This window comes from Halichoerus grypus, chromosome 12, assembly GCF_964656455.1.
Source record: "Halichoerus grypus chromosome 12, mHalGry1.hap1.1, whole genome shotgun sequence".
NCBI lineage: Eukaryota > Metazoa > Chordata > Mammalia > Carnivora > Phocidae > Halichoerus > Halichoerus grypus.
This window is the reverse complement of record NC_135723.1, coordinates 49,862,602-50,006,780: the sequence shown is the minus strand read 5'-3', so window position 1 is coordinate 50,006,780 and position 144,179 is coordinate 49,862,602.

The window sequence follows — 144,179 nt, the reverse complement described above, 5'->3', positions numbered from 1 at the left end:
TCATCATTATGCAATCACATTTTGGCAACTGTACTTAATTAAGTCTGATACCAAAATGAAGTTCTCACAATTCATTGATTTGGTAAACTAACTAGAGCATAAAAAGGAATACATCTTGAAAACACATTTGTCCAACTTGAAACTATGGTTTGACATGTATGTGTTGAAAACCTATTATATGATGAGATCTGTGAGATAAACTTAGGTTCAGTTTTCCTAGAGTTTATATACTCTAATTTGAAAAACAGTTACAGGAAACAAAGGATATCATTGTATCTTAGAATACTAGTTTAGAGTACTATCCAACATCTGTCCCATCTGGGGAGAAACTCCCTTTTTGTGTGAGTCTTGGCAGGAGGCAAGGAGATCAGATCGCTCTCTTTAGCCCCTGACAGGCAGCTATGGCAGAAACTCACTGGATACTTCCACCCAGAACTTCAACACTGAACATCTGATGTGTGTGTGTGTGTGTGTGTGTGTGTGTGTGTGAGAGAGAGAGAGAGAGGGAGAGACTGAGACAGAGTGAGAGAGAGATTACGAGAGATTGAGGATTTATTAATGATGATAGCATACAGCGTCCAGGTACAACAGTGCCCAGCCATGATATTCTTTTTTTTTTAATTTTTTTATTGTTATGTTAATCACCATACATTACATCATTACTTTTTGATGTAGTGTTCCATGATTCATTGTTTGTGCATAACACCCAGTGCTCCATGCAGAACGTGCCCTCCTTAATACCCATCACCAGGCTAACCCATCCTCCCACCCCCCTCCCCTCTAGAACCCTAAGTTTGTTTTTCAGAGTCCATCGTGTCTCATGGTTCATCTCCCCCTCCGATTCCCCCCCTTCCCAACTGTCCTATAAGACTCTGCCTATGCTTCCTGCCATCTAGTATCTTTTGCTTTTGACCTATATATTTCAGCCTTGTTATCGATATGCTGATGATTCTGTGAGCTACCCAATATAGTGCTGCATATATTACCTAGAATCTGTTTCTGTTGATTGTAATCAATAACCTTAACTGAAAAAGCAGTATAAAATTAGAGGCTCTGCAGTGGTACTAGTTAACATTTATTGAAGGCTTGATATAATGTTTGGTTCTTTACTTTTACTATCACATTTAATCTTCCCGAGAAACCTAGGAAATAGATATTATTTGTATTTTGTCAAGGAAAATCTGAAGTTAAGACTGATTGGTTAACTTGCCAAATGTAGCTGACAACTGATGGAAATGGGGTTTTAACCTAGGAAGTTCAACTTCAGAGACCAAGCACTTGATCACTACACAAGAGCCACCTCTCTTCTTATGTGGCTGGGAGCATCCACATGGGTATCAATCTGAGAAGTGGGTCAAGGAGATCTTGGGTCAAGCTCCAAGTAAGAATTTCATTCAGAGGAGAGGAAAATTTCTGAGGCAAGGACCGTGATATGTTTGTGGGTCATGGAAGCAGCAGGTGTCTACTAAAAAAACATCTAACTTGATGCATAAAACCAGAGCATGGAGAACTGTGAACATCATGGTTTGAAAATGGATGTCTTAATAGAATGATAGAGAGTATCTAAGCTGTGAAAATGGTATGAAAAAAGGCCATTTAACTGACTAAAATATGACTAGTTCAAAATGTGGAAAAGGTGTCATTTTTAGGTGTTACATTACCATCACTTTAGCAATTGTGAAAGAATACCAAAGTGCATGGGACTGTTGGTCTTGATTATTATCAATGACAGACTTCCGAGTTCATAACCTTACCTGCTCATCAGGTGAAGGCCAATCAACTAATGTTTATCACAGGCATAGAGCACAGAGATCTAATCAATCCTTGGACCTCACCTACCCAGCAACCCCTTCCCACAACAGTCATTTAAAAGGTCTGGCTGGATGCCTTTAACAGGCCTTTGAGCTTTGTTCTAATTATATTATAGTTAATTGACTATTCCAGAGAATGTGTAGTTCATGGTCATTATTTTCAATATTTATTGAAGTTTTCCCTCTGGACTTTCTAGGGAATAATGATGTACTCTCCCAGAACATAGAAAGAAGACTAATTTTATTTTTTCTTCACATCTTATATACAGCTCTATCTAGATTTCCTGTACTACTGCCTATTTTATATGCCTTTTAGAAAAGACATAAATATGGAAAACTATATGCAATTAAAAAAAATGTCTTTATCACATCGTAAGAGAGGCAGATGGCGATCTGTTCTATGTTTAATCATGTTCAAGGGAAAGCGTCCACACAAAGGTCATAAACAAATGCCTAACAGGAAAAGGTCAGGAACGTAAATGAGTGGAGTAGGCTAAGTAGGAACTATGGCAAACTAGACATGGCAACAAAAGGCAGCCATACACAGCTTTGGCTAATTGTTGTCATGTGGGAAGGCCAGCCTACTGTTACCAAATCTACCAATTTTTCTTTTTCTTTTTTTTTTTTTAAAGATTTTATTTATTTATTTGTCAGAGAGAGAGAGAGAGCACAGGCAGGGGGAGTGGCAGACAGAGGCCAAGGGAGAAGCAGGCTCCCCATTGAGCAAGGAGCCCGATGTGGGACTCGATCCTAGGACCCCAGGATCATGACCTGAGCTGAAGGCAGACGCTTAACCAACTGAGCCACTCAGGTGTCCCATTCCAATTTTTTAAAAGAAGCCAGAAATCCAGATTTTTAGGTAAAATATTTGTGCTTTTTAAAGGTTAGCAGCTGATTAATATATTTTTTAATATTGTGAGCCAAACAAAATATTTATGGATTCTGAAATTAGCCTGGAGCTGCTAGTTTAAGACCACTAATCTACAGATGTACATAAAATCAGATGAGGTATTTCCTCTCAAATCTTTCTCAAATAGAAGTCCCACTTGATCTTTTCTCTTTAAATTAGAAATCAGGGCACCTGCGTGGCTCAGGCAGTTAAGCATCTGCCTTCAGCTCAGGTCATGATCCCAGGGTCCTAGGATTGAGCCCCATGTTGTGGGCTCCCTGCTCAGCAGGGAGTCTGCTTCTCCCTCTCCTTCTGCCCCTCCCTCTGCTTGTGCTTTCTTTGTCTCTCTTTCTCAAATAAATAAATAAAATCTTAAAAAAAAATAAATTAGAAATCAGTCTTCACCTCCTATAATGTACTAAAGGAAACTTCACCTATTCCAGAGTCTTCTCTCAAAGTATACTATCAGTCATAAAGATATGTGACTAAGGAAGGACCCTAAGCCAGAATATCAGGGAGGCAACATAAAATATTAGAATCAGTTTAAGTTTGGAGTCAAGTAGATCTGTGTTTATACTCTAGTCTTCATGTTTAGTTTCCATATTTTCTCTGAGTTTAAGTATTGTTATCCACAGTTTGAGCTTTGTACCATCTGTGAAGATTAAGTATGAGAACACAAATGTAAAATACCTACAACATGTGTAATTTATGGAACATGATGGAAAGCTGTTTCTTGCCTCCTGCGAAAGCTGAGGAACAGATGAAAATTCTGAGAGTTAGAAATAGATGTAATTTGCCTTTAGCCTTCCTACAAAGTGGGCAATATTGTTGGGAGTATGCATACTATTAATGATTTTTTAAAAAGCTAATATTACTTGAGGACAAACTTTGCATTCTCCTCTCATATCAAAGGTCTAAAGGGAGGCAATCTGGAAGCTATGGGAGCTCAGTTTCATGATCTCTTCAGGCACCCAGGCTCTTTCCAGCCACCATTCTCCCACACCGAGGTATGACACTTGTCCACAAAGTCCAAGACAGCAGCATCTGGATTCCAGAGAGCAAGAGAGAGGAGGGGCAAAAGGGGCACATTAGCTGTTTCTTAAGGAAGGTTCCACAAAGCTGCCAAAGGATAGTCAGCTTACATCTGATTGGCCAAAACCTAGACACATGACATTTTGTTGCAAGGAAGTCCGGGATACATAGTCTTTATTCTGAGTGGCCATATGCTAAGCTGAAATTTGTCACTATGGCCAAAGGAAAGATGAATTATTGTGGGGGCCAAATTGCAGTTTGTGCTTCAGAGGCCTTTTTGCCTAAGGAGGGTGAAGGGGTGACTTCATTTTTTTACATTTTTATCTTATGGGTTGTCCCCACTGCAAACAAACTGTTGTCTACAACGCCTTTCTGTACTATTACCTTTCATTCTTTTGGAAGATATGAATGGAAGGAACAACTGGACATGGGTACCCATGTTTAAATGCTTTCCCTAATTTATTGTCCATCTTTTGTTGTTCGTGGGGGTGCCTTGTTACTTCTGGCAACATATTAAGATGTATAGTTAATGGGAAAAAGACTCCATTTTCTTTTAAAAATTACTTTTTGAAGCAGCATTGTTAGTTTTTTTTTTTTTTTTTAAGATTTTATTTATTTGACAGAGACAGAGATAGCGAGAGCAGGAACACAAGCAGGGGGAGTTGGAGAGGGAGAAACAGGCTACCTGCTGAGCAGGGAGCCCAATGCTGGGCTCAATCCCAGGACCCCGGGATCATGACCTGAACTGAAGGCAGACGCTTAAACTGAGCCACCCAGGTGCCCCAGCATTGCTAGTTTTATCAGCTTTCATGTGTTCTAAAATTCTCAGGTAGTTGAAAGGAATAAAAGCCTGGAGCACTGAGCATTTCTTTCCTCACATAACTGACGGTTAATTCTCAATTACAGACCTTTAGATTAAGAAGCAAAACATCTAACACAACATAGGAATGTAATACATGTGCGATGAATGAGTGTGAAGAGGGGAGAAGGGAAGGGAGGAGGAAAAAAGAAGGAACAGATGACAGAGAAAACAGAAGAGAAGAAAGGAAAGAAGGCCTCTAGCAATACAATAATTTCTTCTTTGACTCCCCTAAAATCCAAGAGATCACGAACTTTCTCCATCATGAACAGGAGTTCAGTGGCTAGGTATTGCCAAGCTCTTCCTCGGATGGAGCAAAAATCTACATCCATATACTTCCCCCTTGCACGTGTCCCACCCTACCCTTACCAGAACCAGAAGTTTAATTTCCATATCAGGGTATATTCATTTTAGGCAAGTACTTTCAGACTAGAACAAGGATCACTTCATTGGTAGGTATCTGGTTTTTAAGTGGTGAACATGTTTATGCATTTTACAAATAGAGACAGTAATGCGCACAAGTTGCTGAGCAAGGCTCAGAGGACAAAAACGGGTCACAGGAAAGCTCTCCACCTCCTTGGAACGCACATAATAAGTGAAGAGTTAGGTTACAAAAACATAACAGTATGTTAGTATATGCAAAGATCTAAAAAAAGAAAGTAAATAAAAATAACCTAATTTTGGTTAAGGGGCTCATAAAGCTGAAATTCTTCACTGAAACATCAGGTCAATGTTTGGATCTTAACTACCATTCTCCAAACCTCTCACGACTGCCAGATCGGCTCAGAGATTTCCATCCTGCCCTCGTCAGCATGCACTCATATTGTCAGCGCAGGATGTAGGGACGTGGGTTTGGAGAAACTATTCCAGGAAGAGTCATGAATGCAATTTATACGCAGCCATTTGTTCTAACAAAAGAAGCCAGCATTACAAAACTAGGCTTTATTTACGTGCAGTACAGCTAAGAGTAAATTACACTCAAAGTGAACACCCACAGGGGTAGCCAGAGCTATTTACTGCTTTGTCATGATGAGATATGAAAACAGAGTTTCTGTGACTTTCCCCAGAGTAACTAAGGCCAGAGTTAATTTGAAAGTAATTGTACACCTTCCTCATAGGGAGAGTCAAAATGGACCAAATTATAGTAATAAACTAGGCTTTGAAATCTCTTTCCCGAAATGTTTCACAGCTATAAAATTATTTATTATTCTTTCTATATTCGGCAAATATGCATTTCTTTTTGTTAGCCCTCCCCACGCATGTGCAATTTTTTATTTAAAATAAACTTTTTAGGGTAATGCACTTTCTAGACGTGTAAATAAGATTGCAGGGAAAGAAAACAAAGCGTGCCTGCCACTCCAGGAAGGAAAAACAGACCTTCAGGACCAATGATCTTACACAGACAAACGTCAAGCCGTCAAAAGAAACCAAGAGTGTCTGCCAGTAAATCCAAAGTTTGCATGGAACCAAAATGTTGGCTCCTTTCATTTTGATGAAAACAGACTCACTACCAGTTGAGGTGGAGATGTCGGACTGTGATTCTCTCATTTTTTACAAAGGAAATACAAAATCTGAATATTGTGAGAAACAATGTAACACAAATTACGGAAACCACTGTATCTGAATGTACGGAGAATCATCTGACTTTCTTCTTTCTCCCAACACTGACCTCCTTTTTTCTTATCAATCTGTACTTCTGACAACCACATGTCTGTATGTAATATACAGACCCATAAACAGTCACATATAATAGTTGTGTCCACATAAACAGTTATGCAATGAAAGCTTTCTTTCACCTGAACATACACAGAGAAAAGGGGAAAACATTGTATACATAATCCTTCCTCTCTTCCGCATGGTTAGAAATAGATTTACACCCTGAATTTTGTTTTAAAAATGCCAAATATGAGGGAGTAAACCCAGACTATGATTCTAGTCTCAAAGCATAGATCTTAATAGAATGGCACAAGGTATCTAATATACTCTTTCTTTCTCCAAAAATATACCTTTCAAATAAAATCCATAGTAAAAATGAGTGGCTCTTTCTCTGTTAAAGTTCATTACACAAATTATTTTTCTAGCCCAGCTGTTCACATTCTCCAAATTAATCTGCTTCGAGAAGCCCTTAGGAAATTCATATTGACTCAACCTCACAAAATTTTAGGGTTACTGTATCATTGCTTGTTTTGTTTTGACTCTCCTGAACTGATATGGAACAAAGAGCTGACTTCTACTTTCTTCTCAATAAAATTAAAAAAAAAAAAAAATCAGTCAGGCATCATGTCGTTTTGATTTGGACGAGGCTGCTACCTGTTTCTAATTACTAAATTACCTATTTACTTAAGTCATTAGGTGTTTGTGGCTTCTCCATCCAGTGGTTCACCCTGGAGGGTGTTCCTTCATTGACAAACACATTTCATTTGATGAAACTTACTATATTTTCTCTGCCAAAAGAAAAAAAAAAAAAACTATTTGAAACACAGCCAGTATCTCATTCCAGGAAGAGAAAAGGATATCAAGAGTTTCCATGGCAATCAGTTGATGGAACTAAATTAGGCAGGAAACCTCTTCAGAATGCAAAATAGTCTGCAAAACAGAGTGGTTTGAAATATCCAGGAAATGTGTCACAGCAAAACGAAAGAAATGGAGATATGAATACCTCCATTATGTAAACTCTCTAACCGTAAAATAAACAATTAAAAACTCGCCTTTGTCCTACAAAAATAAACTCCCAAACAACTGTCATCTCTAATCAAACCCTTTGTTCCCGTTGGTTTTAGTTTTTTAAGTCTTATCTTTTGTGATCAACATCATGGAAGAATATAAATCCAATTGTTTATGTAGCTAGGAAAAATAATTTCTTTCAGGTTATTGCTGTTAAAATTTAGTTTGTGCATCCACTTCGTAATGAAACTGTACAAACTTCATATTTCTTTACCAGGGAGATCAGAAAGAATAATCAAAATTTACTTTAATGCAGCAAGAAAGAAGAAATAAGTAGATTCCTTAGATTAGAGAAAGGAATTGAACTTTTAAAAACAGGACTTTCTGTAGTCATTTACATTATTGATGATTTAAAAATATTCTATTTCCCGGAGTAAAAAGAAATGAGCCTTGAAATTCCAGAAGATAGAGGAGCTAGAATAAACCAAGAACGCCTCACCTCTCTCTGGTCAACAGCCAAAGCTTCAGCACAGTTTCCTTGGAACTATGGTAGTTACCTGTAAGAGTATTTATTTTCAGAATATTTTCAGACCACCCAAATGTTTTTTATCTTTTTAAGTAGAAGGTTGTTGAAACAAACAGTTCTAAAGCAGAAAAAAAAAAAAAAAAGACACATTTCTAAAGCAGATTTACAATAAAATTTTAAACCATTCCTAAAAGTCCATGAACCACTGGTTAACCTAATTCTTAGGTTCAACCGGTACTTGTTTTAGGTAAAACCGTAGGGTCTCTTCTGGTAACAAACACCTAACACAAATTTTAGGATATACATCGTAGAAGAGGAAGGTTTTATAGATTTCTATGTCAAATAGTCTAGCCTAATTTCCATTGTGACCTTTAAAGCATGATCTCAGTGATTACTGTGTATAATAATAAAAACATGAGTGGGTACATTTTCACATGAGTCGCTTGATGCACCTTTGCTAGCATCACTGTGCTAAGCCTTCCCCCAAGGTTTTGGTACCAAAATCAGCTTTGTACAAACATGACGCATCATAATAATACACGTACACACAATTTTACATACAGCGAGAATACAGTCTTAAATACCGCACCAGTAAGCAGAACGTGCCACAGGAAGGCCCACCTGAGAGCGTGACCAGAAACTCGACTCTTCTGGTTCATGGCCACCAGCTTCTATCACCACCATCCTTCCCAAATCTCTTCCCCAATTCCATTACAGTCCTCAAATCACTAATCTCACTGGTGACAAAACATTAACGAGATCTTTTTAAATACAATCTCTTAAAAATCTACTTTAACTTGGAAGCGGTTTGGGTTTTTTGTTTTGTTTTGTTTTGTTTGTATGCTAGGTAGAAAAAAAGCAGGTGGTCTTCTTAGTTTGGATTAGCAGATAGAGACAAGAATCTGAGTGCGAGTGGTTTATTTGGGAAGTGCTTCCAGAAAGAACAGTGAAGGACTAGGGAAGTGAAACAAAGAGGGAAAGAAGCCAGGACAGGGTGTGTGAACAAGCAGATGACCACCGTGTGACCTGGGCTCAGTCCCACTGAGATCCTCTAAAAAGCTGTGCAGAACATCCCTCAGAACTGTCTCTGTAACAAGAAAGCTGATGATACGTAGCCACCAGCTCCCTTCCCTTATTAGTTAAGGGTCACTCCTACGGTATTAATTCCTTCACATCTCTGGCCTGTCCCTCTTGAACCTACCATAGTCTCTGGTCAGGGAAAGCCCTCAGACAGAGAGACTCCAGACACTTCACTTATTCTCAACTAAAGTTGAGTGACTCAGAGGCTCGTAAGTGTTAATAATCCGAGTGTTTTCTGGTGTTGGCTAGCCCTAGTGCAGTGTCCAGGACGTCTAGCAGAGCAGACCAGGTTTTGTTCAGAAGCACTTCAAAAAGAGCACTGTGTTTTACCTGGTCTCTGGAGACAACCAAAATTTGCCCCCAGTAATGAGGAGGACCTCCTGACCCAAATGTTCGAGTGTGTTTGAAGGGGGTTCTTTAGTGCAGAGTCATATATAAAGGCAACAAAATAGCAGGAGACACAAGGCAGAATGAGACTTGTAATTTTTCCTGTATTGTTAACTTAGAAACGAATATGCGTACAAAAACTAAAATGTGTAAGGCGAGTGTAGAACGCAGTCATGCTGTTAACATCTAAACCTCCTCGTTAAAGGAATCCGTGAAACTGGTTTCACTGAGGGAAGTCTTGCACTCTGCTCCTTTCTGTTATCTCCTGGTCCTTGCTTTCTAAGTCTGCCCTCACCTGAACTGCCACATTCCACGGTGTTTATGTTCTTCCATGAGACCATAGCAGAATAATTGCTTCCTTGATGCAAGGCTCCTGATAATAACCCCAGAGAAATCTGTTTCCATCTGTTACCGCTGAAAAAAATTACAGGGTGTTGCTCAACACTATTCCTAAAGAGATTGCTTTTCTTTGATTACATTTTTTTTCAAAATACCTGCTGCCTATTTTACCTTGAGAATGACCATTTTTTTATTCACAAAGCATTGCAAACTCCCAAATCTATCTTTCTGAAATACCTCAAGGTGTATCCATGAGAAAAGTACTTTCCTGTTTTAGCTTTCACTGGGAAAGGGGATTTCCCAGTATTTTCCGTCCATGTGCAGGAGTCTTCAAACCCTGTGGAATTTCCCGCGAATCATAAATGTATAATATACTTAATAAGGCCCTTCGAGTTGGTTGCTTGAGGTTTTATTGTTTAATAACTTCGTGCTCACTAATATGTAAGTTAGACTAACATTAAAGAAAAGAGGTTCAAGAAATGGTCTTATTTATATGGGACCACCTCAAATCAGGACTTGAACTTTACCAAAACATACTATCTAAGAATAGCACATTTAAAACACAGCATATAGTACAAGCACAAAAGGTAGAGCTTGAAGCCTAAGTTTGTGACTTACTAGCAATTGACTCAAGGCAAGATGGTAACTTCTAACCACTTAGCCTCATCTAGTAAGTGGAGGATTGTCCCCTATGCCACAAGGTGTATGGCCATTCTAAATGAGACAGCCTAGACAGTGTCCTCCATTGCTCACATTACAGGCTCTCAGCAAATATATTTTTTTAAGATTTTATTTATTTATTTGACAGAGAGAAAAAGAGAGAGCACAAGTAGGCAGAGCGGCAGGCAGAGGGAGAGGGAGAAGCAGGTTCTCTGCTGAGCAGAGAGCCCGATGCTTGATCCCAGGACCCCGGGATCATGACCCGAGCCGAAGACAGCCACTTAACCCACTGAGCTACTCAGGCGCCCCCTCTCAGCAAATATTAACTCTTTCCCCTTCCTCCAAAGTTTCAGTTGAGAAAAATATGAATTTAGGGAGTAGGTGATACAAATATCCAATTGAATAGGAATGGAAGTGAGTGTTTTTGCATGTTGTAATAAATCACTGAAAATTTATTCTCATACCATATTCTGTCCGGAGAGCAATGTACATTTCTCTTTCCAAATACCACACATCAGTGCATCTGTTCTTGTTTCTAAGTCAATGAAGCTTATATCTCACTGCAAATAGTAATAAGACATGTGACCAACCCAAACCCTAAATTTGGAGGGAGGTTGAGAAGGTATGTTAATCAGGTTTGAGATTACTAGAAGGGAGAAAAAAGAAAAATGGAAATAAAGTGTTCTGAAATAAAATGACTGACAATACACTGCCACTGAAAAATTTAGGAAAAAGACATATTTCGCTTCATTTTCTTATTAGCAAACTGCATCGCTCCTCTCCGTGTCTTCTTTATCAGATTTGCCACAGAAGGTGAGAGACACAAACATATTGTATGCCTGGAAAAGTAAATACTGTCCGATGGAAACGATGCCTCCCTTTTTTCTTTGGGTATCACATGTCAGGGCTAGACTGACTACTTTTGAGCATAAACAATTCAATCAACTCATCTCTGTACCTCTTAGCCTGAGGAGAATTAGCTAGAAAACCATACTATTTTTGGCTTTTAGGAGAAAAACCTAATGTAGAGAACTGATGGATGGATTTTGCAATGTCATTGTGGGTGAAGGGGAGTCATGTGAGGACAATAATTTTTTCCCCATGTTACAGACGAATTTACCAGGCTTGGAGAGATTTGGTAACTTGACTGAAGTCACAAACTAGTAAGAGACAAAGCCAGCATTTTTAACAAAGTGTAGTTTAAAGAAAAATTAGTTTGAGTGTATTGAGAACCTATCATGTACCAGTCATGGTGCTCAGACTTATCTAGACCCCTCACAAGGGTTCTGTATGGCATTATTATTGCCCTTTCATAATTGCAAAAGCTATGACCCACCCACTTTCCCCAAATTAGTTACATTTTCTGCAGGGTTAAATTAAAATTCAAATCTGTTGGCTACAAAATCCAACATTTTCATCCACACTATGATACTGTCGCCTAAGAACTGTCTACATTAAATTCTAAAAATATTAGCAGTGCAATAAATGTTGATTAGCTCATCCCTCAATAGCTTCAATATTTCAATTGACTGTGCTGATGTTTCTATCTTAAATTTATTTTGGTTCCTTCATTGTAGAAGGAGCAATATTAAATAATGATAAAAATCCTGCCTTTATACCAAAATAATATGGAATAATGAAAAATAACTAGAGGCATTCAGTTTTTTACTAATGAATGGTGAATATGACACAATCCATGCAAACACAACAATCAGCAGTGAAGTCTTTCTAGAAATACTTAGCTTATAGAAAAGGAGTAGGCTGAAAAAACAGGCAGAGAAATAGACATTCATATAATCGATACAGAATGAAAGTGAAAAAAAAGAAAATTTTAAGCCTGAATTTTCATTATTCAGCTCTGTGGCCTCATAATGCCAGAACAGCTTATTTAGAAAAAAGCTTACTAAGACAAAAACATTTAAAAGAACATGCAACATAGACAAAATTTCTCACAATTTCATGATGTGCAACATTACACAGCAACATGCTCAATTTCAAAGTTATCATTCCATACCCTGGGTGATTTTAAATCCTGAACCTGGAGGATAAAGACTTGAGTTTCCTCTTGCAGAAATAGTTTAACTATAATTCTATTGCCAACATTAAAAATAAGAAATATGTGTTATTAGCAGCTGCATATTTGTTTGCCACTGTATAGGAGAAATGGGACAAGGCTGATATTAAGTAGTCAAAATACTCCATTTATCTAGGACTATTTTATTATAAAAAATACATATGGAAATATTTCCTTCTCTGAAAGCACTATATTAATATGTTTGTGTTAATAAGTTTTAAAGCAATTTTTCCTCCACTGTGTATTCATCATTCTCTTTTCTCCAAAACTTTGGTCATTAAGTGAACTATGTAAATCATTATTTTTATAAGATCATTATTCTAATACAACTTTTAGAATAAGAAGAATTGTTTATGCTATGAAATGAGCATACTTTCTGCTAATATAAGGGGTAACTTGATCAATTTAAAAAGGATTGCAACCCCTCATTTTATATATATTAGGGCTCAAATTTAATTTACATAATTTTCCTGGATATTTCCCAGAAAACCAAACTCTACCTCTGGAAGACAGAAATTGATGTTTAGCAATATACTCTAGTGTTTTTGGTTTCACAGTGGATATTAAGATGGTAGGAGAGTAAACATGTTGCCACATCTAGAGTCTGAATTAATGTCTTCTCTACTAGGAGTAAACCAGACTTGACCTAGTATACTACAAATAAACAGCTACCCTCTTGGCAACATCTCTGTGAGTTAAGTTCCTCATATTTTCTATAGCATTTTAGAGTTTCAAAAGCATTTCCTCACAAGTAACTTTTTAAAAAATTTCCTCTTATCCTCAAAACAAATCAGCAAAGTAAGGATTATTATCTGTTTTAGAGATGAAGACACCCAAGTTCACACAACACACACGTGTGTTACCCCAACTTTCACAGTTAACAAAACAGACTAAACTTTCACCCTTGCTCTACCCTTCAGTTATCCTCTTTTTTTTTTTTTCTCTCTCTAATAATAGGAACTCCCAGCACAGGTTGGAACAGGCAAATGGACTGTTTGTAGCTTCCATTTAAGGCTAATACTCTTATTTTAGATAACAGGAAAACCACCCAGAGACCATTACTTACAGTCTACAACTCCTTATATACTAATAATTTTAACTAAATCAATTTGATGCAAAACCTTAAAGAAAAATTCAAAATAATTTTCATACCCAAAAATGTATGGAATTCCACCACATAAGATAACATCTTGATCCTAATCAGAACTCAACAAAAATAGAGTTGAAAAGCAGATTCCTACAAGGGCATCAGGACACAGAGCTATAGAGCTATGCAGAGCATCAGAAATTGTAGTCATCTTGCTGATCATTAGGCATTGACTGTATCTATCATATAAGTGTAATATTTCAAATTGTCTTACTTATTCATTTATTTGAGTGGGGAGGAGGGTGGATGGCAGAAGGAGAGGGAGAGAGAGTCTCAGGCAGACTCTGTGCTTAGTGTGCAGCCAATGCGGGGCTTGATCTCACGACCCTGAGATCAGACCTGAGCCAAAACCAAGAGTTCCATGCTTAACCGACTGCACCACCCAGGTACCCCCAAACTGATTCTTGATTAAAAAGATGCAGCACAGAACAAGGATTATGAATACAGGTTTTAAGCTTTGGATAGCTTATTTAACTTCTCTAAGACTCAATTTGGATGTGCTCCTCTATAAAGTTGAGACAACGGGGTATGCGGGGGTGTTGTTTGTGAAAATTAAATGTATTTAATGTATGTATTACATGTAAAGTTCTTAGCACAATCATGGATATAATAAGATCTCAGTGGATTTCAAGTGTTGGATGCGACAGCATTCGAATGTTAAGCAGTAGAATAACAGTGACCATTATGACACCTCCTTTCTCTTGGGCCCTGATGGAGCTGGATGGTTCACCCACCTGTATTTACCTATCCAAACCTGAGTCCATAGCTCTTTCTACAATTCTGCAACAGTGCTGGCAGGGTCAGAAGCAACCACCTGGCAAGTGTCTTCCAAACTCTGCCACTGTCACCAGTATTCTGAGGCCCTTCAGCCAATCCCTTCTCAAAAATTGGATACATCAGGGTACTTGGGTGGCTCAGTCAGTTAAACATCTGACTCTTGATTTTGGCTCAGGTCATGATCTCAGGGTCATGAGATCAAGCCAGACTTGGGCTCTGCACTGGGCGTGGAGCTCACTTAAGATTCTCTCTCCCTTTCCCTCTGCCCCTCCCCCCTCCTTGCATGCGCTCACACTCTCCCTCTCTCTAAAAAAATGGCTACAAAATAAAATTGGAGTTATTGAATTATTTACTACATCAAGAGAGTATGATAGTATGATACAATATGATAGAAAAAAATCAACTAACTTACAAGATTGACTCCTAACTCTTTGGGAAATAAATATCAACTATCCTACTCTGCAACATAATTTCCAAGTAAATTAAGTAGCACAGTGTAAAAAAAATAAAACCATAGAAAACCAGAAGAAACTGTAGGTATTTGTCTGATCTTATAGTGGGAAAGGCCTTTCTAAGCATTTTACATACATATATAATATATGGCCAAAGAATAAAATAAAACTACTTCAAATTTAGTCAAAGAAATAAAAACTCAATGCCATATCATTTTTCTTAGAATATGGGTAAGATAAAAAGAAATAATATAATATTGTCTATCAATAGTGTTTATAGATAAAGTCATATACTCAAAGTAAAAATCCATTAATACATTGCTGGAGAGATTTTGGCAATTAAAGCCTTATAAATATCTATACTCTGATTTGAAAACTCCCCCTTGAGGAATGTAACCTAAGAAAATTCTCAGAGATATGTGCAAAATTTTTAATTTAAAAAATATTCATTATAGCGTTATTTATGGTGGCAAAAGATTTTATTTATTTATTTATTTTTTTTAAGATTTTTATTTATTTTTTGACAGAGAGAGAGAGAGAGACAGCGAGAGAGGGAACACAAGCAGGGGGAGTGGGAGAGGGAAAAGCAGGCTTCCCTGCGGAGCAAGGAACCCGATGCGGGACTCGATCCCAGGACTCTGGGATCATGACCTGAGCCGAAGGCAGACGCTAAACGGCTGAGCCACCCAGGCGCCCCGGTGGCAAAAGATTTTAAAACAACATAAATATCCAAAATGATAGGGTTAAACAAGTAATGAGTGGGATTTTCATACAATGGAAGAAAACATAATCATACCGAATGATATTATAGAAGTTTTTATTTACCTGAGAAATATTTATAATACACTGTTATAAAACATACAGAATAATTTGACCTTTGCAAACTTACATATCTATACACACAAACACACAGCAAATACCAAAGAAAATGTCAAAGATACTTATCTCTGCACAATAGGATTATGGGTGTTTTGCTTTGTAGTTTCAGAAATTTATATTCAGAAATATATATAGATAATTTTTAAACATGTACGTGCATATATATATATATATATATAACTTTTTAAATTTTAAAATGCTGTTCTTAAAATACCTATAAAACCAGTTGCTTAAAAGAGAATGCGGGAGAGAAAGGAGGCTAACATAAAGCATGGAATGAGCATCAGACGGTGATGTGGAGAACAGTGAGAAAATTAGTGTTAGGCCAGCACATCCAAATGGGAAGATGCTCATCTTCAACTGGTCTTCCAATAACCAAGACTCCAGCCAATTAACTTGCATATCTGCAAGGCCATTTGACTGAAATTAGGCAGTTGCCACACTGTAAGCCTCTTCCAGTTTCTGGGTCATTTCCATTGAAAACGGGAAGAAAGAAGTGGCTGACATAGCTGCTCTTCCCATGGTTAGTCATGTCAGTGAGGGGCCAGGGAGAGAGCAGGGGAAGTTTCCTGATTTTTCCTTAGAAAGATACTTAGTGTCAGCAGCTAGCTCTCTAATCTCATTCTTTTAGCAAACACCCTGCCTTCCTGTCCCCTTTGAGATGCAAGGAAACATTTGCAGTCCTTGTGCTAAAATTTAAGTAACTTAGTAACAATATAAATAACAGATGTTAGTTTTCACAAAAGCAATTTAAAGTGATACCTCAGGTCCACTTCCCAAATTGTAATTCACCTGACTAATGTTATAGAAGAAATGACAGAGGTAGAAGAGAATAGAAAGAAGATGGGAGAGTGGGACAGAACAGAGGTGTGGAGCAAATGTCCTTAGATTCTTAGAAATCCAGGGACGGCACTATGTACTCTGAACTTCTACTATAATGTGGTCAATGTCTACTCTCTAAGGAAAAAGTCACACATCTGAAGCCTCATCTCCTGAAAAGCCTGGAATCCTTGGAAATCCTGCTAGAGGCTGGCATCTGCCTTTGTGCAGGGTTAGACCTGTGTTCTCATTTCTCTCTTTCTTCAAGTAGTTAAGAGAACCAGGCAGCCCACCTTCCCTCATCTGTTACAGGAATGGGAGTGTTTTCTCAAGGGACAAGCCACAGCTGAAGACCATGTTAAAAAGAAGAAAATGGGCCCAAAATGTATTTATGTATGCTAAGCTCCAAATCAAGATTTAGCTTAATTACAGTTTTGTCTCTCCCAGAAATGGCATCTTTTTTTTTTTTCCTTTTTCTTTCTTCTTGAGAGAGAGCGAGAGAGCATGTAAGTGGGGAGGGGGGAAGGGAGAAAGAGAATCTTAAGCAGGCTCCACACCCAGTACAGAGCCCGAGGTGGGGCTCGATCTCATGACCCTGAGATCATGACCTGAGCTAAAATCAAGAATCCCACGCTTAACCAACTGCGCCACCCAGGCGCCCCAGAAATGGAATCTTAAACCAGTGAATCAGAAATTGTCTAATCACCACTAGTTAATCTGCCTGATAGACCTCTACCTTGCCCTAAAGGAAAGTGACCTTGTAATAACCAAATTGTTTTGCCTAGTATAATTTCCTTGTTCCTGCTCCCTTCTGCCTGCAAAGCCTTCCATTTTTAGCTCCTTTCTCTCTGCTAGATTGGGTGCTGCCTGAATCATTCATGAGTCATTTAATAAAGCCAATAAGATCTTTAAAATTTACTCAGTTGAATTTTGGTTTTTAACAACCAGGATCCCAAAGTCAGGGCTGTCCCTCTCATTGTATGTCCCCAAAAACCCCTAAAAAGCAGGGTTGGTATTCTCCCACCCACTACCCCAGGGTAATTCTGTATTACACTGAAGAGAAAACGACTCTAGCGTTTGCTTGATTAAGACTTTCCTTCAGTCATGTATCAGTCATACTTCCTTTTGGAGACATGGAAGCCTTCAAGATAATACTCTATTTACAATACAAATCTAATTTTCCTTATTAGCTATTCTGTTTTTCTTGACAAATTAACATTTGATAGACTTGATAATTCTATTTAGAGACTTTGTTATGGGAAAAACAACCCTCTACAAATGACTAAATTCCCTAAGCTTACCTCACTCATAATTATTTGATACAAGGTACAGATTGCTTTGGTATTTTGGTAAAGGGGATTAAGATGTGTAAGATTTACTTGCTCGTTAACAAGAAAATAGCTGAGGGCAAATGGGTTGAATTTAAAGTTCCCTTGAAATACTGAATGTCCAGGAAATAACGACCCTGTATGTATGAAAGTACGTTTTGGCTTTTCTTTGCCGACCTCAGCTCCACAGGGAAGATGTATTCTGATATTACAAAGAAAAAAAAAAAAAAAGAAAGAAAGAAAAAGAAAAAAGGCACTGTTTTATTATCTTGGACTACATCTTTAAGCAAGGCCAAACAGAAAGAATTCTAACGCCACTTCCTGCCTCCCCGGGCTAGCTCTTATACTTCGGCAATGACCACAAAATAGACGTAGATTATAAAGCACCAGCTAGTATAGGTCTGTGGATCTTGTTTCAGTTTGAAACAGAGAAATGCCACTAATCCAATTAAGAAAGTTCAGCTTCCCAGGTCACTGAAGGAAAATGTCTCTCAGGAGAGATTTGGACATGATAGAATTAAGGTTTGATTCTCTCCAGTACAGGGTTTTGTAGACCTCTAGGCCAGGAAATTAATTAGTGATAAGCAGAAATCCATAAATATGTGAAAATGTATTTGCAAGAAATTTGATAGAGCATTTGTTTCTCCACCATCTTATAAACAAAGAGCATTTAAGTATCTTTACATATGTATCTTTATGCCTGGCTTTCCTACTCTCTTTGCTTTCTGGATAAAACCATATGCTACTGCCTAACCCAGAGCTCACCTTTTTTCTTTGTAAAATTTTCCCAGTCTAAGATTGTTTTATTTATCTTAATTCCTATCATAGCCATTTATTGTTTAGCTTATCATTTTTTACCATGTTATCATTAGCTTATCTTATTATCTTGTATTCATTTATTCACTCACTAACTCATCCAATCAACAAATACACATTCAAATTTATACTGTGGTGGGCATTACCTTAGTTCATGGGTATGCAATAGTGATCAAAATAGTGGCAGTACTGCCATCATGGAGCCTAAATTGTGCTAAGTTCTAGCAAAAACAAACACACACAAAACACAAAAAGCTAGGGAGCTAGAGAGGGAGTAACATGGGAAATGTACTTTAGTTGGGTGATCAGGTATTGCAGGTGGTAATGGACATCTGTCACTAGGGGCTACCCACTGTGTTGTCAACCCCTTTCCTATATTATGATTGTTTCCACATTGTGAAAACAGCCTTCTTAAGGTGGAAACCAAAAATCCTATAGTATAGGACAAAAACTTGTCATGCTTGTAGGGGCCACTTTTAGGCAAGAGGCTTGAGCAACATAAACGTGAGCAAGGCAAAAGGGCCCACAGTGACTACCTAGCTGAATGCAAACAGGCTCAAGAAGCCATAGGCCCTAACTGACAGTGGGCTACTTAAAACCAGGCACAGTTCCTAAGATTACCACAAAAGGGAAAATTCCATAGTCCCCATACTCCCTCACTCCACCCTGTAACTATAGCCCCTCTCCACCACCTTGTGGCAGACAGTCTCTCTTTTGCTGTCCTGCCCACTGCTCCCTTGTAGTGTATTCAATAAACTTTTATCTCTTTTGTTCTGACTTTCTTTCACTGCCTGTGCGCCCAGCTCCCATCTGATCCTTATGCCCCACAATGCAACTTAGATTTTTTCAACTGCCTCCTTCCTTCAAAGGTACTACCCACTTCTGGAATTTGTCACTGCCATGAGATGAAACTCTGACCCACATGGTCAGCTTCTCTCAGATGTTAAAACTATCTACCCTAAAATTCCCGTCCACTTACTTAGATGAAATACCACAGTGCCAGGAGTAGGATCTGGCTTCCTGAATGGTCACCAGTGGACTGAATTATACAACTTGAATGCAGGAGGGAACTGGCCCAGTCTAAGGTTGACTTTGGCCAATAGGAAATAGATATAAGAAGCTCAACAAATAAATTGTTCCTCCTTTTTCCCTGCTGAGGATTACCTTGAATCAAATTCTCTTTTCAGTTGCTCCAGAGAACAACAGCATGCCAACGGACACATGCTCAACAGCAACCACAGTAACGTATTATAGCACCTTGTTCTGCCTCTGCTTTTCCCTCACTCTCAGTTCTGACTTTATACCTTTCAAATACCCTGTCAGCATATGAATCCTTGGCTCTGCCTTCTGGAGGACCTGGTCTAAGAGACTTACATTTCCTACACTCCTTTGCAGCTATGAATGGACATATGTCCAGGTTTTATTAGTCAGGTGCACTTGAGATTTGGATGCAGATAAAAGCAATCTGAGTAAGTGGCCACTGGTGTGGACATCTTTTAGCATGTGCTTTGGTGGGAGTAGTATCATGGATCTTCTGGAATTCAGATCCAAGATCCATGAATGACAACTACCATCCTGGGATAGTAGAAGCTGTGATGTTTTTGCTAGAAAAGTGTCATAGTGTATTGGGTATGGTCCTAGCTATATCATTAGTCTTAGTTCTACACTCTTTTTGGATAGTCTATAATCTGATATTCTTAATAAATTTTTATGCTTAAATAGTACAAATTTATTGTTTGCAACTAGGAATCATGACCGATAGAAGGTTAGTTCACTGAGCACCCATTCTGAACCTCCTCTTTTCCTTGCAATCTTTAAAAAAGGAGACTAAAGTGAAATATCTAAATTTCTATTCTTATTTGCAGCTAGGGGTATCTCTGCGGTATAGCGCTGGCTTAAGAGACAGAGGAGGAATTTCATTAGTAGGGCTTCGCTTCCTGATTAAAAAGAAAAGGACTTGTCTTCACACTTTTCTCTTGTTCCTGCCTTACAGACAAATGTTATACTTCTGCCATGGCAGTCATCTTGGAACCATGAAATAATAGACCAATACATTAAAGATGGCAGAGTGAAAAGAAGGATAACAGCTGGGTCACAGATGGCAGCACGAATGGGTATACTCATGAGTTACTGCACCATCTCTGACATCTCTACACTAACCTTATGTGTAGGCTGAATTGTGCCCCCCCCCAAAGTCCACACCTTAATCCCTGGCACCTTCAAATATATTATGTTTATAAGGGACTCTGCAGGTATGATTAAGTTAAGGATTTTGAGTTAGAAAGATTAGCTTGGATTACCCAGGTGGGCTCAATGTAACCACAAGGGTAATTATAAAAGACAGGAGAATCAGAGTCCAAAAGAAAAAAAATGTAAGGATGGAAGCAGAGGTCAGAGAGGAAACTAGATGCTAAACTGCTAGCTTTGAAGATGGAAGAAGGAGCCATGAGCCAAGGAGCATAGGCTGCCTCGAGAAGCTGGGGAATACAGAGAAAGGCTTCTTCTCCCAGACTTTGAAATCAACACAATCCTCCTGACACCTTATTTTCAGCCCAGTGAATCTAATTTCAGTGACGCTAATTTTCTGAGCACTAGAACCATAAGATGCTAAATTTGTTTTAAGCCTCTGAATTTTTGGTAATTTGTTACAGCAGCAATAGAAAACAAATGTAATGTATGACACTCTTAATCTGTCATTCATTAATCAGATCTTCTGTTACTCACAAAGACATTCCTTACTGATACAACATAAGCTTTTGTTTTATTGTGGAAAGGATTCTTGACTGGAGGACAGAAGACCTTGTTTTCCATCTTAACTGTACCACTAAATGCTTTGTGGACTTAAACAACATCAGTTGTTGTTCTTCTTGTTGTTGCTGTTTTTTAATCTACAGTTGGGATTCAAATATTACATACTTTACAGGACTGTTGTAAAATTTAACTGTCTCAGCATATGTGAATACGTTGCACAATCTCTGAACTGTCATATATTAATAGAGTCAGTGTATAAGTGTCTAGGTTTTTTTTTTCCCTGCAAATTTAGGATATCTAACTAGATTAGAGGTGTCAAAATACCTAACATACCTGCCGCCATTCTCTATGCTGGGCCCTTGCAGACTTAAGTAATCTATCATAGAACTCTTTTTTTTTCTTAATCTAAATGCATCCCCAGAATTCTCAAGAAGTGCTCCATGCAACCACTACTATTTCATCAGTGTTGACACAAGACTATAAAACAATTTACAATGCCGAGACTACAGGGTTTCTAAGATCTGATCTATCTACAACATGCCAACTCCAATATTTTGTACATACGAGTAAATTACAAATAACTGCAAATCTTATGCTATAACAAAAATTCAATATATATAAAAATTACAAATAACTGCAAATCTTATGCTATAACAAAAATTCAATATATAATAGATATTGATATGCCTATCTTATGAATATGATATCCCAGTTTATTCAACAAGTTAAAACCCAGAGTATAATTACTGTATACTCAAAATCATGCTTTTATTCCTTTAATTTCATTTACTTTTAAGATCATAGTGTTCCATCTTCCTTCTTCCTTCCCTTCCTCCCTTCCAGACTTTCTTTCTTTCTGTCTGTCTGTCTTTGCCATAAGGATACTCATGAACACACCAAACACACATACACAGACTCAAACATACACACAGCTATTCAAACTTTCCAAAATCTAAAAAAGAACCTACACTCAAAACAAATGTACAATGAAGTATTTATTACACAAAAATGAGATTATACACACCCACACAGAGAGGATATGGCAAGAATTTCTGGACAATGCTCTATGCCATATTTGAGACAGAACAACTCTCAGTCCACTCTCTAAAATCTCTGGATATTTAGAAATTACCCCAAATTCCCATACATCATTTGAAGTTAAAGTTCTCTGCTCTCCAGGTAGTAGGTAATAAAACTCAAGATTTAACTTCAGACGTTTACACTAATCCACAGGCATCAGATTTACCTCCTTAGCCAAGAGAGCAACTAGCGAGAGGTATTTCATTCCCGTACATAGAAGGAGGAAGTGTGGCTTTTGTCAGCTAATTCACTGAGCACGAGAGCAGAGTCAAGCCATAGCTTTAATACATTTATCTCAGAGGCTTCCTGAGGCACTGAAGCATGAGATCCAGGTCCTCTCAAATGAGGCTCTGCCTTAAGTAATGACCAGAACACTTCCATGTAAAAATACTGTCCATTGGTATCCTATGCCCAGCTAGGATAGAGCTTCAGTTAAAAAAAATGTTAATTATTGATTATTTAAGATATTTTAGCCAAACTATTTTGGAACTAGTATTTCTTTGGAGATCAATCTCCTGCATTATATGCTTCTTGCCTTTTCACTTTACATGAATACTTCATGAGTGGGAAAGTGAAATATTTATTTTTAGCTCAATTTCCCTTACCTTCGTGTAGGAGAAGGAATAAAACAGGGGAAAAGGGATTTTTTCACTTACCACCTTCTAATTTTACTTTCTAGCGTTCTCCTAAAATAAATCAGTCCATTCCAACAGATGCAAAAGAGGGAGAATATTCTTGTTATTAAGACAAGAAAATCTGGTCATAAAATGAATCTTGAAAACATACACGCACAGTTATATTGATTAGCACAGTCTATGAACCAGAAATCCTTTTGGCCTGGCCCCAAAAGTCAATGTCTGGAAAAACAATAATAATTAAAATTCTAATCCATGTTTCTGGTACAGTAAAGCATTTCTTAAGACTGCTTATGCTAATTACATTCAGATGCATCAACATTATGATATTATTAAAAGTGAGAGGAAGAAGACAAGTCAAATTCTATTATCACAAATGAGGTTTCATGTTTCCATGCTAGAACAGTTAGCTAGTTCATTATACATAATTGTAATTTCAATGATGGGCTAAATTCCAGGACAGAGATGAAGAATCTTAATGGAGGCTGTGATGTCCCATTGAAATATCTGTGTGCTGAATCTAAGATATAGGAATTAAGAAGTATTATCACTAAAATATAGTATGATATTTTGAATAACTCATGAGTTACATAAAATGTAGACTAGTAGAAAACATAGGTGTAATAAAATGATATTCTATTCATGCATTGTAGTGAAAAGCAATAATAAAATGATATTCAATAGAACCCATAACCCCAGGGAGCCTGGGTGGCACATTTGGTTAAGTGTCCGACTCTTGATTTTGGCTCAGGTCATGATCTCAGGGTTGTGAGATCGAGCCCCCATGGGGGGCTCTGCACTCAGCATGGAGTCTGCTTGAGATTCTCTCTCCCTCTCCCTCAGCACCTCCTCCCACTTGTGCGCTCATTCTTTCCCTCTCTCTAAAAAAAAAAAAGAAAAAGATAACCCATATCCCTACAACAGTGAAAAATATCAGTGAACATGATTTTACACTGAGACCTAGATATACATACTCAAACAGAGCCCTTTTTGAGAAGGGCTGAAAATAAAGCATTCACACTTTCAAAATTTTACCTCAAAATTTGTCCTGATCCTTTAAGACTCTTTCAGTTTTGAATTAATCTATGCTGTCTAAATATTCATTATGCACTTATGAAGGGCTGAAAATAAAGCAATCATGCTTTCAAAATTTTACCTCAAAATTTGTCCTGAACCTTTAAGACTCTTTCAGCTTTGAATTAATCTATGCTGTCTAAATATTCATTATGCACTTATGCAAAAAAAAAATTACTAACTTTCAAATAGAGTACATGAGTCTTGGCGTTACGTTCCATCTTTAACTATATAAGGCAATTGTTAGACAGTCTTACATTATTGAATTGTATTGTACTAGGATAATTTGCCAACTACAATAAAACTATGCATGTGATACAAACAATTCAAGCATAAAACCACACAGCGAGGTATGGTGCACAATAGAGAATAGACAGGCAAACAAAGAGGAGAAAGATTTAGGACATGGTGGAATTAGACCTGGTTTTTAAAGGGTAGTTAGGATGTAAAAAGGTCTAGCAAAGACAAACTTGGCCATTTTGTTTAACTTGATTATTATTGATAACCAATCTAATATAGACAATGAGAAATTTTTTGAGAAAAAAATTCTGCTTAAGTTTAATGTATTAGTGTCGATTACCTATAGATCACCTTTTTTGTGATGGCATGACATCTTTACAGATTTTCATTGTCTCCATGAATCACTGTGCAATCAATTGTCATTTTGCTAAATTTGCTTATAAAAACATTTAATCCTCAAAGCACCTGTGCTTTCTATGAACATACTTTCTAAACACCTTTAGTAATTTCTCCCTTTTTTGTGAAGAAATTCAAGAAATCTTTTTTTTTTTTTTAAGATTTTATTTATTTATATGACAGAGAGAGACACAGCGAGAGGGACAACACAAGCAGGGGGAGTGGGAGAGGGAGAAGCAGGCTTCCTGCAGAGCAGGGAGCCCGATGCGGGGCTCTATCCCAGGACCCTGGGATCATGACCTGAGCCGAAGGCAGACACTTAACGACTGAGCCACCCAGGCGCCCAAGAAATTCAAGAAATCTTAAATTTCATCCATCTTGCTAGATTATCACAACCACACACATAGTTGTATTTATAATCCCTTACAGAATTTCTTTTTTTTAATCCTTTTTTCTTTTTTTAGATATTTTTCTTTGTCAGAGAGAGAGGGGGGAGAGAGAGCACGCAAGCAGGGGGAGTGGCAGGCAGAGGGAGAAGCGGGCTCCCCGCTGAGCAAGGAGCACGATGCGGGACTCAATCCCAGGACTCTGGGATCATGACCTGAGCTGAAGGCAGACGCTCAACCAACTGAGCCACCCAGGCGTCCCCAGAATTTCTTTTACAGAATTGAATTCCACAGATTACCTTAAGTACTCTATAAGAACAGCCATATGAATATTACTACATTTGTACCTATTAGAGGAAAGTTCGAGATTATACACTCTGTATGTATACTAGAGATCTCCACTATAATATACCCTATCTTATAATAAAGATACAAAGAAAATGTTTTTCTCAGACTTCAGCATAATGAAAATCTCTACTTCTTATGAACAAAGATTTTCTTTTATTTTATAATCACCATGAATCTAAACACAGATATTTTCCTGTTTTCTTTTTGAAAGAAGAGTGGAAGAAAGGCTAAATAAATGATAGACTAATATCTCAATAAACGGAAGATGGTCAAAATATTTCACCCTTTCCTACCATATTAGAGTAAATTGAATTTCCACCCAGCTAAACTCTACAAAGTAGTTTGGATCTACTCCAAACCACTAATTACAGAAATATCCACATTGAATATATAAAAACCACATTTTCTTCCTCTGGTTATTCTAGAAATCCAGAATCTGATATACTAGTAGCCACATATATAACTGTCAAATTAATTAAGCTGACATGCACCTACATCTATTGTAGGATATTGAGAAACATTAATTTTTTTATCAAACAGTATCAGCAGACATAGTAGAAAATAATTTTGAAACTTCTAGTACTAACAAATAATCCATTTTTAGTACTTTAAAAGCTAATCATTTACGCATTTTGAGTTATCTTTTCTTTCTTTCTTTTTTTTTTGAGTTATCTTTTCTATTTTGACTTTGTTTCTTGGTTTCAGTCCATGACTCATTTTAATAAGCTACGTGGCTAACAAGTCTCATGGGAAAACTGTTTCTGCCTGAAGACAAAGTAAGACACAGGAAAATGGTGCATGGAAGAGCTGGAATGTTCAGCTGGCCCCCACAGCCTCCGTCCCCAAGTGAGATTTTCAGGATGACAAATCTGGACCAGGAACCTTAGCTGGGAGTAATGAAAAGACTTGTTCTTGGATGTGGAGGATGGCTGCTGAAGTTGTCTTCCAGCCCAGCCCCTCAAAGATTTGTGCCAATTTCCTCAAGAATGGGGAGATATATTAAATATGAATCAAGAAATGCACTCCGTTACTAGATGTACAGTAGGGAAGAAAATAGGGTCACTGGTTTTTGACTCACAAGTAAGATCAACACATGTGATAAGATGATACTTACCACCAATCTCTGCATAACCACAGTTGGAGGAGAACAGAGAATCGCTACTTGCCAAATTGGTGATACAGGAAATGTGACCTGAATGCAGCTGACAGAAAAAGTGATGTCAAGAAAAAATGAGAGGGAGCAAATATGAGAATATACTGGGAACCGGAACCAGACTCCCCTTAGCCAGAAAGAATGTGGAATCTAAAATCAGATAAAATGATCTTACCATCATTTTATGCCTTTATTGATTCATCATACCCAATGGCTAATATAGTGTTAGGAAATGGGCTTTATACAAGTATGTAAATGGGTAATAGCCTGCTAAAGTAAGAATTTCATTTAAAATTGTTAAGATTAATGTCAATATTCAAGTTCAAGACACAGAATAAGAAGTTCAAAACAGCAGAGAGAACCAACACAGAAAATGAAAAAAATATGATGTGTTCAAGGCACATAAATAAGACTCCTGCAGTGGCTGAAACATGCAGTGAATCAGGTAGTAAGATGACAGTGGAAAAGGAGAGTTGAGTCAGGTTGTCATTAATCTTATAGACCAGGATTAGGAGTTGAAATTTGTTCCTAGAGAAATTTGGGAGTCATTGAAGATTTCAGAGCGAGAGAATTGTATGTGTGTCTAAAAAGTAACAATACTAATAGTTTGGTGGATGGATCTGAGGCTGATGGCAGGCAAGGGATGCTGAGGACCTCCTCCAAGGACAGACTGGGGATGATAGTGAAAGATACGTGATTTGATAGAAGCAAAAGGATATGGCAACTGATTGAAGTGGAAGGGCGTTAGGAGGTGCTAAGAAGTCACTCACTTATTCAATATCCAAGAGAATTTATTAAGAGCATTCATTCCATGTGCCAGTGACTGTGCTTGATACAATGGTGGACCAAAATTACACCCCTGTGATCCTGCAAAACAAGTGGAGAAGTGAAAAACATAGTCCTTTAATAATCACTCAAGTGTGTTTTTTGCTTCAGGCCGTAAGAAGTTCTAAGAAGACAAATTCAATTTTGAAACAGCTTATGAAAAATAAAGCTAGGAGAGTGTCTATGAGGAATTAGCATGAGAAGTGTAAGATCCTTAAGAGGTAACTAAGGGAAAGGACATCTGAGAATGTTGCAGGTGGAGAAAGAACATGGGTGAGGTCCTGGAGGGAAAGGAGTCTAGTATGGCTTCACTCTAAAAAGATGTTCATGGGCTCCATGACAGATGGTGATACTGTAAGGTAGAAATACAGGAAGAGTAGTAGGTCTAAGAGCAGGAGGGGAAGAAAGTAAAAAAATATGTTGTACTTGGGATACTTGAAGTTTAAAATGACTGCAAAACACTGGGCAGGGCAGGTAGACAGAGCTGGAGTTTGAAATTTTGGACTCCTCAATGTCCATGGGATACTTTGATTCATGACTTAGTGAAGTTGCCCAGGGAATGTATGTAGAAACAATAGGGTCAAGAATGGAACCCCAGGGGAAAACCAGTAATTACAAAATAAGTAAAGTAAAAAGACAGACTGAGGAGACTGGGAAACAGCAGCCAGAAAGGCTAGAAGAGGGACACAAGAATGGTGTCATGAAAGCCAATGGCAGCGATTTCCACAGAGACGATAGCTAGTTAGGTTAAATGTCATAGATGGATCAAGTCATGCATACAGTAGAGTCCATGGTTGGGGAAGTCAGAGGCCAAAGATAACCTAAGCAAACAAAATTTCAGTTCAGGATAGTCAGGATAGTTACTGAAGACGGAAAAGAGGAAAAGTTCCACACACATTAAAACAAAACAAAACAAAAAATTGGTTTAATTTCTATAGCTCTTAGTTGTACTTAAATTGTTTTTTCTCACACATAAAACCTCCACTACCTTTGCGAAAACCCACGATCGAGAAGCTAACTTCCATGAGTGGTTAGATACTTGGTGTGGCACAGTTTACAATTCTTTAAACTAGCCTGATTTTTTTTTCTTTTTGAAAACAAATCTGGTATAACTTGAGAGAACAATATTTTTTGTTTCGTGATTTCCTTGTAGAATTAGGTTTGATTTTCAGAAAGACAAAGGTTACATGTGTGGGGGTAGGATACCATCTTATACGCACAGCAGATTCCAAGAAAGCATTTTGTGGCGTGGGTGGTTAGGCAAATATTCTTTCCTCAGTTCCGGTACTTTCCACTGGACTTTTGCTTCATAAGTCTGAACTTGCCTATTGGGGGAAGCAAAGAATGTGGCAGAAACATGTGTCAGCAAGTGTATGCTTATTTCGAAACAGTCCCAAAGAATGAAATACGTAGGCCTGATGACTTCGATTGTATAAAAGTAAATGACCCTTCAAAATGATTGGTTAACACAAATGTAAATAAATTAAGAATTTTCTAAAGAAATAAAATGATACTTCTCCAAGTGGTGATGTACTTTTAAAGCATTTTAAAGCTATAGATGCCTCTTAATTAATATCTTAGTATAAATTAACACAAAAAAACACATTTTCTTCTCTCCCCACTACCACTAGGTACCAGGTAGGCAGGTGCATGCATATGCACATGTGCGCATGCGCACCGCACCCCCCGCGAGACACACATAAACCCCACAGAGACCAAAAGAAAACTAAGAGGCCATACAGAGCTCAGATAATTTCCAAGCTAGTAGTAAAAGAGTAGAACACGTTATTTATTTTTATATTAATTACTTGTAGATAAATAACTTCTGGAAAGCTTTACTCACACCATAAAGAGATTCAATACTTCATGGAGGAACTTGAGAATAAAGATATATGGCATAAGATGATACATATGTCAATTTAGCGTACTGAACTGATTTTATTTTAAGCAGTGAGTCTTTGTTCCATATTGACTGCTAAGTTTTATTTCGTCTCTTTTAATCTATTAGAAAATCTCACTATTTTTTTTCTATCCGTTTAGCCTCAACTTCAAAACAGTAATCATGGTGATAAAAATAGCTACTATTTCTCTAGTACCCCCTATGAGGCAGGAAACATGGAGTAGGTGCTTTATAAATATCCCATTTTCCAGATGAGGAAACTGAGTCTCAGGGAACTGATGGAATTTATCTGGGGTCACACAACTAGTTGAAAGAGCAGGATTGAAACTCATGTACTAATCTGAAGTCCAAACTCTTTCCTTCAGTCAGCTGGAGTCCACTGCTATACTAACAGTTGAATAGAAGGTGAATTCAGAGACATGTGGTTACGATGCACCATGAGATAAAAATAAATAAATAAAACTAATGCGTAGGAAAAAAAAAAAAAAACCTGTTAAATATGTGAAGCCAAAGCTTCTTATGTGGTTTGAACATTTGTTGTTGCAGCTGAAAATGATTAAATTTAGAAATCCCAATCAAGTGTTCACAAAATGATTTTTATTCTGGGATCAGGCTCCACGTTACAACCATTTTCATAACTTTCTTAAGCAATACATTTTGGCTTGACCACCCTCTGCTTGAAACTCTTTCCCTTAGTTGTTGAAGTGAGACCAGTATGTGTTTACTCAGATCTTCTCTGCAAATATGCCTACCTTGTTCCCTGGCTCTGTTCGCTCTCCAACATAGCACATGCCCCGCGGTCCCAGCCCCTGCCCCTTCATTCTATTCTATCTGCCAGGCAAAGCCACTGGCATTGGACTGAAACTCAGTGGTACACTCCGCACAGCATGGCTGTCCCTTATGAGGGAAAGAACAGGTGCTTTACAAAACTAAGCAATTCTCAAAGCATTCCCAGTGTGTCATTAATTTTATTATCTCATCACACATCCCGTGATGTGACACAAACAACTTAGATGTGAAATGGAAAGGAGAAAGAAACCCCTTCAAAGGAGCATTGGGGACATCTCACACTTGCTATGCTCGAGGGCAGAGGGTAAATTACTACAACACAGAGGCTATTCTGTTTTGAGAGAAGTCTAGGCTGACTGTAAGAGAATGACAACTGTAAATACTGTCAGCAGCCACATCAAAACAAACACTCAGGTGCACAACGTGACATTACTGCTGGTGATCTACCCCCACCCAGAGATAGTGATCTCCACCAGGAGTGTTCTGTTTGAAGGGCAGAAGTTTAAGCGCTTGCAGAGCTAGCCAGGAAAAATATCATAGACCCTGAGACTTACTGATCAAAGCCAACTGAAGTTCCCTAAAGGAATCAGGATATGAACCAATATACATGTTTCTTAAAATGAGGATACACTCAGCTTATGTATATATAACCCCTGGATATGGCCCCACAGGCATCCTAGTCTAGACCACACCCTTGGAACTCCAAAAGAATTTAAAGAAATAAGCTTGGCATGGCCAACACTCTTGTTCATGGTTTTAGGACTGGAAACCTTGAAATTCCTCACATTTCTTCCAAATCAAGATATTTAGATTGCAAACCCTTTAATCCAACTAAAAAGAGATATTTGGAATGTCTGATCTTTCTGCCCAGCTTTAAGAGTTGTTTTTCAATTAGTACCATAAATTGAGGAATTTTCTGGCATCTGCCACTAAGTGAGTAAACTCAAAGATGATAAAATAAACTTAAAAAGCCAACAAAAAAAGTCCATTTTAATTAACTTCCGGTGACTTAAAAGTCAGCCTAAACCACACAATGTCAGTTTCTGAGATGTCGCTCGTTTTTATTTTTTGCCAGACAGCATGACTCCACTACCACTTATTAGGGCTGATTAGAGCTCTATTGCTTTTTTTTATGTAACTGACTTGTAAACAAAGAGAAAAGAATTCTCAGAAGAGCCAAGACAATATTGACATCTCTAAGTTGTTTTAAATTAATGCACCAAAACTAAAATATGAACGTATCTCAACATCAACAGTCAAAAATCTACATCAAGGCCAAGCTAAATTTGTAGCATTTCTCGAAGTAAAAGGAATAAAAATCAATAAAATTTACTGGGTTTTTCAACCACAGGAACTCTCCAACTCTCTAGGTGTATATAGTCCACAAAACTGCTAGCTTGATCACCCCTACATCCTGACCTTCCCCATATCCTCACTACAGCATTAAAAATATATATATAGGTATCATCCATTTATTAGTATTTTGAGAGAAGCTGCCATCATATTATCATTGGGCTAGAGGAATTTTTCTTTTAATTTAAATGTATCAAAATGTATTTTTTTAGAAATCTTTTTCTCGTGAAAAAATTTACCTTTCACACATCAAAGAGGCCCAACAGGATGAGAGCTCTTTAAAATATGTTAATTCAGTTCTTGTGTTTAGCAAAGTTGGGAAAACTAAGATTTGTAGAGGTTTTACTCAAAGAAAATTGATTCATTAATCTGACAATGACTCACCATTTTCCAAATCCATCTTGAGCTGTGACCTTAGTCAAGTCTGTATCTCCAATGCTCTTAATGATGAGGGAAGACTGTTTGCCAATTTGTCTGAAAAATTCATATCTCTATTTTAGCTACTATACTGTGTATAGTTTATTGATATTGTTATTATCTATATGTCAAAGTTTAATGACTTTCTAAAACGATGTGTTGAAAAACATTATTTAACCTGTATTAATTTCAAGCAATAGTAGATTACAGATCAGATATGTAACGTGTGACTCTAGTGATAGTCTTTACACTTTGTCTTTACACTTTGGAAATGTTCATGATTCTCTCAGTATTCACTGGTCACTTAAAGACTCATTCAGGAGGCCATCTGACAGAACACTGGATTGTTCCCATTCCTTCCCAAAGACAGGCGATGAGAAAAGGAGCTCACAGTCTTTTGGCTCAAGCGTCAGACTCACAGGACATGATTAGAAATTTGATGTTTTCTTAGGTGCTTTTGAAAAATGACATCAACTCTTGATTGTGAAGAGTGAAATTTCCTTTCTTCAAGGACAACTTTGAGAACGTGCTCCAGGCCACCGTGATATTGTCTCTTACACTCTTTCATCTACTTCGGTCATGAGCCTGAAGGGATTTTAAGGGAATCAAATTATGCTGTCCTCATGCTGGGCTGGCCTGGGCAGCCTCAGAAATGATTCTGCACTTTCATGATTGTTCAGCACAATCCCACACCACCCCAGACCCAAAGGCTGCTCCATAGGTAAGTGACAAGAATCAACTGTCCCAGGGTAGAAAAACTCTCTCCTGCTGCCTGCTAGGCTTATAGAAATAAAGGGGGCCCATTCTGCTGACATCAAGGAGCTTAACAGTGGAGTAAGGGAAAGTGAAAACCAGTACTAAAGCCCAAATTGCAAATGAATTCCTTTAATTTTGCCCTTATTAGTGGAAAACCAGAGAAATGTGAAAAAGAAGTATGACCCATTACCAAAGGAAGACCTTACTGTGACAAGATCAAAAACACTGCTCTCAGTAATGCTTATCAGCACCCCCCTCAGATGAACCTCCCATGGTATTCCTCCCTGCTCCATCCTCGTCCTCTCTCCTCTGTGATCTATCTTCTTTCAGCCACGGGCACAAGCGCATAGTTAATCATCCACTCACTTTCCCCTGGAGGCTTAATGTCCTTTTACTCCTCAAGGAGAAGAACAGGGTGAAAGAAAACAACCCTTGCTGATCGGGGCTCAGAAAGTCATAGCATTAAGACCAACAAGTTGCCCCCTTCATATATCTGACCATGTCCTCCAACATAATAATTCCAGTGAGTTATGATACAATCACTTCATAATGTCTCCATTTTACCAGAGTTTCTTTCCTAATAGGGGAGGGGAAGTCCTAATGATAGGGATGGGTAAGCATGCCTTTCCCGAAGAGCAGCAAGAGAAAAGGGGGGAGAAAACCCTATCTGCAACACTTATGACGATAAGATCCCTCAGAAAATCCTCAAAACAACCTGAGAAAGTATGTTTATCATTTCGCACATGGATTTCACTGAACAAACAAAAGAGGTGGAATCAGAGAGCTCACAACTCTTTTCCCCTTCTTACTTCATAACATTTACACTTTCACAGATAACCAGATGAAGAATCTAATACACATCATCCTTAGCAGACAGGTCAGAGATGTGACTTTTAGTTCTGATGCTTAGGACTTCATCTTTCTGATTCTTGAGACTTAATTTTTATCCCTTGCAAATGCTCCATCCCCAAGCGAGGTTATTTCCTCATGGCCAAGAGATTGTGAAGTAGCTGGGGAATCCTAAACTGGAATATTTTTCAAGGTTTTCTGTTACACAAGTGAAACATGCTTCACTAATTTTTTGGATCGTTTATTCCTTTGTTCTGGAAAACCATTCCAATGGGCCTTTTAGTTATACAAAGACCCTCCCCATAAATGATGCTTCAGATTTCAGCACCAAGGGCTTAAAATTGCTTGAGTATGAAACTACCAATGATGATGTTGAAAACAGAGTTGCACCTCTGCAGACCAGGTTATATTTGAAGAAATTTTGCTTAGCCAAGGAAAGGATAAGAACAATGACCAGCTGTCAAGGCATATGCCTAGCCTCTTGGCTTGGATTCCCTGAGGAAGTTGGTAAGATTCCCAACTCCCATTTGATAAAACCATCTTCACTGTGTACATGAGCACCGCCTGATCTGTCCTTGGGCCTTGAATACAAGGAAAGCGTGAATTTTTGCCTATCCATTTTGTATCTGACTTCTTTAACAAATTCTTACTAACTTTGTTAATTCTTCAGTTAAATCTTTAGTGACCAAACATATTATATTAATTTAAGGATAATGTTGCCTTATTCTATGAAAACGATACTTTAGCTGCAAAGCAGGTTCTTTTACACTTAATTTGAATAATGAAAAGAGTGTTAAGCTTTTTGGGCAGGTTTGGGATACACAGATTTGAGGACAAAATGTTAAAGCTAAAGCAACCGAAGAATTATTATAGCAGTTTAGGTATAATGCAATGATGTATGAAAGAGGATGATCATCAAAAAATATATCTAAAGAAAAAGAAATATCTGTAGAAAACCTCAGATTAAAAATAAAATAGTAGGGGACGCCTGGGTGGCTCAGTCAGTTAAGCATCCACCTCTTGGTTTCAGCTCAGGAAACGTTGGCCTCTTGGTTCTGGCTCAGGTCGTGATCTCAGGGTCGAGCCCTGAGTGGCGCTCCACGCTCAGTGGGGAGTCTGCTTGAGGATTCTCTCCCTCTGTCCCTCCCCCCACTAGCACGCTTGCGCTCTCTCTCTAAAATAAATAGATAAATAAATCCTTTTTTTAAAAATTGGGGGGAAAAAAGGGGTAGTTGGAAAGATAAATAGTCAACAACAACAACAAAATGACCCCAAGATTTTTAATGTGCACTGTGGTGGATTAATGAATGGTAACCAAATTGCTACATTTTTTTTTTATTAAAGATTTTTATTTATTTATTTGACAGAGAGAGACATAGCGAGAGAGGGAACACAAGCAGGGGGAGTGGGAGAGGGAGAAGCAGGCTTTCCGCTGAGCAGGGAGCCCGATGCGGGGCTCGATCCCAGGCCCCTGGGATCATGACCTGAACCGAAGGCAGAAGCTCAACGACTGAGCCACCCAGGCGCCCACTACGTTTTTTATAAATACAGAAATGTATCACAATATAGAAATCTGAAAAAAAGGAAATTTAAAAAGTAAATAAATCTGACTTTATAAACAATCCAAGGTATGTAGTTCAAGAGAGATCAGCGTTTATTCCACCATACTTCCATGATCTCATACAATCTTGTGAACACCAAAATATCTCATAATAATGATATTTCTATAAAGTTTTCACACTACATGAAACAACTACAAATGTGTTGTATGTAGACATGATCCCTAGAATAATGCTGAGAGATTTTTGACAAAAAAAATTCCTAAAAGTACTTACAACTTAAAAATCTTTTCTATGATTGCAGTCGATAATCATAATCCATCCTGTATTCTCTTGCAAATCCCATTTTACCAAACCTGATCTACCAGTGGTCTCTCCATGCAAACCTGTTGTTTGACCCTTACATGTCCACATATCATTCATCTTTCCATTCTTATGCAAACGGTGAAATCCTATTTAGCTTTCAGAGAAATCTTCTGCCCTTCCATTCCCTTGAAAGAGGGGGATTAAGGGACACAGGAGACAAAACTAGGGTAGAGGCACCAAGTCTCCAAAATGGAGAAGCTTGTCACTTTGCCTTCTCTGGGCAAATGGGTAGACCAGAAGATCAGGAGCATGATGGTAGCTCTGTTTCACAGTATCCGCAAGTGGTCATGATGTCAGTACTCAAAGCCCAAGAAACAGTACTACTGATGATATTGGTGAATCTTACCTATTTCCATCACCAAAAGCAAAGTAAAAACTATTTCTTGTGCACTTTCCCTCCCCCACCAACAAATCTTCCCATCCTTAGCCAAAGTCATTTCCTGTATCAAAGGAGGAAAAACAGTGGCTTTTTTGCTTACAAAGGCAAACCACAATGGAAGTTGCAATTCATTTTTTCTCCAGTCTCAATTTTACTGATTATTCTCCTGACCAAGTAAAAACTCTAAAGAAAGCAAAAAAAAAAAAAAAAAATTATGAGAAAAGTTTAAAATAAAGTAAACCACAAGTAATTATATTTATTACATGATACCACTATGGTTTTCAGCATCATTTCTATTGTGGAGAATGAAATTATCCAAAATTCAGTAATGGCTCTTTGTAGAATATTCACTTTAGTAAAGTGAAGGTGTTTTAATAGATACATTTTAAGTACCCTTATAGTGTATCTATTAGAACACTGTCAAGTGTTGGAGTTTAATAAGGCTGCTGTTTCAAGTGTGTTTTTCCTCGTTACATCCCCTCACCTCCTATTCTTATGTTCCATTTCCTTTTTCAAACTCTACCATTTTCAGATGGTCAAGGGGTCATTATGACACCAGAATGGGGAAGAGGGAGAGGGTCTGGACAATGTTGTGAGGAAATCAGTTTTTGCACTCTTTTATGCCCCCTAAGTGGTTACCATGTAAAAAATTGATGTCTATTGCTAACGATCTTATCCCAGACTCTGATCTAATTTTGATAGTGCTAGAACAAAGCACATGCTGCTTCTATTCCTATTTGGTTACCCCATTCACTCTGACATCTGACATCTGGATTATGAAATAATTTTCTTTGGCATAATTTTGGAGAAGTATTTTTTCCCTTTTTTTAGTTTCGGGACATTTGTTTTGGGTAACTTCTCTGAGGCCATGCTCCCAGATGTGGAGGTTGATCTGACTGACATCTGGTGCCTGTGCAGTGGTCCCAGTGCCCATTTTCTCTGATCCTACCCTGCAGATACTTAATATGCTAAATCACTCAGAGTAGGTAACCAAAAAATGTCAGTCACTCATGCACCTGTCCAACAAACACTTGCTGATAGCATTGTGCTATTTGCAATATGAAAGTGATGCTTCTGTGTTCAACTAATAGTGAACTTATTATGTCTAATGTACTCAAATCCCTTAGTAGCCCTTATTGGGAAAGTTGGATTAAAGTAGGGAGTAAGGAAAGACAAATTCACCCATAGGTCCCATTTTATGACAGAGAATTAAAGTTAGTACAAGTCCATCCTTGTGTCCCACCATGTAAAAGTCAAAAGAACAACCAAGAATATTGGTCTTACTTGTCCAGCTGCCTGATAGAATCCGTCAAAGAAGAGCACACCTTTGCTATCTTGAAGCTGAAGCAATAGCGTGTGTGTGTGTGTGTGTGTGTGTGTGTGTGTGTGTGTATGTATTTTAAATCTCATCCCTGTGGCTAATCATTTTTTTCTATTCTCCTATTCCTTCTACAGATGATGAAAATTCTCAAGAACAATATACAAAGAAAGGGAACAGTGGAGGAGTATTTTTAAGAAACTGAAAAAAAGTGTAAGCCAATGACTTTAAATCCAGCTCAGCTGAATTTCAAGTATCAGGGCTGTCATGAAACAGTTTTAAAAGTGCAAGAACTCAGGAAATATGGCACCTACACGCCTTTTACACGTAATCTCCCACAGAATGAGTTTCATCCAACTGAGAAATAACAGGAGAAACATCAGGAAAAAGCAGTAATAATGAACATGTTATATGTTAAACTGGGGAGCCATAACTAAAACAGCGTTGGCGATACAGGTGGAAGAAGAGTATAGAAACGCTACATGTTCTAACAAAGTAGAAAGAATGCATCTAGAAACTATGTGGGAAAAGTAGAAAAAGAGGGAGGAAAGGAGAATATAGTCATTTATTGTTGTGCAAGTAAAAAAGAAAGTCAAAGGATGCCATTAAAAACTAAAAAACCATGGGGCGTCTGGGTGGCACAGTTGGTGAAGGGTCTGCCTTTGGCTCAGGTCATGATCTCGAGGTCCTGGGATCAAGTCCCGAAACCGGCTCCGTGCTCAATGAGGAGTCTGCTTCTCCCTCTGCCTCTGCCCCTCCCCCCACCTGCTCATGTTTTCTCTCTCTCAGATAAATAAGTAAAATCTTAACCACCAACAACAACAACTAAAAAACTAGGTAAGGTTAAGTGAAAAAGAAAATTCAAGAGAAAATCTTCATGAATTTAGGTAAACTGTTGTTAGACACCAAAACCACAATTCAAAAACTAAATAATTGATAAATTGGACTTCATGTGAAAGACCCTGGTAGAAAATGAAAAAACAAGCAACAGAGAGAAAATATTTACAAATCACATATATGATAAAGGACTTTTATTTAAAATATAGAAAGAGCTTTCAAAACTCAGTAATATAAAAAACAACCCAGTTAAAATACAGGCAGTAAATACTTTATCAAAGAATAAATACAGATGGCAAAGAACCACATGAAAAGATGTCCAACATCATTAGTTATTAGGGAAATGAAATTAAAGCGAAGTACTGAATAACTGAAACGCCCATGTAGTTCTGGTTGGATCCCAAATTGTACGACCACTTTGACAAATGATTTACAAGTTCCTTAAAAATTAAACATAGCGGCGCACCAGTAGTGGTGCAGATTTATCTCTTGCTCCAACAGTGTTTAGACAGAACAGTCCCGGGAACCCCCTTCTTCCAAGCCTCCAACCCCTTCCAAACCTCCTCTTCAGCTGCAATGTCTGGGACCATCTTCTGGCCATTTTCTGCCTCCAGGACCAGCCAACGCCATTTCCTGGTTAGCCCCTTGTTGCCAACTGTGAGCTCACAGATACATCAGAATCATTCCACTGAGGAGGAGGTCACAGTCAACCTCCTGGTCAACCTGTATCTGTGGGCATCCTACACCTACCTCTCTGTGGGTTTCTATTTTGACAGTGGCTACGTGGGCACCTCTTCCACAAGGGCATTCAGTATCTCTAGATGGAGCAAAACTGGTGTGGTGGCTGCGTCCTCTTTCAGGACATGCAGAAGCTCCCAAGAAAAGCAGGATGAAATCTGGGATGCCAGTGAAACCACATGGCCCCACAGGGGAACCTGGCCCAGGCCCACTGGCATCTGTGTGCTTTGGATTCTGCCTATACAGACACCCATCTCTGTGACTTCCTGGAGACCCAGTAACTAACTAGATGAGCAGGTGGAACTCATCAAGAAGATGGGCAACCACGTGACTAACTCTACAGGCTGGCCACCCGCAAGCTGGGCTGGGCAACTATCTTTTCAAAAGGCTCACCCCAAAACACTGCGAGAACCTTCCTCAGCAACTCCTGAGTCCCTGCCTGCCTCCCCCTGGTGTCAGATTATTTGCCTGAGCCTTTCCCTGCAGCAACTAGTCAGCTTTTTAAACAACCTGGAGCCCTCTCTCAAGCTGTGGAAACAATAATCTGCAGTTTTTGCAGGATAAAAAAACAAAAACAACATACACTTACCACGCGACCTAACAAGCCTCATATAGGTATTTGCCCTAGAGAAATGAAAACTTACTTTCACACACACACACACACACACACAAAACCTGTATACAGATATTTATAGTGGTATTATTCATGATTATCAGAAATTAAAAACAGCCGAAATGGTCTTCACCGAGTACACGGATAAAAAAAATTGTGGTATATCTATATAATGGAATATAAGTCAATAATAAAAAGGAATGAACTATTGATACACACAAAAGCATGGATGAAGCACAAATGCATTATACTAAGTCAAAGAAGTCAATTTCAAAAGGTTATATGCTGTATGATTCCATTTAGAGGATATTTTGGATAAAGCAACTGTAGCAAAGAGTTAAATACAGGTAACAGAGGTACTAGGATGAACGGTTACCAGGGGTCGTAGGCAAAGAGGGTAATCGACTACAAAGGGGCAATATGAGGAAATGTTTTGAAATAATGAAACTGTTCTCTATCCTGATGGTAGTGGTGATTGCATGACTCTAAACACGTGTCAAAACTCAAAGCACTACAAACCAGAAAGTGAGCGTGGCTGTAGGTAAAGTAGAAACTATTTTTAATGGGGAAACTGTTGTAGATCAAAAGTGCGTAAAAATATGTAACCATCAATTGCAATGCCTGAACCTAGACTGGACACTATAGCTGTTGTTTTTCTTTTTGAAAAGTAAGTATAAAAAGGCATTCTTGTGATAATTGTAAACACGTGAATGTGAACCTAACACTGCATTTTCTTAGGTGGGTGAAAGGTATTGTAAATTATTCTCAAACTTAGGATATGCATTAGGAGATATATTTAGCTGTAAATTTCACAGGGTCAGCCACTTATCTTTAAGTGGTACAGAAAAACAAGGCATAGATATATATGGAATATATGTATACATTTATATATTCATCATACACAGAAAACCTAGGTAAATGTATGTGACTATTCATTTTACTCCCTCCAAATTTTCTATATTTGAACAATATAACAATAAAATCCTGAGGAAAAAATATATCAGTAAAGAGTCAAAGGACAGCTCAATCTGAAAATGCATAAAAGCTTAGCCATATAACAAAAAATAACAGTTCACAAATTTCTACTTTTGTCAATTTTCTACACTCATCTCTTTGAATTTGAGTTTATATTACAAGGTTAATATTTTTATATACTATAGTAGTATGTAGTAAAATATTCTGAGTAAAAATACACTTCCTAGGGGTGCCTGGCTGGCTCAGTTGGTAATGACTCGATCTCAGGGTTATGAGTTCAAGCCCCACACTGGGCATAGAGCTTACTTAAAATAAATAATAAAATAAAATAAAATAACATCCTCTTAAAATATATGTATTTATATACTTCCTACCTACCTTCTTTTAGGAAGCTATCAAAGTATGCACTCCATCAACTGCAGGAATAATCTAAGCATTAGGAAGATATGGGTCCAGGAAATACTATCTCCAGATGGATAGTGAAAAGAAGACAACATAACAGGACAGAGAATCATACAGGTTGGAGCAGGCCAACAGCTCTGGGGAGAGATAGCTCTATGTGAATGAAACAGAATTCCCAAGTGTGTTTGAACAAATCGAAAGGTGATTTACGCAATTGACTAAGATTTGAGGCTGAATTAATGATAAAAGAAAAGCAAAGAAAAACAAGACAATAATTAACTTCAGAGACAATAAAAAGTGTGTGACAATGGAAAAGTAGTCATAGTTTACTATATGGATCAGCTACAAGTACTCTTAACAAAGTCTCAATAATTTAAACACTGGGAAAGAATCTAAACAAAATTATAAGGGAATATTGAAAAGATAGAGGAGCATGGGAAGTGTGCATGCATCTGGTGACAGGTGAGAGAAGTCAGCAAAAGACAGGTAAATGTTTATTTCCCCAAGTTAGAAGTCAATAGGCAATGCCAAAAATGGCATTATTGAGTGATGGCCAGACTGACTTCACCTCTAGTAAGGCATGAAGAAGAATATTTGAGGTCTTCGCATTTGCCAAATTCGGTCACATTCACTTCCAGGAATCCTCCTATCTCTTAAGTTAAGTTGACTGTTGTGGTTGAGTCATTAAATGAAGACCCAACTGAAACAGGGAAGAAGGAAGAAAAGGTCCATGTTAATCCAGTGGACATCAAAGTTTCGATGCTAACTAGGTGCTGTGTGCCAATGCGTGTACTTTCATTCCATTTTTTATTCTGTGATGGGCTTGTGGCACCACCAATCTGTAATGCTAGCTCTCTTCTCAGATAATTTGTTAAAGTGGGCAGGGGGAAGGGGAAGAACTTCAAGGGGTTTCACAGCAATTTAGACACACTATAAGAAATGCTTCTTTTTTTTACAAGTCAATAACTTCGTAACAGTTCTATTTTTTTCTTACCTGTGCAAGAGGGATACCCATTGCACTTAGTCATGTTGTAGTAAAGGTTGAGATCTATAGAAAGTGCTCTGCATTTACTAAACACTGAGGAGCTGTTAGTTGCTGCTGTTAGTGAACACTGGGGGTGGAGAACTTAAGGCCGGGTGACAGAGGTCTGCTTTATTAATAGCAGTAATCATACATGTCTCAAGGTATAAAGATGAGGCACGGTACACCCAGACATTCACATTATAGGAAACCTCCTGTCCAGCATGTAAGAAAGCCTTTTGTCCACTGACCTAATAGCTAGGGGCAGTAAAAGGAAAGAGAACTATAATTATAATAATAACCAACATTTATTGAGCTCTTCTTCTCTGCTAGGTATCTTTCAAGGGCTTACTTGCATTAAACCACTAATTCTCACAACAATCTTATAAAATGCGTAGGAAATCCTTTTTTAATGAATTCCTCTTTACAGTTAAAGAAAAAGAGGCATAAAGCTTAAGTAACTTGCCTACAGTCACACTCATAGGAAATGACATAACCTGGGTAGAGAGTCCTAGCCCCTAAACACAACACTATCAATTCTTGTGTTAACAGTGGTTTCAATTCTACCTAAAGTTCCTAGGTGCTAAGAGAATGTCCAATGAGAATTTTCTCATTATGTCTCTGAATAAGCCCATTGTCTCTCTCCTACCAAATTTCCTAAGAATTCTCTTAATTGGCCTCCTACGTCAAGGCATTTTCCAGAGTCCCCTAAAATATGGCTCCTGGGCTCCCAGCCTCATGATAGCAACCTTGTAGACTGCTATCCATATTCACTTGGCCATAAGTAGCTTGGAGCTACTTATCAGTTGGGGATAGGGACAAGAAAGCTTCAAGCTAAATAATCACTACAGCATAGTCATTATAGATTTAGAGGAAGACAGCCAAGATCAAATCCCAGGCTCTGCCATTCAATAACTTGGCAAAAATTTAACATTCTGAGCCTCAATGTTCTTATCTGAAAAGTGGGGGTAATCAGAACTTCTACCTGATAAGGCTATTGTAAATATAATGATGATGGTGATGATGATGATACACATAAAGTGCTTACCATCAGCCTGAAAGTGCTCAATAAAGACTATTATTTTCATCATTAAAATTCTTTTTTCCTCTCAGGTTCTTGCTGTAACTCTCTTTCTTCCACCTAACCTTATTTTAACTATCTCCCACTACATGGTTTTGAATATGATCAATTTCCTCAAATGAAACTTCTTTGAAATTAAATAGGATTCAAATAATTTAAAATTAGGTACATTAGTTCCTAATGATAGGAAAACATTATGGTTTGGGCAATGAAATATGGTAAATATTTATTTCTACCCCAATTGTTCTAAATAGGTCCTTTCTCTTTCCCCTGAAAGAGATTTGGGTAATGTGCTATTATGAGGAGGTAGTTTTTGGAAGGGCAAGAAATAAAGAAGGCAGGAAACTCAAGAGCTCAGTCTTACCTTGTCCTACAGAAGCAAGAACTCAACAGTGGCAAATTCCTCAGCTGCAGAAGATCAAATGTCTCTGCCATGGGCAAGACTCCCCGTTACTCTCTCCTTTTGGTGTGTCTCTTCTTCTTATACTATTTTCAGCAGCATCCTCATCTTCTACCCTACATCCTTTATTCACCTAGTCTTCTGCTTATTCATGGTTTATGCCATTCTAGATTCTTAGCTTACATATAACCATCCTAGTCTGACTCTGACCATTTCTGCTGACTTTAGCTTTAGCGTCCACTGCTAACTGATACCAATCTTGTTTTCCTAATTCAAATTGCTGACAGAGAGATGCTGATTGACCCAGATCCTCTTTTCATTCCAGAACATGTCATCAAAGGTCACTAATCTGCCTATGTATTGACTGAATTGGTTAGTTTCCCACCTTTGGTCCAATTAACTGTGTTGTAATAGGTGGAGTCATCATATGGTACAAATTATTCAGCCTACTACTATCCCTTCGGCAACACCCTTGATGTAGTGTTTCCATTATAGGTCCCTGTGAGGATGACAAAGTACTGTGCCCCCAGGACTTAAGATTTTAGAATTGTAGGGATAACTGAGATATGGTAGTAGAGTTCATATCAGAATAAGAATACCCTCTAACCCCACTGTCAAGATTATTTTTAAAAAAATAATAAAATAATATTACGTTGTTTCAGTTGGAAAGACTTTTACACCCATTTTTTTTCTGACAGATTTCTTGATTCATATTTGTGTAGAATTTTACATTTGTCAAAGTAGGTTTAGCTAAGTATGAACTGCAACCCAAATTCACAGTGGCTTAAACACAAAAGGTGTTATTCTGTCACATAAAAGAAATATAGAGGCCATCAGTCCAGGAATGATTTCTCATTTGTATTAATTCATTAGAGCCTGACATTATACAATCTTTCATTCCAAAACTCCTAGAGTGAGGAGCTTTATCCATGCAAAATGGCAGCTAGAGTGCCAGCCATTATATCCACATTCCAGGAAGTAGGATGGAGGGGAAAAGAGAAGAGCCTGTGTCACCCACCTTTTTTTATTCATTCATTCATTCTTCATTCATTCATTCATTCATTCATTTTTAAGTAGGCTCCACACCCAGCATGGCGCTCAACACAGGACTTGAACTCAAGACACTGAGATCAAGACTTGAGCTGAAATCATGAGTTGGATGCTCAACTGACTGAACCACCCAGGCACCCCTATGTCATCCCTTTTAAATAAGTACCACCTCTTACATCTCATTTGCCAAAACCTTGTCACATGTCTGCATAAGGCTGTATGGGAAGCTGAGAAATATTATCCTTTAGCTGAGTGAATAGATCCTCAAAATGAATTTAAGATTTTATAATTGAAAAGGAGACAAAAATGGATATTCAGGAGATAATCAGTAGAGTTTGTTACAGTCTATGTTTTTAGATACTTGACTCCATCTATGTGTACTCCTTCCCTACAAGAACACGCTGCCTTCTCCAGTGGAAACAGCCCAAAGTCTTCCTCAGTCACTGCATCAAGCTCAAAGTCTAGGACCTCTGGGTGATGCACAGTTCTCTCTGTCAGGTAATTTGGTATTCTGCATAGCCTGGTGACCTATGAACAAAGAAAAATCCTGCCTCCAACACACTTGAAACACTATGGCAGAAAAGGGACAGAATAATCACAGTAAAACCACCCATTTGGAAATTGGAAGAATGGCAAACACGCCACCTTCATATGTCCAAAGAGTTATAAAATCCAGTTGGGCAGAATTGAAAAGGAACACAACTCTGGCAATGGAGTACATTCCTGGGTTGGCTCCTCTGGAGCCTCTGGTTCTTCCTTCTGGGAAAATACTCCCATCTCTTTTCTGTGACCCTTGGCTTTTTCTCCTGAGAGAGTTACCCATGTCCACTATCATCTCTGGGCATACTGAGGTAGGTAGGTTCTGGAGGATATGACCTTCTTGGGGCCTGCACAGCTTTCATAGCCCACTTCCAACTGGGCACAAATTCACTTAAGGGTTTGCCACCAGGTGCTGTAGACCAATTTTGGGATATCTTTGCCAATATCATTTCCTTACATCTTAGTAGGCTTCTGATATACTTGTTCACTGTTAGCTTCATGTACAAATAACCAAGATTTTATATATACTTAGTTTTTCAGCCGGGCAACTCTCATCTTTTATTTACTCTTCTTTGTTTATTGCCCTCTCTCTCAAATGAGTGGGAGAAACTTGGACACCACTGAAAAAATAAGCTTGGATGGGACATAGAGAATCTGAAGCTAATATTTTAAGCCAGTCTAGTTCTCATTGTCTGTAGAAAGCTCTTGCTATAAGGTTTGGTGGTACAATATTATCTCCTGCTGATAGTGCCACTTTGTAACCATCCCTTTAAAATTGCTTTAATTTGAGCTATAGAAGGGGGGTTTTCTCACACCTTCAATATCTCATAGGCAATGCATGCTATAGGTTGCTATGGAAACTCTCTAAGAGAAAGGTATTTCCTTCTCTCTCTGCTTGAAATCTGGCCTTCTTGGAGCTCATCTCTCATTCCTACAAGACTTTGCTAAAATGACAAGAAGTACCCAACACACACCAACATTCTGAATGTTTCCTACCATTTTCCCTAGTGCATTAACTCTAATTCATATGTGGTTTGTCTTCCAGAGGACAACAGGTGACAATGAGACAGTTTTCTATTCCATAATAAGAGTTACTAATTGTCCAGCCTGCAATATCTGAGTCCTCACTACCTAAATATCTGAGCCCACCCTGGTGCCAATGTATTTTATAATGGGCAGTAAGAATGCCTGATCTTTGCTCAGGAGACAGAGATTATCTTTAATTTACTAGATAGTAATGCTTGCTCTTTGTTCCAGCACTACTGGGTATTTACCCCAAAGATACAAATGTAGTGATTCAAAGGGATACGTGCACCCCGATGTTTATAGCAGCAATGTCCACAATAGCCATACTATGGAAAGAGCCAAGATGTCCATCGACAGATGAATGGATAAAGAAGATGTGGTGTATATATACAATGGAATATTAGGCAGCCATCAAAAGGAATGAAATCTTGCTATTTGCAATGACGTGGATGGAACTGTAGGGTGTTATGCTGAGCAAAATAAGTCAATCAGAGAAAGACATGTATCATATGATCTCACTGATATGAGGAATTCTTAATCTCAGGAAACAAACTGAGGGTTGCTGGAGTGGTGGGGGGTGGGAGGGATGGGGTGGATGGGTGATAGACATTGGGGAGGGTATGTGCTATGGTGAGCGCTGTGAATTGTGTAAGACTGTTGAATCACAGATCTGTACCTCTGAAACAAATAATACATTATACATTAAAAAAAAAGAAGAAGAAGAAGATAGCAGGAGGGGAAGAATGAAGGGGGGGAAATCAGAGGGGGAGACAAACCATGAGAGACGATGGACTCTGAAAAACAAACTGAGGGTTCTAGAGGGGAGCGGGGTGGGGGATGGGTTAGCCTGGTGATGGGTATTAAAGAGGGCCCGTTCTGCATGGAGCACTGGGTGTTATGCACAAACAATGAATCATGGAACACTACATCTAAAACTAATGATGTAATGTATGGTGATTAACATAATATAATTAATTAATTAATTAATTAAAAAAAGAAAGAAAAAATAGTATTGAATTTATTAACATCACAAATGTAGAACTTTTTAAAGTTTAAGTTCGGCTAATAAATCTCACTATTCTAATTACAAATCTAGCAAAATCCAAGCAATTATTTTAAGGAGGTCTTTATAACTTCATTGAATTCCCTTTAATAAACTTAAAATTGCTGCATTAAAAAAATAAAAAAAATAGAATAAAATACATTGGTTCCTTAACTTTGGGGTTCATCTCCTGCAATGCAACTCACCGCAGGTGCCTGTGTCACCTGATCTGCTTCTCACTGCCCTATATATATAATTGCAGTTCACAGAACCAATAGAAATGCGGATGATCTGGTTACTGGTGTTCCCACCAGTAACAAAGCCTCCTGTCTCTGACCTGAGAGTCACACGTCTTCTGCCAGCATCCATGAAACTCTGACAGCCTAACTTGTTAGCTTGCAATTAGAGCAAAATCTCAGACTCCTCACAATTCTTGACAGATAAAATAGACAGTAAATATTAATTCTGTTTCCTGGGTGAAAAGGACACTCCGGGAAGTAATCAGACTCACCTCCAAATCACACAGCAAGAACAGAGTGCACTTCTTCTCACTCTTCATCCGGCATTTTTGCTACACCTAGAGCTGCTCCTGTGGAACCAGGAACGGTCTTGGTGGAAGTTATGGAAAGTGACTGTCTGTCTCACAAGCGGGGATGGGATTAGGACAAGTATGGCTCCCCAGGTGCAAAATTTAAGGAGATGCTCACTCTCCGGTGAACAACCTGCATTTGCATGAGGTTGAGAGTGATGCCTCCTTAAATATTCTGTCCTGAGACATTATATTATGTGAAATGGGCCCATCACAGAAGGACAAATACTGCATGCTTCCATTTGTCTGAGGTGTCTGAAATAGTCAAACTCATGGACACAGAGAGTAGGGTGGTTGCCAGGGGCTGGGAGAAGAGATGCTGTTCAATGGATAGAAAGTTTCAGGAATGCCAGCTGGGTAAGTTCTAGAGATCTTCTGTACAACACTGTGCTGGTAGTTAACAATTCTGCCCTGTACCCTGAAAATCTGTTAAGAGGATTAGATACGATGTTAAGTGTTCATCTGTATGTTTTTTTTTTAGAGATGGCCAATGCTAGAACTTGAATCACAAAGGATAGTGAATAATTTTTCAGTTCTCAAAAAAGATCATTTGGGCAGCTATATGTGAAATGGAAAACAGAGATTCTATTTTCAATGAATGGTTCAGACTTCCCTATCAGAGCCAAGTAGTAACTGAAAAAGGATCTTGATTTTCAGTGATGAAAGGTCTAAGGTTCATGTAATTGTGTTTCTTTTTTTAAGAGATTTTTTTTCTAACTTTTCCACCCAGAATTTTTAATGTTTGGAAATATAAATTATTTTTTATTATACATTAACCAGTAATTCATCCTTCTGCTAAAAATAAATTTAAAATAATTTGAAGTCATTTTGATAAGAATTTAAACCATTTGTGTTTTCATATACCAACTTATGACTCCAAACCTATTTTTTCCAAAGTTAACTTCCAAATGTTTCAGAACTTGTACCTGGCATTCTCCCATAAAGTTGCTATCGGATAGGTCAGTTCTATTTTTGGAAAATATGTAACATAACTTTCGTTAATTTTTTTATAGTTTTCATAATTAGAAGTGCACTTAGAAGGGGAAAATATATATATATGCTATGACCTGGGAGCCTCGCTTGCCCCATTTTCATCCTGGCCTTGCCTAGAACTGTCCAAATCCACTGCCTTTCTTTTCTGACTCATTTTCTCTCATTCATACATGCCCTTACTCTCTCTGATCCCATTAATTGTCCTCAAAACCTATACTCTGAAACAGATCTGAAATATACTCACACTAGCGTCAAACAACTGGTAACCGCTTAACATGATCCTCCCAAAACTGTTAGAATTTATTATTTTATTTTATTTTTATTTTTTTAGAGAGAGAGAAAAAGAGAGAGTGTGAGCAGGAGACAGGAAGGGGGATGGGGGCAAGGAAGCGGGAGAGAGAGAATCCTAAACAGGCTCCATGCCCAGCACAGAGTCCTTCGCAGGGCTCCATCTCATACCCCGAGATCATGACCTGAGCCTAAATCAAGAGCGGACGCTTAACTGACTGAGCCACCCAGGTGCCCCCAAAACTGCTGGAATTTTAAAAGTAAGCTTTTGGCAAAGGAATGAACACTAAAAGTAGAATGTCAAGGATTCTAACTTGAATTTTACACTTTATATGGGCTACCTGAGGGAGGATTTCTGTTTGTGAGGAGCACCGCCAAAACCTTTATGATGTAAAAAATCACACCACCCCCATATTGCCAGTCACCTTCCATGTTTATCTCTGAAGTCTGTAGTCTAATATACTAGGGTTATCAATGGCAAATGCCATTTTTTTTTTTTTTGAGAAATCTTGTCAGTTAATTCCAGAAGCAGAGATGACCTTATTTGTCCCTTTAAAAAAATGGAGCTAAGCGAAGGCCGAAAGGCACTTCTATTTAGTCATTCTTACTTCAGTGAAGCCACAGGATGAAAAGAAAGACTTCTCCACCAGCCAGATGGCGCAAGCAAGAAGTCAAGTGAAGACAAACCCCCGATTCTCTGTCTGCCTGGAAGCTGCTGGCATCTCCTCCCAAGTGCTAAACAAGCGAGCCTTTGTACGCACTCATGATGGATCCCTTTGAAGCTCTGGCATCCTGATGGGCAGCTTTTCATATCTGCCCATCTCAGAGCAGGGGAGATTGGGAAACTGACAGGGGAAGGACCAAGAGAAGGGGGCAGCACTGGGCTGGCTCTGAGCCCATTGGGTAAACAGATAACTTTTCAGAAATGAAAAGGGAGTGTCCAGCTTCGTTTGGAATAAAGATGAGGAAATGATTCTCAGCTGTCCACACACAACAAAACAACCAACCACTCCAGAGTAGTCAGAGCCTTCCATCCAAGGGTAGACCAGACGGGATTTCTCTCCCAGACTCCAAAGTATATGTTCCCTTTCAAGAATGTTTACACTGCTAGCGTCTTCCGCATGCTGGGGATCGGGACATTTTAATGAGATCCATAGTCTTTACTTGCTACAACGAATACACAGTCACAAACTTACCTTCAGGACAATAGCGGCTTCGCTTTTCCGAATGCTTTCCTTAATCTCATTATATTGACAGAGGTTGGGTGGCCTTTTGTTTTGAGTTCAGGATTATGAGTTGGAAACTCTGAGGTCCACTTTTTGTTTTATACCTAACTTCTTGTGTGGCCCTTCACAAACAATTATTTCCTGTCTTATTTTTCCAGACTTTTAAAGGGACCACAGTGATGGTGGGGAGGAGGGAAGACAGGGATATAGCCAGTGTTAAATACTTCCAACTGATTTCAAGACAACCATTGTCAAGTATTTATCAAGCATCTACTCTCAACAGTGAACAACAACAGCAACAAAAAGATGAAACACTATCAAAGAAGAATATAAGGATGATGCATTCAAGAAACTTACAAACTAAATGACATGACAAAGTTAAGTAGTTAACATACATACAAGAACTAGCAAGGCAGTGTCCAGTCAAATGCATCATTGGTCAACACTAGCTATATGAATTTGAAAAAAAAAATAAAAGGATGTATCATGATTAGTGGGATTATTTGAGATACGCTTTATGAAACAGAATGAACTTTAGGTTTAAAAAAAATGAATGGACTTTAGGTTAACCATAAGAAAAATAACAATGACATTGACTTGTAGAAAAGAAAGGTAGTTTTTTAAAAAAGTAATAGTATTTTCCAGATATAAAATAAGCAACAAATATCTTTATCGTGGTTAACATCAAGGTTAACCAAAATATGATCTCATTCTCCTTAGTAATTCAGAGACTTATTTAATTAAAAACAAATGCTTAAAAAGAGATAATTTACTGAATTACTAGGGAGATTACAGCAGGATTGCCACATGATAAGTGACTTTTAGGATACTGAAACATGGCATCTGGTTCTCAGACTCCAACCTTTACCCGGAATAATTTTTTACCTACTGTTTCTTCTTACTTCCACCTCCTGCTTGCCAAATGGCAAGGGGTATAAAGTAAACTTGACCATTTATATTTCACCCAGTATCAAAGGTCATTGAAAGCATCTTTATGAGAAAGATATAGCACCACACATCCTTTCTCCCATTTTCTTTAACTTTGCTGGAAACCAATACACAGCCTCACTTTGCACAGATTTATGTCTTGTAAGAAGTCTTTTTCTTCTAAAGTTGTTAGGAGTTGATCCTATTTGCAGTGTTCACATTCATGTTATTTGTGCCATTCATGTTTTCATTTTCATCATATTCAACACACACGCATACACTTGTTTATTTGCCTCAAGTTTATTAGATCTTAGAAGAGCTTCCAGTGGAAATCAAACAGAATTTAGAGAAAACATAAAGTATATTCAACTATACTGTCTCAAGATCAATTTTTATTGATACTACTCTAATTTCTTCTAGTTCTGTGGTACATGAGACAAAACTTATTTTTAAGACTGGATGAGGCAAAACACAAGCCTGGAATAAAGTGAACTGCATTTATAGTTACAGATCTCCTAATGATATATATCCTACAGGTTACCCTACTATGTACTTCAGAGATTCAGCTATAAAAAAGAGAGAAGAGAGAGAACTCAAAAAATGGAGACTATAATTTCAAACTGCAAATTAGATTTTGTCTTATTTATATGAAAATTCAAATTCAAGACCAGAGTTAGCCATCATAATCAACCAGTAGCTAATTAGTCCTACAGAGACACCTGTAGGGCAATTAAGGAGACTTCTCAACTCTCATTGACAACTACCTTGACAATGATCTTCTCTAATGCTGAAGATGGTAAGCCAATTCCTCAATATAAAGGATAATCTGTGTTTGGAGTTGTGAGCAATTTTTAAGGCAGACAATAATAAAAGATGTCTTCCAATTTAAAATCTATGGGGTTGTTTCCAGTCAAAATGAAATAACAGGCACTGGATTTACCCTCCTCTGGAACTTAAAAAATGAACAAAATATATGAAACAATGATTTTCAGACATTGGATATTGGGTAGCACAGGACAGTGACTTAAGAGATGGGAAACAAAAAACGTAATCCTTATGATTGCCCTGGCTTCCTATTTGGAGAGAGTTTCTAGACCAAAGCCCAGGGAGCCGGAACTCAGGTGGAGCCTGGTAGAGTCTCCAAGCTGAGGAAGTAGAACTAAGAGTCTGCCCTGGCCAGGGATTTACAGACGGATTCCTAAAAAAGAGAGATGCACGGAGAGAGAGAGAGAACACTCAGGAAATTTGCAGAGGGTCCCTTTTCAGTCTTTATCTGAATTTTGGTCAGCACATGAATAAAAGAAACTACCCAAACCTGGGGGGAAAAAACCACCTAAGGGAACAATCCTCAGAACTCATATAGAGAAAGGCATAGACCGCTCTCCCCCCACCATGGAAAAACTTGTAATTCATGGGACACCAAATGGAACAGTCAGAAGGATATCACCTCAACGGTGGGGAAAATTTAGTCCTAGACTAAAGCCTATTCTAATCCCACCTAATAGAATTGAAAATGTACATAGTTGAAATAACTTATTTCTTGGGCGCCTGGGTGGCTCAGATGGTTAAGCGTCTGCCTTCGGCTCAGGTCATGATCCGAGGATCCTGGGATCGAGCCCCGCATCAGGCTCCCTGCTCAGCGGGGAGCCTGCTTCTCCCTCTGCCTCTCCATCTCTCTCTTATGAATAAATAAATAAAATCTTTTTTAAAAAAAGAAATAACTTATTTCTCATCTTTGGGGATGATGATCCCCATCTGGTCCCTCAATAAATTTTGACTTTGTCCAGATTTCAGCATCTGACTTCCCAGTTATACAAGTGCAAAGAAGGACAGGGGTGAGAATATTACAGGAGTGGAATAAGGCATATCATTCAATTTCTCCTCTTTCTCTTCTACCTATCTTGTTTTCCACTTAGCAGCACAGGAATTTGACATTCTGGATCAAGTTATAAAATCTAATGTCCCCGTAAGTTCAGTGAATGTTTAAGGAGCTTGCAATGGTAACACTGGAAACTGTTCACTTCCTCATTTTGATCAGACAATGGACTGATTGTTCGGTGGCATTACCGCGTCGCTGTTAGGCAATTATCCACATATCATTCAGGTATCATGCCTCCCAGAGACCAGGCTGTTGATTTTTCCACTCACGACATTTGCTCCTAGCTCAATTTCACTGTTCATTAAAGCATGACTTTGATAAACTTAGTAATGTTGCTCTTGGAAGTGTAAGTTGGTCTTCCAGGTTTGGTCTCATCAACCTTCTGGGAAAAAGATTTTTTTTCACTTTGTAAAAAAGAATCTTCAACAGTCTTACTCAGAAAAACAAAATAAAACAAACAAACAAACAAAAAAAAACCAAAGTTGTGATTTCCTACAGGATTTCCCAGCTGTTGTGATAAAAATCTTGTGTTCCTCAGAAAACCCCTGCTGACACGAATCTAAGCTGGTAACACTTGCCATCTCCAATAAGCATGGGAGGATACAAGATCCCCCGGCAACATTCAGAGTTCTCTGATTTCTGAACCCTGTTGTTATGGCCAGAGAATGCCTGCTGACTTCCCCGTTAGGAGATTCTATTTTGAGAGATGGTCTGGGAGGCAGTTGCCTGCAAAATGTTCAGGGGCTGCCTGGTTAACATCTGAGTCCAGAGGCTCCTCTTCCCTGCCCTCTAACTTCTGGCAATTGTCCAGTCCTCTCAGAGGGTCTGCACAGATGAGAACAAGGCTTAGGATGGAACCACAGTCTTCTTTGTTGGTATTTCACCATCTGATGAAGTGTCAACAGGTAGCTCTATGACCACTGTCTTGAGCAGAAAATCATATCCTCTTACGTCCTCCCTGGGTTTGGCCATGGACTAGCTAAAATCCTAAAGTCCAAACACAAGTCATTACAGGGGTGGAGAGAGAAATTTAGAAAGCACCCTTCTCTGGCTTTAATATAGTCCAGCCTGTTTTGAGCTCCTATGACTTTGTGAGGGGCAACTGAGAAAAGGAAGAACAAATCAGAGCCTGTTCACTCCCATCCAGTATGTTCTGAAACGTTACACTCACCTAGGCAATGCTGGAAAAATCGGCCTTCCTTTTCCTATAAGGTAACTAGCACTCTCTCTCTAGCAAATGAATAGGGTCATATTAATTCATATGTAGTTAAGAATTTATTTCAAGAGCACAGAATAAAAGAAAAATGTAAGATCAAGTAATCAAGCTTAGGGTTAGAGTAAATGCCAATTTGGATTTAAGTTTCTTCCATAGATTTCTTAAAATGTATTTTTAAAAATAACCTGAAGATTTTTTAGAGCTTAGTGCCTTTTATGGTGAAAAAAAATTTTATCTGGAGTGTAGCATTTTTTTTTTTCAGTTATACTTCATTTTTTTTCTTCTACTAAAGTGCAATAACAGTAATGTAAATTATTTTAAAACAGTATTATAGTATGATCACATTTTCATAGTTCTGTCCATCTACTCACTCAGTTATAGCTATATCTATATATCCATATGTACATACATATACTCATACAGAAATGTCTGGAATGATTCTCACCTAATGTTAATGATGGTCATTTCAAGATGGTTGGTTCGGGTGACTGCTCTGTATTTCAAACTTTTCAGTATTTCTTGAAAAGGTTTTGGATTTTTTTTTTTTTTTTTTTTTTTTACTTAGGGAGATAATAAAAAAATTAAAAATCACCCTATTTTCAAATTTCTATTCAAAATACAGCAGTTTTATTTTAAAAGGAAAAGCCAACAAACTAAATTTTAAATGTCTTTGTAAAAAGACTTAGGGAATCTTTGAAAAATGTGTCTCCAAATATGAGCTCAGGGCTGTAATGCTGAAGGTAGGTTTGGATCTCTGGATAGATAAAACTGGGAGAAAACCATTTTGAGAGAAGCAGCCACCTCTCTCTTCAGAGGATCATTATCACCCGCACACACTAGTCTCAGACATGAGGGCTCTCAGACAATCTGCAACTAACTTCAAGTGACATCTTTTTCTATGCTCTAGATCTTGCCCCTATGTTTTATCCCCTAAAGCTCTCTCCGTGAATAGAGACAAAAGCTTAGCACACGACTCACTTATTAATTCCCACCTGTCAAATGACAACTTAATGTCCTAACTGCCTGCTCAATTAATCTCACAAGAGCTTCACTGCCTTGAACTAGCCACTCAAGCTATGGTACCCAAGAGATGCAGAGTTCAGTGGTAGTAGATACAGTGACCAGTAGGAAGCAAGGACTCTAGTATTACACTGAGATTCTGGGACAAGCAAAAGAAAATGCCATATAGAAATCTAGACAAGACGGGGAGTGGGATGAAGGAAACCTGAGAGGAGTGTACAGAAAAGCAGATGCAATGATTATGGAATGAAAAGGGCTGTTTTCTAGAAGATGTTCTATTATCATCCCAAATGAAGCTTTCAAGAATCAAGAAATCTGGGGCGTCTGGGTGGCTCAGTCTGTTGTTAAGTGTCAGACTCTTGGTTCAGCTCAGGTCATGATCTCAGGTCATGGAATCGAGCCCTGCCTGGGACTCTGCACTCAGAGCCGAGTCTGCTTGAGATTCTCTCCCTCTGCCCCTTCCTCTGCTCACATGCTCTCACACATTCTAAAATAAATAAATAAAATCTTAAAAAAAAAAAATCAAGAAATCTAAAGGTTGTACTCAAGTTTAAAGTGTGAAAATGTGGGAGTAATCATGGGGGTGGGGGATCCTAAATTTAGAAATATATTTTCTTTACTCTGAAGATTTTTCATTTTGAGCAGCTTTCCAGAATTCAGAGAATGACTAAGAAAATCGTGAAAGATGCCATAGGAAGTGATGCAGAAAAAAATATTAGCACATATTTTATTCATTGAATTACATTATAAAGATTTTCAAGTAGAAACAAACATGTTCCTTGATTCTGGACTAATAGGACCAAGTCTTGAATCACTTAACATGAATTATCACTTAATTAGTGACCAAATAATCTTAATAGAGAAGAAGCAGGAAACAGATAAAACCTGGATAGAGAAGATCAGATATTATACCCCAAATGGGAGTCTATTTTCAAGGATCAAAAGTAAATAGAATAAAATGATATGTTGTTTACTCCTCAAAACATTTCCTTAAGTTCCACAAAAAAAAAAAAAAAAAAGGTAACTGATGTATTTATTAATGGACTGTTCCTGTCAGGCCAAATAATTGTGAAATGTTCAGTCTGCATAATAAATAAGTCTCTACTACATGCATGCTGACATATTTACAGCATAAACAAATGTTGGATACCTGTCTATTATCAGCTAGTGCCAAGAAAATTACCCACAGCCACAGAGCAATCTCTTCCAGTTGCCCAACCTGTTTAAAAGTGGTTGTGGGGTGCCTGGGTGGCTCAGTTGGTTGGGGTTGAGTGGTTGGCTCTCTATTTTGGCTCAGGTCATGATCTTAAGGTCCTGGAATTGAGGCACAACCCCTTTTCCTGCCCCTCTGCTGGGCTCCCAGCTCAGTGGGGAGTCTGAGGATTCTCTCTCGCCCTCTCCCTCTGCCCCCTCCCCCGCCGTTCATGCTCACTAGCTCTCCCTCTCTCTCAAATGGGTAAACCTTTTTAAAAAATCAATACAAATAAATAAATTAAATAAAAGTGGTTGTAATTGGATGGGGATAAAATTATACTCTGACTGAAGGCATGCCCCTCTGCATTTACCACCCAAGCGTTAATTTTGAAGCATGCAGGAGTTTCTCTTTTTTATCTGCTCTTTTCTTCAGATAATTGAGACTTCATTATATTTAAGAAAGCTGCCTCCTTTGTCCGTTGTAAATTCCAAGAACTCTAATTTAGGATCAAATCTCTAAGGAAAAGTCTGTCCATCTATAAAGCCTTTTTTTGTGTAAGTCTCTGATAAAGAGTCCAATTGGCTCCATTTCTTTTTGAACATTCTGTTTATCCACCTAATTATCCTGGGAAAACTGACATGTTTATCAAATTAAACTAAACAATTACACAGAAGAGACCAATAAAACAGGGTTTTCAGGAGGAACCACAGCCTCATTGCCAACTGGCTTGAGTAGAGTTTGTCTTCTTTAAAAGAGTATCATAATCAGGAGTTTAGGAGTTGAAAGGAGAGAATTAAATTCTCATAAAGGAAAGGGTACATCATTAAGCACAGCTATTAAAGTGGAGATTGCTTTATCAACCATGTCATCATGACAGGTTCATGTAAATCACCATAATTAAAATGCAGTAAGCATTCATGTATGTAACAATATTTATGAGCTTGTTTTATTCGGACTTCTTTAACACAATCCCCAAATTATGTTTTGGATACTGGAGTTCCAGACTTGCTGCAGAATAGTGCCCTCTGCTGATTATAATGAAGCACTACATTCCAAGGGAAAAAAAAATACAGGGAAAGGAAGGATAGCATGAAAGAAAAACAGAGAAGGGGAGAGGGAAAGGCAGGGAAGAAAGAGAAGGGAAGGGAGAGGAAAAAATAAGAGAGTAAAGAAGCAAGTAAAATTGGGATATATACTCTTTAATTGAGGCTTTGGCATACATTAAATATAAAGTATGTTTGCTCCAGAGTTATGGTTGTTCCATAAATAGAGATTGCACCTTTCCTGCAGAAAATCTGTCATCCTTGAAAGATTAATTGTTCGGAAATGACTGTCTGATGATGTTAAATTAGTTTGGAGGATTTACACATTAAAGAGTTGGTGAAAGACCAACTCATATTAGTTATGATTAATACTAATTAATATTACCCCTCCCTGTCCCCCTCCCAGCAACACCGCTGAGGCCAAGATTCTCACATTTATTGAGTGTCAAGAACCTCTTAGGGAGCTTCCTGAAAATACAGTTGACCAGGGCTCTACCTTTAAGGATTCTGATTCAGTAGTGCTATGGATTTAGGAAACTGCATTTTATTTTATTTTATTCTTAAAGTTATAACAATCTATTTTATTTTATTTTTTTATTAACATATAATGTATTGTTTGTTTCAGGGGTACAGGTCTGTGATTCATCAGCCTTACACAATTCACAGCACTCACCATCGCACATACCCTCCCCAATGTCCATCACCCAACCACCCCAACCCTCCCACCCCCCACCACTCCAGCAACCCTCAGTTTGGGAAACTGCATTTTAATATGTACCCCCAGAGGACAATGATAAGATAATTTCAGTTTTCCCAATTCAGAGCACAAGGACCGCTGTGCACCTGCTCTGTCATTCAGGGTACCAGAGCCCCAAGCTCTGGGTGTCTGTACATCATCATCACCACCATCATCACCACAGTTGCTATAATTTACTGAATATTTCTCATGTACCAGGCACTACATTCCCATTTTCCTTAGACAGCTGTGGCTTGGAAAATGCCTCTGCCTTCTTTCTTTTTAGTACCGAGTTCTTCATGAAAGGACCCTGGACCACACCGAAGGCATAACTGACCTTCACCAAATGTTGGTTTTGCTTCCCTTGCCCTGGGTCCCTTGCTGTTTTATATTGAAATGGCTGCTTAATCATATCAAGACCCTAACTAATCCTGGAGAAATTCATACTTGCTTTCCATCGTTGCTGCAAGTTCAAGTTCTAAAGAACAGAGACATCATTAACTGATCCCTAAAGAGGTTTTAATTGCCTTCAAAACATTTTGAAAGATGCCTGCTCCTGTTCGTTTTTTGAAATGCATTTATTTGAGCCTTGTTCTCCTTTCCCCCGTCTGGTACCCAGCCACACTGCTGGCCACATCTGTGTTCCGTACATACTGAGATAAGGACAGTGAGCAGAGATTGAATGAGACTGAGTCCAAGCTGAACCTACTCCTTTATTTCATATAAACACAGAACCTGATGATGACTCAGAAGCACCATTAAACAGACACTGACAGATGAGAGGTTTTACCACGTCATTATCTCACACCCACTCTGTATAACTCAGCTAGCACAGGGAGGGTCATCTGTATCAAATAAAACTGGTACCTTTTATCTAACAAAGCAGGAAAGAGCAATTGGCTGGTGGAACAAAACAGAGCCCGGAAGCTACCAAATTGAATTGATGAGGACTCATTTCAGTACCAGTTGCATCAATTCAACTGAAACTGGATTAACAGGGAAATGGATCTTTATTGGCTTCCATAACACACAAGTTCAGGAGTGGTACCAGAATTAGGATAGATTCCTGTCCTCAGGATACTCACTTAATCCCTCTATCCGCTTAGTTTTCCTCTGTGTTGGCTTTATTCCTCTCCGTGGGATGGGGATGGCGGCCCCTAACAATCTCAGAAAGAGAGATGGCGCCCCTTGCACTGTGTTCAGTAGAACACGTCTGTCAGCTGGGTCACGTGCCCAGCCCTGCAGTAATCCCTATGAACAAGAAAGAAGAACATACTAATCAGACAAGGGTCATGTGCCCAGCCCTTACAGAAGGGGGTGGAAGCTTAGGCTGAATCACACTGACTGAAAACAGGGCAAAAACTGGCAGGAAGAGACGAATGCTTCCTGCTAGATACCCTCTCTTGAAAACTTAGGGAATATAGCTTTTCAAAAATGAAGAGGAAAAAAAAAATCATAACTCCATGACCTAAGCATGTGGAAGTGAATGTGACTCGACATGGTTGGAGAGGCAGGAAAAATGCCAGTTCGACTGAGCAACTCGAAATCTCGAAAGAGGACCAAAGAGAGGAGGAAGCTAAAGAATCCAGTAGGGATACACAGAAACAGTAACAAAAACAAACAGAAAACCTTGTTGAGAAGGCTAAATTTCAAAATACAAAATGTCTACCTACTTTTTGGGTCAGTAAAAATGGATTGATTACTGATGTCTGAAGCAAAAACGTGGTCAGAAATACTAGACTTTCTTAAGATAAATATGTTTTTGAGGGACATAAAGAGAGAACTCCTGAACTCCTACTTAGCTTGTTTTCTCTTCGAGTTTCAGCAGAGATGGCTCTTTGCCACCCAAAAACTATTCTCATCTTCTAAGGAAAACAAATCAACTTCCATTGGAGTTGTGATGCACCTGGTCAAAGATGGTATTTTCAGCCTTCCTTAAAGCCATGTGTGGTCATTTGACAAAGTTCTGGCAAACAAGGATACACACGCTGTTTTATAAATGCTGGCTCAGCAGTCAGTTACCTTGCCCCTTCTGCTTCCAGCTACCTGGAAGTGATGGATGGAGCTCCAGCAGCATGTTGGACCTTGAGACTGAAAACCAAGTATTAAAATGATAGAGTAGAAAGAAGGGAGCTGGTTCCCTGCTCACTTGGGACCATGTTTCCCTCTGTTTTGTTGAAGGAGCTGTGATTTTGTGTTTTCTGTTACTCATAGCCAATTTTAACAAGTAAAATGACATCTGACTGAAACATGTTGATTCATCTTTGGTAAGTCAAGATAAGGAAAGAGTCATTTGTTCAGTATTACAAAATATGCTTTGTGGCAAGACTTGGCTAAGCCCTGGGGGATGCAACACCTGCCCTAATGATACCTAATTAATTAATTAATCATTAATGTAAAGCCCATCTAGGGTAACTGAGAGTTTGAAAATGAGATACGATGATAATTTAACAATTGCAAAGTATAGAAAGATGCAGAAAAGTTGGTTGTGAGGAATTCATTGTTTTTTTGCAAAAGAGATAATTTAGAAAAGGTAGCTTTGCATGTCAAGGTTCTAGGAAAGATTATTTAAATGGTGGTTTCTAAACAACGGACAAGAAGGAAGTGATAACTAAATGCATTACAGATTTGCTGAAGACCAATTATAATGAATTATTTTTATTTTCCTCTTTGACAAAGAAATGTAGTCTATGGAGATTTTTCAGCAAGGGTTTCATTGAGATGTTTCATCATATCCTTTAGGAAAAGATGGAAAATTGGACCGTGTGTTGAGGTGGATTTGTAGCTGATTGGACAACTGTGAATGGGCATTAACCTAAAGGGAGATTTCTAGTTGCAATTCACAGGGGTCTCTTGTGCCCAGCTGGCCCGTTTTCATCATTGCCTTTAATGAAGCTACAGAAGGTCAATTCACAAAGCACAGAGGGAACATGAAATCAAAACAGGGAATATGTTGGATTACAGATTCAGAATTCAAACTATTTAAATAATGGTTCTTTCTAGGAAGATAAAATATAACATGGATGAACATAATACACTGAAGTTGAGAACGTAGCTCTGTGAAATGGGGCAGAAAGTAACTTAGCAGGGTCTATTTAAAAATGCCAGATTTGATGTCACCATTTCAATATGAACTAATGGTATGATATGTCCACACACACTCAAAGCTGACTTCATTTTCAGGTTGCAATATCAAAAGCCCCAAGAAAGAGCTCAGGGACCAGACCTCATCTTTGGGTCTGGACAACACATTTCAGTCAAATTAGAGACAAACTAAAAGAATTGACCAGCCAGGAGGTGAGAGGACTTAAGATCAAATCAGAGGCAGGACATTGGGAAGAACTGGGGCTTCGACCTCTGAAAGGAAGGCAGCTGAGAAATGTTTGCCAGCTTTCTGCAGTCAAGAGGGAAGGCTTGGGTTGGGCAGCTTCAGAAGTAGAACCAGAGCCAAGCAATGAAAATCTCAGGAAGACAAATATCAGTTGAACAAGAGGAAGAAATTTCTGTCAGATCTGTCCAAATGCAACATGAGCTGCCTCAGGATGGAGTGAGTTTCCCGTCTTGAGAGATGTTCAAGGACAGGACATTTGTACATACAAGGGATCAGTTACCTTCTGGTCCCTCCCAACACTGAGGTTCTGTGATACTTCATTCTGTAATTTTTATTTTTTATTTTTATTTTTTTTTGATTTTGTAATTTTTAAGACATTAAATGTAATTTGGGTTTAAGCTTATAAAGAATCTGATTTTTATGAAAGCAGACCATGAAACTCTTGGGTCACGATTGACATCCGGTTGAAAATGTCAGAATCTAAAAAGATCTTACTTATTTGAAATGCTAACCATTTGTTCACATCAAAAAGGATCAAGCCTGCAGAGCGGCTTCATGCATTTTTTGTTGTTGTTGTTGCCAGAGAACTTGCTTGAAAGCCAGGGTTCCAAGAAATCATATTTCGAAGGAGCACAGGGAAGCGGTCCCTGAGTGCAGTCATGATCTGAGCACATAATGACAAGCTAGATCAGCCTTAGGGATAGTATCGCCCAGCACCTAGGAATTCAGATGCAGGAGCATAAATGTCAACAGTGACTGCAAATTGAGATAAAAGTCACTGGCGGGATGATTGCAAAAGTAAAGATGCCCATCCAAAGCAAAGAGAGGATGGACAGAAGCTGGTTATGACTAAGAGATGTGAAAATAGAAAGCAAGTAAATGCAGAGTGCCCGAGGTGGGGAGGGACAGACTCTGCAGATCAACCTTGCCTACCAAGGAAATGAACACTGGTCCTCTTTCTCCTGTTAGACATTCTGAAAAATTAAACTCAATGATTCATACATTGGTAATTCTGTGCCCTCCCTAACAGATTAATATCAATGTCATCTTTTGTGTTTCCTCCAGGATGTCCAGGAGGAAGACAAAATCAACAACACAGACATCTGAGATATCTGTCAGGGCCTGGAATGAGTCTGCCTTTTCCATTTGAAAGCACCAAAAACCATCATAAATTGGGGAAAAAAAAAACTAATTTTCCAAATATAGGAAATCTAAACTAAACAAGAGTGACGTACAGCCAAACAATAATACTTTCCTAACAGAAAAGAAATTCGAAAGACAAATTTGGAGGAAAAAAAAATGCCTTTCCTCTGAGCCTTTACCGTTCAGATCAAAGCCATCAACTTACTCAGCCATCATGAGAACACACTCCAAGTTTCTAGAGCAGCCAGTAAGCTGAATCACTGCAGATTAAATAAACATGCTGAGTTGAATCAAAAAGTAAATAAAAGTCCTCTTCTGACATAAGTTTGTATTTACAGAAATCCTGTGGCTAAAAGCAACTCAATTTTGGATCATTAAAAAACAAAACAAAACAAAAGAAGGTTCCTCGAGTTTACGTTAATTATACAACGTATCCTGAAACCCAGGGCCTGGCAAAAGTTCAAAAATCAGTCGATTAATCAAAAAGTATTTTCAACAAAAATAAAACTTAAAAAAAAAATTAAACCGATTTTCAAACTAATTCTAACTACTGATTGAAAGAAAACACCCTTATCATCATGATGGCACTCATGATTACGGCAAAAGTCAGTGAAAATATCCCAGATGTTATCATCTGAGAAATTCAGCATCCACTCAAATGAAAACATTTCTGGTTACTTTGCAATCCAATCTTAACAGTAGAATTAAAGAATTGATACTTCTAAATAAAATTAATTTGTGGCATATCCCAAAATTGCGGGAACGATTTGATCTGGCCCTTCAATCTCCAAATATATGTATTTTTTTTTTTTTGTAGCAAAAAATAAGAAAAAAACAAAACCAACCCAAGCAGAACCCTTGGAGAAATCTGTTGGAGAGTCTCAGATCATGAGGACTGCCCTGGGGTGCTGGGCAACTTACTGCCCCCTAGAGATGCAAAGGTGATGGTAAAGAATAACACTCAGACTCTACGGGATTTAGGAAGGGAGGAAACAGGAAACACCAGTCCCTCCACGGAGACAGGAGGCCCAAGTCCTGAGGAACTCGGATTCTAAAGTTACGAATATCTATTGGAGTGTCGCTGAGCATTAAGTCACTGAGTTATACTGAGGAAGTGCCAGTCTCTGATGGGCAGGTTAAAGAACAACGGCGGATAGTGAGGCGGACAAAACGGGATATGCAAACCAGTGTGTGGCTTACTGTCATAGTCCAAGCAAGGGGGGTTGAAGATCTGATCTGACCTGCATACTGACAGTTCACACAGAAAGGCGGGGAGAGATACAGGAAAAACATGTATAAACTCACAGGTTGGTGAGTTTGGTGCCCGAATAGTAGCAGACACATAGAGAGCCCCAGATACTGTCAGCTAGCCTTCTTTGTTCTTCCACAATCAGGAAGGTAGACTGTATTGTGCCATCGACTTACTCTTTAGAAGCATCATCACAGAGACTTGCTAATTTGTCAATATCCCGAGCTGAGAACTGTCCTAGAAGCCTAGTAAGCACGAGGCGAATATTTGCGTGTATATTTGCACGCCAACACTCAGGAACAATAGCACTGCAGCAGTCTTGAAAGTGTTCAGATGCAACTGTGCATATTTACTGATCTGTATCTTCACACAAGTTACTGCGCACTTCTACAGGCCCTGAGGATTCCAAGACCCAATCCCTCAAGCTAGTGGAATGCTATTTCCAAGCAAACAACAACTCAAATTACTTTTAAACCAGTTCCAAGTTGTTAACACAAACTATTAGCATAGTACAACCATCTTTCCTAATTACACAGTTTAGACAACAATAATGGCAAAGCTTTGCCTGCAACTCTCACATGAATGTGAGGAGAATCTTATGGCCACAGGATAATGAAATACAACTTGCAAGTTAAGACTGTTGGCAGTATTCCAGAGGCGTTCTTCAAGTTTCTTGCTCTTTTGTTTGGCACAATTAAATCAAGCATTTTAGGAAAAGGTGGAAAATGCATTTTCCTTTTTATCTGAAGGCATTTTGAAAATTGCTCGAAGACTGCCATCCCATGGTCATCATTCTTATGAAATGGGGAGTGCACTGTTACTGACCTTAGGGGACAACTTTTCAAGTGGCAGGAAGCCTGCAGGGGAAGGGGCATCTCTCCTTGATCCTCACCTTGAGGAGCCTTAGACTGAATGTCTCTGGCTTCTCCCTCTGATCCTCCAGAAAAGAGGAAGAACAACTGATTATCCAAAGCTTGACATTTATGAGCCATGTTTTACTGTCAGAGGCTTGCAGCAGCTCAAAAACAAGAATTAGTACAGGCATTTCCTCTTTCTTACCCCTAGGCGAGGTGTGGCCTCTTTCTTCTTCTACTGCTTCCTGTTCCAAGTGGTTAGCAAATCTGGACTACACTTTTCTCTATTCATACTCCTTCCACTCCAGGAAAGTAGACATAAGACTAATCTGTGGGCTTGTTCCAACAGGACCCCAAGCCCTGCTCTGCCTGCAGAGTCTTCACCCACTCCTCCAAGAGGCATCCCTCAGCATTTGCTATTCTAAGAGTTAGATACAATGCAGGAGGAAGAACATTTCACTTTATCCTCAGGCCTAAACCACATTCTCTTTAGCCAAAAAGTCCATCATTGGATGGTTTTTGGTTCTTGCCCTAGCTAATATTTTGACACCTTGTTATTGATTTGATTGGTAATCCTTGTGTGCATTCTCCATATTAAAACCCCATGGAAGGAAATGCACACGGCAAACCAAATCCCTAATAGCCAACTCAGAAAATAGATATTCCAAAATATAATTGTTAATGAGAAGTTTTGAGGATCAAATGGGAAAATGGTTTGTCAATTGAAATTAATGAGCAAGTTTATTTAGTATGTTCAATTTCTACTTTGTATTATAATCTTAGTACTAAATTCCAAGTTACTTAAAAGCAGGAAATTTATGCTTTTAATTTTGAAAAATTGTGGATATTTAATATATTTTTAGATAAATGCATAAATAAGGTATTTACATACAGAGTGGGGTTCTTAACGCAGTCTTATTATTTATATATTTTTTTCATGTTCCCTTCTTTCCTTCATTTTATATCCATCTAGTCTCCTGTTCCTCCGAGTTGTCCCATCTTAACCACCTAGGAAGTATCTTTTACTCTTCTCTGTGATAATATGATATTCAATGGAAAGTATACATACTATAGATTTTACAAAAATGGGATATACATTTTTGTATACATACACACTTCATGAACCCACATTTACACATTTCCCTATGGCTGAGCATCTACTTTCCTCCAGCTCTTTGCCATTTCCAGCAACTTCATAACAAATATCCCATTCCTGTATCATAGGCACTGATCTTTTTATTTCTTTTATTTCTATGCGCTTGATGCACAGGAGTAAAATTGAGGAAATGAAGAGTATGTGTGCTTCTAATTTTAAGAGATCCCTGGCCAGGGAGGTTGTCCATTATGCTGTAACAATTCAGACATCTAGCAGCATTTCCAGAGTATTCATTTCTTCCCATCCCAAGCAGCAGATTTTCCTTTTTCACATTTGACAGTCTACTGAATGTGAAGTGGTATCTCGTTGTTAATTTGTATTTTGCTTACTAGCAAATAAGGTGAGCCTTTTGAATATGTATCTTGGTGATGGAATTAACTCACCTAAGAAATTTCTGTTTATAGTCCTTGCCTTTTTTTCTATTAGGCTGTGTTTTTTCTAATTGTCAATTTGTTTGGTTATGATATTGTCTTTCCATCCAAATATGGTGTTTTTTCCATTTATTTATTTTATATCCTTCATAAAGCAATAATATTTCATTGTTTTTCATCTATATCCTGCGTTTTCTTATGAATTTTATTATAAATATTTTAATTTCCCTAATATTTTAATGGAATTCTTTTTAATATCCCACTTTTGGGTGTTTACTGCTAGAAGAGAACATGATGATTTTTGTATACTTCTATTGCACCCTTACCCCTTCTCAATTTTTTTGTGTAAGTTCTAAAGTTTTTAAATGTCTCATCTTGGCTTTTTGATCAACAGCAAATTTTTATCACTTTGTTTTCTATACTTAAATCACATATTTATATTTTTGTCATCAACGTCTTGACATTAAATTTATTAGGGAAATTCCCAACTTCTTCTATGGCCTGGAGGAGTTTAAGTAACCATGGAAATAAATGGTTTTTAAATTAATTTTACAGATAAAATTCAGTGTTAAAATCATCTGATCTTGGTAAAAATTTTCATGATATATAGTCATATTTCCCATGTCTTCTACAACAATTGCCTTATTTGATTCTTTTATTATTTTCTTAGATCAATTTTTGATCATTTGTATTTTGATAGAAGTCATCTGTTAAGTCCAGATTTTTAAATTTGTGGTTACGGAGTTGTATGTATCCCCTTAGGCTTTTAAATGTTTCTTTTATCTCATAGCAAATGATTTACAGATAAAATAATCTGATGTCTGGAATCAGCTACAAAATAATCCCCCAAAGTGGGTAAGGCCTAGATGAAACAAGGTTGGCTTCATATTCATAACTGTTGAAGCTAAGTGATGGATTAGTGGAGGTTAATCATTCTGTTCTCTCTAATTTTATATTTTTCTGAAAACTTCCAAGATAAAAACTTAAAAATTGGGGGGATTAAGTTCTATTTTTGTGTATAGTGATAAAGTTATTGTCTAGAAATGCATATCACTTAATCTTTTTCTATGCTACTATCAGGATGAAAATCACAATCAAATGCTTTGGTAATGACCTTCTATTAAAAAAATTAATACCATCAACTGAATTTCCCATGGCTCCTACTCCCCTACCCCCTACCCCTGGCCTAGCACCACTAGCACCAATGTTTTTTAAATATTTAGTCTACGTGAATCATCTTTGCTTTCTGTTTCAGATGAAGAGGAGTCTCTCCCTCCTTTCCAAACTAACTCCCCTACTTCCAAGAACCTACCTAATTATCCTTTTAGCAATTTACACACACTCCATACTTCTCACCCACATGCAAGTAAGCAAAGGCTAACATAGCTGTGAAAATAATTGCATATCATAGCTGCCTAGCTAGTACAGAAGCACAAATTACAAGAGGTAATTTGCATTTCTCTCTTCTGAATCAAAAGACGTATCAGAATAGCAATGTGAGAAGACTGAAGGTAGTCTCTTCTTCCTGAGAATGTGTGCATATGTCACAATCACTTAGGAAATCCCCCTCAGAAGGGGAGGAGAAAGCATGTGAGGTCACTGAGAGAAATCTCCTTCAGAAAGTGGGGCAAAGGGGTGCCTGGATGGCTCAGTCAGCTGAGCGTCCAACTCTTGATTTCTGCTCAGGTCATGATCTCAGGGATGGAGCCCCATGTAGGGCTCTGCGTTCAGCGAGGGTCCACTTGATATTCTTTCCCTCTCCCTCTCCCTCTGCCCTTCCCCCTGCTTGCACACGCACTCTCTCTGCCTCTAAAATGAAAAAGTAAATCTTTAAAAAAAAAAGTGGGGCAAATAGTCATCCTGTCCAGGGAAAGTGTGATATTCTATATCCATTGACCTGCACCTTCCTTTGTTTCGGTACCAGTATGTCTTAGATGTCTTTCCATGTGGTCAGCTTGCTCCTTCTAGCTTTCTTTGCAGGTGCAAGCATTTCCTCTGATGACTGAATCATGATTTATTTAACCATATACTTTGTGTTCTGAAGCTTTAAGATAGAAAACTGTTTTATCTTTGGGGAAAGAGGAAGACAGAGGACCAGAAATGGACCAGCAAAGAACCACCCCCCCACCAAGCCTGTTCTGAGAGTCCCACTGTACAAGACTCGGATTCTACCCTGCACCCTGTAGGTCAGAGAGAACACTGGTGGTAGGTAGTGTCCATCCTACTCAGGGATGCCAGCCGCCTGATGCTCTGCATTGATTTGTGTAAACCCTTGAGATTTCTGTGCAATTAAAGCGGAAGGCTAAGCCTTGGGAAGGAGATACCAGTGTCTGCTAAAAAGATAGGTAGATGCCTGAATAACTTATGGGAAAGGCCAAAAGATGTGGCCATATTAAATCTAAGGCTTGAAGAATGTTTTCAAAGCATTATGCTTCTCCCAGCCAAATTTAATAAATAATATATCTAAATCTGCCGCTTACATTTTATTGGCATTATCTCTTTAAGCCTGCTTCATTTTATCTACTGTAAGATAGAACAAAAAATCTTTAATGAATACATAACTATCAGATCGAATAATGTTTCATAATCTCTATTTGCCTTCACATCTCTATGGCGCTTCACAGGCGCCTCTGCTAAAATAGTAGCAGAGAAGGCTCATTTCCCAATCCTGCTTGAAACTGGTCTTAGTTTTACTAATCCCTTGCTGGCCTTATTCTCCTCCTACATGTCTGATCATTCCTCTATGTCCTAGCCCTTCTTGTTTCTCATCCCTAAACTTTGGCTTCCATAGTATGACTATGATACATAAAACACATGTCTGATATATACCAATATAGGTCCTATGTATAAAGATATAAAGATTGAAAATAAAGGGATAAAAACTATCACAAATATACCAAACAAAATAAAATGATAGAGCCATAATGTTACTAAACAAAGGAGACTACGGGGCGCCTGGGTGGCTCAGTCGGTTAAGCATCCAACTCTTGGTTTTTGCTCAGGTCATGATCTCGGGGTCGTGGAATCAAGTTCCATGTCAGGCTCTGTGCTCAGTGAGGAGTCCACTTGGAGTTTCTTTCCCTCTACCCGCCTCCCCCCGCCCCCCCGCTCAAGAGCTCTCTCTCTCTCTCTCTCTCTTTCACTAGAGTGAATAAATAAATCTTCAAAAAAAAGTAGACTTTAAGACAAGAAATGATAATAGAGGTAAGTAGATACATTTCAGAGTGATAAAATCTGCTTTTAACAGAAGAATATAACAAGTCTAAATTCATCTGTACCTAATAAGAAAGCTTCAAGATCTATAAAGAAAAAAGAGACAGAACAGAAGAACAGAACAAATTTATATAATAATGGGAAAATGTAACATATTTCTCTCAGTAATTGAGAGAACAAGCAGACAAAAAAGCATTAAAATGTAGAAGAGTTGAACACTATGACTAACAAACTTAACCTAATTGACATTTATAGGACATTGTACTCAACATTTCAGAGTACACATTCTTATACATATTCTTTTTTAATGTGATGGAACATTTACCAAAATAGAAAATTTGCTAGACCATAACGCAAGTCTTAACAAATTTCAAAGGACTGAAATAATACCAAGAATGTTTACTGACTTCAGCGGGATTAAACTAAAATCAGTAACAGAAAGAAAACTAGAAATCTTCCAGATTTGTTAAAATTAAGCAATACATTTCTGACTAGCCCATGGATCAGATTTAAAAAGATACATCTCACAACTATAATGTTAAGCAAAAGCAGCCAAACACAAAAGAGTACATACCATATTGTATGGTTTCAATTATTCAAGGTTCTAAAATATCCCTACTGATAGAGATCAGAATAACAGCCATTTTTTTAAAGAGGATTATTGTGAGAAAGTCTTCTAGGACAGTGCTAATACTCTAGATTATGATCTTTGTGTGTTATATGGGTGTATCACTTTGTAAAATTTCAGTCAAGTGTACAATTAAAATTTGTACATCTTGTTATTTATACTTCAATACCAATGTTTATCAAAAAGAAGCAATTCTTTTGTTTACTTTAAGAGAGCTTCTCTCAAATATCAATGCTGGTTTCTCCTCATCCACTAGGGTGGTTTGAATTATTTCCTCCAAGCCTTTGTTCCCTACCTCTAGTCTATTCCCAACCCCTAACTATAGTACCAGTTCTGAATGTTTATATTCCTTCCCATGGAACGTGTCATTCACTATCTCTATTGTAACAGGCTTAAAACTGAAGTGCACTAAAATCAGTATTATCCTGCCTTGCCAAGGGGACCATCATTTGCCCAGTTACACAGGCCCACAATACAGTTGTTTTTAAATTTTCGCTCTTTTTAAGTGTCCTTACTTTATAACGAATACCTGAAGATACCTCCTTTTGATTATCTCTTTCATACACGTGTCTTCCATTTCCACTGATCTAACCCAGGACCCATATCCATAGACAGGAACTCATGTATCTGTCACATCCTGCTAGAGCTTTGGAAGAGTCTCCCCACTGGGCTTAGCTCTCGGGCTCTCCTTCCCAAACTTCCTTTGCACAGCTATTGTGTGAATTTTCTTAAAGCACTGCTTTGATTATTGTGTCTCTTGTTTAAAAAGTTTTGTAATTTTCCATGAACTAAAAGAAAAAATGAAAAAATTTGAGCCTGATAAAGTTTTACAGAATCTGACCCCAACCTGTTTTTCCAGTTTGCCTATTAACTACCATAGCTAAATGAGCCTATTCGTTATACCTGCATTATCTTCCTCATGCTTGTGTTCCAAACTGTCATGTCCTTCTCGTTTCCCTCCAACTCTTTAAATCAGATTCACTACTGAAGAGCATTGCACTACAGCTGACCTCAGGGTTTGCCATCAGATTAGAAAAGTGCAAATCCCCGCTTTGCCACTTCTGGGCACTGGGAGTTTGGGCAAATTACTTAACCTTGGATTCTCAGTTTTCTCATCTGTAGTCCACAAATAATTATTGGAGACTTTTTCACCTGCCAGACACTGTACTAAGCCTAAGGATAGGAAGATGAACAAAAGCAGATTAATCCATCCTGGTCCTCATGGAGCTTCGAGTCCAATGAAATGAAAGACATTAATAAAACCATCTAATACCCACTTGGCACACTTGTTAGGACTAGATGGAATACATGCAAAGCTTGTAACACAGAGTAGGTAGACAAATAATACTAGTTATCAATATTAATAATCCTTAAAAACCCAGTCAAATATTCCACCTTCTGTGATACATTCTTATACTCCTCTAATTCCCTCTGGAAACAGAGGACCCTCGTGCTATGTGTCCTCAAAGATCCCCGCCCTCTCTCACCTCTTCTTTTCCTGTCTTCACCATACATCTGGAAACTGAGTGTGTATTTTTTGGAGTTATGTGTATTATGATGCTATTAAACACTGCACACATTTTATCTCCACAACTGTATCTAAGCTTTTGAAGAGTATGGACTAAGTTTTTAAAGTTCTATGTTGGCTAAAGCTCCCAGCACATGCTAAGTATTTGTTGATTTAACGAGTCCAGCCCTATTTGTCTGAATCTCTGTGGAGTACTTGAAATGATTCCAGAGTTTTCTCCTCCCACACAGAAAATCAATCTGGCCAAGAATATTAGGAAGTGAAAACATCATTTCTCACCCTCTTTGTGAGCTTCTCCCACCCATTCTCTTCTTTAGCCTGCCAGAATGTTTCAAATCCCTAAGAGCCCAGGAAAAGGCTGGGTTTTGGCAGCTGACAAGAAAGGGATGAAATGTTGATTAAGACGGAGAAAAAATTAAAAAAGGGCCAGAGCCAGAATTCCTTAAAAAAATATTTTAAAATTGAATTTCTAAAAGGAGCCTTGATTCTTGAAGTATGTTTATTTCCCCTCCAGCTTGGGAGTTTTCCAAAGGAAGTTAAAACCAAAATACTTCCCACTAGGAATAGTAGAGATTGGCTTGCCAAGTTTAGAATCCACTAACTCACTGGGTCCGAGATTTTGAAAAGCAGTCACAGAGAATACCACTTCATTTTTCCCCTGGGAAATCATTTCCAGTTTCAAAGCCTTAAAGTGTCCTAAGATATTAAGTTATATTCAAGTAATAATTTATGAATGTTAATATTTAAGAATTAAAAACACAAGGACTTTGTTTCCTGTCAATACATTTATGTTTGAAAACTGATGAGAAGGCTATTTGGTAAGAATTTGAAAGTTTTTTCAAATCCGTAGTATGTGGAAAAAGAAGAGAGGGGGTAATGTTAAATCTTAAAACCATGTGCCTAGGTTATAAGCAGCAATATTCACAGAAGTCTTTCCACTAGACTACCCTCAAAACATCTAAAACCAATATTCTAAAATATCATTAGAAAACAGCCCCCTTACCTATCCATGTACCCACTGTTTGCCAACTAATAAATGTCCCTTAACATCAACCATCAAATTTCATTGATCAGCCCTAATTTGTTCCTCGTATCTACTAAACTGTAGAGATATTTTCTGAATGACGGTGGCCTACAAAGCACCATGTTAGATTCTCTGGGAATATAAAAATGAATGACGGCCTCACATTTCAGAATCATAACTTGTTCAGGGAAACAGACATCTATAACCATAACGCAAGCAGAAAAGTTATAAAAGCAGCATTTCAGAAAACATGATTAATAGAGATACATACACTGTGCTATGGGGGAAGAAATTCATGGATGGTTGGGTAGGTAAATGGAAAGTCTAAAGAGAATCTAGGAAGGCTTCATGGAGGGATAGCCTTTGATCAGTCAATAAGTAGAAATGTTTTGGGGGTGGGGGTTTCAGGGAACATTTCCAGATGGAAGGAACAGTTAAAGAAAAAGCTTACAAAAAGAATATATATTTTTAAGTGGGTGTAGGTGCCTAGTTGGGAGCAGGGCACAAAGGAGACTAGAGGAGAAGCTTCAGTGAGAAAGGTCAGTGAATAGCTTATACGAAGTGTGAAACAATCAGGAATTCTAAGAGCAGGAATATATTGTCAACCAACAGCCTTGCAAGCTCAGGCTGAACCTGGCTGCAATGATAGAATCTGAAGGGGCAAGTTCAGATTCTGACTCAGGAGAAAATGAGATATAGTTCTAGAAGAGTAATGGCAGTTGCCAAATTCAGAAGATAAGTCTATGAAAAGGGCGAGAGAGACGAGGATCACAGACCCAGAGTGCATCCTTGGTGACAGGTAGATGGATTAAGATGTAGATCCTGGGAACCTCCAGCATCAGTCATGTCCTTGTGTAGGAAGTGACCAGAGGGGTGACGATGCAGCTGATTGTATGATTCAAGGCCAAGATATAATGACTTCGATGTCACTTATACCACTCTTTGGAAAAGCAGATGGTTTTCTTGTCTACATAATTCAAAACAAATGGTTGCATTAATTTTTTGGCTTTGATAGATTCTTTCAGAATTTTATGGAACGGGCCTTCCTTTTATACGGATTCAGGAATGACTTAGCAGATATCATAGCACATTTTGGTTATAATAACATATTTCCTTCATAGGAATGGATCACTATCACATATTTTTGATTCCACAATTGTATCTCAAGCCTTTTTTATGGGTTTTGAAAAGTGAAAATACTTGTAAGTTTCATAGTTAATAAGCCATTTAATAATTTTTATATGCATACTTGAAAAAACAGAAGATGCTACAGTTCTTAAATACAGTAAGAGACTGAAGGTAGGGAAATAAGTTGGAAAACCAACACTTCTATTGTATTCTACCTAATTTCCTTTTTATCTATCTTATAAAAGAATTTTCCTTGGTATCGCACTTTAGAGAGATGTTGACAGAAAATTTCTGGTAATGCCCAACTCCAAGTACCCCTTTACCACTTCCCAACCCTCTCTTATCCTGCATCTAACCTTCTAGTTCATTTTTCAATATATTTTTTATTATGTTATGTTAATCACCATACATTACATCATTAGTTTTTGATGTAGTGTTCCATGATTCATTGTTTGCATATAACACCCAGTGCTCCATGCAGTACGTGCCCTCTTTAATTCTAGTTCATTTCTACCACTTCTTTTCCTCCAAAAGCTAAACTGTATTTTCTTGCATGATTTCATGATGCAATCAGCAATGACACGAAGCGGTCTATCCCCTCTTTGGGAACATATTCTAACAGAGGACAGGAGCGGGGAGTATTTTATGAAGAGTAGTTTCCTTGTCATAACCACCCCAACCACTCCCTTCTTTCCCTGGATGAATTCCCCGATTTCAAAAAAATAATAATAATACAGGAAAGAGTAGGGATGAGAGAGCAAGAGAAGAATCAGGAAGACTAACAATGATGTTACAGAAAGACCAGCCTACAAAACACAGCCTGATGAATAAATACACATGGAGAAAGGTAGGTCCAAGAAACAGCAACAGATTTGAATGACAGGTCTTAAGACAATAAATAGAAAGAGTAGTGAAAATTGAGACTGTGTTAACTGACTGTGATTGCTAGGATAAAGAGTTTGGCCTTGCCCAAAGACCACCAGCTGCTTGCTGCTAAAAGATTTCCTCCTTATTTCCCCCCTAGCTTTACTGACACATAACACTGTGTGAGGGTAGGTGTACAACCTCATGATTTGCTGTAAGTCTGCGCCGTGAAATCGCCACAAGAGGGTTAGAAAATAGACAATAAATAACGGTATATCCACCAACAATACATCAACAAGTCTTAAAAATCAATTTTACAGAGTTTGTTAACATTCAAACATGTTAAGAGTGTCAAAATAAATGAGTAAAGCGGGATACAAAATTGAAGGAAAAAACAAAAGATGTTCAGCCAGGAGGTGAGAAATGCGGTATGTCTAAGGTGATCCTTGTGTTCCTAACTTAAGCAACCACTGAGATAAGGAACTCTGGGAGAGCTCACAAGCTGAGGAAGAGGAGCGGGTGTGGAAAGGCAAACGTCTGGAGAAGAATCAATGGAAAAGTGTGGACAGGTCATGAAGTTCTAATACCTTGCCTGGTTCTATGATTCCCTAATTCTCTACCATGGCATAGACCATACCACATTGGGTTTTTGTTTGTTTACTTGTTTGCTTTATTTTATTTATAGATGTTACTTTTTAAAATTAAGAACAGAGTAATAGCCAGTTTTTATGAGCACTTGAAATGTCCTAGTAAATTTTGTGCCAGATACTTTACATGCATTCATTCACCTAAGGATCAAACAAATGAGATAGGTGCCATGTTTATCCTCATTTTACCCAGAAATAAAAGGTTAAGTTGCCAGAGCTTGAAAGTGACGGATCCAAAACTTGAACCCAAGCAGGTGTAGTTCCAAAATCCACATCCTTAATCACTTCACTCTGATATGCTTCCAGGTATCATTGATTATGTATGTCCAGAGGCAAACAGTCTTTATATTCTCTTGACTGCTTGACTGTCTTTTACTTTACTGAAGGAAAACACTTATTAGAGTACATTCACTAACTCTAAGAAACTGGCCACAAAGGTGTAACAAACCCTTGTTTCCAAATTGATGCATAACAGTATGGGTGTTTCATATTTTTCTGGTCATCTTTGCCTCCTTTTATAAAATCAACCGCATAGTTTAAGAGAGGTAAGAACTTGAGTCTTAGCCCCAGCTCTGCTATTTGCAAAATGACCTTGGTATTCTAGGCTTGCTGTGGACAGAGGCATCTGTACTAGAATCTCTAACATCCTCCAGACCTTAATTCTGATATTCTGTCCTGTTCACAGTACTTTAATCCTCATAAAATGTCTTTATATTATAGGAAACATTTCATCTAAATTTCTTGGGTGGAAAAACTTAAGAACGCACACATTAAAATGTCACCCTTTCAAAAGGAAAACTAAGTGCTATCCCATTAAATTCTTATTGTTACAGGAAAAAAAAAAAAAAATAGACCCAGCTAGCCCCTCTTCCATCCACTCGTTCTTGTTAATTCCAAGTCTATGATTTCAACTGCCTTTATTGGCCCTCCAAAAGCCTATGATTCACTACATAGTTTAGCATTTACATTTTAGACTCAAAATAGAACTCTGCCAGGCCCCTCTCCACAGCTTTCATGTGCCCTAAATTCAGCCCATCCCCAGGATAGCTATTAGGATGGCCATCTGTTTCTTAAGTGCTGATGCCCACCCCTCCCGCAGCCATATCTCCAGAGTGAGACAAATGTTTGTAAAAAGGCAGAAGCAACTGCTCACATTTCACTTCTTCTAAGTACTGCCTGCAACTCTTTTTTTCTCCCACAGAGTAGCGCTTCCTCAAAATACCTTTCTGTGCTACGGTTGTAGGATCTTTAAGGAGCCATTTTCTAAGACTTTTCACTTCCTAGAGGGAAACATCCCTTAAATTGAGATTGAGAATGCTCCCAACCCCCATGCCAAACAGAACACATGGTTAAAATTTAGTTTCTTAACGATTTAAAATAAGAAGCATGCGATTTTATAAAAATATTACAGCAAGCATTTTCAATTACATGGCTAATATTCAATCCCCAAGACTCCAAACGCTTTTATTTTTATGTAAAAGTGTATATGTTTACAACGTAAAAGCTTCCAGTTATTAAAATTTTATAACAAAGCTAAGGGCTTCTGGCCAATTTAATCCCATCATTTTAACTTAGAAACAAGAGTAGTGAGAAGCTGGTGGCAAGGTTCAAAGAATAAACAGAAATTTCAGGCTGTAAAAGGAGCTAGAGAAGATTCTGTTCATGTTCTTTTCCTAGATGGGGATCTTAGCCCCCAGAAAAAATATTAAATAGGTGTAATACTTAAGAAAATATATAAATACAAAAATATAAGCATAACATAAATAAATGTGTGAATTATTTAAAAATTGAGGAACACTAAAATAAGTAAAAAATGTTCATTTTTATGTAATTAGAGCAACCATTTTATACACATAATAGACACATGATAAAAAATAATTACTTCTAAATACATTTTAGAGAGCGTAAAGTAACAGATTACAAACCATGTGAATATCCCAGAGAACCCTGAAAACAGGAGTCCAGTGGTATAATTTTATAAGAGTTCAAACACAAAGAGACAGGCAGACATAAAGTGAGACAAAAGAAATCTATTACCAAATTTTAAATAAATCAAGGAAAAGATTCCCTCTAAAACCTAAATTCAGAGCAGTCAAAGCACAAAAATAGTGGGCCACATCTACTGAACTGGGTGTGTAAGTGGAACTCCAATAAATCTATGGGTCAAAGTCGAGTGTATTGGATGTTTGAGTGGCAAATCTAAGAAAGAAAGCAGTAGTCATCTCCCAGAGTGTCCTAGTTGAGTCTGATTTGGGATTCAGAATCTGGGCACATCAGATCAACAGATCGGAAAAACCTTCATAAGGCCACTTGCAGTGTGCCTAGGAAACTGGGAGGAAACTCAAGCTTTGTCCTCTGCTGGGCTTCAGAGAGACCTGATGCAATAGAAATCTGTTTTCAAGAAGGCATATGAAACCCTTTTCAGAGTAGCCTTTGCAAAATGAAAAACAGCAGTGAGCTAGTCACCATTTTGAAGTGACCAAAGCTTAGTGTCAAAAGGGGTGAAGCGATTTTGAGTATTGCAGTGATAGCTGTTCCTTCAACCGATACTTAGCTAAGCCTAGACGTTTACTTGGTCCTAGTTTAAAAGAAAGTTTTAATGAGAACATGAAAATCAGCTTTATATCCACCAAGTCCAAGCAGCCCCTGTACCATATAAATCTGACAGAAAAGAGCCTTTCTTCCTCACTTCACCACAACCTTATCAGGACATTTTGATACCCATCGAGCAAAGGACACCAAAGGGAATTGTGCCCAGAAAATCAGGAAAAGCAAACGTAGCGCCTCTCTGAGCAGCAAGATAGAGTGGAAAGCTACCTACAGGAAGGCTGCACACATGATTCAGCTGCTTCCAGAAGTACCTAGAGATAATTTTCAGGGAAATGGAGTTTCCGCATTAGCAAGTATGAGTATGAAACCAACAAAAGTCAGGTAGATGGTCTGTGACCTTATTTTTACCTACAGGCTAATGAGTCTGGAGAAAGTTTAGTTATAGTCAATGCTTTAATGTAGCGTAACTATTAACTACTAATAAATAATAAAAGGGAAGCTATAATACTATATCCTTCAAGTCTCTGCCCACCTCCCTCCTTGCACCCCTCCACAAAATAGAAAAAATTACTAATCAGATGGGTCAGAAATGGAAGTACCGACTGGCCATGGTGACCCTGGCACAGGATCACCATGCCTCACAAGGACCTGTGAGTTAACCCCTCTAAAACAGCTCTTGCCCTCCCTCGCAGAACTAATGAATTGAGTTGGAACACCCATTTGGAGGTGCATTCCCATCCCCATTCTCACTCGCAGATTTCCTACAGTCCCATTTAGGGCTGTCCATCCCTCTTTGTTCCTGAGCACAGAAAAACATACTATTCCTGGGTTTTAGAAGAAGGTGGGGGAAGAGGAGATGGAGGAGGACATTTAACTCAGGCTTCTAGTCTAAGTCATATACTCCAACTTGACCTTTGGCCAGAGCTCTCCTTTCCAATAACGGACTTTTCTCAACTGTTAATAAAGTCATCACTGCAGAGCCCTTTTAGCTCACATGGAAGAAATGTGACTGGTAGGCAGGATTCATTTATATTTATCAAACATGTCAAGACCTGCCACCCTCAGCCCTAACAATGCCATAATAATTCCATTAATTCTGAAGAATGCAAAAATCTACATGAGGATAATTTAAATAAGGACCTCAGGACTATATGATCACAGAGAACTTTTTACATCATAAATCTGTATCAAAATCTTTTTCTATTCTCCCCCCCCCTTACTGTGAATGGTAATATGACTTCTTGATGCCTTCTGCCAAGAGAAATTTCCCCATGACAATCTGTTTATATCCACGCCTCTGCTGAAAGGAATCCACTAACATGATTTCCTCAGACTGCTTAGGAGCCAGGCTCCCACCTGCCACTATGTACCCATTACACATCTCAAATGCAAGTGCTTTATGTAAATCTATCCAGGAGATTATATATATATATATATATTGACCATGTAATATTAAAACATTCATCCATCAGATCTGCTGTTTTCTATATGCCAAAAATAGGTCTCTGCCCCTGTATTTTGTAAAAATCAACAGTTAAGCAGTGTTTTGTGAAATGCTTCAATGTACCTACCCATTGACGCTCCAGTTTCTAAGTGCTATCCTGGTTCTCCTCACCACTAAATTAAGCAAAAAGGTATTGAGTACCTGCTATGCACCTCACAGACCCTCTGCTAAATGCTGTAGAGATACAAATGTGATGCCTATGAAGCTTTTTAACAGCATTTTCAGGGCTTGCTTAGACAACACGGTGATTCCACCAAGCTGAGACACAGGGAGCTCTGCCGTGATTGGTTGGCAGGTTGATATGCATAAGGACACTGGGCTTTGTACTCCTGTCTCCACTCAGACTTTCACTGTGGTTTCTGGAGGTTACTCCTTAGCCATTCCAGATGTTGGAAGTGTGCCTACAGCAGATTCAAGGCCAGGTGCCACTTGGTGTGTCCACCACTACAATTTATCACTAAACTTGAGCTCGGTCTGGAAAAGTTGATTCCATTTTGGAATGCTGGCACTCAAATAGCAGTAATAAGAAACACACAACACTTCCCTTGGTTGTATGTTAGGTTCTTCTATCCTGTCATCTTGTGCCACTAAGTCATCCCAATTTTAACTACCTTGTCATAGGATTCACCGTGGGCTTTAGGAGGTCCCCAACTCAACTCTATAAAACTCATCGAATCAGCCCAATAATCACCCCAAAACACAAAAACACATTATGAATATATTCTATCCTTCCAGAATAATATAACATAGTAAACCTAAGAAGATGTGCAGTGTAGTGTTTAAAATAAATATAGTATTATAAGATATCTATGGTTGAAATGAAATAATGTCTTGGATTTGTTTCCAAATAATCTGTCTACATGAGGGGAGACTGGGCAGGAGGATAGATGACATGATTGCTCACGTATGCATAATTATCAAAGTTGGGTGATGAGTAAATCAGGCTCATTATCAAGCTTACTCTTCTTTCTACTTTTGTTTTTGTCTAATTTTCTATAATAAAATGTCTTCAAAAAACACAGGTACTACTGAGACATCTAATCTCTATCTCTACAGATGTTCAATCAAAGTTACTCAAAGAATCGGTTTTTAATTTATCATAAATAGTCCCTCCGGGCTTGTCTAAATGTTGCTGTAAGAAGCATCTATTAATCAACAAATGTTTGAGATGTTATTATGTGTAAGCACTGATGGGAATTAAAGATGAATCAGACATAGATCCAGTCCCCACATAGCTTTTAGCTGAGTAAAGAAGGCAAAGCTTGAATGTGTGCAAGAGTAAAACAATAAAGTGGTAAGTACCACAGACAAATCTCTATGAGAGAGAGTTCTGTGATTTTAATAATATGTCCAAGATGGAGAGAGATGACATGCGTGTGCGCACACACACACACACAATAGATAAGGACATCCAAAATCGAAAGTAGAGGATTTGACCCAAAAATATATGAAACTCCTAGCTGTGGCAAATTTGTTAGACTGCAGAAGCAAAATGTTCCTTTAGGCTGAAGATGGGCCTAAGTTCACCCACATCCACCTGCCCCACTCTAGAAAGAGGTGGAATAACTCTCTCTGCCCCATTTCCCTCAACTTATACTCTAACCTAGGCCCATTTGATTGTAGGACTTGGAAAGAGAGAAGAATCCAAAAAAAGATGATTGTAAGCAAAAGCATGTTGATGAAATAAAGCATTTTTCCCTTGGGCCATGAAAAATAGTAAAAACAATTCAATGCAGGTCTTTCTGCTGAGCTTTCCCTAAGCTCCCTTGGCTATACGGGTGGGGTGGGGGCTAAGGGAGAGGTGGGCCAAGTTGTCTCCCAAACAGAATCAAGCCCCAGAGTCCTCTTTAACTTCATGAGAGAAAAACAAAGTGAATCCAAAATGAGAGTTAATCACAGGGGAGAAGACTTAACTCCAAAAAGACAAAAATCTAATTAACAAGTCGTATATAAACACTTGCACTTTTAACCTTCTTCATTTTTACATTAAAATGCCTATGCCCAGTGCTGTTACCCTATAATGACTGTGAAGAATCCATTTTGTCCCTGACCCAGATCTCTATCACTCCCCTCCTCTTCCTGACTTAGAAATGAGAGAAAGAACAGATGAAAAGAGTCTTGATTTCCCATTTCAGAAACACACAGAGCATTGAATGAGATACTTATCCCCTGTTGGAATCCCTCATGACTTACAATTGTTTCCTTTGTGCATTTTTATCCTTCTTACAGGAAATTAAAAAGAAAATTCTTAAATGCTACCACTATTTCTGACCTGATTCAGAATCTTAACAATTCAGTTTTATATACTTTTCATTTTAACACACACACACACACACACACACACATAATTTTGTCTATATGTAAGAATGAACCAACCTCAACATTCAATGATCCATGACTATATCTGAAAGGCTTATAGCCATCCTAGTATATTTACTGTACAGACTCAGTATATTACCGTAAATGTATGAAATGAGATCATATATTTTCAATTACTTCATTCATGAAAATGCCTTTTCAATCACAGCTTCTCATTGTGACCCCAGCTGTTTGTTTCAAATTACAGCTCAAGAGCCAAGTTTTAAGGGCAATGAAAGTTTTGCTATGCATCACTGTCTAAAAGACAATAACAGATCAACTAAGCAAAAATCTGGGATTTTAGAGGCTTCACATAGTGTGAAATCTCCCAGATGTCAAGGATAACATTTTCAACATTGACAAAGACTACTAAAACAAAGCTCATACATAAGAATATTTCCAAATGTTGGCTAAAGGTGGTTTTGTTTTGTTTTGGTTATAAAACCACGCCATTGGGAGGATACACATACCTGCCTAAAAAGCAGAATGAAGTATAGTGGATCTTGTCATAGGTGTTAGCCAGTTCAGACATTTGAATCTCATGTCTAGTTGAGCCAAAAACTTCAAAAAGATTAATTCGTATCACTGTTGAAGAATACACAAAGATGAGGAATCCATTTCTCTTTTAAGCTTAACGCATCCAATTTTACCTGTCGTTTGTATTTTGGAATGGAAACAATGAGAGTGAGCGGCAACCTCTTCAGTCCTGGGGCTGCTATCATTGCAGAGACCATTCCTACTCCTGCTAGAGAAAATCAACTCAAGTTATGTTTACTTAGCTAAAAGTAAGGTGTTCATGAAACCAAAGTAGAGGGAGAGAAGCAGGAGATAAACAGAACTTCCATAACCTGAATTGAACATGGCTACACAGAGCTAGCAATCAAACTGTCCATCGGAACTCGCATGTTCTCCCCCACATGTGTACTTAATTTAGTGAACCTGCGTATGATGAGTGTACTTAGGGAACGCATTCGGGAGGCTCCCCAGGAGAAAAAGAAGGGTACTCTAATTCCTTCCATAACTTCCTGAGAAACACATACACAACTACATTCATAGGTTAAAATAATATGCGCCAGCACCAAAGTCAGGCAAAATGTCGAGTTTAACTAATGAGCACTCCATTAAGAAAATAGTTGTTACGTAGCCAATAATATTGAAATAGAGTACCACAGGGCTGTCCATTTTATCAAAGTAAATAATACCTAGAAAAATCATTATTCATACCAGAAACGAAATTTTGTAATAATGCCTCACCATGAACAAACTAACCTAACTCAGTAACACCAACTTTGATGTTACATATGGAAAAGAGCAATTAACCACAGTTACGCCAGTCAGTTTACTCTCACTGTAACCTTAGATTTAAAACTTGCTCAAAGTTTAAAAACTATAAAAAATAGGGGCGCCTGGGTGGCTTAGTCAGTTAAGTGTCCAACTCTTGATTTCAACTCAGGATATGATCTCAGGGTCGTGAGATAAAGCCCTGCATGGGGCTCTGTGCTGGGTGTGGAGCCTGAAGATTCTTTCCCTCCCTTTACCTCTGCCCCTCTCCTCCTCTAAGAAAAATATTAATTAACTAATTAATTAAGTAAATACTACAAAAAGCAAAATGACAGTGCTCACCACAGCTAACCAGTCTGGTGAATTTTTCACTGTCTTTATTCCTGCCCCTGCAGGCGATCCTTTTATAGTTGTTTCCTTTAGCAGGGTGAAAGGGCAGTTTTGACTTCTTGACTTTTTACTTGTCTCTGGAGCTATGCATTCGAATTCTACTCTACACCTGCTCTCTAAAAGGATATTTTTCAAGAATGTAGTTGTTCAGTTTTTAACTCCTTGCACAGTCAAAGAGAAAAACTGAGAAAAATAAAACCACAGGATTTTTCTGGCAAATACACAAAGTCCAATGGTGTCTTCTTTTACAATCTAAGACTATAATTCATTAGTAGATCTAACCCTTGTTCCAGCTAAACCCCCTTTGAATCTTCCTGTTTATATACAAGTTAATATGTTTAGAATGCTGAGGATTTCACTTTACCTAATTAGCTGAGGAACTAATACTACATAAACAGGAAGACCAGAAAAAAAATCCTATTAAGTAGACCCAGGTTAAGGGCGCCTGGCTGACTCAGTCAGTGGAGCCTGTGACTCTTCTCAGGGTTGCAAGTTCGAGCCCCATACTCGGTGTAGAGATACCTTAAAAAAATAAAAATCTTAAAAATAAAAAGTAGACCCAGGTTAGATGTGCCAACAAAGTAAGCCTCGGATTTGGAAAAGACAGTAACTAGCTATTGTGCATATATGCATATTCACTTTTTTCTTTATAGACTATTTTAAAACAATGTGTGTATAATTGAACCATTTTTTAAGAGTAGTGTAGTGATTTCTCACATGAATATTATAATATGCAAAGTCTAAACATCATCCATTCCTATAAAAAAACATTAACTATAAAGTTAAAATGTCTGATCAGACTCTAACCTATGATCATGTTTATGCTAAACCTATATCAAATTCATGCTAAAAACGATGAGAACTTTTGCAAGGATAAGCTCCTTTAGACATGCCCATGACTTTGTCATTGTTATCTCTTAATCATTTCTTGTAATGCCTGATACAGTCCATGATGATGTCCAAGTTCAAATAATACCTGATATATTTTTGACACTTGCAATCTACCAGATCATTCCAAAAACTAAATTCCAGGAATCACAGAGCATGAACAGAACTCACATTTGGAGGATGTGAAGGATGACTTGTATTTATAATGCTATTTCGTATTTTGATGAGATCATTTAAAATCCACTATGTAATACCTATGATTGCTAGAGTGGATAAAGAGATACATATTCTAAATTCTTCTTTCATAATAGTGATCATATCTCAAAAAGTAGGGTCTTTTTACATTTTCTTTATCCATGTTATTTTTTTCTCAATAAATTTTCTTATTATGTTCAGTTAGCCAATATTATGTCTTTTTAATGCATGAATAGTGATGCCATACCTCCAGTGTGAAATTCTGGTAGCTCTTGAGAATTTGAGAAAAATAGTGACAATGAAGTTTATAATTTTTCGTTCAATTTCCAAAAATTATACTGTCTTATAGTAACTGAAATAACTTGATTAGAACTGATAATGGAATAGCATTAGTCTCCTAATACAAATAAATGTGATATCTCTCCACTTACTGAAATCATTTATTCTCCTCAGTGAAGATTTGTAGCATAAACTTCTTAGGATTATTCATAGTCATTTAATATTTGTTAATTTTTTTAAAAGATTTTATTTATTTATCTGACAGAGAGAGACACAGCGAGAGAGGGAACACAAGCAGGGGGAGTGGGAGAGGGAGAAGCAGGCCTCCTGCCGAGCAGGGAGCCCGATGATGCGGGGCTCGATCCCAGGACCCCGGGATCATGACCTAAGCCGAAGGCAGATGCTTAACAACTGAGCCACCCAGGTGTCCCTATTTGTTAATTTTTTTAACCCACCATATTTCTCATATATTGCTTGTAAATTGAAGACATTTCTAATTGCTATTTATTGTCTTAAGCAGCCAACTTGTCTCCTTACCTGTTTGTTAGTTTCAGCTGATTTTCTTGGCTTTTCAAAGAAGAAAAACATGGGTGCAAATATTGATACTTTTTTCTTCTAAATCCATTATAATCATAGTTCTTATCGCACTGATTAGAATTTCTCAAATGACATTAAAGGACAGTGATGATAAAAATAATACCTTGTATGTTTCACTATAAAGTGTGTTGTCGTCTCTCATTTTAAGCTAAATACTCCTTACCATATCAAAAAGCTCTCTTCCTAGTCCTAATTTACTAAGACTTTTCATCCACACTTGATGTTGAATTTAATTCAATTTTTTTATTATCTATTGAGATGATTACTTTTCTCATGGGAATTTTTAATGTGACTGATTTTTGGCATACTCTCGTAATGCTGAGTTATCCTTGAGTTAGTGGACTTTGCATTACCTGGCTCATAAAGGAACCAGCTTTTGCATAACTTTCTTATGTTTGGAGAAGTTTACACATGATTCAATCTGTGAATCTCAAAAACAGAAACTCTTCTTCAGTCTCCCTTATGAGAAGTCCCAATATATAACTAGGATCAGCCAATCTGATATACACATGAAATAAGCAAACGTCATGGAGAAGCAGACACTGCCTCAGCTCTAGGCTGGCAATGAGGGTTGTGGTGAAGGCCAGCAAAAAAGCAGCAGTGGCCGGGCTCCTGCATCATCCCTGTCGGTAGCAGCAGCAGTACTAGGTCCAGCAGCAAGACCAGAAAATCTCAAGGCATCAGCCCCAGCTACAGAGCCTCCGTTCCCATGAAATTCTATAAGCTACATTTAGAAACCATTTCTGCTAAAGTCAGAGTGGATCCTGTTGTTGCAATTAGGATCTGACTGAATCAACTTATTGAGGACTTCAGTTTGCTAACATTTTATTAAGGACTTTTTTTTTTTTTACAAAGTATAAGAAAAACTGATCTGTGATTTTCTTTGCTGAGGGAAAATCGAGATTCTTTCTGTTAAAAATTGATACTAAACTTTGGTAAATTTAATTGATATGTGACTTTGGTAAAATTCAAGACACTTAACCATTTTTTTCCTGCCCTTTAACAGCTTAAATAGCTTGTGGATTATCTATTCCTTAATATTTAACAGAAATTCCCATATATATATATATTTCTTTTATTTTTATACCATAGATAAAGGTCTATTCAGGTTTTTAAAATTTCTTCTTGAAACATTTTAGACAATTTGGTTTTTTCTTTTCAAAAGTACTTATTTCGTTTACATTTTTATATTAGCAAAAAACCCTCAATTTTTTATCTTCTCCATATCTGATTATATCTATTATAGAGCATTTATCAATTCACCTCTTTTTTTTCAAGTAGTCTTTTCTGGAAATTTTTCTATTTTATTATCCTTTCCCATTTTTAAATTGAGTGTCTAAAAAGTAGTGAAATGGCAGAGAATTGTAATGATAATAATGTCATCCCCTTGCAAAATTGCTTCTCACATAGTGATACTTGATTATTATTCCAAAAGAACAACCACAACCATGTCAGACGTATGTGAGAGAAGGAAGTTCTCAGAGAGGCTGGAACTTGCCAAGGGGACCTACGTAAACATGTCCATTTCTGATGCAGACTCTTCTCACTCCTCATTCTTGCATGAAGATTAAAATTTTTATCATTAGAGCTACTATTACTGGTTGATATTTCCATATAATAGGCACTGTTATAATGCCTTCTTATTTGGATCCCATTTAATAATAAAAAATACCCACTATGGGAGTATAATTATTTTTCTCATAATGGAAACACCGAAAATAGTTCATTTACCTCAGGCAAGGGAAGCCTGGAACAGAGGCCTTGTTGATCCAAATGTAAGAAATGGAATAATCTTTCATGTCTCCATCAGAAAACAAGCCTAGAATTAAGGTCTCAGAAAATTATCCAGAGGAAGGAAAGAAAAGGAAAGGAAAGAAAGAGATAGAGAAAAAGACGGCATTGCATATACTCTGCCGGAAGTAATGTCCCATTCCTTTGTTAAAGACAAAAATTGCACCTGATGCTTACGAAAAATAGCAAGAAAGACTTTATTCAAGGCTACTACAATAGGGTCATGACTTAGACTTATAACAGGGAAGAAAGATTAAACTCAACTTCAGTGAAACAAAAGGCAGGAAATTTCTTAAATTCTGGGGTGAGCTTGAGGAGAGAGGTTGGACACTTCCGTAGTTGCTAACTGGTGCTTATCGAAGTTAGATTCCTCCCGTTACATAAGACTTAGAGATAGGAGGCCCCTATGTTTTTAGATGACCGGATTTCAAAGAGCTGGCTCTCAGATTGGAGAAAGACATTTCTGGATTATAGAAAATTTACATTTCAAAGGGGCAAAGAGGGGTGCCTGAGTGGCTCAGTCAGTTAAGTGTCTGCCTTTGGCTCAGGTCATGATCTTGGGGTCCTGGAATCGAACCCCTCCTTGGGGCTCCCTGCTCAGTGGGGAGCCTGCTTCTCCCTCTCCCTCTGCTCCTCCCCCCTGCTCACAATCTCTCCTGAATGTTCTCTATCTCAAACAAATAAATAAAATCTTTTAAAAAGGGGGGGCAGAGAAAGAATTTACAATGGAAAGTTTTCTAAAATACTCTAAGAAAAGGGAAGTCAGAGACGGAGTCTAGACTAAAACTAACCATTTAGTCAAGCTGAGAGGAACATTGAGACTATGTTGGTCACTTCTGTCTCTCTAAATCAGAGGAGTCAGCTTCAAACCTCATCTACCTGGCTCTTAAGAAATTCTAAGTTATATGTGGTTTAGGAGAGAAGCTTCCTCTCATCTGTGTTTTTTAAAGAATCTCAAATATTTAACTAAGCTTTGAACATTTGGGCAGGGGCGTCAGTGTTCAATCCACACTAGACACTGACATGCTTAGTGCCCAGGGTCGCATGGTCACTTACTAGACAGTTCAGAGCTCCCCAGTGTCCTTGCCAATCTGTCACCTGGGAATTCTTCATTCACCTCCCAAGATCACAACTCTTGGCAATCTCCAGACTGTCTCAGCAGTCTCACTATAGTTCATGATCTGCTGTAAGACCCATAAGCCCCCACAGGAAAAAAAAAAAAAAATCCAAGTATCAATCAAGACTACAAGGAACATTTTTTTTTTCTCTGAAGAATGGCCTGCTTTTGCTTTTTGCAGCCTAGGTTTTTCCAAGAACAAAAGCATACATGAAGATTATTTTCTAGGGGGCTGGTAACTTTTGCTCCTGGCCAGTCAACACAAAAGTCATAAATAAGAACCCAGGAGTACAACTTTTGGCTACCCTGAGATGCAAAAGTGGTATTTCCTTACTTTTTGTTCTGGATTCCTATGGTGGAGAACAAAACCAAAAATACCAAAGTACCCTGCCATATATATGTGTAAGTTTACTTAGAAATAAATAAAATTTGAGAATTAAGTCAGCAAAAGATTAAAAATACTGCCTTTCTCCATCTAGATAGTAACTGATGGCTAATATTTTAAAATTTTTATGTTACGATCCTTTTTTCTGTGTTTTCTAATGACAGCCTTAAAAATCCATGAATTTCTTTTGAAGTGAAAAAACAAACAAAAAAAAAGTTAAGTAAATCATTACAGAAAAAAAAGTGGGGGAGCTTTATAGCAATAATTTTAACACTCTCAGAAAATGTATTTTTTTACTTGAAATGATGAGCTAATATGAGATTTAGGCAGAGCAACTCCATTTTATCTTCCATAACAGTCTTATCTGCAATTGCCTTAGAGAAAATTCAGTGGTGAAAAGTTATACATATTAATAGAAACTTAAGCATGTATTGGGATATAGGAGGAGAAGCCTCTACTAATAATCTTGTGTGTGTCTCTGACAAGAGAATGTCTGTTACAAAGATGTTTCCATCTACTGTTGCCCACACTCTGTGCTGAACCACTACTGCCCTTTCATCTATGAAATAGTACAGTCGATATTACTCTAGTAGCCTATGTCTTCTCTTTAAAATTATGCTTCATCGGGCTCCCTGCTCGGCAGGGAGCCTGCTTCTCCCTATGACCCTCACCCCTCTCATGTGCTCTCTCTCTCTCGTTCTCTCTGTCTCAAATAAATAAATAAAATCTTTAAAAAAATAAAAAATAAAAAAATAAAATAAAATTATGCTTCAGATAGTGAAGAAAGCTTTACATTCTATGGGGAATTTACATTCTATGGGTCAGATAAAAAAGCTGCTGGGAAGAAAACAAAGCTACCATGTCGTGAAGAGGTTCCTCATTTTCTTATTTTCATTTTGTGTTCATATTATTTCTTTCCTAGGGATTGTCCCTGAATTCTTGTAACAAAGCTCCCAACTAACTCAAAGGAAGTCCTTTCTAGACTAGCTAACATCAGATTTTTCTTATCTAAAGCGTAACAGTTCTTTTTATCTCTTATTAATGTCACAGATATATTTGCTTCAATTTCAGCTAGGATGTTGCAGTTCTTAAAATCTTGTTCCTGAAATATGATTCAAGAAAACAGCTTTAGAATAACTAGTGATACTATCGATAGCTACTTTTTATTCTTACTAACCAAGAAACTTGAAAATCTGATCCCAAGCTGCATAGTTAACTGGATAACATGTACATTTAAAAAAAAAAACAAAAAAGAAAATGATCGATAACTCCAGAGGCTATCAGTGCCATGTCCAGGGTGAGGACAAGAGCTGCATTTTCTTAAGACCTAGGAGGCACTGCTGGGACAACTTGGGGCTGTGTTCACCAGGAAGAAAAACCTTCCTGTTCATGTCTCTGACCACGGATGAGGAGGCTTTGTGACCGTTTCTCCAGAACATTTTTCTAAATAGGACATATTTCAAGATGGGAGGTGTAGGAAGATCCCAAACTCACCTTTTCCCACAGATACACCAAACCTACAGCTACATTTGGATCAAGACCTGAAAACCAGCTAAATAGCTCCTCCACTCAAAAAGGGCCACAGTGAGACTGGTAGGAGAGGCAGAGACGTGCAACCCACAGTCAGGAGGGATCTCAGAAACACAGCTTCTCCTGAGGAGTAAGGCTTCGTACCCCATAGCAGGACCCAAACCCTTGAGGTCTGCATTGGAGAGAAAAGCCCCCAAAACATCTGGCTCTGAAAAACAATGAGGCTTATGTCCAAGAGAGCCAAAAGGATGAGAGGAATGAAGAGTCCAATCTCAGAGGATTTGTGTGTAGACTCAATCACCTCAGGACCTAGCACAAAAGTCGCAGTGTGAAAAGCACTCAGACCTCAGGCAAAGGAGATTCATTTGCTGATCCTTCATTATCTGCCTGAGATGCAGGGAAGGAGGCACCCGCAGGTGCCATTTTTGAATGTTCACTTCAGTCTACCAGCACCCGCAGGTGTCATTTTTGCCCTCCCTTTACCTCGCTGACACTGGCAGCTTGTCCTGCCCCCATAGGCTCACAGGACCCCACTGAAGCCAGCAGACTCACGTCAGCCCCAAGCTCCTCTGCGGCCCTGCTGAAGTCAGGAGGCACATGCAGTCCACACGGGGACAACCCTTGAATGCCTGGTTCTGGTGACAAGGGAGACTTGAATTGTAGGGACCCCAGGACAGAAACAATCAGAGAGATAGTTCTTGGCAGGTTATCAACCTGAGTTCTTCCCAAGTGCACATGGAGCACTCTCCAGGACAAATCACATGTCAGGTTACAAAATAAGTCTCAATAAATTTAAGAAAACTGAGATTATACCAAGCCTATTTTATGACCACAATGGTGTGAAACTAGAAATCAGTTGCAAGAAGAAAACTGGAAGGCAATCACAAATACATGGAGAGGAAACATGCTATTGAGCAACCAATGAGTCAATGAAGAAATAGAAAGGGAAATCAAAATAATACCTTGAGGTAAATGAAAATGGAAAAGCAACATTCCAAAATTTATGGGATAAAGCAAAAGCAGTTCCAAGAAGGAAGTTCACAGGGAGAGAGGACTACCTCAAAAAGCAAGAAAAATATCAAATAAACCATCTAAAGTTACATCTAAAAGAACTAGAAAAAGAAGAACAAATGAAGCCCAAAGTTAGGAGAGGGAAGGAAATAATTAAGATCAGAGTAGAAATAAATGAAGTAGAGACTTAGATAAAATAGAAAAGATCAGTGAAACTGAGAGCTGTTTCTTTGAGAAGACAAATTAACAAATCTCTAGCTAAACTTACCAAGAAAAATAGAGAGGGCTAAAATAAATAAAATCAGAAATGAAAGAGGAGATATTACAAATAATACCACAGAAATACTAAGGATTGTAAAGAGACTACGATGAACAGTTATACCTCAACAAACTGGACAAGCTAGAAGAAATGGATAAACTTTTAGAAACATACAACCATCCAAGACTAAATCATAAAAAGAGAGAAAAACTGAATAGACTAATTACTAGTAAGGAGACCGAATCAATAATCAAAAAACTTCCCCAAACAAAAGTACAGAACCAAACAGCTTCACTGATGAATTCTACCAAATATTCAAGTAAAATTTAATACCTATCCTTCTTCAGACTCTTCCAAAAAATTGAAGAGGAAGGAATGCTTCCAAACTCATTTTACAAGGCCAGCATTATTCTGATACCAAAACCAGGCAAGGGAAAGAAGGAAGGAAGGAAGGAAGGAAGGAAGGAAGGAAGGAAGGAAAGAAGAAAGAAAGAAAGAAAGAAAGAAAGAAAGAAAGAAAGAAAGGAAGAAAGGAAGGAAGGAAGGAAGGAAGGAAGGAAGAAAGAAAGAAAGAAAGAAAGAAAAAAAGAAAGAAAGAAAGAAAGAAAGGAAGGAAGGAAGGAAGGAAGGAAGGAAGAAAGAAAGGAAGGAAGAAAGGAAGAAAGAAAGGAAGGAAGAAAGGCGGGAAGAAAGGAAGAAAGAAAGAAAGGAAGTAAGAAAGAAAGAAGAAAGAAGGAAGGAAGGAAGGAAAGAAGAAAAAATTACAGGCAAATATCCTGGATGAACACAGATGCAAAAATCCTCAGGAAAATATTAACAAAACAAAATCAACAATAAATAAGGATCATACATCATAATCAAGTAAGATTTTCTCTTTTTTTAGGATTTATTTTTTTGAGAGAGAGAATGTGGGGGAGGGGCAGAGGGAGAGAATCTCAAGCAGACTCCCTGCTGAGCTTGGAGCCCAATGCAGGGCTCAATCCCATGAGCTGAGCCAAAACCAAGAGTTGGAGTCTTAACCAACGGAGCCACCCAGGCATCCTGAGATTTTCTTCCAGGGATGCAAGAATAGTTCAACATCCACAAATCAAACAACATGATATCCCACATGAACAACATGAAAAATAAATGATCATCTCAATAGATCCAAGCAAAGTATTTGACAAAATTCAACATTTATTTATGATAAAAACTCTTAACAAAGTGGATATAGAGGGAATGTACCTCAATGTAACAAAGATCGTATATTACAAACCCATAGTCAGCATCATACTCAATGGTAAAAAGCTGGAAGTATTTCCTCCAAGACCAGAAAAAAGACAGGGATGCCACTCTCCCCACTTTTATTCAACATAGTATTGAAAATCCTAGCTACAGCAATTTGGCCCGAAAAAGAAATAAAAGGTGTCCCAATTGGAAAGGAAGAAGTAAAACTGCCATTATTTGCAGATGACTTGATATTCCATATAGAAAACCCTAATGACGCCACCAAAACAAAACAAAACAAAACAAAACAAAAAAACTGTCAGAACTAATAAATGAATTCACTAAAGCAGCAGGCTACAAAATCAGTATACAAATATCTGTTGCATTTCTATATACCAATAACAAACTGTCAGCAAGAGAAATTAAGAAAACAATCTCATTTACAACTGCATCACAAAGAATAAAATACCTAAAAGTGTTGGTGAAGCTGTAGAGAAAAACCCTCAGACACCGTTCGTGGGAATGTAAACTGGTATAGCCACTATGGACAACAGCATGGGAGTCCCTCAAAAAATTAAAGCTAAAAATACCATATAATCCAGCTATTCCGCTTCTGGGTATTTATACAAAGAAAATAAAGCACTAATTCAAAAAGATATATTCCCCCCAATGTTCATTGCATTGTTTATAATAGCCAGGATATGGAAACAACCTACATGTTTATTGACAGATGAATGGATAAAGATGTAACACACACACACTCACACAGAAATACTACTCAGCCACTAGAAAGAAGAAAATCTTGCCATTTGTGACACCATGGATGGACCTTAAGGATATTATGTTAAGTCAAATAAATCAGAGAAAGACCAATATCGTATGATTTCACTTACATGTAGAATCTAAAAAAAAAAAAAAAAAAAAACCCAAATTAAAAAAACCTCAGATATTCAGAAAACAGATTCTTGGTACCAGAGGGGAAGTGGGTTTTAGGTACACAAAGCTGGTGGAAGGGGTCAATTGCATGGTGACAGATGGTAACCAGACTTCTTGTAGTGATCACTTTGTAGTGTATAAAAAAAATCAAATTATTATGTTGTATACTTGGAACTAATATAATGTCATATGCCAATTTTACCTCAGTTTAAATCAATGAGAAAAGATAGGTGGATGGTTGGGATGGTTGGATAGAAAGATTAGATAGATACACTGGATTGTTCCCCAACAACCTTAGAATTGTTCCGTTATTTCCCCAAATAGCAATACCTCTGCCTAAATGTTATCAGATCCTTCTTTACTGTTCTTTCTTTTTCTCATAACGGCCTAATTTAAACTCCCAAATTTCAAATCTATGTTTCATAGGATGTTAGCCCTGTAACATATCTGTACTTAGTGAAATAGGATCGGGAATGCCACGTGTTTTGTCTCAGATACTCACAATGCATGTTAGAATTGACTGAGAAATTCTGCAATAAGGAAGTCAGGCTGTTTAGGTAGGTTCAACCAGCATTTCCTTAACTTATTTGACCTCGCAATTCTCTTTCGGGTTGCACTTTGAGAAAGATGGCTCTTTCCTATTTAACTTAGTTTCGTAGAGGCCAGTAGATTTACAAGCTTGGAGAAGGCAGGAATCAATTCAATCTGTCTTACTTAAAAGGAAAACATAGTAAGTATAACACTATAGCACACTCAGTACTTTTGTTATTTCTCTCCTCATTATTATTCATCACTATTTTTATAAATTAATACATGCCACTTTAAAACAATTCAAGCACACTCATTTCAACTAATGATTCCTGATTAAACTCTCTTCCCCAGACACCTTCAAATAACATCTGATCGAATTGGCTACATTTGGATCGCGTTCCTACCCAGACATGGCATGTGTACCTTACTGAAAACAAACAGCGGGGGAGGCAAAGCCCAGCACCTGCAAATCATGGTCAGTAACACACCTGCTTCAGGTAAGTGCCAAATACAGTGGTTAAGGAGAAGTTAACTAATTGGAATCATTTTCAATACTAATGAAAACAAAATCCTGGTCACTGACCCAAAGAGATCCCAAGTAGTTTTAATAATCCAGCAAAGTATGAGTATCATTAAAGGGGTAAAATTTCTTAAATATTTTAAGTTTCAAGCAGTATCTTTATTTGAGGATGATAATAAAAAGAAACTTTTAGGGGCACCTGGGTGGCTCAGTCGGTTAAGCATCTGTCCTTGGCTCAGGTCCTGATCCCAGGATCCTAGGATCCAGCCCCCAGCCTGCTTTGGCTTCTTGCCCAGGAGGGAGTCTGCTTCTCTCTCTCCCCCTCCCTCCCTCCCTCCCTCCCTCTACCCCTGTCCCCACTCCTGCTTACATACACGCACCCTCTCTGTCTCTCTCAAATAAATAATTTTTAAAAAGAACAACCTCTTATGTTTATTTTTTTATTAAAGCAATATATGAATTTTTTTTTAAATCAGGCACTATAAAAGGATTTTAAAATTAAAAGCAATAGTCTCAAGCCCCACCCCTACCCAACCAACACCACATACCACTTCCTACTTGTGTTTCTGTTATTTCTTGTCATGGTTCCCTCTCCCACTCAAAATAATATGCTCATAGCACATTTTTTTTAAACATTTAAGGCATTATCTCTTCCTACTCTAAAAAAGAATTTTCATTTATTTTACTGTTTGTTTCTATTAGATTCATATCTATATTTTCATCTGTTGTATTTGTTACATCTGTTATATTTATATTTATTCTTGGTTACATTTGAATCTGTTAATACTATACTTAAATACTATGTTATTCTGTTTACCTTAAACATTGATAATACTTATGTTGTGTACTATAGCTATTTTTTACATCTTCCATATTTTGACTATACGTTGATTCTAAAAATTGAAAATAAATTAACTTCTATTACCCTTAGTGGAGGATTTTGCTTATTGGTAATCCACATGTACCCCTAGTCTGTTTTAAACTCTGCCTGCTGTTGCAGGGGTGGGACACCTCAAACCATCTCTCTATGACATTTCCTCACCAAGAGGGTTCTAGAATAAATTTAGAGTGGTTCAGTGAGATGTACTTGGAAAAATGTTGGAAGGCAGAAGCCATTCTTTCTCCGGCCAAGGTGGTGGCTGGCATACCCAGACTGCAGTAACGTTAAGTGTTTACAGCAGCTACACTAAATTCTATGTTCCGTGGGACCGGCAGAGCGCCTAGTAACTTCTATGATGATTCTGCAGCTTCCTTCCCTCCGGGGCAGTTGCAGCTTCCAGCCCTCTAGATCCAATTGGTAAAGGTGGTACCAAGTATTCTACTAGTGTTTGCTTTTCACCCTACCAACCCTTTCAATGATTATGCAAGTGCCTAATTCCCTGTCTTAAACCCCATTCTGCTTAAGACTTTTTCAGTGTTTTTTCTGCAATGAAACCTGACTGGTGCATGTTTATGTATATTTCTTTCAGAGAAGAGCCAAGTAATGTGTTAGAAGTACATTTCCTTCTCCATAGGTCCAATGTCATTATCTCTATGCCACTCAAAAGAAAACATTCCCTTACTCATTATTTATTCAATACCATGCCCATTTGAGTCACAGCTTTGTTCGTCCTGGAACTGGCCTTTCTCTTTTCTTGTGGAAAATTTAACATAGGGCTTTTGTCACCATGTCATTACATCATCCACCATCTTAATGACATCCATTTGATTTTTCTCCTTAAAACAAGGTGACCCACTCTTCAAAACCACTGTCTTCCAGGTCCACTAATACAATGGCCATTCTAGGATTAACTTAAACCCAACTCCTGAATTAGTGCCGCTGTTTATCACACCCTTTGAAATCCCTCTTTCCTCCCTTCTTCCCTTCCTTCTTTCTTAGCTTGAGTAACTTCTTCTGAATAAAAGGTACATGACAACTACAATTTCTAAGTCTCTATGTTTTTGAGACATTTTCATTGGCCTTCCCACATGATAGTTTGCCCAAGCATAAAATTCTAGGTTCATACTATTTTTCCTTGGGCCTTTTATGTCATTGATCTGTTGTTCTCTGGCGTCCATAATTCCTATGTTGTTCTGATTCTTCCTGGTCTATGTCAACATTTTCCTCCTGATTCTCCAGAAGCTTTTAAGATCTTCTCTTCATCCTTACTATAGGAAATGACACAGATGTGAATCTAGGTGTGTCTTCTTTCATTTACTCTGGTCATCAGTAGCCCTTTGCTGGGTTCTCTCTTGAGCTGTGAGAAATTCTCATTTCTTTGCAAATTTCCACCCCACACTTTTCTTTGTTCCTCATTCCTGGACCTGCTATATTATAAATCTTAGAGTGATTTTCTCTGTTTCATCTTTTCGTTCAAGCCTCCTTTAATTTTGTCATTGCTCTATTTTCTAGGTAACTTTCTGTGTTATCTTCAAACTCTTGTATGGGAAATTTCACTTTAGTGGAGATGTGTTTGATTTCTAAAACTTTGTTCTTTTGCTCTCATTTTTCATAGATTCTTGTTTTTTTTTGTTGTTACATTATCCTCTATTCACTGAATTATCTCTGTTTCTACCGAAATCTATTCTATTTCTTTTTCTTGGTTTTTCTCTTTCATACCATTGGTCTTCATATATTTTGGATGTTTTACAAATCTGAGAATGCAGGCCTGGTTTGTATTTTCCAACTAGTTGTTAAGTTTCCTCATCTGGTATGTATGTGCTGACTTCCTTCACTCAGGCCTTTCAAAATATGCATTTATATTTTAACTCTAGCTCTTTTGAATGTATAGGAATATATTTACATGAACAGGACTTGGGACTAGCTACATTTGCTGGCGTGTTTAGTTAGGAAACCAAGCTCTGGGGTAGGAAGCTTCTCCCAATGACAGAATGGGGAAAGTTTTAATGTAGAGTAAAAGCACCCACTCTGGGACCCTTACATTTTAGAAAATGAACTCCCGTTTTTTCCCCCCCTCTCTGAACAAAATGATAAGAATGGGGATAAGACAAGGAATGTAGGAAGCAGACCATTTTAGAAAATAAAACTGGAGGGGTGCATGGGTGGCTCAGTCGGTTAAGCATCGAACTCTTAATTTTAGCTTAGGTCATGATCTCAGGGTCATGGGATTGAGCCCCACATCAGGCTCTGGGCTCAACTTGGAGTCTGCTTGAGACTGTCTCTCTCTCTCTCTGCCCCTCCCACCACTCACACTCTAAATAAATAAATAAATAAACAACATTTTAAAAAAAGAGAGAGAAAGAAAAGAAAACTGGAGATTTTACCTGGCAAGGATGTTTCGAGGGAGTTTAGGTTAGAGACAAAAACACAGCAAAAGAGCCTGAGGTAACATCAAGCATCCTCAGTAGATGTGAATGAGAAAAAAATGTAAAAAGGAAAGTCGTACCCCAATGGAATAAGATACATTGAAGTGTTCAACCATTTAAATATTTAGTAAATAATAACTGAGCACCTCCTCCAGGTTCAGCCTTGTTCAGTCATCATCTACTCTTCAACTTGATTGTTTCATTGCTGTAGGTAGTTCTTCTTACTCCTGTCTTCACCTATCTAAAGAGTTTTCTTCCTGCTTCCTGCCTCTTAGAAGAATACAGCACAGCACAGGTAAGTGTGACATACCCATATCCTGACCTGCTGGAGTGATCCTGGCTCCTAGGAATCTTGACAGTGTTCATATTTACATCACCCCAGTGTTTAGAAAGCTTAACTCTATGAGGAAGTTGCAAAAATCAGAGCCAGCTTGGGAACCGCTCCTGATTTTGATCATGTTATGCATAATTCCAATTACATGCATTATTTACATGGAATTGTTTGGAATTATTCTAACATCATGCAAATGACTTCATTTTTATAAGCCTTTACATATATAAAAGTCCTCCATATTCTATATTCTTATAAAAATATCTATCTTTATTGGCTTACTTTTTAGACCCTTGAAAATCTGATGGATTTTATTTTAACTTTACATTTTTTTTTTTTCTTCCTTAGGCTTTCACAAAATGTGGTCTGTGACTCAAACCACCAGGGGTGCCTGGTAACGAGGTAATCTTCTGGAAAGGTACTCCAAATCTAGGCCATTAAAAATGGGCCTCCCGGGCATCTGCATTTTAACATGTTCACCATGGTGATACATTGGTTCTAGAATCTGTGTGCATAATTAAGCACTGTGGGGGTTGGGGAATGCAAAAGAAGCGCCTTGAGCAACCCAGGTGCTGTTGGGATTGGACACTGACGAAGAGTCCACAACCATTCATTGTCTCGTGCAGAGGGCGTGGCAGTAACAGCTGTACCAGCCGGTGGCTCAAATGCCCTTAGGCCTTTTGAGTGCTCTTGCCAGCGTGCAACTGTGAACTTGAAGAAGCCCAGGGGGATTGAGTCAGTGTCGAGTCCAGGTTTTGTCACGGATAAGCCTGGATGGGAATGAAGAAAAAGTACTAGTCATCATTAGCACTGGCAATTTTCTAATTAGAAAGCCATTGTTTCCCTATATAATGGTACCTTAGGATAAACTACACATGCAAAAAGGCAAAATCCATTCCTCCCTGCTTCTCAGGTGCACTAGCATCTTGTGAATATTTTCTAGGAGGGGCACGGGTAATTCAGGGCTGCAAGTGTACATACTAAAGGAAAATTCATTCACCATACATCAGGGTGGGAAAATACTACAGAATATAGTATGTATTTGCATGTTTTTGTGTTCATATGGAAATGTTGAATTTTTTCTTTAAAGAGCAGAAAAGAGGTTCATTTTGATGAAGGTTTTATGACTACTAAAATGTCAATAAGCATGAACGGTTATCATGTGGCCCTACTTTCACAGTCAAATGTGTAGTTTTATCTCCTCCCATCTTCCAAAAAATCATCAGCAAAAGTGGTACGTAGGCTATTTTAAGGTAGACTCTAATGTGAGTGGGCGTTTTAGGATCTCAACAACCACCTTATCCATACCTTAAATTTTTTTTTTTTTTAAGACAATAGGCTTCTGAGCTAACACGTGTGGATTTGGATGAAACAAAAAGGGTTTTTCAAATGTCCGTAAAATACGAGTCAGTATGCAGTCACAACATTACGGTCAGGGGAAGGGAAAATTGGGAGGAGAAGCCAGAAGCAAAGAGGAAGCTGGCAATCAAAAAGGGAAGCAACTCGTAAGGAATAGAAAGACTGCAGGAAGAAGTAGTAGAGCAGAGGGGGTAGCTCTGCCTGACCTCAAGCCCACAGCCCTTTGCCTGAGAGACAAACAGCTTTCCAGTCTACGTATAGATGTTCAGAGCTACAGGTGCTGAAAAGTGCCACCATTTCCATGGCAGATCCCGCAACATCTCCAACAGCTGCTATTTACCCTTTGGGTTGAAAACCTGAGAAAAATGGCACCATGAAAATGTGTATTATTTTGACAGTGGGTTTTGACTCAGATGAAAATCTACAAGAGTCCTCAAATCAAAGAATTGAGGTCTTCTTTGTTGTTGTTCCATTTTATTGTTGGCAGGATCAAAGCAAACACTTGTAGGCTTTCTCTGATCATACAGTTGGGGTACTTATTCCAGTCTCATCACGGTAGTCCTCAAAATTGGAACCAAAAGAAAAACAACATGGGGACAGAAACAAAGAAATGAAAAGCCCCATGACTCCTGGTCCGGAGGAGTCATTTCTCATGTGGTCTCACTATCCTAAGTTTTAGGGTTGTTGTTGTTTTTCAAGGTTCATTAATATTATTTTACAATATACTAATTCACTGAGGATTCTATTTACAGTTGTTTTTGTTGTTCTTCTAAGGTCGAAGCCACATCTCTGTTCTTTTTTCACTTTTGCTTAAAGAGAAACCAACCCACCTTGTCCTTTCTGAGAAATACAAGCCACATTCCTCCTGAGACAAGAAGAAATGGATTCTTTATTTTTAGCTCCTGTTTCTAAAATAAATCAGAACACTATAGGACTATTGGCAGAAAGAGATAAAACATTTTATCAAGCAAAACTTAACTCAAAATAGATGCCATGCTACTACCTTTTTCCATCAATCTCGATAATTTTCCCCCTGGAGAGTCTTCACAAACTAGTAACAGTGCTAGAACTCTTGGCTTCAGGTATTCACCCAGCTGTGCCTGGTAACAACCAAAGTAAGTACCCTCCCATTATTAGGAATTAAGCAGCTGCAAAGAATACCAGGAGAAATGCAAAGCTTTCCCTAAAACCGAGTATGCCCAAACTGTTCAAAGCACTCTACACTGAGTAGTAATACTTATATAAAAAAAAAGAAGCTGTATTCTTCATTTTTGTTCCAAGCATTTATAATCATAACCAACTTATAAACTCAGAAACACCTATCATTACTGATGTTAAAAAAGTAAACTCAACTAAAGAAGAAAATTAATGCATTTGCCATCTCAACCTATGCCTAAAAATTGTTAAGTATTAATTTTAAATATACACATTACAGAAAATATTATAAAATATTTTAATGTTATGTAGTAGATTTTTTGCTCCTGTCCTATCACCGTATAGGCTTTTTAAAAATTCTGTATTCTGTGCATGGCAAGCATAAAGCATTTTTGCACATAATGTTAAAATCAGAAAACCATGATTATTAAATACTGAGATCCCTAAATGAATTGGAAGTATTTTGGGGAAAAGAAAAATAAACTCCAAAAACCTCTCTCTTCCTCCTGCATCACTTTCACAAGGGGGTCAATGTAGTCTCTCTTAACTGACACAGTGGTTAGTGGGAAAATAAACGATGGAATCATTTTCTCATGATGTTTCTTCCTAGTAAGAGTAAAATGAGTTATGTTTACTAGATGAAGGCTTTTTGGAAAAAAAGAAAGGATGAGACTTGCAATAAAAAACTTCCAATTAGGAACGTAGGAGTAAACTCCTGTGTCCAGCAGAGGACTTGGAAGCAAGGTGAGAGAGAGCTGGGGAGGAACAAGTCACTGGAAAGATGTTTCTGTGACATCATCAGCTGTGTCTGACGTAATGAGAATCAAAAAAGAAGACCCTCGCTGGGGCATAAGATTCAGAAAAGTAGATAGGGAATTCACGAATAAGATCTCAACCTAGGCAGGACAATCAAAATGCTACACACGACAAAGTTACTAAAAGCATTAATTCTTTAAGGAATTTCAAGTGCAAATTAGGAAACTAATAAGATCTCATTTGTAAAAGTAGTTCTGGGACTTGTGGAACCAGACAGCAAACACAAACAGCCGATGTGGGCATTTCTACGTAGGTTGGCACCTGTGGTCCATAGACTTGGTGGACTGTATCCTTTTCTGAACCAACTTTCTCTGCCAATTCTTTAGCCCTGTAAGTGTAATGCTGTACATATTTAACTCTCTTTGGACAGCTGTCTGAAATTCCACTAAGAGACTTGGAGATTAGGGGGTCAAGAACATTTCTATTTCTGGACCTTCAGCCTTTATGTATGATATGGAGGGGAAAATAGTGTCTTTGGTGTTAGTGGTATCCCTTAAAGTATGAATGGAGAACATTATATTTTACTTGTAAAGACATCTTTAAGATTAAGACCAAAATGCTCAATGTTCAGGGGATATCTAGTAACTGACTTTCAGATTGAATCCAAAGGAGAGATTTAAAAAACTAAGGAAAAAAATAAGGACATAGGTATGTACGTAGCACCAAATTCTCAGTAAATTGAATGTGATTGATCATATGGTAAGTACTGTGTGCAGAGTGCCTTCCCCTCATCCCAAGTGTGTGAAAAAAGGCAGGGAAAGACTCCTTGTGTATTCACATGTGACTGCAAGGGTATGTAGGAAAAGAATATTTAGGTGATAGGATTTTTTATATTGTTACAGTTCTTCACAAAACTGATTTGACCACAAAACATCACCAGTACCACCACTAAATGAAAGGGTGGTAATCACAGATGTGTTTATCGCTAAGATTTCCTGTGTCTGTGATTTTAGCCAAGCCTCAAAATCATGTTTTCATACGTTAAAACTCATTCCTTTAACAAATACTGACAGAGCCTATTTCGCTAGGAACTGATTCCTGCCAGGTATGCACATGTCAGCAAGGCAGACATGATCCGTGTTTACGTTTCGGAGAGGGAGACTGACGGTGATGGTAAATGATTTCCCAGTTCTTCACTCATGCAACAGATCTTCACTGAGAGCCTGAAACCTGCCTCACAAGGACCCTTGACACAGAGCAGTGAACAGAATGAACTCCTTGCTTTCATGGAACTAAAATTATAGTGATCAAGAGATAGCGTCAATAAAAAGGTAAATACAGAAAAAGTTTTAAAAGCCTAGGGAGATAAAGCAGGGCAAAGGGACAGGAAACAGAGTTGGGGGGGGGGGATGGGGAAGGAAGGCAGGTAAAGAGGGAAAACATAGTTAGCAGGGGAGGAATATTCCACCACCCAGAAATGATGATTATGACAGCACGAATAATGCTTGACACAAAACCAAAGCCTTGTTGTATGCCAGGTAGTGTCCTCCACATTTTACATGTATTAATGTGTTTATTTTTCCTGACAACCCTATGAGATAAATGTTACGCTCACTTTACAGATGAGGAAACTGAGTTATAGAGAAGTCACATGTTTGGTCAGGGTCCACAATTCCCAATAGGTAAAGACCCAAGTAGAACTCAGGTACATGGAGATCAAATCGCTTTTAAAAAGAAGTAAACACCAACAAATGTATTTACAAGCTTTGGTAAGTGGATAAATGTTAATAGTAATAATAATAATAGCCTGAAAATAACAGGGAAACTGCTTAAGATAAAGTCAAAAGGGAAGGTCTCCAAGGGCACATTGCAGCTGACTACTGAAGGATGCAGATGAGCCACCTGAAGGGAGAAGAGGGGCTGGGTGCTCCAGGAAGAGAGAAGAGCAGTATGCACCTGTGTCCTGCACCCAGAAGGAGCTACGCAAACTGCGGGCCCTGGAGGAAGACCAGTGAATTTGGGGCCCAAAGAATGAAGAGAAGCATCCTGAGAAATGAGGTAAGAGAACCAGGCAGAAACTGTGTCCTGTTGGCCTAACAGGGAGTTTGGTTCTTATTATACGTCATTAGGAAGCCATTTATTCGGGATATTATCTGGGTTTGCTTTTAAAGAATATCACTTTGCTTCTGTGTAAGCAAGGAAATCGGGTTTCATGGATATTTGATAAAAAATGGGTAGCAGGGTGTGTTAAGGCTCACATTTTTTTTATACAACATAAAAGCAGGTAAAGCACAGGCAAACAGCCTCAGTGGGAATGTACATAGGCATGCACGATATAGGAATCCTGGTGTCCGGGATCTACTCCTAAATAAATCAAAACTCTTTCTAGAAAAACTGTCCTGGTTGTGCTTTTGGTTTTTTAAAGCAGACATCACACAAGAGGGATATTCTGTGTCCTTGCCATCACTAAATCTACTGTGTGAGGAAGGGACTATGTTCCTTGTTCCTTACGAGCTTCATTCTTTAATTTCTTGACCCTTTCTCTAACCACAGAAGGCCAGCAGAATGCTAGTTATGGTTTACTGGGACATGACATGCTACAATACCTTTTGTCCACACATTATATTTACAATTCTGTGAGAAGAGGCTGTTGACCAAAGATTGTTCTGGAAGTGTACAAACACACTCCACCTCATTCTGTTTTCACAGGAATGCTCGATGTTTTATAGTACACTGTGGTTTTGAATTCAGGATCAAATTTGGAACTGAACCACTTTCTGTTCACCAAAGCAGAACTAAAATGTCACAGCTGTGAAGAGGTGGGTCTTTTTTTTTTTTTTTTTCCTTAAGAGAGAGTTGCCCTGTCATGAGCACCACCAAGCGGTCTGTGCAGATCCTACAAGTCTCCTAAGAGGTCACTTGATTGCAAAGTTCCATGCAAAGACCTAACAGCTCTTTACATGGAGAGCGGAGAGTCTTTTAAGCATACTTTTTTGAGAAATGAACTCAATTCCTTAGACCATCCATTTGTTAGACTTCCCCAAAATTTAACCTAAGAAGAAAGAATCGCTCATGCAAACTGGAGGTTTCAAATGTGGCACTAAAGAGAGGTATGTGATGCACTCGCGCCATTATCACTAATAGTTATAATGACAAAAAGGGACTAGAAATGAGCCCAGAATTTTGGGACATCTCCTCCCCGCCTACTGATGTGGGCTGGCCCCCTTACACACAGCTGCAGAAACATATTCCTGTCCATTCCTGGGCCATTACACCCGTTCGTTGAACGACTAACTTAGGAACAAGAACAAGATGAATTGCCATATTCTCAGTTTTACATTATAACATTTCCCATCTCATATATGTATAAACATCAAATTTCCTAATTTTTCACGTTGACACCTTGTCTGATTTTTTTTTTTTTTTTGAACTATAAAAGAACCTAGGTTTGGAAACACTAGGAGGTATGGCCTCTGCCCCAAGACCCTGATGAGACCCAAAGGACAATACAATACCCTCATCCCTTCTCTGGCAAGGGACAGAAAGTGTGTCGCGTGGAGAGGAGGAGGGACATGCCAGGTGGTGTTAGGAAGAGAGTGTTCATGGAGAGCAGTCCCTCAGAGACAGCCTCCTGGAGCCTCACCCTCAGCCCTGCCCATTCAATTGAAGCCTCACTTCCATTTTGACAAACAAAATTAAAACAAATTTTGATTTATACAATATTTTAGGCATTTTACATCTTAAGGTCAAAGAAAGTTGTGTGGAAATTGTTTCTGTAAGTAATAAACAGATTAAGATTTCATGAAGCAATTAAAAACAAATGTAATTATGGTTGAAGAAAACATGTCATAACACACCTGCATAATATTTAAGAGTCTGAATTATTGCTGTTAAACACACACACACACACACACAGAGTAATATTAACCGTTTCTACACAAATAGTAATTAAAATTCCATTAAGCACCAGCTAGAAAGTAGAGGCCTGAAGAGGCCCAATGTGTCTGAGCACACAGAGCAAGGAAGGGACAGAATCCTCTGAGGCCACCTGGGCATTCGTGTGGTATTTTGCAGTTTACAGAATGCTTCCAGATCTTTCCATCCCCTTCATTTGAGCCTCAGAGGAAGAGTGACGTATCACCCCATTTAGAGTTCAGAAGACCGTGATTCTCTCAGAGGCCAGAAATGATTTGTGAGGGGCAGAAAGCTGCGGTCTAGAACCACGCCAGGCTTGCTGCACTCTGCAACAATTGGCCATGACTTTAGACTTTTCAAAACACTGGAGTATTTCATTTCTTTCTCCCAGGAATGCTGCAAGATGGGTAAAGCAGACAGCGGTCATCATTAACAAGGTAAAACCCTGGCATGAAAGGTGGGGGAGTGATTTGTTCAAGGTCAGGCAGAGCTGGAGCGGGAGGGTGGAACCCGATCTTGTGCATGTGAACACGATTTCCTTCCTGCCCTTTTCTACTGCCGTCTTGTATATTCTAGCATCGTCTACTGCAGGAGTCAAAGCTGAAGGGGCTCAAAGACCCCGAAGTCACACATAAACTTAATTTAGCGAAATTTTTCCCAAGAAAAAATGGGTCCAGGAGAAGAGATCGTTTACATGAGAGCTTTTATTTACACATAACCATCAAAAGGTGCAAAAAAGGCTTACAAGGCACAAAAAGTCATACTTTCAAGAAAAAAGACTGTGAGGGGCAGGGAGTTAGGAGGAAATAAAGGGGGAAGTAGGGAGGTCTGAAACCACATCAGTGACTTTAGACTTCAATCACTACATACTGTTTTGTTTTGTTTTTTCACGAATACTGACCTGAGAAAAATATTTGGTCTATAAAAAGGCAACTTACTCGAACATTTTATATTTAGTAGAAAAGGATTCAAAAGAGATGGAAATTTCAGAACCACGTCTTCCAGCCTGGGGAATAGTCAGGTTTGGAAGTTAGTGTTGCACTTTGCGTGAGGCAGGGCAGGCTAATGAATGACAGGCAGCTCTGCACGAAGAAAAGACCCTCTGTCTGAGGCTCAGTGCTGAGACCCAGGACTGCGTAGCTCTTTCAGAATCAGGGTTAGCAAACCTGGTTCCAGCTTGATTCTGCCACTTGGGAGTCAACCAGTACTCTCAACCTCAATATCCTCCATTGTAAAATGCTGTAAATAATGAGCAGGATAACGGTGACCCCATTTATGCCAAGCAAACATTTGGCATGTGTTCTTGCAATCATTCCACATATGACCGTGTTACGTAGGTACTACACTTAGTCTGATTTCACTAAACTAAGGCCTAGCTAAGTTAATGTGCTCAGAGGCACCACTGGTCTGATTCCAAAGGCCATTCCCTTAAACTTCCTTATTGGGAACTAATTTTTTTCTGTGGTAAAATAATGTGCAGGCATTCTGGTTTTACCTCTTTCATGAGCTTTGTTTATGGGTCCATCTCCTCAAGGTCAGCTCCAAGAATGATGTCAAATTTTTGACACCTCAAAGCTGAAGACTGGATCCCAGACTATGGTAACAGTGGATTTTGTATAATTGTCCAGAAAGCCAGGCACTGGAGGCATCCTTCTAGGCCTATTTCAGCAGAAATTTCAGCAACTTCCCTCATACTGCCATCACCTCTTATAAAAGTATACTGGGATGAGAAAAAGCAGTGTGATTTATGCCGAGCTCCCATACATAGGTTGGGTGTATTAGAACCCACATTTACCATACAGAATCTTTAAGAGTGAAGAAATCCACCACCTGGAACCTAAAGATCTATGGGACCTCAGAAGGGATAACAGGAAGGATAGATACTCAAAGACTTATTAACCAGAAAGGAAATTTGAACTCAGGTTTGGGATAGACCTATGCTACCATACTGTATACTGTATTTTGTGAATAACTAGCCAAGACAGGGTTGAGGGTCAAATGAAGGATGGATTGACAGTATCTCAGAGGGTGAGTTGTGTTGGAGAAATGGATCTTAGCTGATGAAGCAGGAAAAAATGCTGATTGCACAATAAGTCATGCTCAGATAACTGGCAGGTCGAGAACACCAATTCCCATTTGCTTGCAATAGATAGGGATTTAGAGACCAAACCAAGGCCCCCACTAAGTCGTCTCCTGGAGCAGAGAGAAAGCAAAGCTCTGCACACACAGGTTTGGGATTAGGCGGGTGAGAGTGTGGAGAAGACGAATGTGAGCAATCTGAAAGAAATGGATGTGTGGAGTGTGCTAAAAAAATATTTGCATTGGACTAGAAGCCCCGTAGTTCTTGGGGGAGTGGAGGTGGGGTGATATATAAGCATAAACAAAAGTTGGTTTTTCACTAGAGAAACATTTTAAACTTAAAAGCTATTTCAGATAAAACACATATCCTGCCTACTCCTTCAGCAAATGTTTTAAACAAACAAAAAAAGGAGGTGATTTAATCTCCCTTGTATAGATAACATTTCTCCAAGATAGGCTGGCTCTAGAAAAGGTCTAACTAGTTAAACACTTATAGATCGCTGTATTACTTGTAATAATTTGACCCCATCTCTTCATGGCCTGGGGCTTGCCCTATCTGATGAAAAAAACCCACTCATGTGGGAAATGATTTGCTCGAGAAACTATCCCTTAGTAGGAAGGTAACTTCTGAGACCCAGGACAACTTAGCTCTTTCAGAAACATAAGGGGGTCTTCCATTTGCATGCTCATCTAGAGTAAGACTCTGTGCCTCCTGCCGGATCATTTGCTAAATGTTAATGAATCCACAAGCTATAAAGAACCCTTGGGGTGGGGCGCCTGGGTGGCTCAGTTGGTTGAGCGACTGCCTTCGGCTCAGGTCATGATCCTGGAGTCCTGGGATCGAGTCCCGCATCGGGCTCCCTGCTCAGCGAGGAGCCTGCTTCTCCCTCTGACCCTCCCCCCTCTCATGTGCTCTCTCTCTCTCATTCTCTCTGTCTCAAATAAATAAATAAAAATAAAAAAAAAATCAAAAAAAAAAAATCAAAAAAAAAAAAAAAAAAGAACCCTTGGGGTGGCCTAATTACTTTTAGAACTGCTTAATTCCTGGGGCGCCTGGGTGGCTCAGTTGGTTGAGCGACTGCCTTCAGCTCAGGTCATGATCCCAAGGTCCTGGGATCGAGCCCCGCATCAGGCTCCCTGCTCGGCCAGAGGCCTGCTTCTCCCTCTCCCACTCCCCCTGCTTGTGTTCCCTCTCACGCTGTCTCTCTCTCTGTCAATTAAATAAATAAATAAAATCTTTAAAAAAAAAAAAAGAACTGCTTAATTCCTCTAAGTAATCCACCTCATTAATTGTGCCAAGCAATACTCTGTGTCCAACCTTTCATGGCTCATTTCCAAAATGGTAATATTATGGCAACGACATTGTTTGCAAACCATGGTCTGGCAAATAAAACACTAAAAGAAACACCAGGAACTTTGAGTTACATTCACTTTCCTGTATTGTTCCACTTCGTGTTTTAAAGACCAAACCCCCTTGATCTGAACTACCTACTTTTTCTTCACTATGACTCCATGATAGACTGAATATAACTCCCTCTAAAGATGTCCACCACCTGATCCCCAGGACCAGTGTATGTTACCTTATGTGCAATAGGGACTCTGCAGATATGATGAAGTCAAGGATCGCGTGAAAAGGAGATGTCTTGGGCTATCCAGGTGAGGGTGTAACTATCACAAGGGTCCTAATAAGAGGAACACAGAAAGATCAGGGAAAGGAAAAGCAAGGTGACAATGGAAGCAGAGATTGCAGTGATGTAGCCACAAGCCAATGAATGTGAAAACTCTAGAAGCTGGAAGAACCAAAGAACAAATTCTGCTCTGGAGCCTCCAGAAGGAATCAGCCCTTCCAAAACCTTGATTTTTTACTCCTAAGACTCATGTTAGACTTCTGGCCTCCAGAACAGTAAGACAAGAAACTTATGCTGTTTTAAGCCATCTAAGCCACTAGTCATGTGGCAATTCGTTACAGAGCAACAAGAAAACTAAAACAGATCCACTTGTAAATATATGAAAAGTCTGAAATATTACAGCAAACAGTCCATGAAACAACCCTCTATGTTTGCCTCACCCTCAGGCACTTTTTGAACAACATTCAGTTTGAACAACATTCAGTGATTTCCTCAGGGAAAAGCTGTCCATTGGCCTGGCTACCTCTGATGGGACCACCTACAATTACACTAATGGGGGCCGAGGCTATGAGGAAGCCTGGTGTGAGTTATTTGCCTGTAGAATGCTCCATTATGGAATGCAACCAAGCAAAGGCATCAGACCCTCTCCCAAGAAGCTTCCAGTGCAAGACACAAAGAAGTATGTAATAGTACAAGAAAAGAAAAACCACAGGAGTGTAAAAACAGAGAAAAAGAAGATAGAAAAGCCAGGGATAAAGAGGACAGAGTGAGTAAAGAGGGAGCAGTAGACACCCAATTCTGGAGACCAGGTTGTCACACTTCCACAATGGCCCCACCCGTGTCAGATTGAATGGAGAATCAGTGGTAACCTGCATCCAGTTCTTCCCAAGACCTGGACTACTGCTGAGCTTGGTTTTCATGCCCATTTCCTCCTGGAGCCTTACAATAACCACAACCTACCTGAGGTGACCTGAGGAGGTTCAATCCTTTGAAATTTTCAAGAGCCTAATCACGATTCTCTCTGCCCAAGTCTCATCCTTCTAAAAGATCATGAAGGGCAAAGGACTTGACATTTCTCCAGAGGGATACACAAAGGACCAACAAGCATTTAAAAAGATGTTCAATGTCATTAGTCATTGGAGAAATGCAAACCAAAACTCCAATGAGATACGACCTCACCCCCATTAGGACAGCTATATTCAGGGAGAAGAAAGATGGCGGAGGGGTAGGAGACCTGGATTTCTTCTGGTCCCAGGAATTCAGCTGGATAGGGATCAAACCATTCTAAATACCTATGAACACAACAGGAGATCGAAGAAAAGAATAGCAACAACTCTCTGAACAGAAAAGCGACCACATTCTGGAAGGTCTTTTCTGATTTGTTTAGTGTATATTTTCTGGGGATGTTGTTACCCTGTTAGCATTTTGTTCTCTCATTCATCTATGTCCTCTGGACAAAATGACAAGACGGAAAAAATCACGTCAACAAAAAGAACAAGAGGCAGTACTGACTGCGAGGGACCTAATCAATATGGACATTAGAAAGATGTCAGAACTAGAGTTCAGAATGATGATTTTAAAGATACTAGCTGGGCTTGAAAAAAGCATGGAAGTTATTAGAGAAACCCTTTCTGGAGAAATAAAAGAACTAAAATCTAACCAAGTCGAAATCAAAAAGGCTATTAACGAGGTGCAATAAAAAATGGAGGCTCTAACTGCTAGGATAAATGAGGCAGAAGAAAGAATCAGTGAGATAGAAGACCAAATGATGGAAAATAAAGAAGCTGAGAAAAAGAGAGATAAACAACTACTGGATCACGAGGTCAGAATTCGAGAGATAAGTGATACCATAAGATGAAACAACATTAGAATAATTGGGATCCCAGAAGAAGAAGAAAGAGAGAGAGGGGCAGAAGGTATAGTGGAGCAAATTATAGCAGAGAACTTCCCTAATTTGGGGAAGGAAACAGGCATCAAAATCCAGGAGGCACAGAGAACCCCTCTCAAAATCAATAAAAATAGGTCGACACCCCAACATCTAATAGTAAAACTTCCGAGTCTCAGAGACAAAGAGAAAATCCTGAAAGCAGCTTGGGAGAAGAGATCTGTAACCTGGTAGAAATATTAGATTGGCAACAGACCTATCCACAGAGACCTGGCAGTCCAGAAAGGACTGGCATGATATATTCAGAGCTAAATGAGAAAAATATGCAGCCAAGAATACTATATCCAGCTAGGCTGTCATTGAAAATAGAAGGAGAGATCAAAAGCTTCCAGGACAAACAAAAACTAAAGGAATTTGCAAACACGAAACCAGCCCTGCAAGAAATATTGAAAGGGGTCCTCCAAGCAAAGAGAGAGCCTAAAAGTAACATAGACCAGAAAGGAACAAAGACAATATACAGTAACAGTCACCTTACAGGCAATACAATGACACTGAATTCCTATCTTTCAATAGTTACCCTGAATGTAAATGGGCTAAATGCCTCAATCAAAAGACACAGGCTATCAGATTGGATCAAAAAACAAGACCCATCGATATGCTGTCTGCAAGAGACTCATTTTAGACCCAGACACCCCCAGATTGAAGGTGAGGGGGTGGAAAACCATTTACCATGCTAATAGACACCAAAAGAAAGCTGGGGTGGCAATCCTTATATCAGACAAATTAGATTTTAAACCAAAGACTGTAATAAGAGATGAGGAAGGACACTATATCCTACTTAAAGGGTCTATCCAACAAGAAGATCTAACAATTGTAAATATCTATGCCCCTAACATAGGAGCAGCCAATTATATAAGCCAATTAATAACAAAAGCAAAGAAACACATCGACAATGATACAATAATAGTAGGGGACTTTAACACCCCCCTCACTGAAATGGACAGGTCATCTAAGCAAAAGATCAACAAGGAAATAAAGACTTTAAATGACACACTGGACCAAATGGACTTCACAGATATATTCAGAACATTCCATCCCAAAGCAACAGAATACACATTCTTCTCTAGTGCCCATGGAACATTCTCCAGAATAGATCACATCCTAGGTCACAAATCAGGTCTCCACTGGTACCAAAAGATTGGGATCATTCCCTGCGTATTTTCGGACCACAATGCTTTGAAACTAGAACTCAATCACAGGAGGAAAGTCCAAAAGAACTCAAACACATGGAGGCTAAAGAGCATCCTACTAAAGAATGAATGGGTCAACCAATGAATTGGTCAACCAATGAATGGGAAATTAAAGAAGAATTTTAAAAATTCATGGAAACAAATGAAAAGGAAAACACAACTGTTCAGAATCTTTGGGTTGCAGCAAAGGCTGTCCTAAGAGGAAAGTATATAGCGATACAAGCCTTTCTCAAGAAACAAGAAAGGTCTCAAATACACAACCTAACCCTACACCTAAACAAGCTGGAGAAAGAACAGCAAATAAAGCCTAAACCCTGCAGGAGAAGAGAAATAATAAAGATCAGAGCAGAAATCAATGAAATAGAAACCAAAAGAACAGTAGAACAGATCAACGAAACTAGGAGATGGTTCTTTGAAAGAATTAACAAGATTGATAAACCCCTGGCCAGACTTATCAAAAAGAAAAGAGAAAGGACCCAAATAAATAAAATCATGAATGAAAGAGGAGAGATCACAACCAACGCCAAAGAAATACAAACAATTATAAGAACATATTATGAGCAACTATATGCCAGCAAATGAGATAATCTGGAAGAAATGGATGCATTCCTAGAGATGTATCAACTACCAAAACTGAACCAGGAAGAAAGAGAAAACCTGAACAGACCTATAACCACTAAGGAAATTGAAGCAATCATCAAAAATCTCCCAACAAACAAAAGCCCAGGGCCAGATGGCTTCCCAGGGGAATTCTACCAAACATTTCAAGAAGAATTAATACCTATTCTTCTGAAACTGTTCCAAAAAATAGAAATGGAAGGAAAACTTACAAACTCAATTTATGAGTCCACCATCACCTTGATCCCCAAACCAGACAAAGACCCCATCAAAAAGGAGAATTACAGACCAATATCCCTGATGAACATGGATGCAAAAATTCTCACCAAAATACTAGCCAACAGGATCCAACAGTACATTAAAAGGATTATTCACCACGACCAAGTGGGATTTATCCCTGGGCTACAAGGTTGGTTCAACATCCTCAAATCAACTGATGTGATACAATACATTAATAAAAGAAAGAACAAGAATCATATGATCCTCTCAACAGATGCAGAAAAAGCATTTGACAAAGTACAGCATTCTTTCTTGATCAAAACTCTTCAGAGTATAGGGATAGAGGGTACATACCTCAATATCACAAAATCCATCTATGAAAAACCCACAGCAAATATCATTCTCAATGGGGAAAAACAGAGCTTTCCCCCTAAGGTCAGGAATGCAGCAGGGATGTCCACTATCACCACTGCTATTCAACATAGTACTAGAAGTCCTAGCCACAGCAATCAGACAACAAAAAGAAATAAAAGGCATCTGAATTGGCACAGAAGAAGTCAAACTCTCACTCTTTGCAGATGATATGATACTTTATGTGGAAAACCCAAAAGACTCCACCCCAAAACTGCTAGAACTCATACAGGAATTCAGTCAAGTGGCAGGATATAAAATCAATGCACAGAAATCAGTGGCATTCCTGTACACCAACAACAAGACAGAAGAAAGAGAAATTAAGGAGTCGATCCCATTTACAATTGCATCCAGAACCATAAGATACCTAGGAATAAATCTAACCAAAAAGGCAAAGAATCTGTACTCAGAAAACTATAAAATACTCATGAAAGAAATTTAGGAAGACACAAAGAAATGGAAAAATGTTCCATGCTCATGGATTGGAAGAACAAATATTGTGAAGACGTCAATGCTACCTAGAGCAATCCACACATTTAATGCAATCCCTATCAAAATACCATCAACTTTTTTCAAAGAAATGGAACAAATCATCCTAAAATTTGTATGGAACCAGAAAAGACCCCGAATAGCCAGAGGAATGTCGAATAAGAAAAGCAAAGCTGGCGGCATCACAATTCCAGACTTCAAGCTCTATTACAAAGCTGTCATCAAGACAGTATGGTACTGGCACAAAAACAGACACATAGATCAATGGAACAGGATAGAGAGCCCAGAAATGGACCCTCAACTCTATGGTCAACTCATCTTCAACAAAGCAGGAAACAATGTCCAGTGGAAAAAAGACAGTCTCCTCAACAAATGGTGTTGGGAAAATTGGACAGCCACATGCAGAAGAATGAAACTGGACCATTTCCTTACACCACACACAAAAATAGACTCAAAATGGTTGAAAGACCTAAATGTGAGACCCGAGTCCATCAAAATCCTAAAGGAGAACCCAGGCAGCAACCTCTTCGACCTCAGCTGCAGCAACTTCTTCCTAGCAACATCGCCAAAGGCAAGGGAAGCAAGGGCAAAAATGAACTATTGGGACTTCATCAAGATAAAAAGCTTTTGCACAGCAAAAGAAACCATCAACAAAACCAAAAGACAACCGATAGAATGGGAGAAGATATTTGCAAATGACATATCAGATAAAGGGCTAGTATCCAAAATCTATAAAGAACTTATTAAACTCAACACCCAAAGAACAAATGATCCAATGAAGAAATGGGCAGAAGACATGAACAGACATTTTTCCAAAGAAGACCTCCAAATGGCCAACAGACACATGAAAAAGTGCTCAACATCACTCGGCATCAGGGAAATCCAAATCAAAACCTTAGTGAGATACCACTTTACCCCAGTCAGAATGGCTAAAATTAACAAGTCAGGAAATGACAGATGTTGGCGGGGATGCGGAGAAAGGGGAACTCTCCTACATTGTTGGTGGGAATGCAAGCTGGTGCAACCACTCTGGAAAACAGTATGGAGGTTCCTCAAAAAATTGAAAATAGAGCTACCCTACGACCCAGCAATTGCACTACTGGGTATTTACCCCAAAGATACAAATGTAGGGATCTGAAGGGGTATGTGCACCCCGATGTTTATAGCAGCAATGTCCACAATAGCCAAACTATGGAAAGAGCCAAGATGTCCATCGACAGATGAATGGATAAAGAAGAAGTGGTATATATATACAATGGAATATTATGCAGCCATCAAAAGGAATGAAATCTTGCCATTTGCAACGACATGGATAGAACTGGAGGGTGTTATGCTGAGCAAAATAAGTTAATCAGAGAAAGACATGTATCATATGACCTCACTGATATGAGGAATTCTTAATCTCAGGAAACAAACTGAGGGCTGCTGGAGTGGTGGGGGGTGGGAGGGATGGGGTGGCTGGGTGATAGACATTGGGGAGGGTATGTGCTATAGTGAGCGCTGTGAATTGTGTAAGACTGATGAATCACAGACCTGTACCTCTGAAACAAATAATACATTATATGTTAAAAAAAAGAAAGAAAAAAAGAGGAAGATAGCACGAGGGGAGGAATGAAGGGGGGGAAATCGGAGGGGGAGACGAACCATTAGAGACTATGGACTCTGAGAAACAGAGGGTTCTAGAGGGGAGGGGGTGGGGGGATGGGTTAGCCTGGTGATGGGTATTAAAGAGGGCACGTTCTGCATGGAGCACTGGGTGTTATACGCAAACAATGAATCATGGAACACTACATCAAAAAGTAATGATATAATGTATGGTGACTAACATAACATAATAAAAAAAAAAGGACAGCTATATTCACAAATGTATTGGTGAACATGGGAAAATGGAACACTTGTGCACTGCTAGTGGAATATAAAATGGTGCCATCAGTGCAGAAACCAGTACAGCGGCTCCTCAGTGAGTTAAAAAGTATTACCCTAGGGCTCAGAGGTTCTATTCCTAGGTGTATACATAAAATAATCTAAACAATAGGTATTATTATTATTCACAATAGCCAAAAGGTAGAAACAATAAAAAAGACTGCTGGTGAATGGATAAACAAATTTTGATAAATACATACAATGGAGCATTACTCATCCATAAAAAGGAATGATACATGTCATACCATGGATGAACCTAAAAAACACTATGCTAAGTGAAACATGCCAGACATGAGAGGCCAGATATTATATGATTCCATTCGTATGAAATATCCATAGTAGACACATCCATAGAGACAGAAAGATTAGTGACTACCAGGGGTTGTGGAGGGATGGGAGTAACTCTTCGATGGATGTGATGAAAATGTTCTGGAACTGAACAGTGGGGATGGTTGCACAACATTGTGAATGTACTAAAAACTACAGAAGTGTACATTTTAAATGGTTAAAATGATAAATTTCATGTTATGTGAATTTGAAAGAGGACTTCAACAACCTCCATTTTGACCTCAAACTTTCTAATTGATTAAGTTCTTATTTCCAGCTGATCTCTTAACTCCAGCAAAAGACCCTTCGGGAGAAACATCCCCTGATGGGAACTGAAAATACTCCCTCAAGCAACAAGGACTGCCCTAAGTCAGCAAGACGCAGCATGACGGACCCCAAGACAAGGATCGATCTGACCTTCACTGCCCACCTGCACGTACCCACCAACCATTGCCTCTCACTTCCCTCATATAAACCTACAAGTATTTTCAGCACCTTGGAGACAATCTTTGAGACATTAGTCCTCTGTCTTCCCGGTGCTGGCCTCACTGAAATAAATTCCTTTCTAGTTTCACCACACTCCTCTCTCTGCCTATGGATTTTGTCAGGGCTAAGTGTCTGAACCTGGTTTGTTTGGGCCCCCCGGAGCCAGGTGCTGTGTACCCCTAATACCCCTGTGCGCCGGCTACAGGTTTTACCCCAATAAACCAGTTTAGAAAGATATTTCACATGGCATGTTCATCTATTTGCCACATTTTGTAGATACTCACTTCAATTTACAGTTACACTAGAAGACACTCCAAATCCTGCTGTTGCTCCAAGTGACCCTGAGACTCAGGTTATTCCTTCGGTATCAAGGGTCCAGTCTAGGATATATAACACGGATGTCTCTGCACGATTTCTTTTTTTTTTTTTTTAATGGAAAAACGTTCCATGCTCATGCACTGGAAGAACAAATACTGTGAAGATGTCAATGCTACCTAGAGCAATCTACACATTCAATGCAATCCCCATCAAAATACCATCAACTTTTTTCAAAGAAATGGAACAAATAATCCTAAAATTTGTATGGAACCAGAAAAGACCTCGAATAGCCAGAGGAATGTTGAAAAAGAAAAGCAAATCTGGCGGCATCACAATTCCGGACTTCGAGCTCTATTACAAAGCTGTCATCATCAAGACAGTATGGTACTGGGACAAAAACAGACACATAGACCAATGGAACAGAATAGAGAGCCCAGAAATGGACCCTCAACTCTATGGCCAACTAATCTTTGACAAAGCAGGAAACAATGTCCAATGGAAAAAAGACAGTCTCTTCAACAAATGGTGTTGGGAAAATTGGACAGCCATATCTGCATGATTTCTCAGAGCCAGATCCAAGACTCCTTTCACACTGGCCTCTGTCATCAGCCTACTTGGTTGTGAACATATAGCTCATTTTGTAAAAAGGAGTCTAACACTAGTCAGTGGCATGAGTCCACGTTCATCTGATCCTGGACGAGCCTCTGAGTGAGCAAAAAAAAGCTGTATGAAATTTAGGTTCACGCAGACCTTTTAGTTCACCATTTTAATATGAGAGCAAGACACGTTAAAATAAAAAAACTGTTTCAACAACGGAAGGAAAAGTAATTTTCCCTATACCCTTCTCAGTTCTTGACTGAGACCCCCCCCAACCCCTGCAACTAAAGACAGATTAATAGGAGAAAAACAGAAGTTTAATAACATGTATACATCCTTTCTTCAGCTAAAGACAAAAGAAAGATACTGAGTGGGGGGAGGCTAGTTATAGCACGTTACCAGGAAAAGCACAGTAAACTAGAGTAAGGTTGTTATGCAGATTTCAGTTCTTGCCTTTTCCATTGATAAGAGTCCCTAGAGATTTAGACTCTACCTGGTCTTCCTGGTACAGGGAGGCAGACATGCTCACAAATGGAGATTTCTCTTGTATATGTAAATATCTCTTACAAAGGCTAACATCTAGTTTTCATAGCTTCTCCCTTGTCTGCTCTTTCTTAAAAATAACCAGTCTAAAGTAATCCTTATGCCAAAAAGGCTTATTTCTGGGTGGCAAATTCTGCTTCTGTTTAATCCCTTGATAATAAGAGTCAGTCACTAAATAGATTAAGAAGGTAAAGGTAACATCATTAGGGAATCATTTCCTTAAAGGCAGTCACAGATACTTGAAAAGAATGTTATATGTCACCAAGCTCTTCAATAAAATTAAATTTCCCAAGTGAAGAAAATGACAGGTTGGCTTCCCTTGCTGAAAAAAAATACAGAAAGAAGACTAAAAAAATTGCATTTCTTGCCTCTCAACATATTCCCGAAGGGCTTCTCTAACCAGCAGATGGCGCTGCCAACATATGCTGAAATCAAAAAGCCGCTAATGGCCACTTCACCATCTTTCTTATATAGGAAATCTGCAGTGATTTATTAATTTTTGTATCAATGTCATGCTTAGAATAAAGCTCACTACTCATGGCATTAGTTGGTCACCTCCAAATTTCTGAAATCTTAAATTTAATTCAATTAACGCGTAGAAAAGACCTTTAAAACATTAGCATTCATAATATTAACTAACATGGACTAGGTATTACCTATGGAGTAAGAACTTTACTGGGTCATCACATAAGCTTCTTACTTAATCCTACTGTAGGGGCCGAGGGCAAGCTGCCCCAAAATGCACCACTTTGGCTTATTGATCATTTTAACTAAAAGTTACTCAAGAGAGAGCCTGTGCAAGGACACTCAGACTCTCGTCTGTCCCCCTGAAAGCAGGAAATCAATCTCCCATGTGAAAGGTACCCTCCCTGGATCAGGAGGTAGACATATTCTTATCACCAGATATAGGAAATTCAGGGCCAAGAAGGCTATATAAACAACCCTTGTTACTTTTTACTAATTTACTACCCCGGTCTAAATTCTGTTGACCACACCTTACTGATGGAAGCTCCCAAAGTTTTGTCTTGTCAATTTCTCACAGATTTATTGTCTCTTTGTCTAAAAAGCATAAAACTGCCTGCCTTGGTCATTTTTTTAAAAAAATATTTATTTGAGAGAGAGAACACGAGCAGGAGGGGCAGAGAGGATCCAAAGCAGACTCCGAGCCAAACCCTGAGCCTGACATGGGGCTCGATCTCATGACCCTGAACTCAGGACCAGTGTCGAAACCAAGAGTGGGAGGCTTAACCCACTGTGCCATCCAGGCGCCCCATGGTCATTTCTTTAGATCTCAATTTCATTACTGGACCCCTATGCCCACATAAAACTTTGTTTGTTTGTTTTTTCTATTTATCCGTCTCATGTAAATTTAATTCTTAGTCCAGCTGGAAGACCTTGAAGGGTAGAGGAAGAATTTTTCCTTCCCTACACTAACTGAGTGAAAGGGTATTATTTCCATTTTAAAAGGAGAAAACTGAGGCACAGGTAGATTATATCCTTTGCCCAAGGCATACCTCTGTAAAATAGAATCTGGTTTCAAAATGACATCTATCCTCCAAAGCCCGTGTTGTTACCCACATTACCCTCACGGTATACCTTGCACTATAGTATTGCCAGCATTTTGGAAAAGACGTTTCAAAGACAGACCAGAAGAATGCAGAGATAGATAATCTCAAACCACTGAACATGCAGATGACTCACATCATTAAAAAAGCTAATTGGATTTCACTCCTAAATGCTGCTTGTTTCCAGAATTCATTCAAAACTCAATACAAGTTTGACCTTATTTCTGTTTTGAGAAAATTAAGAATGAAAAGTGATATCCTACTGAATCAAATTGCTGGAACAAAGACCTTGAACTACATTAAAATAGACGACAACCTGAAACACAGAAATGAGGCAAGCTTCACTTAGTGTGTGAACGAAAAGCAGCTAAATTAATGAGACCATGCATCCAGAGCAAAGAAAGGAGAAAGAAGTATGTTGTTGGCACACTTAAAATTTGACCTTTTCATGATCAGATACTTTCGTGAACTGCTAAGGGGAAGAATCAGTGGTTTGTCTGATAGTTGTAACACTCTTCTGAGTAAAAAGTTAGGTACATGATGCAAAAAAAAAAAAGAAGAAGAAGAAGAAAAAGCAAATAGGCACAGGAGTAAATATACCAGGTTTTTCTAATAGACAAATCAGTCTAAAAAAATTGTTAGTCATCTTTGAAGTAAAGATAAATTGGGGACCTACAGTATGCAGCACTCCGTATTTCCATCCGGTCATTTAATGCCACATCTTGCGGGAGAAGGGACATTCCAGGGTCATGAACACGGTTTTAATAAATTTTCAAAAGTTTTCTTTCCAGGCCCCAAAGATGGATCCTTGGGAGCTAGACTGGACCTTGTCATTTCTTTGGCATAACACAAAAACCAAATGACTCTCTACCAGAAGCTACACCTGAACATTTACCTTTTCAGGAGTGAATCAGGACACAGGATGAGAGAAACCTCTCTCAGGCTTTCCCAGGATAAGGAGGCTCTTCTACACATGACAGATCACACAAATCTAATGGGAGGGACATGAGGACAAAAGCAACCTCAAGAGGCCCCAGCAGACAAAAGCACAGCTTCTAATTTATTCATTCCTCACTCTGGCCACTCCACCCAGCTCCTCAGTCCCTCAGCTTTCTTCTTCTCGAGACTATTCCTGGTATGCTGACCAAGCAGAACTCCTGTCGTATCAAAAACACAACTTTATTTTGGCTTCCTGTCACACTTTAAAATGTCTTTAGTGGGGATAATCCTTGCTCCTGATCCACAGCAGGCCCAGTGCCTTTTCTGTTCACTCTGAGGTAATACACAATTCAATATACACTGGAAACTGCCAACTGACTAATTTCAAAAATAAAACTTTCAGTACAAAAAATGAAACAGAATTCCTTTGATTAACCACCAAAACCTCTCCCTTCCCCTGGTTTAATCTAGCTTCTGGTAAAGCCTAAGGCGGGGGGGGGGGGGGGGGGGAGGGGGGCACAGATGGATTCTTCTTTATTCCTCCCACTCGCCCATCTCTTCCTTTTGCCCTCTTCCCTATTTCCTAGCTACTTTGTTCTCCCTTCTGAGGGTGATGAGGGATGAGCATGGGGGGCCGGGGACAGGGGACTAGGTACGAGATGAACGATGGCAAAGTCTGGAAAATGGACGAGAAACCACTTCCCTGAAATGGTACTACTTTAAGCTAGCTTCCCATGGTCTGTGCCTGGAAGAAATGTCGGGCCCTCTTCCTGAAGGGACTCTTTTCTAAGCTCTTCAGAGTAGCTCATCATGGAGACTTCTTCCTCAAAATCCCTCTGACTGAGGCAGATGCTTCTCCATGCTGGGTAGCAACTCCTTCTTCGACACTGAAGTGTTGAAACTTTTCTCCCAGGATGTTTCTGTTTCTGTCCAGGCAGCTTTGCTGGATGCAAGTTGTCCCTGACAGTAGAGTCCACATGTAGACCACAGCCAACGCCTATGCATCTCAGGTCCTTTCCAGTGAACCTTGCGGGGAGGCTGAGTAGTCTACTGCAGCAACAACTCTCTTGGTATCACCAGCACAGAGACCTCATCCACGTATTTCGTATTTGTGAGATACTAGGGTTCCAAAGTTGCAGACCAGGTTCCAGACCACTGTGTACCTACAACATATAGTGTATGTTACAACACACATTTTAACACTTTCTGATGATGCTTCTGGAAATGCTTTAACCAGTTCTACAACTCCTCATAGTAAATAGTCATGACTTCCCAGAAATTGCTGGAGTAACATAGCGAAGACTGAAACCACTCTGGCTTTTGGACTCGTGATTTTTATTTAGTTTGTGACATCCTGGGAGTACTAAAGTGAACATCTTAATTTCAGCTCAAATAATGATATTCCCCAAAGTTAACATCTGTTAATACTCTGCGCTAGGTTATAGTACTGTTCATACATCTCCTTCTCCAATGATTTAGACACTAAATAATCAGAATATTAAAATAGGGACTTTGAGAATTGTTGTAGGTCAAGAGTATCTCTGGTGATCACGGAGGCCTTGAGATGCTAATGTAAATAGCAAAAGCTAATGAACATTTGAAAGTAGCTGAGCAGAACTAGGTACCCCAGTCCCCTTGATGAAGACAGTGCTCAGAGCTAGAGGGTTCCTCCCAATACCCAACATCTAAGTAGATATAGAGCAGGGTCTGCATGGGTAGGGGATGGAGGGGTGGTAGTGCTCGTTCAGTGTAATTTTACCAAACTGATGTTGAAGCAGAGTACTGAGTCAACTATACACAATGGCCGAGAGGCTCTGTTATCTGAGAGAAATGATTCCAGAGAAAACAGAAGGACAAAAGAAAGACTATGGTTTTGTTTTCTGCCAGTTTAGCAGTTAAGTCTTCATTTTCCATAGTCTCCCATCAGTAAAGTCAAATGACTTTGGACTTCAGATAAATCTCCTATCAAGAGGTAAATGGTGCCACTCTGATTTTACATTTGCCTCTCTGAGAAAATCTCATTGCCATCTTTCAGAAATTGACATCTGAAATATACTAGCTTTCTCCTCAAGTCAGAATTTGCAATGGTGATACCACCAATCCTTATTCATTTCCCAAATTTCCTTCTCAGTACTTAATAGCCACTCTAGATATTTTTACATCTTTCCTCTTTTTCCAGTTACACTTTTACTCTTGCATTTCAACCACTTCCATATTCAGCTAACAGTGGATTCTATCCAGGAAACTAGTGTCGAGCTCTTAGGAGCAGATTACCCCTTGTTTTAACAGATACCATTCCAAAAAAGAGAGTTAATAGCCCAGTAGGCTCCACACTGTCCCTCTCAAGCCTCTTTTGTTATGAGCCATGAAAACCAAATTGTCCTTTATAATATGCTCTCTCTCAAAGATGCACCTTTCCTCAACAATTCAATTCTGACTTTGAGTACTCACCACTTCACTCAGGGACATAACAACTTTATCGAGCCTCCATTCGTACAACAGGAAGGTTGAGCTTTTCTTCTGAAAATCCAGTGTTTCCCTCATGTCTTTAGTTGGTTTTAAAAAAATACTCTATCTTGCTTCTTGTACCGTGCAAATACTGTGTGTTCAGCTTGAGTATCTTCCTCCTCCTTCCTTTTCTTTTTCCCATAGAACCTCTTTTAATTTTTAACTTTAGGTTTACAATCTGCCAAGTTTTTCTTTTACCTCTACTCCAAGTAGTATAAACATGCCTCTTATAAATGCCCTCAGTCTTTATCTGTTTACTGATTAGCTTCATTATCCATAAGTAGCTGGCCTATATTCTGAGTCCCTGAAATGACAATTATGAGCAAGTCTTCATAAATGTCCACTAAAGACCCCTGATCAGAACTGGAATCCTTGGATATCACATAGTCAAGCAGTTCAGATTACCACAACTTGGTTATATTTCTTCTCTTTGTCTCTATTCATACACAATTACAGAAATCAAAAATATCTAAGAAATAAATCAGAGCTGGGGTGCTTGAGTGGCTCATTCAGTTATGTATCTGCCTTCAGCTCAGGTCATGATCTCAGGGTCCTGGGATTGAGCCCTGTGTCAGGCTCTCCACTCAGCGATTAGTCTGCTTGTCCTCCCTCTGAGCTCTTGTGAGCTCTCTCTCAAAAAGAAATAAAAATCTTTAAAAAAAGGAAAAAGAAAAGAAATCAGAGTTAATTTGACAGCCCATGGAAGAGGGAGGAAATTAGAAAATTATTTTTTCTTTGACTGCCTCTTTGGTCCTAGATGTTGGCAGGTGGTTATCAGTTGCATTGATATAAGGGAACCAAAGCTAAAGCTGAAACAACATTCTAGGTTAGCAAATCCTGCAGAACCCACCAATCATGGCACCATCAATTCAAAGTCCAAAACTTAAATGTTTAAATGCTACCTGTTTTGAGATGAGTCTTTTCTGTCCCTGTCCCCCAAATATTTAACTAGCACCACTTTTCCACTAACAAGAATCAGGAATCAAAACATTCTCCCTTGTCAAGCTTGTTCTTCTGTATGGAACATTGACCTAAGAGTTCAGAATTAATGTTTTCATCAGTCCAAATTCACAAACTGTACCCAGCAATTACAACACTTGTAGGTTATGGTATTTACAGCAGAAGCTGCTTCTGATGCTGGAGTTCTAGCCCCTAATGAGGGACTTTGCTTCTCAGATATGTGGATCTTGCCCATAGTAATGGCAATCTGTCAAACTATGTCAAAATTTACCCATGACTCTGTGGTGGAAAAAGCTAAGCTAAAGAGATTTCTGTAATGCTAAAACTTTCACCAACCTGTTACCATCTGCACTGGTTTGTGAAGAAGATTCACCAAGGAGACACACCTGATAATGTACATTTCTGTGACTACAAGGCATTGAAGTCAAAGTCTTCTATAAAAAAGCCAGCTCTGGTGAGGTCTGTAAATGCATTGGTGCCTTGGCAATAGGCCTAGATAAGTCTTAACCAATGGCCTCTTGGCATCCGGACTCACATTCCTATCTTGGTCCTTAGCATTTTGCCACTGTATCAAAAAGAGTAAAAAAAAAAAAAAAAAAAGATAAACCCAAGGAAAAATGCAATAAGGGAGAGAAAAGCTAAGCCAGTTATCATGATCTTCCTTGCTAAGGAAGAAAGCAGCACTTTGGGCTGTTTCACCTTGTCTGCTTCATGTGAACAGCAGGAGGGTGGTAACCAAACAGAGTGTACCATGAGGAAACAAAAACTTATACCCTTCAAGCTTCACAAAGAAATCCCCACACTTTTAGTACAATAGCCCAGTAATAACTTTGACCTTGATCCATATCAGAAATCTACCTTGCCAAGAATAGAGTGAGTCAAAACAATTTTTCAAACATCTAGAAGAAAGGGATCAGAGTTTATGGAGGCTAAGGAGATTGGAATTTGTGAGGTAAATACTGGCAAGAAGGGTAGAATATCCTAGCAACAGAGTAATTCAAGCTAAGTTCTGTTCTCACAATTGCATCCAACCAGACCAAAAAGATTTAGCAAATGCATGAAAAGCACCTACAGGAGTTTTGTTTTTTTTCTTAAATGTCTGCCAGCATTAGAAAATCACTTCTAGCAGAAAAAAGAATTGATAAACTCAGAACAATTTTATAAAGTAAGCTCATAGGAAAACCCTCGTAGGAAAAAATCATGTCAGTATCACTTAGCCAAAAATGAGTATAGCATGAGCATACCATCATAATACACCATGGTTTTAACCAACTAAAATATTTCAAAGATCTTCTTTCCTTATATATAAGAACAAAGCCACATGCTCACATCTTTGAAGAAACTGATCACTGTCTAATAGTTGTCATCACAATTCTTAATACACACTAGAAAAATGTATGCACAAAACACATAGCATTGCTGAAGAGAAGAGAAACAAACGTGATGGAAATACATGTTAAGAGGTATCCAGTATAGATAACAAGAAACCTGTGAACCATGTTAGACATAGAACAAATGGAATAAGCAAGTGGCACATAATGTGTGTGTTTTGACCAAGATTTATAAGGATGGGAAAAAACAAGAGCATTATTTGTGGATAAGGAGGAATAGGAGAGCAAAATAAACATTAAATATGCATTAGAAACAGAGATTCCACTTCTTTCCATAAAGAGTAGCTGTTACAAGATTCAACAAGACAAGTAGAAATTAAAGCAACGTGCTATGTGTTGAAAATGTATGTCAAAATAAAACACATGGCCATGATAAAACAAAAGTTATGAGGCAGTGGTCGTAAATGGATGTAAGGCTCTTACATTCCACAGGAAGCAGAATATATGAAGGTACACGGTGATATGTTAGATAAACGTTGTGAACACTAGACCAAATATTAAAAACTAATCTAAAAAACAGATAGGGTTAATAAACCAACAGTAAATTCTCAACTGAAAAAGCAAAAGCAGAAAAAGAAACCAGTAACAGATGGGTCAAATGGATAACAAACAGTAAAATGGTAGATGTAAGCCCAGCCATATCAATAAACACATTAAATGCAAGTTGTCTAAACAATCCAATTAAAACGGAGGTTATCAGACTAGATTAAAAGAGCAAACACAACTATTTCTTCTCTCCAAGGAACCCACTTTAACTATAAATACTGGAGGTTTATAGTATAAAGATAGAAATAACATATACCATACAATACAAATCCTAAGAAAGAGGTGCTGTATTATTATCAGAAATAGTAGACTGCAGGACAAGGATCTTAATATAGGTAAAGAGAGACAATTCATAAAGATAAATGGCGGATTTGTCATAAAGTTGTAACTATCCTAAATGGATAGTTTATATTATATATATTATATAATAATGGAGTTTTATATCCATGAAACAAAAACTGACAGATTCAAAAGGTAAAGAGATAAATTCATGATTAGAGGGGGTATTTCTCTTGTAATGAGTGATAGACAAGTAGGAAGAAAATTAATAAGGATATAGAAAATATGAACAACACTATCAACTACCTTGATCTAATTAATACTTACAGAACACTCCACCCAGGAATAACAAAATATACATCTTTTCAAATGCACACGGAATATATACCAAAGTAAAGTGGATTACAGGCCTAAACCTAACAGCTAAAACTATATAATTTCTAGAATAAACACAGAAAAGATTTTTTTTGTAAAACTGGAGTAAGCAAAGATTTCTTAGAATACAAAAAAACAAAAAAGTTAAAAATTAATGGGAATTCATAAAAATGAAAACTTCTTAGTAAGACATAGGAAAATTAGAAAGCAAGCTACACATTGGAAGACCATATTCTGATTTAAAAAGTTGCATTCAGAATATACAACTACTCTTAACTCAATAACAACCTAATTTCTTAAAAAGGAAAATATATTGATAGACTTTTTACCAAAGAAGATACATAAATGACCAGTAAGTACATGAAAAAGTGCTCCATATCATTCATCATTAGAAAAATAACAAACTATAATGAGGTATCATTAAACATCCATGGAACATCTTAAGTTAAAGATTCACAATAGTAAGTGTTGACAAGTGTGCGGAACAAATGATGGCAATGGAAATTAGAACAATTTTGGAAAACGGGTTGGTAGTTTCTTATTACACTAAATACACACTTACCATCTGACTCTGAAACACGTATTTGTCCAAGAGACATGAAAACATATCCACACAAAGCCCGGTACTTGGCTACTAATCAGCAGCTTATTCATAATAACCCAAAGCTAGAAACAACCTTAATGTTCAACAATAGATGAGTAGGTGAACACACGGAAGTATATCCATTTGCATCCCATCCAAGTCATACTAATTTAGACCATCTCTCCCCTTGCTTCTCTCTGTGTGTTATACTGTGAAATCCATAAATGTATGATGGGATCAACCTTAAGAAGTGAAATTGTCAAGACTTTGGAACAAAAGTATACGAGTATCAATGAAATTTAGAGAAACAAACTAAGTGAAAGTGGGTAAAGAATGCTAAATGTTGGAATTAAAAGAAGCTAATTTTTTGTATAGTGAAAAATACAGTGAATTATGACATCAATAAGCTCTTGATGTTGGTAGACAAAGTCCCTAATCATGAAGATCATCATTAATTCTTGGAGTTATAGTGTCCAAGAATATGTTCATACTTTTAAAATGTTCATACTCTTAAAATTTTATGACACATCCATAATTTTGGCAGTGAACATAATTGTTGAAACAGCTTGGCAGAGGCAGACTGAGACATATATAGATACTTCACTCTTTCCTGTTATAAAAAATTAACAATTCTAAGGCATGCTAATATACACATTAATATAACCTGGATAATTTAGTTGTAAGCAGATCATAATACAGATATGCAGAAGAACAGCTTCAGTAATTATAGCAGATTCAAAACAATACTAGAATCACTGGTCAGAGTTATGCCATACATCCAGTTCTTTTCAGCGAGAGCAACCGAAAGAAAACAAAACTATCAATAAAATATCAAATCAGACTTGGACGACTACTGTGGGTTCATAATCTAAGCACTGCAAGTGATGCAGAGACCCCTTGAATGTGACAAGTGCCTGCTCTCGAGGCCCATACCCATCTAGTCTTCCCTCTCTGACAAATACAAATGTAACAGTTTGCATATAATGCAAGTTGGTATATTAGTTATCAGGTGGAACAAAGAAATCAGTGCTCAAGTCACCTTAAAATAAATTGTGTTTGTTTACAGTACTGAGAGCCCCACTTGTATCCCCAATATCATATCCTCCCCAGGATAACAAAAGTAATGTAGTTATGTCAAATACCAATCTGCCTTTCTTCATCTTTGGCAATGCATTAACCTCATAATGCCCAAAAAAATCTTGAGAGGAGGGTAATCAAGGCCTCCATCACAGCTTGAGGAAGAAAGAGGTTATAGAAATGCATAGACCAAGTTTCCCTCTGTATCTCTCACAGTTTTTCCCCAGGTGCAAGCTCCCCATCACTAAAATCACTCCTATGCAGTAGGGACCGTAAGCAAGAGGGAAGCCAGACTAAATTTTGGTGCTTGTTTTTGGACTCTAAACCAGAGATCTTGTGGGCCCTTGGTAAGTCAAGTTATATACACATGAAGCTGATATTCAACCAGATACTGCCATCCCAGCTGTTAATAGTTCAATTACATCATGAGTTTGATAAAAAGCTGCAGAAACTGCTCACCGTCAGTCCCAGCACACACACAAATGGAACACTCCTTTCTCCCCTAGATTCCCCAGACACCACCAGAGTCAGCATCCATTTGATTCATCAGTACCCACAGCCTATCAGTTGTTAATACTCTGAATCTATTCCAACAGTGTTTGCCAATGCATACACATGGAAAGATGAATTCATTACATCTCTTGGGAGTATGGACTTCTCGATTTACTGCTGCCTCACAATAAAGGGAAACATTAGATGGGCTCCATTCTCTCCAACTGTTTGTAAATAATTTACTTAAATAAACAAATGTGAATGTCCCCGATAACTGTATACATAATACACAAATGTCAGTGATGTGGAAGAAAAAAAAAAAACACTCCCTTCCAAGTAAGAAATAAATTTTTAATTTAAGGTCACTGGATCTCTTGGTTCATAATATCATTATCAAGCAAAAGAACTTTTGAAGCACTTGATAAGGTACATAATCAAAATATATTTAAAGGAAGATTTAAAGTTTAAACTTTAAGCTCAATTTGAAGAACTAGACTCATAGTTGGCCTCTGAAATTCTTATTCATAATCTATTAGTATTATACTGCTTTGAAAATCCTGGGGATCCTCTATCTATCAGTTTTATCATCTATGAGGGGAAGAAATAGCAAGACATGCAAAGTAGTTAGTGTTTCTAATCAGCTTTAGGAAAAGGGATGTTGTTACATATAGTAAGATGTTCTCTTTTTTTGCCATGGCAATTTGAATAAGCCAATCTTGATGTCATAGGTTCTTCTCCAGATACTTCATACCACAATCTAAACGTGTATCTTTCTCCCTCCATGTTCAAGTTCCACTTCACGGCTCATTGCTTGCTCTGCTTTCCCTTGATTGCAGTGACATCTAATGTCAGAACCAGAGAATATCTTCAGCTCAGCCCTGGTGGAGCTTCCCAACCAACTGGGCGGTTCAGGTTATAACCTCACCGTCTCAGCAGGACAGAGTTCACGAAAATAACTTGTTGGCCATGAAAAACCTCCCTAAAACACAGTTAAATTTGTTTAAAATAAAAATGGAATTAGTACTTGAAACCCTTTAAATTATAATTTTTCAAAACAGGCTGCTTCTTGAGAGAAGTCTCCCCTTTAAAAATGATATATTTTTGGAAAATATCTAATACATCACATCCATCTGTCCTGTTGATAAAGAGTTTTCTTAGTTTCTGGATTTAGTGGGCTCATTCAAATAATAGTTGTAGTAATAAATAAGGGAACTGAGATCAGGTTTTCATCAAACGTTATTTTTATATGCATTTATCATCTCTTCCAAAAAAGAGAACAACTTGACCTTTGTATTCTCTGTCTCACTTCCATTAACTGTAAGAGAGCCTGGTTCAGAGTAGAACATGTCTGGGAAGGTAGAGTTCACTTCCTGTCACTTTTCAGGTCCTCACTCATTTAATCCTCACACCAAGTTTGTAAGATGAACATCATCATCATTTCTATTTATATTAATGACTTGCCTTGGGTTGCAGGGGCTACTAATGAGGTATTTGAACCCAGACATCCGGGGCTTGGAGCAGGAAAATGGGAGGGTGAGTGCAGAGGGCAAATGGTCCCAGATCATTGTTTCTCAAATGACTCCTGTAAGTAATAAGCTGTCAGATAATTGTTAAGGCAATGATGAAAATGTTAGATGAGGCATGATGAAATACATGATTAAGATCACTGGTCCCATTGTGAAGAATAATGGTAAAAATGAAAGTCCCCCATTCATGTTTTTGTTTTCCCTCCAATCAGCACTGGAAACTCAGGTCCCCAAACGGGCCCATCATAGGCCTGCTCTTCCAGATGTTAGAACCTGTCTATTCCTCTTCCCTAGGTCCTCCACTCTTACGCACTATGTGTGAGGTCTCCCTTAGTGGAGAAGACACAAAATCTGGGTTCAAAAACCTAAGTCTGAGCCACTTACTGTGAGATTGGCCAAGTCACTGAACACATTTAGGCTCAATTTAAGGTGGGGTCAATGGCAACTTTCAAATCAAGATGCCAAGTGGAGTCCATGTTCTTCCAAACTCTCCTCTGAGTATTATAGGGGAAAAAATTATACCTTCTTGGTAACTACAGATAGGTGTAGTTAGCCAAACTGAAAAATCAAGTACAGGCAAGGCCAGAGTGAAAGAAGGACTGATATGCCCATAATCTAATACATATCAAGGTGTGCCTTCAGGGGTGAAAATGAAAGGAACCCCCATCCAGCAGGTTTGCAGTGGGTCCTGAAAATAAGGCTTAGTTATGGAATGGTAGGTGGGAGTAAATTTAAATTCTGCTGGAGTTTCCAGGAAGTGCAATAAAACTTGGAGACTTCATAGTGGGAAGTCACAAAAACACCCACAGTATAAATCTGGGAAAGATGTTGGCTTAAGAAACTGAGGTCACTCTGAAGGTTTAATATCTGGCTCGATACACCTCTACAAAGGTATCTTACCTCATATATATGAAAACAAGATCTGCAGTCATAAAGAGAACAATTTTAAAACAGTAAAGAGGTTTATAATTGAAAAGTAGGACAGCTAACTTTTTTTACTGTAATGGAAACAGTGAATGATAAATTCAATATTACAAAAATCACATCACAAAATAAATGAGAAATTCTCTGAGTAAAAGGCTAAAGAGATAATAATTACAAAGGAAACATAGATAATAGTGTCAGAAATCCAATATATATAAAACAAGTTTTCAAGAAAGAAATAGTTTAACAGAATGAAAATCAATAACCAGCTACATAGTACAAAAAAAAAAAAAAAAAACCCTTCTATGGATAAGAACACAGCCTTGGGTATTTACATTAGACAAATTCTTAGCCTTTTAGGCAAAATTATACTTGATAGTATCTTGATTAAGTATTTTTTTTTTATCATGAGAGTCAGATTCAGGGTGCCTGGGTGGCTCAGTCTGTTAAGCATCTGCCTTTGGCTCAGGTCATAATCCCAGGGTCCTGGGATCGAGCCCCATGTTGGGATCCCTGCTCAGCGGGAGTCTGCTTCTCCCTCTCCCCCTGCTCTTGTGTTCTCTCTCACTCTCTCTCTCTCCTCTTCTCCCTCTCAAATAACTAACATCTTAAAAAACAAAAAACAAAAAAACAGAGCCAGATTCATCTCAAGTCTTCTTTCTACACTAAACAGTTAGATGATACTGTATACTAACAAATACAACCAGAAATCACTGAACCAGGAATAATTCAACATCCAAGCAAGCCCTCATTTTCATGAGAGGAACATAAAGACATTTTAGACTTACACAGATCAAGAAATATAACTCAAGTACTTTTGCTCAAAAATTTCACAAAACAAAACAAAATTCCAGTGAAAAAAACATGACATAGAGAAGTAGCAATGAGAAATGAAACCAATGAAACTAAATTCAAAAAACATTGAAAAATTTATTATGAGACAAGCAGATCCTAATTTTTTTTTTAGATTATTTATTTATTTGACAGAGAGAGAGAGCGAGCACAAGCAGAGGGAGTGGCAGACAGAGGGAGAAGCAGGCTCCCCGCGGAGAAAGGAGCCCAATGCGGGGCTTGATCCCAGGACCCTGGGAGATGCAGGATCAATCTCAGGACTCTGGGATCATGACCTGAGCCGAAGGCAGACGCTTAACCAACTGAGTCACCCAGGCATCCCACAAATACTAAATTTTTTTTAAAGATTCCATTTATTTATTTGACAGAGAGAACGGGAGAGCACAAGCAGGGGGAACAGTAGAGGGAGAGGGAGAAGCAAGCTCCCTGCCAAGCAGGGAGCCCGACGCGGGACTCGATCCCAGGACCCTGGGATCATGACCTGAGCCGAAGGCAGACACTTAACCCAGGCACCCCGCAAATACTAAATTTTATCAAGTAGAACATTGACTAAAAGTGACAGAAAACTGACTCAATTGGTTTAAACAATAGGAATTTTTTTTTTTTTTTTAATAGAGTAAGCCCTAAATCATGATGGTTGTAAGACTGGTCAAAGCAATGACTCTGATATTTAAACACACACACACACACACACACACACACATACACACTCACACACACACATACACACACATATATACACACATATACACACATATACACACACACATATACACACACACACATATACACAGATTCTTTTCATCTATCAAGCTCCTTAAAGTACATCAACTTTGTGTTTCTTAACCGCCCTCATGCTGTCAAGGTGACCATCATAGTTACATGTGTTACATCTAAACATTATCATAAATGATGGCAAAGGGGGCCGGTTTTTTCATATTTACTGATTTTTATTAATGAGGAAAAAAAAGCTTTACTTAGATTCCCTCTCCTATTCCTTTGGCCAGAATCAATCACATGTTCATACTTAAACTGGGATTGACTGGTTTGGAATGGGATCACCATGACTGGGTTAAAATAGACCAGGGGTTCTCAACCTCAGCACTGCTGACATTTGGGGCTAGATAATTCTTTGCTGTGGGAGCTGTCCTGTGCATGGTAGGACATTTAAAATCAACTCTGGCCTCTACACCTGGGTGCCCGTAGCACCCTCTCCAGTTGTGACAATTTAAAGTGTCTCTAGGGCGCCTGGGTGGCTCAGTTGGTTAGGCGACTGCCTTCGGCTCAGGTCATGATCCTGGAGTCCCTGGATCGAGTCCCGCATCGGGCTCCCTGCTCGGCGGGGAGCCTGCTTCTCCCTCTGACCCTCCCCCCTCTCATGTACTCTCTCTCTCTCATTCTGTCTCAAATAAATAAATAAAAAAAATCTTTAAAAAAAAAAAAAAATAAAGTGTCTCTAGACATCGCCAAATGTCTCTGCTTGAAAGGCACTGCAATAGACTAATCAAGATTTCCCTCTGGGACTAACTATGTGGCTGACCTCCCCTAAATATAGAACAGCACAGGGAAAAAAAAAGGAGTACCTGCACTAAATCAGTGTCTTTCAAAAAAAAGGTCTGTATGAAAGAAAAATAATCTTAAGCGAGCAACCCACAGTATATAGTCGAGTAATTCTCTAAAAGAGTATATACAGCAAATGTAAAATATGCAATTAAAATCTTGTATTATCTTCAACTCAACAGAAGGAAGATGAATGAAGATCTTTAGCAGGACTGAGGACTGTTAGTGTATATTGTTCACTTATGAAGCACACAAAATATCAGTCCATACATAGAAGAATGATAAAACACAATTTAATGGGCTTGGAGAAGTAGCTCTTTCAACGTTAATTTTCATTGTGAATTTGTATGTAATATTTTGCCCCTAAGAATATTGCCCAAGTATTGCATTTAGCTGTATGAAGTGGAGGACCAGCTGGAAGAGCTGTATTCTCTTTCAGGGAACTCTCCTCTTTGAATGTTTTTTAGAGTTATCAAAATAAAATGATTGCCTGCACAAAGATGTATAATTCCCCTAAAAACATAATATATTCTGTATCGTGGTACTTTCACATTAGCTTATGAATATAATTTAGTTTTGGCAGACACAATCCTAAGTTTTAAAACTCAAATTTATCTCATTATAAACATTATATTTGCCATCTTAAGATTCCTCATCTTCTAAACTCATGATAAGGCCATATCCACACTCTTGCCAGCTCTTAGATGGAGCCAACTGTCCCACACATCATCCAAGAATTCTGCCCCTGTTTACTCCCCAGACCCACTGCTTACTTCTCTCTTCCCTCAGGTTCTGTGACTAGTTGGTTCTGCTTTCTTTTTCCCACTTGATCTGGTCTTTATCCATTTGAAAACTAGTTTGGGAGCCATCTGCAGACCTGTCAGGGCTACCTCCCCAAACTAGATCTGGGGAAACTGAGCGACCAAACTCAGTCCCTGATCTCTATGGGAGGAAAAATGCTCTGCCTATTCAAGGCATAGGAACATTTTTATGGATAAAAGTAAAATCCAAAAGCTATATTCACAATTCTAATTTTAGTAGCCCTAGGGCAAACCAAAGAATAAATCTCATTTATATCCATATTGTGAAAAAACCAATTGTTTACCAAGCGTTTAGCTGTAGTGTCCTAAAGGTTTAGGAACTTGAGATGCTTCAAGGAAATGAAAGGGATATTATTTTGCAATGGGAAATGTCATCATTCTTGACATGACAAGAATCTGTAGTTTGCAGGTGCTTAACATGAGCAATTTATAAAAATACTATGCTTTTAAAATGTTCGGTATAAAATAACACTGCCCCATAACAAATGGTGGAGATATCTATTCCTTTAAACCAAAGAATCTTTTTTTTTCCAGAAAACACTATTTTTAAAGTATCTGTCTCTACAGGATTTAGAAAGTAAAGACAGATAAACAGTCTCTATAGGGTATTTCTTTTCTTTCATTTAGTGAATAGCTGCATAAATACCTTATCTGATATAGTACAATATTCAATATTATTAAATGAGAAAGGGAGGTTCAGAAGTATTGATAGAATGGCATCATTTGTGTTAATATAAAAATTTAATAAGTAGGTTTATATAGAAAACCTTAAAGACTGTACCAAAAAACTACTAGAACTGATAAATGAATTAAGGTTGCAGAGTACAAATCAATATACAGAAATTCATTGCATTTCTATACACTAATAATGAGGCAGCAGAAAGAGAAATTAAGAAAAAATCCCATTTATAATTATACCAAAAATAATACTTAAAATAAACTTAACTAAGGAGGTGAAAGACCTATATTCTGAAAACTATAAAACACTGATGGAAGAAATTGAAGATGACATGAGCAAATAGAAGGATATTCCATGCTCATGGATTGAAAGAATATTGTTCACCGTAGCACATAGTGAACAGTGAATTGTGTAAGACTGTTGAATCACAGGTCTGTACCTCTGAAACAAATAATACATTATATGTTAAAAAAAAAAAAAAAGAAGAAGATAGCAGGAAGGAAAGAATGAAGGGGGAGGAAACTGGAGGGGAAGACGAACCATGAGAGACTATGGACTCTGAGAAACAAACAGGGTTCTAGAGGGGAGGGGAGTGGGGGGATGGGTTAGCCTGGTGATGGGTATTAAAGAGGGCACGTTCTGCATGGAGCACTGGGTGTTATACACAAACAATGAATTGTGGAACACTACATCAAGAACTAATGATGTAATGTATGGTGATTAACATAACATAATAAAAAAATAAAATAAACAAATCAATCTAAAAAAAAAAAAGAAAGAATATTGTTAAAATGTTCATACTTCCCAAAGCAATCTACAAATTTAATGCAATCCCTATCGAAATAGGAAGAGCACTTCTCACAGGACTAGAACAAACAATCCTAAAATGTATATGGAACCACACAAGACCCCAAATAGCCAAAGCAATCTTGAAAAAAGAACAAAACTGGAGCCATCACAATACCAGATTTTAAAGCTGTAGTAATCAAAACAGTATATTACTGGCACAAAAATAGACACATCGATCAATGGAAGAGAACAGAGAGTCCAGAAATAAACCTACAATTATGTCGTCAATTAACCTTCGACAAAGAAGGAAAGAATATGCAATGCTAAAAACAGTCTCTTTAATAAATGGTGCTGGGAAAATTGGACCAGCAACATGCAAAAGAATAAAGCTGGACCACTCTCTTATATCATACACAAAAATAAACTCAAAATGGATTAAGGACCTAAATATGAGACCTGACACCATAAAAATCCCAGAAGAGAGCACCGCAGTAATTTTTCAGACATTGGCCATGGCAACATATTTCTAGATATGTCTACTGAGGCAAGGGAAACAAAAACAACTGTTGGGGCTACATCAAAATAAAAAGCTTCTTCACAGCAAAGGAAACAATAAACAAACTAAAAGGAAACCTATGGAATGGGAGAAAATATTCGCAATGACATATCTGACAAAGGGTTAGTATCCTAAATATATAAGGAACTTCTACAACTCAACACCAGGAAGACAAATAATCCAATTAAAAATGGGCAGAAGACATGAACAGACATTTGTTCAAAGAAGATATCCACATGGCCAAGAGACACATGAAAAGATGCTCAGTGTCACTCATCACAGGGAAATGCAAATCAAAACCACAATGAGATATTGATAGATGAATGGATAAAGATGTGGTATACACACACACACACACACACACACACACACAATAGAATGTTACTCAGCCATAAGAAAGAAATCTTGTCATTTGCAACAACATGGATAAACCTAGAGGGTATGCATGCTAAGTGAGATAAGTTAGATAAAAACAAATACCATTTGATTTCACTCATTATGTGGAATTTAAGAAACAAAACAAATGAACAAAGAAAAAAAAGAGAGAGAAACTAAAAAATAGACTGTAGAGAAAAGACTGATGGTTACCAGAGGGGAGGTGGGGGGGATGGGTGAAATAGGCGATGGGGATTAAAGAGTACATTTATCATGATGAGCACTGAGTAACATATAGAATTACACAATCACTATATGGTACATCTGAAACTAATTTAACACTGCATGTTAACTATATTGGAATTAAAATTTAAAAAATAAAAACAAAACAACAAACAAATATAATAGGTAGGTATATACAGAGATGATTGATGGATAATAAATGGATAGGGACATGCTTCAATATAGAGAAAGTATTTCTGGAAGAAGGCCCAATAAGTTGGTGAAAACTATTGCGCCTAGGAAAGGGACCCATACACTGGAAGATAGGAGGCAGACCTATGTTCCCCTGCTGACCTTTCATACTATTTATTTTTTTTCTGAGAGACTGACAAATTGAAACAGACAGTCAGATGGATACATGCATACAAATATATACTCACACTCTAAATGGATAGGTAATCCTAACCCTAAACTCAATTTATGATTTATGGGACCAAATAATCTTATAAAAATATGGTCACTGCCCTTGAAAGAATGAACCCTAAAGTGGTACTATCTTGATTTATTAAAATCTTTCTTTAATTGGATAAATTTATATTATGTTTCCAAATCTAATGAAATAGAAAGAACCTACAATTTTGTAGCTTGGAAATTTCATGAAACATTTTAAATAATTATAAAAAGAAACAAGTTATTTTGCATGTTTCACTGTATAAAATTTCTGAAGAAGTGACTCTAAACAAAGACAAAAATAAAGTATGAGACAATTTCTCAATAAGATAAGAATGACTTTAAGATTAAAAAGATAATCCTCCATTGAAACAGAAAATTTCTTTATCAGATAACCAAGTACCTACAGAAAGCATTTTCTTAATTAAAAATAGTAGTCTATAGAGAAATGCCAATTAAAGCTGGTGAACATTCCAAATATATTAATCACAAGGAAAACTTTGACGATAATTGCAGACATTTTTATGAGAAAAAAAATAAGATCACATTGAAAAATAAATTCTGATAATATCAGAAAAATCTTTAGAAAAATACCAGGCACCTGGTAGAAAAGACAAGTACTATTAAGATACTGATGAATATTTGGGCACCTGGCTGGATCAGTCAGTAGAGCGTGTGACTCGATCTCAGGGTTGTGAGTTCAAGCCCCACAGTGGGTGTGGAGTCTACTAAAAATAATAATAATAATAATAATAATAATAATAATAATAATAATGTTAGCATATACAAAGAATAATTTTAAAAATTTTGTTATAATGTACTTGAATATTTTTTAAAGAATTTTACTTTTGAGAATAATCATTAATTGAATGATTTCTGATACAATAAAACCAAATTGGGCTGACAAACATTTTAAATTATACAATTCCAAAGACTTATTACTTCCTTTTACTCTCAAAGTTGTCCTTGTTTAGAGAATGTATTATGTGGTCACCCTAGTGGGTGAGAACCAATGACGTTCATCAGCTCAGATAACATGGGACCTGACCTCACTACCCCTTCAGATACTTCACTTCCTCTTTCTTATCATCTCAGTATCTTTTAAGATAGAGAACATGTGAGGAGTTTAACAGGGATGTCAAAATATTTTGAGGTTTTTTTTTTTCATAAATCACCAGCTGTCAAGAATAAGGTTCCTCTGTAGGAAGCAAATTTAGGGATCACTGCCCAGCTGTTCCTTTGCTTTGTAAATGCTAGATTTAAAACTAAAATTGGAAGTCAAGTTTCTTCACCTTCACCAGGAAGGATTCTATTTGAATACCATGTTCCAAGAAAGATTCCCTTTGAGAATCCCATCATGTAAGGAAGAAAGCACTTTTTTTTTTAAAGATTTTATTTATTTATTTGACAGAGAGAGACACAGCAAGAAAGAGAACACAAGCAGGGGGAGGAGGAGAGGGAGAAGCAGGCTTCCCACCAAGCAGGGAGCCCGATGTGGGGCTCAATCCCAGGACCCTGAGATCATGACCTGAACCAGGAGCCCAATGTGGGGCTCGATCCCAGGACCCTGAGATCATGACCGAGCTGAAGGCAGGTGCTTAATGACTGAGCCACCCAGGCTCCCCAGGAAGAAAGCACTTTTAACAAAATACACAAACCAGTGGAATCATAAAAGAATAATACAACCCGGCTGCATGGGGTTTAGGACCACAAGGAAGGTTCAGTTAGGAAAACAATATATTTACTATAAAAAATGAGAAAACTCACATCCATCTTTATAAGGACAAAACCAACATTCTTTCCTTTAAGACATGCAATATAGGAAAAATGTTTACCTTACCAGCCCTATGTCTAAAGTTAAAATACTAGAAGCGCGCTCTCTTTAAGTTTAAAAGGAAGACAAACATCACCCCCACTCTTTAGCAGTGCATTTGTTAACATACTGAGCAATTAGACAAGAAGAGAAAAACAAGAAAGGAGGGAGGGAGAGAGGGAGAAAAACTCATGGAAAATACCCAAGATTGGGGATCACAAACTTTTTCTGTACAAGGCCATATAGTAAATATTTCGTGTTTTGCACTGTAGGGTCCCTGTCACAGTATCCAACTTTGCTGTTAGAATGCAGAAGTAACCATAGACAATATGCAATGAATATGGCTGCACTCAGTCCAGGAATCTCTATTTGTGGACACAGAAATTTGAATTTCATGTAAGTTTTACATGTCACAAAATATAATTTTTCCCTAATCATTTAAAGATGTAAAAATCTTTGTTCCTCAGCTGTACAAAACAAACAAAACAGGTGGGGTCAGATTTGGTAAACCTGCCCTGCACTTTAACTGTGATTAATTCAAGAAAGCAGAACTTGGTTAGGGCTGCGTTCTGGGGGTGGGATGGACAGACAAAGGCAGTACTGGTGAATGAGGAAAAGAATTTCACTTTTTATTTTGACCCAATACCATACTTTAAAAATGTTTTACTATAATCGTGAATTGTAAAAATTTTAAAAATCTAAGTATTAGATAAATATCATCAAACTTATCCAGCTGCCTGTTTTCCTGTTTTTTGCATAGAAAGGTAAAAGGTTCTACCAAAAGACTGTCAATAGTAATCAACTTATAAAATTATGAAAGTATTAAAATTTTTAAAAGATTTTATTTATTTATTTGTCAGAGAGAGAGCGCTCAAGCAGGGGGAGCGGCAGGCAGAGGGAGAGGGAGACTCCCCGCTGAGCAGGGAGCCCCATGCAGGACTCAATTCCAGGAACCTGGGATCATGACCTGAACCAAAGGCAGACACTTAACTGATTGAGCCACCAAGGCATCCCAAAAGCGTTAAATTTTAAAACAGCATTTTTATTTCTCTATACCTCTCTTAGAAAAAAAACAAAAAACAAAAAACCTGCTCTCTTTAGCTATTAATTGTATTCCTGTAAACAGAGTAACCCTGAGGAATTTCTGCGTGCTTTCTATCTAATCTGCAAGCCTCACTGAACTTCCAACAAGAACGAGAACAATGGTGTACACACAGTTCCTACATTCATACCAGTTCCTTTCTTTTTTTCTTTTTTTTTTTTTTTGGTGTTGAACTCTAGCCAAACATTAAATTACCTTGGGAAGTAAAAAAGGTAGAAGAGAAAAAAGCCCAAGATAGCATTTGGCCTCATTTTATGAGGACATTCAATCTTAGAGAAAGAGAAAGAAGTTTTTTAGTGTGAGAATCCTGAGAACTGGAAAGAAGTTTGGGTTTTTCAGACAAGCCTATTTTTTAAGTTTGCAGGTGACTGTGCTCTTGTTTCAATGCAGGTGGGGCTGTTGATCAGGTGTGTGTGTGTGTGTGTGTGTGTGTGTGTGTGTGTGTGTGTGTGTGTGTGTGTGTGTGTGTGTGTGTGTGTGTGTCTATAAATCCACACTCATTTTTAACCAGAAATATCCAGAATATACTTCCAGCAAGAACACTTGCTAGTTCAGGTAAGCAAACAAAATTTCTAGATTGTTTAATCTCTGGTCAAGCTCAGTTACATTTAAATGGTTTTTTTTTTAATTTTTTTTTATTTATTCATGAGAGTCAGAGAGAGAGAGAGGCAGAGGCAGAGGGAGAAGCAGGCTCCCCGCCCAGCAGGGAGCCCGATGTGGGACTCGATCCCAGGACCCTGGGACCACGACCCGAAGCTCAGTTACATTTAAATGATCAATTAGTCACTACTCCGAAGTGAGGTCTTCAGTAAGGGGTGGGGAAAGCTAAATGAAATTTTTTTATTCTTCTTTTAATGAACTGGATTTCCTCCACTAGCTTCATACTTTTATTCTCTACTTATATTACTGATAGTATAATAAACTGACATTGACCAAAAATGACCCTTTAAAAAATTATCCTACAAGTAACAACTGTTCCTGTTTTTATGTTTTATTTTAAAATAGAGATTTTTTAAAAATATAATATCTAAGTAAATGAGTTATGTTAAATTACCTCTGAAAAGTAAAATTCTAGTGGCAGAAAATGCTAACTAGCCAATGTCTATAACACCTAATTGTAGCCATTGGTTTATGTGCCTGCTGAGTACACTACAAGTTGATCCAGGGCCATAACCCTGTCATATTCATCTGTTTCCCCCGAGTAGCTTAACTCCTGCATTTGTATTTAAGGACCTTCAGCAGTTACCATTCTACTTTACCAATGAAAGTACTATTCATCTAAAAATCATAATATATAAATTGATTGGTTTGGTCATAGAATATATTAGAGACCTTTTTAAAAACGTATCAGTGTAAAATGGAAAACCAATACGGTGATTTTTTTTAAGTTGAACTGTTTTTGACAATAATACATCATAACTTCAAATTTGAAAAAAAAAAAAAAAAAAAAAAAAGATCCCAGGGTCCTAGAATTGAGTCCTGCAAACTCTAAATTTAGCAGTTTTAAAATATGAAAATGGTGAAGTTATACTTTCTCTCTTTTGATATAGATTTCACCCACTTAGGTCTGACACTACCATAAAGAACCTTTTCTAAAGCTTCCTCCAAACTTTTTTTTAAATTCAATTAATTAACATATAGTATATTATTAGTTTCAGAGGTAGAGTTTAGTGATTCATCAGTTGCATATAACACCCAGTGCTCATTCCATCCAGTGCCCTCCTTTAATGCCCATCACCCAGTTACCCCACCCTCCCTTCCACCTCCCCTCCCGCAAACTTCAGTTTGTTTCCTATAGTTAAGAGTATCTTATGGTTTGTCTCCCTCTCTGATTTCATCTTATTTTTCCCTCCCTTCCTCTATGATCCTGTTTTGCTTCTTAAATTCCACATATGAGTGAAATCATATAATTGTCTTTCTCAGATTGACTTATTTCTCTTAGCATAGTACCCTCTAGTTCCATCCATGTCTTTGCAAATGGTAAGATTTCACTTCTTTTGATAGCTGAGTATATATATATAATATATATATTGTATATATATACATCTTCTTTATCCATTCATCTGTCAATGGACATCTGGGCTCTTTCCATGCTTTGGCTATTGTGGACATTGCTGCTATAAACATTGGGGTGCAGGTGCCCTTCAGATCACTATGTTTGTAATCTTTGGGTAAATACCTGGTAGTGCAATTGCTGGGTCGTAGGAGAGTTCTATTTTTACCTTTTTTATTTTTAACTCCTCTTTGCATACAAAACCACTGGAAGAATCTTAAGGCAATTAGGAGGTTTCTTCCCCCAAGAAAATGAACAGAGGCACATAAAATTTTACATTTAATTTCAGGGCTTTTTGAGCTTCTGGTAGCCCTATCATAGACCAACTAGAAGCCCACTGGTTGCAGGTGAAGACCCGGCCTTAGATGGTTGCTTCCCTTTCTCCACTGCAACTTTAAACTGACAAAGAGCCTGCCCTCTTCCCACATTGGACTTTGTGCTCCAGATTGAGCTGTCCCTACCCCTTACTAAAATCTACCCTTTCTTTGTTTCAGTCTTTAAGGTACAAGATGACCAGTCCATAAGGTAAAGATGGCATGCTGAAATGCTTTATGGTATTGGTTATAGAAACTTAAATTGAGATCCTTATCAGTCACCATGGTTAATGTTTAACAGGATTTTCCAATGCGGGGAGACAAATTTTAAAATGGGTCCACTGCAGGGACACCTGGCTAGCTCAGTCAGAGGAGTGTTTGATTCTTGACCTCAGGCTCTTGAATTTGAGCCCCATGTTGGGTGTAGAGATTACTTATATAAATCTTTAAAAAAAATTTTTTTAATGGGTCCACTGCAGATTAGGGAGGGAAGTAATTTAAATAGAGCCAACCCAGAGAGGCAACCATGTTTAACCTGGAGGGGTTCTAAAGGGATACACTGCTGGCAAGGGGAAGATACTAGAATGAAAGGAACGATTTTCAAGAAGGGCAGGGTTGTAAGTTGGAGAGCAAAAGGCTGAGTAACTGATGGAAGGATGAGAAAGGTAAGTGACCGCAGGGCAACTAAAAACAAAAAATCCTCCGCACTCTGTTTTCCCTCTGAATTCTATTTTAAGCAATGTTTGTTCATGCCTAATCTTATTATCTTGGTATAGATTTAAAAAGGCGTTTTAATCTATTAGATTAAGAAGAATCCAAAGGCAAAGAGTATTTTCGAATGCCAAAAGTCACCTTTGCCTTGCACTTAACAGTTGCAAGGCCTTTAATAAGCACGATCTTCCTTGAGTTTCACTGCCTTGCCATGAGCACTGACATGCAGCCAGAAGTAAACCTTTTGGTGCCCTGGTCCAGTTCTTTTCCAGCTTCATTGTACTGCTCCCAGGAAGCCCAGAATGTGGTTTTTCACCAAGTCAACTTTGAGTTGATTGTATTTTTTAAGTATTTTTGAAATAAAATGTGAATGAAAGTTCTAAGTGGTTGTACCATCTGAACTTAAATACTCAGAGCAATCTGTCAGCATAGGTTTGGTACGACTTGTAATCGGTGTCTTTTAATAACAACCTAAGTCACCTACTAGATTCTGAAAATTATTTTCTACCATCTAGCTTCTTGGGAGGAATTTTTGAGAAGCCATGATGTTACAGTCAGCTTTGGTCCTCTGCTTCTCACTCATCACAGTTCCTTCCAAGTTTGCCATTGCAATCAACAAAAAAATAGAACTCCCCAGACACTCTCAAGAGATACTGGAATCTCATTTTCTTTCTAAATTATGTCATTTGGATTGTTTTAAAATATCTA